The 126,042-nt window shown below is 43.8% G+C and overlaps 6 protein-coding genes across 8 annotated transcripts; 1 reads left to right on the top strand and 5 right to left on the bottom strand.

The window, feature by feature from the left end:
* The first annotated feature begins 18,797 nt into the window (after positions 1 to 18,797).
* pcsk7 (proprotein convertase subtilisin/kexin type 7) lies at positions 18,798 to 58,337 on the top strand. Its single transcript, XM_028808507.2, has 16 exons — positions 18,798 to 18,939; positions 51,445 to 51,962; positions 52,038 to 52,172; positions 52,270 to 52,435; positions 52,521 to 52,611; positions 52,687 to 52,741; positions 52,905 to 53,043; positions 53,128 to 53,228; positions 53,575 to 53,742; positions 53,840 to 53,947; positions 54,026 to 54,128; positions 54,294 to 54,450; positions 57,113 to 57,204; positions 57,282 to 57,375; positions 57,459 to 57,576; positions 57,658 to 58,337. Exons 2-16 carry the CDS (start codon positions 51,492 to 51,494, stop codon positions 57,880 to 57,882), a joined length of 2,223 nt encoding a protein of 740 aa, XP_028664340.1. The 5' UTR covers positions 18,798 to 18,939; positions 51,445 to 51,491; the 3' UTR covers positions 57,883 to 58,337.
* Positions 58,338 to 58,384: 47 nt separating this feature from the next.
* tagln (transgelin) lies at positions 58,385 to 60,738 on the bottom strand. Of its 2 annotated transcripts, XM_051932165.1 has the most exons (6): positions 60,607 to 60,688; positions 60,267 to 60,320; positions 59,883 to 60,074; positions 59,016 to 59,190; positions 58,804 to 58,906; positions 58,385 to 58,702 (listed from the first exon to the last, which is right to left on the bottom strand). In XM_051932165.1, exons 2-6 carry the CDS (start codon positions 60,276 to 60,278, stop codon positions 58,561 to 58,563), a joined length of 624 nt encoding a protein of 207 aa, XP_051788125.1. In that variant the 5' UTR covers positions 60,279 to 60,320; positions 60,607 to 60,688; the 3' UTR covers positions 58,385 to 58,560. The 2 variants fall into 2 exon arrangements, with proteins under 2 accessions (XP_051788125.1, XP_028664341.1); XM_028808508.2 differs by lacking the exon at positions 60,267 to 60,320 and having other exon boundaries at positions 60,607 to 60,738.
* A 4,936-nt stretch (positions 60,739 to 65,674) lies between these two features.
* cbln18 (cerebellin 18) lies at positions 65,675 to 74,777 on the bottom strand. The gene is made up of 4 exons (XM_051932255.1): positions 74,654 to 74,777; positions 70,098 to 70,493; positions 66,181 to 66,309; positions 65,675 to 66,103 (listed from the first exon to the last, which is right to left on the bottom strand). The coding sequence occupies exons 1-4, from the start codon at positions 74,775 to 74,777 to the stop codon at positions 65,799 to 65,801; spliced, it is 954 nt and encodes a 317-aa protein (XP_051788215.1). The 3' UTR covers positions 65,675 to 65,798.
* A 44-nt stretch (positions 74,778 to 74,821) lies between these two features.
* On the bottom strand, positions 74,822 to 76,905 carry LOC114657694 (cerebellin-3-like). Its single transcript, XM_051932164.1, has 4 exons — positions 76,713 to 76,905; positions 76,542 to 76,631; positions 75,397 to 75,537; positions 74,822 to 75,316 (listed from the first exon to the last, which is right to left on the bottom strand). Exons 1-4 carry the CDS (start codon positions 76,717 to 76,719, stop codon positions 74,883 to 74,885), a joined length of 672 nt encoding a protein of 223 aa, XP_051788124.1. The 5' UTR covers positions 76,720 to 76,905; the 3' UTR covers positions 74,822 to 74,882.
* A 140-nt stretch (positions 76,906 to 77,045) lies between these two features.
* On the bottom strand, positions 77,046 to 96,849 carry sidt2 (SID1 transmembrane family, member 2). 2 transcript variants are annotated; one of them, XM_028808506.2, is made up of 27 exons: positions 96,474 to 96,846; positions 89,706 to 89,827; positions 89,458 to 89,622; positions 89,331 to 89,376; positions 89,145 to 89,246; positions 88,973 to 89,056; positions 88,789 to 88,888; positions 88,633 to 88,698; positions 87,886 to 87,979; positions 87,723 to 87,781; positions 87,616 to 87,627; positions 87,481 to 87,534; positions 87,342 to 87,398; positions 87,104 to 87,222; positions 86,844 to 86,917; positions 86,695 to 86,761; positions 86,526 to 86,599; positions 86,311 to 86,434; positions 86,120 to 86,237; positions 83,590 to 83,726; positions 81,451 to 81,559; positions 81,307 to 81,383; positions 81,086 to 81,132; positions 80,892 to 80,997; positions 80,699 to 80,809; positions 80,468 to 80,581; positions 77,046 to 77,710 (listed from the first exon to the last, which is right to left on the bottom strand). In XM_028808506.2, the coding sequence occupies exons 1-27, from the start codon at positions 96,663 to 96,665 to the stop codon at positions 77,648 to 77,650; spliced, it is 2,493 nt and encodes an 830-aa protein (XP_028664339.1). In that variant the 5' UTR covers positions 96,666 to 96,846; the 3' UTR covers positions 77,046 to 77,647. The 2 variants fall into 2 exon arrangements, with proteins under 2 accessions (XP_028664339.1, XP_051788123.1); XM_051932163.1 differs by lacking the exon at positions 77,046 to 77,710 and having other exon boundaries at positions 80,471 to 80,600; positions 96,474 to 96,849.
* A 3,485-nt stretch (positions 96,850 to 100,334) lies between these two features.
* On the bottom strand, positions 100,335 to 119,633 carry pafah1b2 (platelet-activating factor acetylhydrolase 1b, catalytic subunit 2). The gene is made up of 5 exons (XM_028808504.2): positions 119,267 to 119,633; positions 119,072 to 119,161; positions 104,902 to 105,018; positions 104,698 to 104,820; positions 100,335 to 101,260 (listed from the first exon to the last, which is right to left on the bottom strand). Exons 1-5 carry the CDS (start codon positions 119,351 to 119,353, stop codon positions 100,982 to 100,984), a joined length of 696 nt encoding a protein of 231 aa, XP_028664337.1. The 5' UTR covers positions 119,354 to 119,633; the 3' UTR covers positions 100,335 to 100,981.
* Between the last annotated feature and the right edge of the window lie 6,409 nt (positions 119,634 to 126,042).

Here is a 126,042-nt window from a genome sequence, read left to right as displayed (position 1 = left end):
TTGTAATTAGAAGCCAGGCCTAGCGGATAATAAAACATATTTAATCATATGACCTGTTAATAATGTGGAGTGGTGGCTGTGAGGCTAGGGATCTGCACTGGCAGTCGCCCACTGTGGACCTCCAGGACCGGAGCAGAGTACCGCTGCATTATAAAGTAAATGTGATAAAATACCATTTTTAAAATCTCATGTAATAAAAGAAAGCAATGAGGTACAACAGCATACTTTGCAGAAAGAGTTTAAAAGTTGAGAGAGTGACAGAGTGTTGCCCCTGAATGAATAATGCAGAATTAAAATGTCCTGCAGGTAAAAATAATTGCAGACCTCTGTCTTAATATGTTAAACATTTAATTGGCAACTAAAACTTTTACCTGTAGGAAATAAAAACTCACTAATATCACATCCCTACTTCAAATGTAAAAGTTTTACAGGCTTATTCTAATTAATGTTTTCGTAATTTATAAATGAGATAGTATAACAAACAGGGTTACAACTCTCACTATGCCCACTGGTAGGATATGAGGCCTAACTGTCAAACCATAGGCTAGAGAATCCATTCCATGAAAAATGAGTATTGAAACAAATTTAAAATGTTACAATTGATACTAATTGGTATTTTGATATTTGTGACTACCCTAGTGGGTGCTTTGAAGGGCTGATGCCATTTCCATGGATGGTCTCTGTATTGCACCTGATACTTGTCCGAGTACAGATGTGATGTATTTGTTACAGCTGTTTCTTTGAGCTGTGAACGCTAGGGGTCGCTGTTGTCCCTTTAAACCCAACAGACAGATGCTCAGCACACAGGGTACTAAAAAGTATTTTAATATTTTTCTTCTTTAAATAGTGCCTCTCCAGCACCACAGCCACAAATAAACACAAGTAAATCACACAATGAATACAATTCTCTCCTCCACACCTCCCAGCAAGCTCTGTCTTCTGCCTCCCAACTCTGGCTCACTTGCTGGGTTCCCATCAGCCCTTTAAATAGTCCTTGACCCAGAGGTTCTTCTGTCCTTCCAACCACATGACTGGCTAGCACTTCTGGGTCTAATGAAGAACTGTCTTTTTTCTTCTACCCAGAAGTACTTCGGGGCTTCCGTCCTCATGACTACCTCGTACTTCCGGGATATATGGAAAGGATGAGTCCCCAGGTCCTTCGACGGCTCTCCTCGGAGGCACCCAACAGGGCCGAGAAAGCGAACTCCAAGTCCTAGGATGCCCTGTGGGAATCTGGGGCACTGCTATACTCCAGGGGAGTTGCCAGCAAATAGATAGATAGATAGATAGATAGATAGATAGATAGATAGATAGATAGATAGATAGATAGATAGATAGATAGATAGATAGATAGATAGATAGATAGATAGATAGATACTTTATTAATCCCAAGGGGAAATTCACATACTCCAGCAGCAGCATACTGATACAAAAAACAATATTAAATTCAAGAGTAATAAAAATGCAGGTAAAAACAGACAATAACTTTGAATAATGTTAACGTTTACCCCTCCCGGTGGAACTGAAGAGTCGCATAGTTTGGGGGAGGAACGATCTCCTCGGTCTGTCAGTGGAGCAGGACGGTGACAGCAGTCTGTCGCTGAAGCTGCTCCTCCGTCTGGAGATGACACTGTTTAGTGGATGCAGTGGATTCTCCATAATTGATAGGAGTCTGCTGAGCACCCGTCGCTTTGCCACAAATGTCAAACTGTCCAGCTCCATGCCTACAATAGAGCCTGCCTTCCTCATCAGTTTGTCCAGGCGTGAGGCATCCTTCTTCTTAATGCTGCCTCCCCAGCACACCACCGTGTAGAAGAGGGCACTCTCCACAACTGTCTGATAGAACATCTGCAGCATCTTATTGCAGATGTTGAAGGTGTTGAAGTAGCTGCCTTCCCCCATCCTTCTATTCCAAGGGTGTCTCTGCTGGGTTGAGCTGCCAGCTGTCCATCACAGACCATCTTTTCCTAATACTGCCCAGATAGGCACTGGACCACTGCGACCTTGAATTGAAATAAGCAGGTTTGGGAATGTTATATAAACTTCTTGAGTCATTTGTGGTGTGCATTATGCATGAGGTCATCCCAAGATGATCTCATCTTTGTACATATTTACAGTAACAAGACCAGCTTTTGGATAATAAAGATGTGTTATGTTTACGCGAATATCACAATACCAGCCTGCAGGACAGCGTAATGGCACTGTAGATATTAGCAGGTTCAACAGCCGCTTGTTTGCACTTCATGTTGTTTTTGTACTTTATCTCATGTATTCTTTTTTTTTTACTTTGTACATAACGACCTTATGTTGTTTCAGGGATTCATGATGAATGCTGTATTGGGACGTTGCTGAGTGCATGGCCACGTCAGTCTGTATATGACTTTACAGTGGCCATCCCTACACTATTAAAGGAACAATACTGAGATCACCATGTCTTCCAGCCTCTTTTAGAATCACCAGACTCTGCCTATTGATGTGACTCTTGCTAAATTTTTTAATCATTTGTATTTTTTCCTGCGCATGCAAGTGCATTTTGTCCGTTTAGAGTGTGTTTATTTTGTTCCTCACTTCAGCACCCTGGTGCTTTATACCCATTATGGGTTTGTTTATGTAAGTAGGGGCTTGTGGTGACTCAGCAGTGTCACGTGCACAAACCAAGCCCTTGTAAGCTCAATGTTGGGCCATCGTAGTTGGCATTCTTTTCAGATTAGCAGTAGGGCCTGTTGGGAGTTTGAGCACCATACGCTGTCTTATATATGCCTTTTGGCAAGTCACATCAGCTCTGCGTGCACAGACAAACAAAATGAAGCTCTCCAAGTCAAAAACTTAATACCTGCTCTGAAACATGGAAGAGGCTCACTTATGTTTTGGGGCTGCTTTGCTGCATCTGGCATGGAGTGCATTGAGTCTGTGAAGGGAACAATGAAATCTCTAATCTATCAAAACATTCTGCACTCTTAAAAATAAAGGTGCCAGAGTGCGTCTTCAGAACAGTGCCAAAGGGCAGGGGTCCCCAACTCCAATCCTGGAGGGCTGTAGTGGCTGCAGGTTTTCATTCTAACCCTTTTTTAATTAGTGACCTGTTTTTGCTGCTAATTCACTTCTTTTGAATTAATTTTAATTGACTTGGAGACTCAGATCCATCCATCCATCCATTTTCCAACCCGCTGAATCCGAACACAGGGTCACGGGGGTCTGCTGGAGCCAATCCCAGCCAACACAGGGCACAAGGCAGGAACCAATCCTGGGCAGGGCGCCAACCCACCGCAGGACACACACAAACACACCCACACACCAAGCACACACTAGGGCCAATTTAGAATCGCCAATCCACCTAACCTGCATGTCTTTGGACTGTGGGAGGAAACCGGAGCACCCGGAGGAAACCCACGCAGACACGGGGAGAACATGCAAACTCCACGCAGGGAGGACCCGGGAAGCGAACCCAGGTCCCCAGATCTCTCAACTGCGAGGCAGCAGCGCTACCCACTGCGCCACCGTGCCGCCCCGACTCAGATCCCTTAATTGTTTTTTTTCATTAATTAGCAGCCAAATAATAATGAGATACAAAATGAGCCAAAATATGACTAGCAAACTGTGTCCATCATACAATACCTGCATTTGAAAATAAAGAAAGATGGAGGTCTCAGGAATGCTGATCTGCTCAGGTCCCCTAAACATCTGACCAGTGCTCTTAGAAAAGAGAAAATCATCAATGTCAGAAATGTCTGCTATTGCACAATGAGAACAGCAAGAAGCCATGGGATTAAAGAACAGGCTTAATTAACAACAAGAATCACCGCCTAATGAAACAACTGGTTGGAGTTTGAGGCCCTGACTTAGTTGCTCTTCTGTTCGCTCACTCACTTCACATTTCATTTCTGTTTGGTTGCCATATAAGGAAAGAAATTAAGCAATTCAGAGGAACAATCAGGGCAACAAATCTTAAAAAAGCAAGTCAATTAAAATTAATTCAAAAGATAAGTTAATTAGCAGCAAAATCAGGTCACTAATTAAGAAAATGGTTAGAATGAAAACCTGCAGCCCTCCAGGGCCAGTGTTGGGGACCTCTACCATGAACAATTTTTGATTCCCAAAAGACCCACCCATGTGAAGGTTCCAGAAAGAACCTTTATTTATTTAGATCTGTAACAGGCTCCATATAGTAAATGACCATGAATAGATGGTAACAGATTGGTGAAATACCAGTGGGTTATGATTTCAAAAGGACTTTTGCTGCATACATATAATAAGAGGGGCTAAGTTCTGGTTTTCTTAATCTGTTAGTGACCTGCTAGTTAGTATGTCATACATTAAAGATTCCGGGCATTTTCTACATATTAGTAAGTTTTTCAAAGCACAAAGAACCAACATCATATGCAAAGAACGCTTCCCAGAATGAAATGCCACTTGGTCAAGCAGTGGAGCTATGAGGAACCACACAACTCAGTAAAGAACCATAAAGTGCCATTAAAAAGTGTGGAGCGAAATGTACTGCCCAGTCACATGTCACGTATCCTCCAACAGGATAATGACCCACAACACACAGCTTAAAGCACCCAAGAATGGCTAAGAACAAAACAGTGGACTATTCTGAAGTGGCCTTCTAGGAACCCTGATTTGAATCCCATCAGACATTTATGGAGAGAACTGAACCATGTCATCTGGAGAAGACCCTCTTCAAACCTGACACAGCTGGAGCACAAGTCTCACTGTGAGCTCCAGGAATCACTTGTTTGCAGTGATGGCCTTGAAGGTTGTACATCAAAATATGAGGTTAAGGGGTCCCATCATTTTTGCCAATGTCATTTTCATTTTGTCTTTTTCTTTGAAATATTCTGTTAAATCAAAACTCTAAAGCAAAGTCTGATTTTTTTTGTTCATGTAGGTCCACCAACTCACAACGATATCACACTTGCCCTTCCTACACCACTTTTGGTCAGTGAAGTCTGATGCTCCAGCTTCTCCTTTTGTTCCCCTTAAAGTCAGCAGTGGCAAGCCGAGAGACAAGGAGGCTATGCATATGCACCAAAATTGGAAAAGTGGTACAGAGAATTTGCAGATGTCTCGTTGTGCTACAAACAGAAGGATTTGTAAAAGGCTGTTAGGCGTACGATGGAGGAGATCAGAGTTTGGAAATGAAGTTTGAAGTGGGGATGTGGACAGTGGTACAGCCAACAGGGATGGAAAATGCTTTAAAGGACTTTGATTGGACAATGTTGTGGGGGAGATTATGTGTTATAGAGTGGATGTTTTAGACAAGGAAGTTTACAAGGCCAGACTGGGCACAAGGAGTGTGGGCAGATGTGGAAGGATTTTTGGAAAAGGTAAATGATTCAGTTGATTTGCAATATGATTTAATTATTTTGAGGCGAGGCTCTAGTGGGGAATTCTAGAAGCTCAAGGGAAGCTTTTTTTGAGGCGGATGATAATTAGTCTGGCAAAGAAGAAAGGATATGGGATGCCAGGTACAGTGCATCCGGAAAGTATTCACAGCGCATCACTTTTTCCACATTTTGTTATGTTACAGCCTTATTCCAAAATGGATTAAATTCATTTTTTTCCTCAGAATTCTACACACAACACCCCTTAATGACAATGTGAAAAAAGTTTACTTGAGGTTTTTGCAAATTTATTAAAAATAAAAAAACTGAGAAATCCCATGTACATAAGTATTCACAGCCTTTGCTCAATATTTTGTCAATGCTCCTTTGGCAGCAATTACAGCCTCAAGTCTTTTTGAATATGAAGCCACAAGCTTGGCACACATATCCTTGGCCAGTTTCGCCCATTCCTCTTTGCAGCACCTCTCAAGCTCCATCAGGTTGGATGGGAAGCGTCGATGCACAGCCATTTTAAGATCTCTCCAGAGATGTTCAATCAGATTCAAGTCTGGGCTCTGGCTGGGCCACTCAAGGACATTCACAGAGTTGTCCTGAAGCCACTCCTTTGATATCTTGGCTGTGTGCTTAGGGTCGTTGTCCTGCTGAAAGATGAACCATCGCCCCAGTCTGAGGTCAAGAGCGCTCTGGAGCAGGTTTTCATCCAGGATGTCTCTGTACATTGCTGCAGTCATCTTTCCCTTTATCCTGACTAGTCTCCCAGTTCCTGCCGCTGAAAAAACATCCCTACAGCATGATGCTGCCACCACCATGCTTCACTGTAGGGATGGTGCCAGGTTTCCTCCAAATGTGACGCCTGGCATTCACACCAAAGAGTTCAATCTTTGTCTCATCAGACCAGAGAATTTTCTTTCTCATGGTCTGAGAGTCCTTCAGGTGCCTTTTGGCAAACTCCAAGGGGCTACCATGTGCCTTTTACTAAGAAGTGGCTTCCATCTGGCCACTCTACCATACAGGCCTGATTGGTGGATTGCTGCAGAGATGGTGGTCTTTCTGGAAGGTTCTCCTCTCTCCACAGAGGACCTCTGGAGCTCTGACAGAGTGACCATAGGGTTCTTGGTCACCTCCCTGACTAAGGCCCTTCTCCCCCGATCGCTCAGTTTAGATGGCCGGCCAGCTCTAGGAAGAGTCCTGGTGGTTTCAAACTTCCTCCACTTACGGATGATGGAGGCCACTGTGCTCATTGGGACCTTCAAAGCAGCAGAAATTTTTCTGTAACCTTCCCCAGATTTGTGCCTCGAGACAATCCTGTCTCGGAGGTCTACAGACAATTCCTTTGACTTCATGCTTGGTTTGTGCTCTGACATGAACTGTCAACTGTGGGACCTTATATAGACAGGTGTGCCTTTCCAAATCATGTCCAGTCAACTGAATTTACCACAGGTGGACTCCAATGAAGCTGCAGAAACATCTCAAGGATGATCAGGGGAAACAGGATGCACCTGAGCTCAATTTTGAGCTTCATGGCAAAGGCTGTGAATACTTATGTACATGTGCTTTCTCAGTTTTTTTATTTTTAATAAATTTGCAAAAACCTCAAATAAACTTTTTTCAGGTTGTCATTATGGGGTGTTGTGTGTAGAATTCTGAGGAAAAAAATGAATTTAATCCATTTTGGAATAAGGCTGTAACATAAAATGTGGAAAAAGTGATGCGCTGTGAATACTTTCCGGATGCACTGTATGTTCCGCTTAAGTGAGCTGTGACGAGGGAAGTGCAGCGGGTAAAAAAGAGTTTGGGAAAGGAGCTAGAAGGGAAAATGAAGAGAGATGAGGAGAAGTGGGGACTCACGGCTGCTAAGGAGGGAAGGAGGGGTTTGTGGATATTGGGGAATAGGGCATTTATGGGAAATTGTTCTTTAATCAAAGGTAAATTATGCAAAATGGATTATAGTCCAGTATTTTGTGAGGAGGATGATTTCAGTTATGAAAAGAGAATGTGGGAATGTGAATGTTTTTCAACAAGAATATTTTTATTATGCTGTGTAACAGAATGCTGCTGCCAAGGTAAGTATGTCTCTGGTGACTCTTCCTATGAAGTCAGTAGACAGATTAGGAGAGCATGGGGGGGTCTTGAGGTCACTGGAAAGGGGTGTGTGGCGTTCCCAATATCTTTGTAGAAGAATGAAGGTCCAAGTCTTTAGAGTTCCTGTTTTGCTATATGGTTGTGAGACATGGACACTATCCAGTGACCTGAGACTGTGACTGGACTCCTTCGGTACTGTGTCTCTTCAGTGTACTGCTGGTTTGACTTTGTGTTGCTCACAGAGTCCCGATTGAGGCACATTACCTGCATTGTGAGGGAGTGACAGTTAAGCTACTACGGCCATGTGGCGTGATTCCCCAAGGGTGATCCAGCTCGTAAGATACTCATTGTTGAGGACCTGAGCAGCTGAAACAGGCCAAAGGGATTCCCACGTAACACCAGGCTGTAGCAGATAGAGGGTCATTTCCGGAGGGTGGAACTGGACTGGGCATCTGCCTGGGGGTTTGCCAACCACTATTCCAAGGTGTTTCATCGTGTTGAGGGGTGCGGCAACATGCTGTACCAGTGCCTGCTCCCTGACCTGACCTGTGTAACGGAGATGGACCTGCTATATTAAACAGTGGTAATTCTTTTGTGAGTGATGTTGTAAGTGGTGGGAGATTTGAACAAGAAAAGGGTGCTTTGTATTTTGTACTGTGTAAATTACATTTATTTTTATTAAAAAAAACTCCGCAGGGTGTCTGGGCTTTCCCTTAAAGATAGGGTGAGAAGCTCAGTCATCCGGGAGGGGCTCAGAGTAGAGCCGCTGCTCCTCCGCATCGAGAGGAGTCAGATGAGGTGGCTCGGGCATCTGATCAGGATGCCTCCTGGACGCCTCCCTGGTGAGGTGTTCTGGGCACGTCTAACCGGGAGGAGGCCCAGGGGAAGAAGACCCAGGACACGCTGGAGGGACTATGTCTCTCGACTGGCCTGGGAACGCCTTGGGATTCTCCCGGAAGAGCTAGAAGAAGTGGCCGGGGAGAGGGAAGTCTGGGCATCTCTGCTCAAGCTGCTGCCCCCGCGACCCGACCTCGGATAAGCGGAGACAATGGATGGATGGATGGATGGATTAAAAAAAACTTCCAATAGCAGAGTCTGCTGCGACATTGTTAGCTATGCAACATCAATCAAACATTGTCACTTACTGACTAGGAGACTATCAGGGCACAGGCTGCAAAAAGTAGAAATGGGTTTTGGCTTCTCAGCATGCTTCTGCTTTGTAGTGCAGTCTGCTTCAGAACAGAATGCTTTAGCCACAAGGGGGGCTTCACTTCCAGTGAATCTGAGTTACAATTCCATTTGCATGGTACTGTAGCTTCCATATTTGTTCAAACAGAGCCTATACAGGTGAAGTAACACACTTGGGGGTCTCTCGGTAAGTCAGAAGAGGAGACTGAACTGGTAGTTATGTGATTTTAAAGTCGGGGGGGGGATGGGTGCAGCACCTACCAACTGATAGTGGAGTACTTGTGTCCATTTTCTTTCCCATGGCACACTTGCAGGTTAAATGACCCATTCAGGGTCATAAATTGTGTGTGTTAAGTAGGTAAACAACTTTATGTTTTATTTTAGCCACTAGGGGGCCTCACTTCCTAACTATATAATTTACAATTCACACATTACATTAGATTAGATTCAACTTTATTGTCTTTGATTACAGTAGAAGTACGGTGACCACAAAGTGCAGCTTTGCATCAGACCAAAAGTAAAAATAGAACTTAATTAGTTAATTACATGAACATTTATTTATATAGCACTTAATGATTGTACAGACAAGAGTAAATTGAGAGTATATACAGAATGATTAGAAAGAGAAAAATACAATATGGACAGTGTGAACATTAAGTACTGTATGAACAGAATACAGTAAAGTGTAAAAACAGCTTAATAATAGAAACAGTCACGTGTGGCACGGTGGCACTGTGGTGGCACTGAAGCTTCACATCCCAGGTCCTTCCTGTTTGGAGTTTTCTTGTTCTCCCAGTGTCCATGAGGGTCTCCTCCCACACTCCAAAGACATGCAGGTTAGGTGAATTGGCAATGCTAAATTGTCCCTAGTGTGTGTTTGGTGTGTGTGTGTGTGTGCATTTGCCCGGCGATGGACTGGTGACCTCCCCAGGGTTTGTACCTGCCTTGTGCCCTTTGCTAGCTGGGATAGGCTCCAGACTCCTAGGAGACTCTGGTCTGGAGTATGCAGGTTAGAAAATAACCTGACATGCAGACAGTTGCGTAGGTGTGGGTACAGCAGAGCCCAGATAGTCCACGGCTGAAGTGCAAACATGGTAGGCCTGAGGCGGTTGCAGAGTCCAAGGGTGTATATGTGTGGTTTGAAGGTGAGGTGGAAAGGGTGGAGATGGCCTAGTGATTGGATTTTGAGTTTAGCAGGGTGATGGCTGTTAAGTAGAAGCTGTTTCTGAGCCTGCTGGTGCTGGCATGTGGGCTCCTGTACCGCTGCTAAGAGATTAAAGGGTATATAGACCATGGTTGGAGTGAGGGGGGGACCCCAGTGACGCAACATGCCCTCCAGTGTCTGAATGCAGGACTGTATTTCTATACCTAATCTCTTTTTTTACGTTCCAGGAAATTAAAGCATTACGCAAATGCAGTATGGGGAATCTCGATAAAGCCTTCAGGCAGTGGGAGAGGGATCGTGTAGCATGTAGATGGTGGCATCCTTCGCTCCCACCTTCTCATGGTATGCGAACTGCAGAGGGTCGAGGGTGTGGCGGACCTGTGGCCTTAGGTGGTGAAGCAGCAGCCGCTCCATGGTCTTCATCACACATGACGTCAGAGCGACAGGCCGGAAGTCATTCAGCTCACTAGGACGCGATATCTTTGGGACGGGGATGATGCAAGATGTTTTCCATAGCCTCGGGACTCTCCCCAGTTTCAGGCTCAGGTTGAAGATGCTCTGTAGAGGACTCCCCAGCTCCAAAGCACAGGCCTTCAGCAGTCGTGGCGATACTCCATCTGGACCCACTGCTTTGCTGGCACAAAGTCTCCTCAGCTCTCTGCTCACCTGCGCTGATGTAATTGTGGGTTGGGGGAAAACTCTCTCCTATGCTGGTATCAGCAGAAGGATGGGTGGAGGGTGCAGTACTCTGAGGTGAGAGAGGGTTAGGGTGGTCAAACCTGTTAAAAAAAGTTGTTCATCTGGTTTGCTCTCTCCACATCTCTCTTGATGGTGGTGTGTTACAATAGACATTGTGAATTTCCCATTGGGATTAATAAAGTATCTATCTATCTATCTATCTAGACTATTTTAGCCACTAGGGGGCCTCAGTTCCTGCCAGTATGATTTCTAATTCACGCCCACTGGTTTCAGTAAACTCCTGATTTGTGCATTTGTGTTAAGAGAGACCCCCCTAGCGTCACATAGTAGGCTTTGGTTGGGTTTGAACTGGTGATCTTGAGTGACCAAGGCTGAAGCCACTAGCCATACCGCCCACCATTTTGACTTGCACACACACACTTGGTGATGCAAAAAAAAAAAATTACAGCACCCTGAAGCTGTGGTCAGGTTTGTATGAAAACCAGCTTGGTAATTCAGCACGACAGTATATGGAAATAATGAGGTTTGCATGTCGGCTATGCTGAAAACCACAGTGACGGTGTTAGCGCCTGTCACTATCTAAGGAGGTGTAGCACCTTCTGCTTATCAGCCGGTTACACACTGGGTCATGCAAGGCCACCAGCAGATGTGCGTTTCCTTCCTTGGTGTCCATTATGCTGCCTGTCACTGTCCACCCGCCATGTAATCTCTGTGTGACTCGTGCTGGATTGCGTCAGACCAAGCGATTAGTTCCACTTCTTCATTGTGGCTGGAGACCCACACATTCAGCCTGCAGGCACTGCGTTGTGATGGATGGCAGGAATGGGCTGACTTCTCTGCCAGGATGGTTCTTGGTTCTTTATCTGGCCTGGAGGCCATGGTAGTGAGTGGGCAGGAAGAAAAGGACGACATTCCCTGTCTCTGCCACCAAAATAAAAGTGGGATTGGACCAACGATGCTTACCTGACTGGGAGGCCAGTATAATGGAGAGACAGGGGAATATATACTCCCCCAACACACTAGGTGGCAGCATCCCTTGGCTGGGTTACCAGTAGATACACCTGCAGTGAATGCTGGGAACTGTAGTCCCACAAGACAGCGCTGCTGGGTACTGTGCAGGAAGTGTCCTCCTAGCACCAGAAGTAGTCCCGGGTCTTATTTAAAAGGTGCCATTTTGCCTCATGTATATGAGTTGGAGTCTGCCGGTAAAGAAAAAAGCTCACCTGAGAGCAATGGAGGAAAAAAAGAGAAGAGACTCTTTTATTGTGTTACACATGAAGAATATTGGAAGGTATTTGTTATAATAAATGTTTTATATGAACTGGGACTCGTGTCTGGAGAGGTTATATGTGGAGTTTTGGCTTTGTGGCACCCCCTACAGGTCGCAGTGTATAAGAGTGCATTGCAAAACACATTCTTAAAAAGCTCATGGTTATCTCTTTGGGCACCACCATTTATGACAGCTGATGCTTTAGGGAGTTTGATTACACAGCGGTAGAAATCCTGTCACCCGCAATCTGGCCTTTTGTGGTAGACCTGCTGGGGGTCACAGCCTAACCATCAGGGCCTGGACTAAAGGGGCAATAGGGGTGGGCAAACTCCCATTCCCTGACTCTTGGTTCCCCCTGCCAAGTACAAGATCAGCACACAGGCACATTATGTTTCCACATGTGGTGGGGGGGGGGGGGGGAGGGGGGGTTACTGGAGGGTGGGCTGTACAGCCAATCCAAAAAAAGATCATAAATGTGCTGATAATTATTGGCTGACCCTCATCCATTGCCCTGAAGAGCAGTAAACAGTCACGGGTGTGACTCTTGGGAACCAAAACTCACAAGAAGAGTGAGATGGGAAAAATTCTAATAAAAACAAGTCAAAGAGAAAGTGGAAATGAGCTAAAAAAAAGGGAAGCAGGAATGGAAAGTAAAGAGTGGGAAACTACAAAGAGAAGCAGTCAGATAAATAGCTGAACTCAGCCAGGAGTACAGAAGCTTAAATCAAATTACACAACACACAATGGCGTTCTCATGTCATGTGACATGGGGCTGTCTGCAGATCTACCATCAGGGCATTCTGTGTGTGTGCCCAGGGGTCCATGATGGCAAGCAGTCTGTTTACACATCAAACCCCCCTCCGCCCCTCCAACTTTATGAAATGATCAAGTTTTTGTATGCCTCTGAAATGACCCAGGGGGGTCCCCTACCATGCTTGATTAAGCACGGCGCCGAAATGACTGTCTCCAACTTGGGGGCCATTTCCTCCCTGGGATTGTGTTCTTTATAGAAACGCAGGACATATTTGAACCAGTATGTATAATACTAATCAGATGAGAGAAATAGGATACTAAAACATTATGGCCAGTTTATTAGGTACACCTGTTCAACTGCTTAGTAATAGAAATGTCTAATCAGCCAATCACAGGGCAGCAAGTCAACGCATTTAGACATGTGGACAAGGCTGCAACAAAGGCACAATAATAATGCAGTTCTTCTCTCTCTTTCTCTACACCTCCCAGATGAGCTCTGCCCTTTTCCACCCGACTCCAACTTTCCTGGTCGAGTGGCTTCTTTCTTGCCAGACCTGGGAGTACTTCAAGTGCTAGGGTAGAGCCAAAAAAGCAGGGATTGTTAATCCTTTCAGCTCCTTCTGGTGGCTCTCATTGAACCCAACAGGGCTGCCTCACAGGACTACAGGTTCCAGGTTGCCCTGTGAATGTCTGAATGGGGATCCTAACCCAAGGGGGCTGCCACCTAGCATTTCAGGAGAAAACATATTTATCTGTGCTCATCACCCTCCCCACCCCAGTCCTTCTATTGTACTGGCCTCCATGCCAGGTAAGGGTCCTTGTTGAATCGTGGCCAGGATGCCAGTCTCTGCCTGCCGTTCATTACATTTTCTTTCTTTCTTTCTTTCTTTCTTTCTTTCTTTCTTTCTTTCTTTCTTTCTTTCTTTCTTTCTTTCTTTCTTTCTTTCTTTCTTTCTTTCTTTCTTTCTTTCTCATTGAATCGTCTCCCTCCTTTCTGCCTTGCAGGCTAATTTTGCAGCCCAGATTGGGTGCAGGCGCCGCCCTCCACCTGACTGAGCTGCTGTCACTTGCATGTGAATGCATGATCAGCCAATCACCCCAATCAGCCTCAGAGCAGCACATGCACCTTTACCCATACAGAGCTTGCACGCTCCGGGACTTACGATTATTTATTTAAAATTGCGCCTTGCTGTATTTTGATTTTTTTAGTGATTTAAGCATTTTTGGTCATCTTGCAGCCCCCCTTGGATGAGGACCGCTGCCCTATGCCACCAGGCTGTGACAACATACTGTATGTGAAATGTAACGTGTGAGCTCGGACTTATGTGAATTCACACACGTGCCTCTTAAAGTGTGTCGCTTCAGAGCAGCCGTGATGCTCTGAAATGGCTTACCATGTTTTACTGCACTTTCATTGACACTCGCCTCCGCTTTCAAATGATTTTGCTTTATTCATATTTCAGTGCCCTTATTGACCGGTCCTGCTGGTGTCTTCTCATAATGTGTTATTGAATTTATTGTTTTCTCCTGCATATCCATGTAGTTCACTCATTCCATCACTGTTAGGGACATGCGGTCATCATCCATCCATCCATCAATCCTCTTCCGCTTATCCGAGGTCGGGTCGCGGGGGCAGCAGCTTGAGCAGAGATGCCCAGACTTCCCTCTCCCCGGCCACTTCTTCTAGCTGTTCCGGGAGAATCACAAGGCGTTCCCAGGCCAGCCAGGAGACATAGTCCCTCTAGCGTGTCCTGGGTCTTCCCAGGGGCCTCCTCCCAGTTGCGGTCATCATGAAAAGTAAAAAAAAACTATTGATGATAACATAAAATAAAGCACTGTTCTGTGCTATAAATTTGTTTTCTGTATGATTCCAATAATTTTGATCATTTTTATAGTCAAAATCGCTGAATGTGCGCATTTCTTGATCAAATACAGAGGAGAAACGCGAGGTGCGGCAGCGACGAGCCTCACCACATCTCTGACTGTGCTCTCCCTCACACGCTGGGGTGATGCCTGCAATTGCTGCGTGCCTGTTGCTGTCTCTCTGTATGTCTGTATGTTTCCAGACACTTTTATTATACACAGTGACTTTCCACAGTCTGGCTAACATCTTTAATGAATACGTGTGACATATTTAGCCTTGCTAATCGGACATAAAACCGCAGTGAAAAGGCGCAAGGTGAGGCAGACAGTACCGTGCTGCCCTGAAGGGGGCGCATGTGAGTCAAACAGGTGCTCGTTCCTGCTGACTCAGAGGCGCCAATAAGTTAGCGATATCAGAAAGTCAAGTGCACTGCAGCGGTCCGTTTATTTTTATTTTTTGTTCCGACTGACTGCCAAAATGGAATATTTAAGACTTTTAAAACAAAAGGAAAATAAGGAGGACTTTTACACGAAAGTGACGGAGATTTTCGTGGGGAAGGATAGGCGCATGGACTTCATTTACAAATAAAGGTAAAACCATAAACGGTTTTAAATTTTATTTTAAAAAAAATGGTATCAGACTAAGAAAAAAAAATCCAATATTTAAAAACTAAATGTTGAAATTAAATAAAATATTCTTTTGTTTTTCTTGTTGTCCTTTTGTTGAACGGTCTATATTAAAATTGATTAAAGCTTCAGAATTAAAAACTTTCAAAAACTAAATATTTCAATTAAGGTCAAAATTGAAATCCTCTTTTTTTTTTGTACACCTCTCTATACTTTCATTTGTACTGAATGAGTTTGAATTGTGGAATTGCAACAGCAGATTTAGAACACATGGAGGGTGAGGTGCAAATGTGCTCTCTCTTGCTGCTATAAATGTAACGTTCTTTCTTAGCCAAATATATACCTCACCTATGTGTGGGTAAAGAATACTGATGAGATATGAAACATAACCAGTAGTCAATGTGAATGCTGCCAATTGAATAACGAACAAGCTACTCTTTGGAGTTCATATATTTGTAAATCTGACTCTGAAGGGGTCAGCGCCTCACCAGCCATGAAGCTCACCGCGTGCCACTGATCACTGTAGTGTGTTGTTCTTTATCTTGTGTAGAAAACTCTGCTGGATTGATTAATGGAGCACACGAGCTGAGCAGTGGCTTCTCTTATCCCCATCAAAATTAAAAAAAAGTCAAAAAGTGGGATCGGCTGTAACGTCTTCCGAAACTTAGGAATCCTGATGGTTAACCTTGAACTTTGAACTCAGAAGGCGGCTTTTTAAAAAAATCTGTTAGGCAATCGTCCTCTGAGCACAATTCAAGCTGTAGTCTAACGTCACTTGCATGTGGCCGGTATAAGAAGTGCCTTCACTGTGTGTGTCACCCACAGGCTAGAAGTGACAGAGATGTGACAGGTCAGGCAATAAAAAATAAAAAAAAACTCCAGTGGCAGGCAAAGAGGGGAATACCTGAAACAACAGAGAAATCCAGAAAGACATTTGTGGCAAATATTAAGCTGCTTTTACAAATGCAGGCAGGTTTCATAGCCATCTGTGAGTGTCAAAACACCAAGGTTATCAGAAAATCGGAAAGCCGAAAAAGGGGAAGCCTGTCGTAGCTGACATGTGAGAAAAGCTGTGTGAGCCCGAGGGAGGCAGTTATTAAATCAGGACTACAAATGGAGAAATAAGCTAACAGGTAAATAAATATAATGTACATTATGACTGGTTGACAGAACGGGCAGAAGCCGAGAGGAATGGCTAAGGTACCAGGCAGGTCATCCCGTTTAACTCAGAGGCGTATGGCCAAATAAAATTAAAAGAAAGCACAAAGACTTAAATAAAAGCAAAACCATTCTGGCAGCAAGCAAAATGGGGTTTTATCAACAGGGGTTCTGTCTGCATTGAATGGCATACCAAAGATGAGTGCAATGTTTTGTTGGACCGCCCATTTTTAATCATTTCTAGACCAGAATGGGCAGAGCCATGTGTTGGGGCAGTCACTAGGTCTCAATCTTTGTTGACTGCCTACCAATAATGAGTGCCATGTTCCATTGGACAACCCATTTTTAATCATGTCTGGTCCAGAAGAGGTGGAGCCATGTTTTGGTTGCTAGGGCTCCATCTCTGTTGATTGCCTATCAATAATGAGTGCCATGTTCTGTTTTTATTGTGTCTTGACCAGAAGGGGTGGAGCCATCTTGGGGTGGAGGGCAGGCACTAAGCATCTTCTGGGGGCCAGCTCTTAGAACTATGGGTGAGAAAAGAATATTGAGTCAGTGGCAGAGCCTCCTTTTATCACAGGGTGTACCATGTACCTCAATAGAGCCAGGAAGGTGAAGCCCCCGTTTTGTTTCGGTTATACAGGGTTTGCCTATGTGTGCCCCAACACTTAATTACTGTCTATGTTTTCTATTATTGGAGACATGGACCAGCAAATAAATGGATATAAAGTAATTTTTAAGATGCCATTGGTCGTGATTCTTTATAGAAAGGTGCTATATAAATTAATCAATGGGTGGAGAAGAGTGTCTGGAGTGATTTGTGACAGACGGGTATCAGCAAGAGTGAAAGGGAAGGTCTACAGGATGGTAGTGAGACCAGCTATGTTATATGGGTTGGAGATGGTGGCTCTGACCAGAAAGCAGGAGACAGAGCTGGAGGTGGCAGAGTTAAAGATGTTAAGATTTGCATTGGGTGTGACGAGGATGGACAGGATTAGAAATGATGACATTAGTGGGTCAGCTCAAGTTGGACGGTTGGGAGACAAAATCAGAGAGGGGAGATTGCGTTGGTCTGGACATGTGCAGAGGAGAGATGCTGAGTGTATTGAGAAAAGGATGATGAGGATGGAGCTGCCAGGCAAGAGGAAAAGAGGAAGGCCTAAGAGAAGGTTTATGGATTTGGTGAGAGAAGACATGCAGGTGATGGGTGTGACAGAGCAAGATGGAGAGGACAGGAAGATATGGAAACAGATGGTCTGCTGTGGCAACCCCTAAGAGAAGCAGCCAAAAGAAGAAGAAGAAGGCTGGAATGTCAATCCTGCCACCAACCCCCAAGTGTTCCCTGTACAATGGAGGACCTGCTTAAAGGGCTGGATGCAGATTAACGTCATACCCAGGATGAAGCAATTGCAGGTTAAGGGCCTTGCTCATGGAACCAGCGGAGCAGAGTCACTTCTGGCATTTTACGTGATTCAAACCAGCAATCTTCCGATTGCCAGTGCAAATCCACTCCACCTCAGTTGGGAGTATACAAACAAATGTAATGTACTGTAAAGTGCACAGGGATGGCGTTCATGGAAGAAAAATATCTAAAATAGTAAACTAGTTCAGACGTTCTTCTACCTGCTAGGACTCAAACATCAGTCAAGTGCATACAAATGCAAAATACCTGTGAAGTGCGGAGGGGTGACATCAGTCAAAGAAAGGCACTAAATCTAAAAAGGTATGCCTGTCTTGTTCCTATTAGAGAATTGCTGTAGAAAAATGGGTGTAGAAAATGGATGAATGGATGGTTCAGAGTTTACATATACTGTACTGTAGTGTATGGGGTCTGAGGTAAACAGCTTTGGGTTTAATTGTCATGGGATGTGAGTACCAGACATGCTTGTAGATGTTAAAAGAAAAGAGAGAGACAAAGGAGTTACATTTGCCTACACTGTTTGGTGGATTAGTGTCTCAGACTGGCCTGGTCCGAGTGACTGGTCATATCTGTTTCAGCAAGTCCCTGTAACTACAATCTGGAGAAAGCAGGTTCAGAAATTGGATGGAAACTTAACGTGAATGAGATATTTCGGTTTTTGATTTTTTTTAATAATTTGCACACCTTTCTGAAAACATGTTTTCACTTTGTCGTTTTGGCTTATTGAGTATTGTTTAGTTTGACGGGCAAAAACGGCACACTTACGCATTTAAAATTAAGTCTGCAACTCAATAAAGTGTGCAGAAAGTGAAGAGGCCTGAACAAAAACGGCACACTTATGCATTTAAAATTAAGCCTGCAACTCAATAAAGTGTGCAGAAAGTGAAGAGGCCTGAACAGCATACTAAGTTATTTCGCTGCTACAAATTAACCCAATTTGCACGTAACACGAAGTGCAATCACCTAACACAGCGAGCGGCTCAAACGTCGGGAGATTTGCCAGCAGGTGCGGCGAGGAAGGAACAGTGGGTGCAGGAATGCCAACTTTCACACGTTCTTTAGTCTTGTTTGTTGCCTATTTTTAGATCGACAGCAGAAAAACCAATCAATGTGTCATATAAAATTTTAACCTCGCCTCCTCGATTATGTGATTGGTAAATCCCGCTTTGATCATGCCCACATACGATTTTTTTTCCCCAACTGCGTCATACGTCGCCGGAAGTGATGTTCACGGAAGAGCTTCGCTTGCTGTCAGAATCATTACATGAGGAGACTTCTTCGGACGGGCGATTTGAGACTCGTTTTAGCCTTTATTGTGCACAGAACCCCCCCGCGATGGGGATGTATCGCCGAAGGAGCCTACAGTTCGGTAGGATATAGCAATGTAACACAATATAAATGTTTTGTTTGGCGCTACTGTCCCTTGTCAGCCCGTGTGTGAAACCTGAATGTATACGGAAGTTGGGTCATGTCAAAACTCGGGGGCCTTCTATGTCCTTATACATTGGTTTAATTAATCTGATTTTGTTAACTCTCTATCTCTCTTTCATTGCTTTTTGGTCTTGTTTGAGCTACTTGGGCTGTCATAGCTTAACAACTCTGAGAAGACTGTCCTTTCTGAACTAATGTGTACGCTTGTTTCTTTAAAAAAAAAAAAAAGTTTGATTCGAAGAAGTCGGATTAGACTGCTAAATCCGCACCTGTTTGTTGGGTTCCTGTTTATTTGGACGATTCAGTTTTTTTCTTTTTGATCGTTTTCGATGCCTTCAATTTCTTTCTGTTCGTATCACCCGGATTGACACAATACGACATCCGGTAATATTGCCATTAACTCTCATATCAGTTTGGTCCTGGCATAGCACATTAATTGGCCAAGTATGCTTGCATACAAGTATTTGACTCCGTTTTTTGATGGCTGTCCAAATATAGTTACATGACAGATATTTTTACACAATTGATTAGTAAATAAATGCAAGTAAAGAATGTATACATATGCATACAAAGTGCAAGAAGTACTGAATTTAGTATTAGCTATGTGTAATAATATTGCCATTTGTGAGTGAAAAGAAACTGCTCTTATATTTACTTGTTTTGGCGTAATTTGATGTATAATGCCTGGCAGTTCAAAAAAGGTTGCCTGGTTATAAGGAGTTGGTGATGATTTTGTCGGCCAACTATTCTGTAAGGTGAAAAGACCTGGCTATTCGTAGTCTGTTCTTGACATGTTTAATGGCTGATGCAAGCCAGGGCCGTCTTAACGTATGGGCACTGGCCAGGGACCCCAGCAGCATAGGGGCCCACAAGGTTTTTGATGCCTGTGTATGTTTCTGGTTTGCTATCACAATGGGCCCCAGCACACTACTTGGGGCCTATGATACTGTTAAGACGGCCCTGATCCAAGCCACCCAGTAATGAATGAGCTGAGAACAAACTCCGTGTTGCTGTGTAGAACTGAATCAGCAGCTCCTGTGTTAGAGTGAACTCCCTCAGCTGTGGAGCCGATACACAAATCCTTTGACTCGGACTTATCAATGTATGGAACCACCAACTCGGACTCCTATCTGTAATTAGACTCCAATATTCACTGTGTTGATTGAAATCATACAACATTCAAGATACAAGGCGTTGCATTGTTGCCAACATGAACCACCAGGCTGCTTTATTTGCACTCTAAACTGTTAAAAGTTTGGGTTTAAATTCTGTAGTGATGCTGTTGTGGTTTTTTTGCATTATTTATTAATGCAGGTACAAACATTGAGTAGTTTTAAGTATTAGCTAAACTTAGAAAATTTAAAAAAGAGGCTGTATTTTATGTAAAGGCTAGAAGAAAAAATATTTTAATTTAATTAGTGTAAACAAATTGTAGTAGGGTGTTGTATCGTGTTAGCCATTACGGATGTAATGAGAAGTCAAGCAGAATGATACCTTTTATTGGCTAACTGAACTGATTACAATATGCAGTCTTTTCATGCAACTGAGGCTCTTTCATATGGCAAGGGATGGCTTAGCTGCCTCGAAAACTTGCATATTATATAACTTGTTCAGTTAGATCAGGGGTGGGCAAAGTCAGTCGTGGAGGGCCGCAGTGGTTGCAGGTTTTTGTTCCAACCCAGTTGCTTAATTATTAATTTAATTAAATCAAATAGTGCATGATAAGTACACACAGGTGTAAATGGAAACAAGCTAAATTGAGGACTGCTGGTTTATTTTGTCATTTGAATCTTATTGCTAAGAAGAGAATTGAGAAAATTGAGAATACAGCTGTTTACGACAAAAATAAGCAATAAACGTTCAAAATCCTAATGAGTGACACAACAAAAATGAAACAGAAGTGTCACTTGAGCAATAAGGGCTTCTTATTGTGAATTTCTCCTTGGGATTAATAAAGTATCTATCTATCTATCTATCTATCTATCTATCTATCTATCTATCTATCTATCTATCTATCTATCTATCTATCTATCTATCTATCTATCTATCTATCTATCTATCTATCTATCTATCTGTTATATAGTGCCTTTCATATCTATCTATCTAAGCAAGCAAGCAATTGGGTTGGAACAAAAACCTGCTGCCACTACGGCCCTCCAGGAATGACTTTGCTCACCCCTGACTTAGACAATAAAAGGTGTCATTTTGCTTGACTTCATCATTATTTTAGGACTAGCGAGTTTGGTTGGGCTGAATGGCCTGTTCTTGTCTACATTGTTCTAATATACGGATCGGACATTTTAACACATTTAATTACAAATTTGCATTTAGTCAGTCTGTGCATCTTTACCAACTCCGGCTCCAGTAACCCGATGATTGCTTCCGACTGACTCCATGGCTCTTAATCCACAATCATATTCGGAAGAACCTTTCTTATGGTGGAATTTTTGTTAGTCTTCCATGTCAAGTCCTAGGTTATTATAGATCCTGGAAATGTGAAGACTTCCACAACTGGCACATTATTGTCCGGTATGGACAGGGGGCTCTGCTGAAGTCCACCCTCATATCCACAGTTTTGAGTGTGTTTAGCTCCAGGGCTGTGGAATCAGTACAACACCACCATCAAATCTGATTACAACTCCTCAATGTTTGATACCACCGCCTCGGACTCCTCTGTTTGTAGTTAGACTCCTATATTCGCTGTGTTGATTGAAAGAACACAACATGCAAGATATACAAAGCATTTTATCAGTGCCATCCTGAATCATCAGCACACTAACCTGCTCAAGTTCGGGTTTAATGGCTGTAGCAATGCCATTGTGGCACTTCTAACTCTTTTAGGGCGGATGTCGATTTTTGTTGCCCGCATGGGGTTGAGGGCGGATGTCGACTAAAGTCAACATTCAGGGACAGAGAGCGATGAAAGCTGTAAGCGTTGCCGTAAATCTCACCATTACGTTATAGGTAGACCCTCTTTGTTTGGAGGACTGTTAGACTTGGCGTCAGATCCCTGCGTGTGTGTGAGTAGCATAGAGTAAACAACGTCTAGAATGGCAGCAACATTTAGGGCGGAGTGGTGGCTCTGAGGCTAAGGATCTGCACTGGTATCCCGAAGGTTACCGGTTCAAATCCATGTCACTGCCAAAAGAGACCCTACTCTGGGCCCTTGAGCAAGACCCTTAACCTGTAATTGCTTCAGGGGCGCTGTACAATGGCTGACCCTGCGCTCTGACCCCAAGGGGTATGCGAAAACTAACAAATTCCTAAAAAACATCGGCCAAAAGAGCGAAGCGAATGCGCAAAGCCAAATACTCTGCATATATATCATTTATTTTTTTGTGTATTATTGTTGAATCGGACTCGGACTTATCGAACTGTGATTTTGATGCAAACGATCTGGAAATCGAAAATGAAAGACAAGTAATTGCATCATCTGACTGGCACCCAGCAGATTACAGTGCTGACCACACTCGTGAAGCTAATGCACCAGTGATAACAAAGAGTACACCAACGTAGATCCGTGGGAGGCTAGCTGACTACTGGAATTCATGGAACGACACGCCGTACTGGCAGACACTTCCTGATTACCAGCCACTCAAGTTCTTCAAGCTGTTTTTTTTCTTTCCATGGAAAGTGCCTTTCAGCTTATAAGTGATGGGACAAACAGGTTTGGAATAAGGATGTGAATTTACACACTGCGTCGGCTCATGGAACATAAAACAGGTGACATTTGTCATAAATGAATGTTTTATGCTGATTTATGTATGAAACCATTGCTTTTTAGAAAACTTGAGTTTTTTGGAAAAATATTCAGCCCTGGCTCAAAAGGAACAAAAAGAGTTAATATTATTTACTAAAGAAGCTGCAAGGATTGGGCAGCTTTAGGCCTCAGATAAGGTATATTTATATCAAAAAGCTAGAGGGGAGAAATTGGCTCTGTGGAGGCTCTTCTCTCCCAGTTGTTCAGTTTGGCCCTATGGCCAGCTCTCTGGGATGAGTCAAATTCTGATCTTGTTGTGATGTTGGTTTCTGGTGTCTCCACTGTATCTGCATCACTTTGGCATGTCCTTGTGATTGCAGCATCTCCCTGAAGCAATCCGAGCAGTCAGCCGCCTCTCTTCTTGATCTCATTCCTTGTTGACTTCTCCCTGCATTTAGAAGAAGTTGGCAAAGCGCAGTATGGCCTTTCACCAAATCACTGCTTTATTATCGTTTTTCAGATCCAGTCAGCATTATATAGTGGGATCTGAACTGGTAAAATTTGCATTGCTTGTAATGAGTGGATATTGATGTCATTTCCAGGGGCTAATTAACACTCACGTCCTCTACTTAGAGCACCACGGTTCAGTGTTCAGCATGGCTGCCTCTCATACTCAGAATTTTGGATTTTAGTCCGGCTCCTGGTCACTTTCAGTGAAGAATCTGTATGTTCTTTCTGTGTCTCTGTGGCTCCTATATTCCAAAGGCATATTTTCTAGGTTGGGGCGGCATGGTGGCGCAGTGGTAGCGCTGCTGCCTCGCAGTAAGGAGACCCGGGTTCACTTCCCAGGTCCTCCGTACGTGGAGTTTGCATGTTCTCCCCGTGTCTGCGTGGATTTCCTCCGGGTGCTCCAGTTTCCACCCACAGTCCAAAGACATGCAGGTTAGGCGCATTGGCGATCCTAAATTGTCCCGAGTGTGTGTGTGTGTGTGTTTGTGTGTCCTGCAGTGGGCTGGCGCCCTGCCCGGGGTTTGTTCTTGCCTTGTGCCCTGTGTTGGCTGGGATTGGCTCCAGCAGACCCCTGTGACCCTGTGTTAGGATATATTGGGTTGGATAATGGATGGACGGATATTTTCTAGGTTACTTGGCAGTTAATTGGCTTTTTGGGTGTGTTGGTGTGCACGAGTGTGTGCCCAGTGTTGGCTGCTGTTTTGCACCCAATGCTGCCAGGAGATGCTTCCCGTGTCCCATAAGTGCATTAGTCGTGTTTGAGCATTTACAACATGTCTGTGCTGTAAGTGCTGTTTCAAGCACTTTGAGCTACATTATTTGTATGAAAATGTGCTATATAAATACATGTTGTTGTTGCTGTAACTTCAGATGCCCAGTGTGATGTGTCTCTAAGCACCTGCTTCTTCTTGATTTGGTTCCTCAAGGATCTTGATGGCAGTGGCACTGATCTCTTCAGATTTCCTCTTCTTACTCCCCTGTTTTGATGTGAACAGTTTTATTGCTTGTTGCAAGTGCAGCTCGTAGTTTAATCTGGTATGAGGTATATTTTCATATTTATTGAATTATTGTTATAACTGGACTAGGTGCACTGCCAGTCAAAAGTTTTAGAAGACTTTGATTTTCCATTTTTGTCTTCAGATTTAATCAGTTGAAATGCAGTGAATGACCTAAAATGGTGAAAAGGTAAAAAGTAAACTGCCAGAGGTTTAATTTTATCATTTAGGTTAAATTCTTTCACATGAAGCCTGAAAGCCATAAGGACTGATTTAGATAGATAGGTAGATAGATAGATACTTTATACTTTCCCAAGGGGAAATTCACACACTCCAGCAGCAGCAGCATACTGATAAAGAAAATATTAAATTAAAGAGTGATAACAATGCAGGTATACAAACAGACAATAACTTTGATTAATGTTAACGTTTACCCCCAAACCCCCCCCCTGGTTTAGGCTCACTACTACCAGAAGGCTTAGAAGATGAAGGACACTTGGATGCCATCGTAGGGCTTAAAACAAAATGAAAAATTCACAAAAAGTTTGCTCACAACAATCGGACCACAAGCAAGTCACGTGATACGCAGAGAACTGAGATGTGTCGGGGACCCACTCTCGTTGTTCTTGCAAGATTACACCACATTAGCAGCAACCAATCAGAGCCCAAGAGAATGAAAAGCCCGCTCTGATTGGTTAAGTCTCCTCTTTCAGTCAATAATGGGCCTTGTAAATAATCATCTGGGTACTGTAATGCAAAACTCTTTGTCTACCGTAGTGTACAATGTACGTATATTTAATGATTTATTGTATTGCTTAAATATTCATTATTTTATATACATATTGACTTTTTACTGCATTTTAGTCAATATTTACAGTTATTATAATTTATAACTATAACATACGTATTGTTCTAACAAACTCTTGTCTAGCATACGTAGTGACAAATGAAAAGCGTATGTACATTTCGTTATGAATTGCGATTGTCTACGTATTCCTGTACGTAGCAGTATGTTTTATGATTTACTAGCATATTGCTTAAATGTTACGTATACATTAGTTATTATAAATTATAGTATTGTTCTAATGAACTTTTGTCTAGCACACGTAGGCTAAGGATATGAGTAACATAATAATAATAATAATAATTTAATAATAATAATGTAGCGTACCATCGATTCATTCAAGCCGTAATGCTTTCCTTCCCATCTTAGAAGATGCAGGACACTTGGGAGCAATCGTAGGGCATAAAACAAAATGAAAAGTTCATAAAAAGTTTACTTACAACAATTGGACCACACAAGCAAGGTAGACGATACACAGAGAACTGAGATGTGTCGGGGACCCACGCTTGCTGTTCTTGCGAGATTACACCACAATAGCAGCAGCCAATCGGAGCCCAAGAGAATGAAAGTCCCACTCTGATTGGTTGAGTCTTCTCCTCTTTCAGCCAATAACGGGCCTTACAAGAAATCATCTGGGTACTGTAACGCGAAACTCTTTGTCTACCGTAGTGACTACTGAAAACCGTATGCTTTGTTATGAATTGGCTGCAAAGTACACTACAGGTAGGATGTACTTATTGAATTATTACTCCATTTTTATTTATATACAGTACAGGTATATATATGTTAAAATTACTTTAATACATTGTTGTTATTAATAGTTTAGCATAGAAAAATGCTTATTTCAACGTAAAAAGTTGTCAAAAACCCATAAAAAAACGATCACTTTAAAACCGCAGATTTCCGTGATATAGCTGGATTTCCACGATAGAAAATTAGATATGTTCCACAGAAAAATCCGTGATGTAGCGGGGGCGCAATAGCTGAACAGTGATATAGCAGGGGATCACTGTATACATAATATACACTGGTATTTTTTACATGAATAGTGTAGTGGTGTCATCCCAAAATGTTTCCATATGTGTACAAATGAAATAGTACTTGACTTTTCTCTCCATTTGTTGGTGTGTGCATCTCAACTAAGAAAAACTCGAATTGGAAGTGCAAACAAACGACTCCAGTTTAATACGAGCCCTGTCACTAAACTGGGACCACTGGTATAGGGAACACTGCAGATCCAATTGGTCAGCCAGAAAACAGGCAAGCAGCACCCTGCCCAAAGTGTTTCACAGGCTATAAGGAGCACATTTTTCTAGAGAAGTAATTACATTCTGACATATGATAGAAAACTGGAAGAAAAAAAGGTTTTTGAAGACAAAGTTGAGGGGTGCTGTAAGGAAATTACTTAGGGAAGTTTATAACTTCTGTGACATCTGATAGGGCTGTGCCCCACTGGCCTTAGTGTGCAAATGTTGCTGTGTGTGTGTAAATATATTTCTATAGTAACTAGCTATGTAAGCCCATGCTGTAAAAAGCCCAGGGTCCTAGGAACTGTTGAAATTGTCAGAAAATAAACTGAAATGTAGAGATGTCAGGTAATAGAAAGGAACTACTCTGGGCATCTCTCATCTCTTGCTTGTGCATTTGCGGTGGGAGGAAAAATAAAAGGGATACCGTTTTACTGATGTTAGAGGCTAAGCGACTTTGCCTTTCTTCCGAGGTTTCGTTTTGCAGATGTGCTCGCCTCGCTTGTGTTATTAGCGGCTATGTGAGTTTTCTGTTTCCTCGGAGGCGCAGCCCTTACCCTGACTCCACCTCTCACTTCTGGGCCAGACAGACACACACACTTCTATGTGTAGACGTTTATTTACAAGATAACAAGCAGAGACAGTGTTGGGGCACCCGTGGGCAAACTCCATATCATTGGTTTTAAGAATGAAAACAAAACACAGTAAACAACGTTAATGAAAATGTCTTTTCAGACAGGAGTCTGCTTCTGACTGATCAAAAAATGGTGCTGCTTCCAGTTATGTGGACTTCCAGCAGGAAGAGGCTCGTCCAGGCGCATAGACCATGGAAGTGATGTTGATGGTGGAAAATCCTTCAGTCTTCTGATCTGCAGAGGGAGGAACAGAGAAGGCGTTCTCACACAGCTCTATTCCCTGGAACGTTGGGGAAATTACCTATTATATATACACCAGTAATGGCGCACTGCACGATAACGTGCCGTGAATACACTTGACTTGAGCAGTCCTTGTTTTCATCATCTTTCTTTGTACATTTAGGATTCGTTTGCTCCGAGGTTGATGCCCTTGCTGCTTCCTGAGCAGCTCTTCGTTTCTCCACCCTAACAGCCCGCTTCTTCTCTTCTTTCTTCGGCATCTTTTTGCGTTTAAAACTGATTAAGTCGGTGTTTGTGTTGCAATTATTTAGTACGTTTTCTTTCATTTTTCACTTAAGCTGGCACTTAAATCATTTTTCAGGCAGAGAGAAGACTTAAGATTTGAAGAGGTAGAGGAAGTGACGGCGAAGGTAGTAGGGAATGAGAACGGCACCCATAAACATACACCACATGGCTAGCCGCTGCTGAGAGTTGATTCTACAATAAAGTAAAAAGAGGAATAACCTTGCAGGTCAATCATCACCCTGAAAGCGGATAGTAGACGTCATGTAGTATATGTGTACCAAATTTTAGGTCAATCTGTCAAACGGTTTGCGAGCTAAAGGTGATTTAAAATCCTGGACAGACAAACAGCCAGCCATGGTAGCGTATTATATAAATAAATATATATATATTAGTATGTACTGTACAGTATATGTCTAAGCTGTCTAACTATTGTAATATACAGGTGCATCTCAATTAATTAGTATATCATTGAAAAGTGAATTCATTTCAGTAATTCAATTCAAAAAATGAAACTCATATATAGATAGATTCATTACACTCAGAGTGATATATTTCAAGCGTTTATTTCTTTTCATTTTGCTGATTATGGCTTACAGGTAATTAAAACTCAAAATTCAGCACCTCAGAAAATTAGAATATTACATAAAACCAATAAAAAATTATTTTTAATACAGAAATGTTGGCCTACTGAAAAGTATGTCCATATATGCACTCAATACTCAGTCGGGGCTCCTTTTGCATAAATTACTGCATCAATGCGGCGTGGCATGGAGGTGATCAGCCTGTAGCACTGCTGAGGTGTTATGGGAGCCCAGGATGCATTGATCACGGCCTTCAGCTCATGTGCATTGTTGGGTCTGCTGTCTCTCATCTTACATGAGGTCATCCACCTGAAGCTAAGCATGTTTGGGTCTGGCCAGTACTTGGATAAGAGAAGATAAGAAAACACTTTATTAATCTCTGATGGGAAATTTGGGTGTTTCAGCAGATCACAGCAAAATGAAACAAGTGCATATAGATTAAATAACTAACCGCCTAATAAATATATAAGATGAAACAGAGAAGATAAATAAAAACTATACAATATTAAAAATAGTGATATATTACAAATCACCAGTAATATAATACATGCAATACATGGATAAAGTGTCTAGTGATTAATAAAGTACAGTGATTACAGAATCTGGCACCCCATACATACAGTTCAGGAAATAATCCAGTAAAGAATACATGAGACCATCCAGGGAAAAGCTTGGGTTACTGCTGATAGAGGTGTTGGTCAGGCTGGTAGGAGGCACTTACTCTGTGGTCTGAATGTGGATCCCAGTGCAGTGATGGGGACACAGTGCTGAAAGCGGTTCGGTGGCAACTCGGTGAAATACAACTCAGTGACATCCTTTACCAGTTAGGTTCAAAGAGATTTTTTTAATGATATTTAAATGACAATGTGATTTAAAGTGTTGAAAATAAATTTATATAATTGACAAACGAACTTTATTCTGCAGATGGAACAAACTCTATCTTACATTATCTTCTGCAACCAAAATTGCTAATCCTTTGTATAAATTGCATTGATTGTAATCGTATGAGAACGTTATTTAGAATACAAAAGGTGACCTGCGAGTACGGCTTAAGGAATATCTTTACTCTCAACGTATTGGGACTCTCATAAAGCAGATGATTCTGTGGATTTTCCGGCGCCCTATGTTGTCATTTAAATATCATTAAAAAATCTCTTTGAACCTAACTGGTAAAGGATGTCACTGAGTTGTCTGTCACCCAGTTATCTTTTTGCCGAGTTGTTTGTCGCCCAGTTGCCCCTGAACGGCTGAAAGCATGGCGCCATTCTTTAGTAGATTAGATATAAACCTGTGGTCTTGACTCTCTGTGGTTATAAAAGATCCCTGGACATCCGTCGTAATGAGTAGGGAGTAGCCCAATGTCCAAGCTAAGTAGCCTTCCTCCTAATCATCCCCTGTCTCTAATTGGCTCTCACTCTCACAACTTCACCACTGAAGAGCTAATGTGTGGTGAGTGTACTGGTGCAGAAATGGCTGCTGTCGCATCATCCAGGTGTACACTACACATTAGTTGAGGTTGAAGTGACTTCTCACTCACTAAAACGATTTGAGTAGCGAGATGAGCACTATATAAATAAGAGAATTAATGTATATAGTGCCTTACATATCTATCTGTTATGTAGTGGTATATTTATTATATAGTGCCTTATCTATCCATCTATCTCTGTGACGCTGTTGTTACTTCTTGCCGTAGTTTGCTCTTTCGTCGTGAGTTTCTTGATTTCTTTACGGTTACCGGCACAGAGGCAAAGGGTTAGAAGAGAGAAGAGGGTTGCATGGGCATTGGACCCCCTTAAGCATTTTTGATCAGGTGTGACAGATTACCAGTATTGCATGCCAATGGAGGTAAATAAAATATATACATTCAGTACCTTGCAATTCTCTAATCTTAGTAAATAATAACTCCATCACTGATATTTTCTTCTCTGTGCTATTTTTTATTCAACTATTGAAACACAAAATGATTTTTTAATGTACCGTTGGTTTGGATTTGGATTGGGAAAGTCTTTACCAGGAGAGATGCTGTTTGCGTAAGTATCCAGTTCCTGTGTTGTGGAAGCTGTAAGTTTACACAGGTGACAAATGGTTGCCTAACAAAGGCACAGTTGCCTTAGGGTCGGGCCCCATCAGGTCAGTTAATCATTAAATGAACGGCCATGTTTTTTAGATAAAAACTCCACAGTTATGACATCATTATTTAGGTGCTGAATCTAAAGGATAGTTGTGAAAATGAATACTGAAAACGAATTCCAGAGTAGTTACAGCAGGGTTGTGGTTCAGGTTGGTGTTGTCTGCCTAGCCAGTCAAAAATCAATAACAACCTTTTTTTTTATCTTATTTTAGCATTTAGTCATCCTCCTTGCATATAAAAATTCCCATGCCATGATGACACCCTAGTAACTCCACCGAGTACAGATAAAATAAAATGCAAGAAGAGGTTGCTGTCGGTTCAGTTATCAGAATGTAGAAGCCCCCTTAAATCACACAGGCGCCACCTAGAACAGGTTGGCCCTCAAAACTCTCTACCCACACAAGATTACATCTTGCCTGAAGAAGGGGCCTGAGTTGCCTCGAAAGCTTGCATATTGTAATCTTTCTAGTTAGCCAATAAAAGGTGTCATTTTGCTTGGCTTTTCTCTACATTCATAATGGCTAACACGGTACAACACCCTAGTACTACCCACACAAGAAGACTTGTGAGAGGATCCACAGAGGTGCCAGTCATTACTCAGAAAGAAGGAGCTATAGATTTCCGTAGTCCTATTTGAGAGACCTCCTGCCTTAGCAGATCTCTGTACCCCATTTCTCAACTGTAGTCTGCACGGTGACAAGAATGAGTCTCCATTTCTGTAGCATCAGAAATTCAGACATGCCTAATAACTTGATTTTCCGGTTTTTGGCATACATGTGTCATGGAACAGCCAGTGCTTCATCCCAGGCTTAAGTTCCTTTTCCTTATTCCTTTTACTATGTGTTGTGTATTTGTTTTTAAATTCTAATAATAATTAATTACATTTACATCTATTCAAAGTACTTTGCAAAGACGATGGGGAACCACTTCAGTCCTCACCAAAAGGGGTACTCATCAGTATGATGTAATGGCAACCATTATTGTGCCAGTACTCTGACCACACATTAGCTATTAGATGGTGAAGGGATGAGTGAAATAGCCAATTAAAGACAGGAGATGATAAGGGGGCCAGAATGGACCGCAGTGGTGGCAGGTTTTTGTTCCAATCCTGTTGCTTAATTAATTAATCCTTGCCAATAATTTAATTTCACAGATTGTTAGTGCTTTAACTCTGGCATGTCAGGTCATTCTCATATCCTCTATTTTTTTGTCTTTTCTAAGGATATCATTCAAATGATTTGTAATCTAAAATGGATGAGTAATTCTCAGTCCTTTACTTTTTTCTCTTCACTTTCCTTCCAAGTATTTAATTAAACCAAATAGTGCATGATAAATACACACGGGTGTAAATGGAAACAATGGGAGGGGACGCTGACGCACCCATGTTGCTTCCGCACTTCCCTGCCATCAACACCTTTTGTTAAAATTCGCATTAAACCTAAACTTTTTGCAGTTGTTCACTTTCTTTTTATTGTATGTATAGTTCATGAAGCACCTTGAGCATGGGAAAGGTGCTATATAAATAAAATGTATTATTATTATTAAGCTAAATGGAGAACTGCTGGTTTCTTTTGCAATTTGCATCTTACTGCTAACTAACTGTCCCCCGCGTCTCTGCCCATGTAGTAGTGAAACAGGACACACTTTAAAAATCAATGTTGGCCACAATCTCTCTCTCTCTGGGCTGGGGGTCGACTTGTTTTCTTTGTTATTTTTTTTTCAATCCTATTATTTGTAAAAAAAAAAAAAAAAAAAAAATTGATTTGATTTGTATGAATTATTACAATAAAATTATATCTGTAGTACTAGGGTGTTGTACTGTGTTAGCCATTATGAATGTAGAGAAAAGTCCAATAAAAGGTGTCATTTTGCTTGGCTTTTCTCTACAATAAAATTATAAATAAAATTAAAAAAAAAAAATCAATAAACAAACAGGTATCGTTAGCTAAGCGGAGGCAAGGTCCGCTCCAAAACATGGCGAGAAGTAGAGCGACTCTCCACTCCTGACTCGCGCTTCCCCCTCCCCTTAGTCTGCAGCTGCTGTCTCAGGTTAGCCCGAATATATTGTTCCTGCAAGTGAACTATAATTCTTAGAGCGATGAGAAAAGTTGCAAAATCAACCGGAACGTTCAAGCAAATTATAGAAAAATAACCCAATCTTAATCCATTAAGTAGTTCTCTCATTCACTAGCTAAGTGGTGATAAGGTACACGCCCCGAGGCTGGTGCATGAGTGAGGAGGGTTACCCCTCCCTTTGGCCCACTGCCTGTCTGTCGAATTCATGCAAATAAATCATATCGCAAGCAAACTATGATAAATAGCGTGATAAGAGAAGTAGCAAAATCAACTGGAATGTTCAAGCAAATTCTAGAAAAAAACCCAATCTGATTCTGTTAAGTAGTTCTCTCGTGAAAAGCAGACAGACAGACAGATGTTGGATTTTATATATAGAGCGATAAGGGGCAATTTAAAAACCAAGAATCCAGCTGTTTAAGACTAAAGTAAGCAATAAGGGTTCCAAATCTTAACGAGCGAGACAACTAAAATGAAGCAGAAGTGTTTCCTGAGCAATAAGTACTTCTTATTAAGCAATTGGGTTGGATGAAAAACCTGCAGCCACTGCGGCCCTCCAGGAACTGCTTTTCCCACCCCTGGACTAGGCCATGGTGGCCAATTTAGCCAGGGCATCGAGATAAACTCTACTCTATTCGCAAGGATCTTTAATGACCACAGAGAGTCAGGACCTCGGTTTTATGTCTCACCCGAAGGACAGCACCATGTGTGCACTGGGGCATTGGGATTCACATTCAGATCACAGGCTAGGTGCCCCCTGCTGGCCTCACCAACTCCTCTTCCAGCAGCATCTCCAGCTTTTTTCCAAATACTGGCCCAGGCCTAAATATCCTTATTTTGCTGAATATGTTTTCCAGTTTATATTTTCAACTTACTGTACCCTGTGGCTTCGCCCACATAGTAATGAAACAGGACAAACTTTAAAAATCAATAGACGTTGGCACTATATCTGACCCTGTTCAGCTCTGACGGGAAAGCGTTCCCCGCGTGGGGAGAAAAGCACATAGCTGTGATCTCTCTGGCAATCAGCAGCTACTCTTTAAAACACATGGAGCTCTGACCTCTCTCTCAAAAACATTAAATGTTACTCTATAACAATCTGTAGATGATAATGTTTGTTGAACAAACAAGTATCGCTAGCTAAGTGGAGGCAAGGTGCACTGCAACACGTGGCAGTGACACTAACTCGAACAGAGGCTGGAGAGTGAATGAGGAAGGCCCTGCTCTCGGCCCATAGCCACTCTGTTGGATTTGCATAAATACATCGGTACCGCAAGCGAACTATGGTATTTAGTGCGATGAGAGAAGTCGCAAAATCAACCAGAAAGTTCAAGCAAATTATAGAAAACAACCAGATCTAAATCCGTTAAGTAATTTTCTCGTGAAAACGGACAAACAGACAGACAGACAGAACGCGCTTGGACCACGAAATTTTTAAAACCGTTTCTTAGCGAGCACCTATGGGCCGAGGGTAACCTACATTCCAAATTTCAAGTTCAAGTCCTCATGGTTCGGGAGATTTCGTGATGAGCGAGTCTGTCGTATCTGGCTTTTATATACAGTGATCCCCCGCCTATCGCTGAAGTTACTTTCCAGATCCATCAGTGATAGGTGAAAATCTGCGATATAGAAAGACCGTATAAATAAATTTTTTTTTATAGTTTAAGCCTTAAAATACCCATCCCACACACTTTAAACACATGTAAACTTATTAAAATACACGTTGTAAACACATATGATATGTGGATGTCGGGCTAAGGATATGAGTAACATAATAATAATAATAATGTAGCGTAGCATCGATTCATTCAAGCCGTAATGATGAACGACGTCCACATAACGCTTTCCTTCCCATCTTAGAAGATACAGGATGCTTGGGAGCCATCGTAGGGCTTAAAACAAAACGAAAAGTTCACAAAAAGTTTGCTTACAACAATCGGACCACAAGCAAGGTACATGATACGCAGAGAACTGAGATGCGTCGGGGACCCACGCTTGCTGTTCTTGTGAGATGACACCACATTACCAGCAGCCAATCAGAGCCCAAGAGAATGAAAATCCCACTCTGATTGGTTGAGTCTCCTCTTTCAGCAATAACGTGCCTTGCAAGAAATCATCTGGGTACTGTAACGCAAAACTCTTTTTGTCTACCCTAGTGACTGCTGAAAACCGTATGCTTTGTTATGAATTGGCTGCAAAGTACACTACAGGTAGGATGTACTTCTTGAATTTTTCCGCGATATAGCAGGGGTGTGATAGCTGAACTGCGATATAGCGGGGGGATCACTGTATAGATGAATACTGTTTTTTTTTTTTTTTTATAATTTATTATAATACTAGCTATTTTACCCATCACTGATGAATTCTGAAGAAACAGACAGACTTAGAAGAAAAATAGTATGTAAATATAAAGAAGTCACTACAAAATTGTTTTTTTAAACAAAGAGCATATTGTTGCTTTGAAATCTAAAGCAGTGCTGTGTAGATTGTGATTAACTATTTTGTCAATATAACTATAAGTGAGGGTTAAAAAACAGATTTTGTGTTTAAAAAACATTTAAAGCTGTATTGAAATAAAACGATTAAAATAAAAAAGCCAATTCCATCCATTGTTCCATTTGTTTAGGCTCCTGTATGGCTGTGACCATGCACTGATCCCAAACAGCTTGCACTATAACACTTACACTTCTAACGCCTTCAGCATACGTTTCTCATTAACCTTTCGCCATCATTGGCTTCTCTGCCACCAAAAACTAACCTCACGTGCTGCCTTCTCTTCGCTCTTGAGAGCATCACATTTATAAACACCAATTCAGGCAGATACACTCCTTTCTTAGGCAGTGTCTGGCCCTGAGACTTGGCAAACACCAATCTGACAGAGAACAGCCAGCGGCAAAATACGAAAGGCAACTCTGGATTTGCTGGGGCTGAGTCTGTCTTTGGTATGAGAACAAACTAACCCTCCAGCAATCCCATAATCACCATGGGGACTGAGTACTGAGTAGCATGTCCCCATTACACAGCACCTCGTGTTGACATTTCTCAACAACATTAACGTACAGCCTACTTTAAGATGCAGCCGATGTGGAGGCAAACCTCATGGATCGTGTGAATGCAGAGACTTGATAGGACAATTGTCCGTATTTCCTTTCCTATCATCATCAATCAAATCAGTTCTTACAGCTTAAAGTAGATGGATAAAATCCCACATTTCTCAGCACAACTTATCTAGTAGTGTGCTAATGTAATGATACAGCGACATCATGTTTTATTGGTAATCTGCAGAAGACTAGAAATCCTTATTGCAGGCAATGATGGCTACCATTTATTTTTCAGTTCCGCATTGTTTTCTAGTTTTATTTTGGAGGGTGGATTGTGTGATTGAATTTTACAGCATCACCGTTCAGCATGTTCAGCACCTCCTCATTCATTGCACCAACATCTGCATTTTTGGGACACAGAATCAATCGCTCTTTCCACAAGCACCGTAGTCTCATCCACTGCTAGATTACTGCCAAAAATTTCACCCAGTAAGATGCTCGAAGGGTGGCCGGACCCACACACAGGCACAGGCACTGTTGTGTGGAAGAGTGGTAAGTCAAGTGGACCCTTGACTTACGAACTCAATTCGTTCGTGAGGGCTGGTTGTAAGTCAAGACTATTTTTCCCATAAGAAATAATGGAAATGCCCTTAATGTGTTCCGAACCTCCCACAGCAACACTTAACTTTTTTTAATAAAAAAGGGTTGTTATAATGTGCATAATTTACCAAAAACACCAATAATTTTTCTAATGTACTATCCAAAAAGTTATAAAAAGTGCCTAGCCTACCAGATGCAACAATTTCATACTGTACTCACCATTTAAGTTGATATCTTTGGCTTGCAGGAAGGAAGGAGGAGGAGAATGAAATGGAAGGTGGTTATTGTTTGGAAGGAGTTTCCTTATACAAATCTTTTGTTTGTAAAATTGTCGAGGTGGTGGATTTCGACATGCTGTACATATTAGCGAGATCGGTCACACAAACGCCACTCTCATATTTCCACACAATTTCCTTCTTCATTTCGGTTGTGATCGCTTTCTTTACCTTCGTTACCTTCTCTTCCTTCCTTAGCAATTATCGAAATAAATTATATAAATCACTGCACTGACCGAAATTACGTCCACAAGCACATGTATCTTGGCTCCGACTGACGCTTACAAATGCTCTCGGCTGTTTGTTTACAATCGCACAAGCGGATACACGTGACCGCAATCGGGTCGTAACGCAAGATGTTGGTCGTAATTCAGAACAAAAATTTTGGTCGTAAACCAAGTTGTTCACATGTCAGGCCGGTCGTATATCAAGGGTCGACTGTATATTAAAAAATCCTGCGACGAGACAAGGCTTTTTAGATTTTTTTCAAGTCCCGCGAGATGAGACTTTGGCCATGAGATTTTTTTCAAGTTACGCCCTCCTCTCAACCATAGTCGGTCCTCTCACCTCTCATCCATGTGAATGCTTTTGTCAGACACATTTCCTGTTCTCTCAGATCTTATAAATTTGAACATTTTCCTCACTTTAAGTTCCCAATTAAAGAAGACATATGTCCAAATCTTATTGAAGAATTTCATCACAAAGGATTGTCAACAGGGATTGGCTCCAGCAGACCCCCATGACCCTGTGTTCGGATTCAGCGGGTTGGAAAATGGATGGATGGATGGAATGGATTGTCAACAGAAAAAATGAGTACACGGGCAATCCTAGCACAGAGAAATGATGAAGTCAAACGAATTAACACCAAAAATGTTGATCGGTTCCACGGCAAATTGGTTAAATGTGTATCAATAGACTATGCTGAAACAGTCGGTGGTGATGATGCGGAAGATGAAAACATCAACTTACAATATCATGAAGAATATCTACAACTGTTAACACCATCCGTTCTTCCACCGCATGAATTACTGTAGAAAGAAGGATGTATCCAAGAAAGGTAATGTAGTTCATCTTCCGCGGATAACATTAGACACCAAAGGAGATCTTGATATACCATTCGTATTAAAACATTTACAGTTTCCCATTAGAATAGCTTTTGCAAAGACAATTTACAAATCTCAGAGCCAAACATTTGAAAAAGTCATTTAATTAATAGAGAGAAAGAAACAAAATTCCAACAACGAGCAGTTATACGTTGCGTTGTCACGATGTTAGTCCAAACACGGAATCAAAATTCATGCGATATTGACGAAAATTTAATTCAAAGAATTGTTTTTACTGAAGTGTTACAGTAAAAGTGTACATTTAAAAAGTATTTGTGTGTTAATTTCAAAGCCAAACAGAAGAAAATCATATTACGCAATGAATGCCTCTAACGCAACATGAAACATAAAATATTATCTTGGAAGAAATTAAACCCAAAATGTGGTACATGTGAGAGCTTGGCCACTGTTTTAGCTGATTCATTAGTGGTTTTTTTCGTTAGCTTTCAGAACTGAATGGATTTGTTAGGCTGTAATTCAAGTGCGGTGAAGACCAATCCAAAGCTTAGTAAATTCTGTGACACTTTGATCACAGCTAACACACTTGGCAGTCAGTGGCTCTTCTAAGAAGCTCACGAGGAACTGAGAATAATGATAATTGACTCTTACAAAAGTAGCAGAAGGCTATGAAAAGATACCTAAAAGCTTCCTGGTTGCAATATCCAGTATGTGAGATGTCATTAAGAAATGAAAGTTAAAGGAGAGCTGTTGAAGTAAAGACAAGATCTGGAAGGGCATGAAAAACCTCAGCTGGGTTGCTCATGGACCGCGCATGTTGACAAAACAGAACCTCCGTGTCGCTGCTAAGAAGCTGCAGAGAGGTTTAGCTGGCACAGACACCGTGGTGCATCCATCCTCCATGCAGCACTTTTTGGACATACATCATCTGTGTGGAAGGAAATGTAACCTGCCAGCTCATCAACAACACTCCAACGTGTGAAGTGCTAATGTAACATGTCAATAGGCCGCACACAGGCTTGATGGAACCTGTGGTTTGATGAAACAAGCATTGAACGTTTAGGCTACAATCATGGAAGGTAGTTTTGACAAGTGTTAAGTAGCAGGGTGGACCTTCTATGCTTTAGGGTTGTGTGGAAGCCCATGGCACTGCCAAGATTTTGCAGGTAGATGAAAGAGTAAGAATCAGTAAATTCTAGACACTAACATTCCACAGACGGTAAAGAAACTGAAGCTGAAGTGAGGATAAATAGTACAATAACGGAGCGACCTAAAACTTACTTCAGAAATAAACCATGAACAAGGTCAAAAAACAGAAGATTAAAGTATTAAAATGGCCTTCACAGGTTTTGAATATTACTGAAAATCTGTGGGTAAATCTTAAAGAGGCAGTGTACGTAAAACAGTCGACGTACGTCTGATCTAGAAGAGTGCTGCAAGGAAGAGCGGGGAAAAACAAATCCTGAATGAAGGACAGTAAGACTGTTAGCTGGCTACAGGAAATATTTGGACACTGTCTCCTTGTCCACTACTGTTGTGTTTCTCAATCTTTATGGTGTCACAAACCTCACTTTCCCATTCAAGTGTCTTTGTGATCCACTAGTTGACCCCCCGTGTGAATTAAGCATCAGAGCACTTGAGAGGTAGGCCAAGCACAACCCGTAGTGATCCACTACCAGCATCATCATCATCATAATAATCTCTCCATTATATAAAACAATCCTATGATGAGACAAGACTTTTTAAAGAGATTTTTTCATGTCCCGCGAGACGAGACATAAAAATAACAATCTGTTTAAATTGTACATCCGCTTACACATACGCGAGTGGCAGAGACACGAAGTGGCTGGCACATAGTGCCCGTCCAAGAGTTGGCAAGCGAAGCGAGCAGGGGACAGAGCCCCCTAGATATATATCTATATCTATATACAGTGGTGTGAAAAACTATTTGCCCCCTTCCTGATTTCTTATTCTTTTGCATGTTTGTCACACAAAATGTTTCTGATCATCAAACACATTTAACCATTAGTCAAATATAACACAAGTAAACACAAAATGCAGTTTTTAAATGATGGTTTTTATTATTTAGGGAGAAAAAAAATCCAAACCTACATGGCCTTGTGTGAAAAAGTAATTGCCCCCTTGTTAAAAAATAACCTAACTGTGGTGTATCACACCTGAGTTCAATTTCCGTAGCCACCCCCAGGCCTGATTACTGCCACACCTGTTTCAATCAAGAAATCACTTAAATAGGAGCTGCCTGACACAGAGAAGTAGACCAAAAGCACCTCAAAAGCTAGACATCATGCCAAGATCCAAAGAAATTCAGGAACAAATGAGAACAGAAGTAATTGAGATCTATCAGTCTGGTAAAGGTTATAAAGCCATTTCTAAAGCTTTGGGACTCCAGCGAACCACAGTGAGAGCCATTATCCACAAATGGCAAAAACATGGAACAGTGGTGAACCTTCCCAGGAGTGGCCGGCCGACCAAAATTACCCCAAGAGCGCAGAGACGACTCATCCGAGAGGTCACAAAAGACCCCAGGACAACGTCTAAAGAACTGCAGGCCTCACTTGCCTCAATTAAGGTCAGTGTTCACGACTCCACCATAAGAAAGAGACTGGGCAGAAACGGCCTGCATGGCAGATTTCCAAGACGCAAACCACTGTTAAGCAAAAAGAACATTAGGGCTCGTCTCAATTTTGCTAAGAAACATCTCAATGATTGCCAAGACTTTTGGGAAAATACCTTGTGGACTGATGAGTCAAAAGTTGAACTTTTTGGAAGGCAAATGTCCCGTTACATCTGGCGTAAAAGGAACACAGATTTTCAGAAAAAGAACATCATACCAACAGTAAAAAATGGTGGTGGTAGTGTGATGGTCTGGGGTTGTTTTGCTGCTTCAGGACCTGGAAGGCTTGCTGTGCTAGATGGAACCATGAATTCTACTGTCTACCAAAAAATCCTGAAGGAGAATGTCCGGCCATCTGTTCGTCAACTCAAGCTGAAGCGATCTTGGGTGCTGCAACAGGACAATGACCCAAAACACACCAGCAAATCCACCTCTGAATGGCTGAAGAAAAACAAAATGAAGACTTTGGAGTGGCCTAGTCAAAGTCCTGACCTGAATCCAATTGAGATGCAATGGCATGACCTTAAAAAGGCGGTTCATGCTAGAAAACCCTCAAATAAAGCTGAATTACAACAATTTTGCAAAGATGAGTGGGCCAAAATTCCTCCAGAGCGCTGTAAAAGACTCATTGCAAGTTATCGCAAACGCTTGATTGCAGTTATTGCTGCTAAGGGTGGCCCAACCAGTTATTAGGTTCAGGGGGCAATTACTTTTTCACACAGGGCCATGTAGGTTTGGATTTTTTTTTCTCCCTAAATAATAAAAACCACCATATACAAACTGCATTTTGTGTTTACTTGTGTTATATTTGACTAATGGTTAAATGTGTTTGATGATCAGAAACATTTTGTGTGACAAACATGCAAAAGAATAAGAAATCAGGAAGGGGGCAAATAGTTTTTCACACCACTGTATATCTATAAATACAGTATTGTGCAAAAGTTTTAGGCAGGTGTGAAAAAATGCTGTAAACAAAGAATGCTTTCAAAAATGGAAGTGTTAATCATTTATTTTCATCAATCAACAAAATGCAGTGAATGAACAAAAGAGAACTCTAAATCAAATCCATATTTGGTGTGACCACCCTTTGCCTTCAAAACCGCATCAGTTCTTCTAGGTACACTTGCACACAGTTTTTGAAGGAACTCGGCTGGTAGGTTGTTCCAAACATCGAATGATGGAACACTGAATGTGTTTGTCCAGTATGCGAGTCCACACCTTTGATCTCTGCCAGATTTTGCATAGATTCTCCATTAGGACAAGGGGAAACCATATTTTAAGTTTTGTTCTGAAATACCTCTCCCCAGGAACTTTCCATAGTGGCCACACCTGTGCTTTATTAGAGATGTGCCCCTAGGAGGTGTTTCTGTGACTTGGCACATTTATGCAAACTTGGTGCCCACAGTGTGTTTAGTCAGTGAATGTTTGGTTTGCACTGTGTATATTTTTATTTAATGAATGCAGTAGCACTTTATTCCACCCAGGTAAAGCCAGGTACCCCTGCTAGTGTGTGTGTGTGTGTGTGTGTATATATTACATCTGGTCGGCTGTCAACATCGCGCACACACACAAGCCCAAATCAACATGGCAGATGCTTTCATCAGAGAAGACCAATGGAGTACATCATCCACTGTTGCAGCACATTTGGATATCAGCAATAGACCTGCATGTGTCATAATGCATGATGACTTGGGGTGCTGTACGTTTGCACGCAAGATGGGTACCCAAACAGCGTACTGATCTGCACACGCCAACATCCTTGTAAATTTCAGCAGGTTTCACTCTCTTTGCCCAATGTCACTACGTCGTGTTGTTCAACAATGGAGCAATGCATGTTCATTTGAGCTGGGCTTCAACTAGACTAATGGCAGAGCGCTGTGCTGTGCATGTTTGAACTACCCATAAGCCATTGCAAACTTGTTGTATTGCGTCAGTTTCTCTATCCTCTGTGGTTACTACATAATTTTCAAATTGCCTTTACTTTTTGATTTGCCTTCATCTGTTTTTCAATTCTGTATACAGTCCTCACACTCACACACTCAAGATACTTAAACGTATGCAGTGTATGGAAGACGATGGTGTCAAGGGTGACAAAGCGTGTTTTGATCCAACATAGAACCACCACATTCACAGTCTTGATTCTATCAGAATATTATTTATAGAGAAGCCACTCAAGATCTTCTTTGTGGAAATAAAAACCTAAAAGCCTTAAAACTGTGGGCCTGTGGCTTTACCCCATTATGGAGAACTAAAGGTTTTTGAAATTTGCATTTGACATGTGTTGTCCAGCTGTGACCGTAGTCAGCTTTCCAGCTATTTATGAAGCACAATTTTCAGGAATATTCCTAGTAGAACAAAGTAATTAAACTACAATGTATCAGTTTCTGTATCATTCCTAGTGAGAAGTCGAGCAAAATGATACATTTTATTGCCTAACTAAAGATGATTGAAGTTAGCCAATAAAAGGTGTCATTTTGCTCGACTTCTCACTACATCCATAATGGCTAACATGGTACAGCACCCTAGTACTACTGTGTCATTCCTAATTATTCTGAAATGTTTTGGCAGCACGCTCTGAGGGTAGCTTTGTGATAGAAATTCCTGAAAATCTTGGCCTCGACTCCCAGACACAACACAAGTAACAGTGGAGATTAGTGAGGTGGGAGCTGAGTGGCCTACTGACTGGCGTCTGTGCCCCCTGGCTGGAGAGCTCCTGCTTCCAAACCATGTCAGTTCCCTGCTAGTGTGCAGTTTGTTCTTAGATTCCTCCTAAAGACGTACATATTTGGATGTACCGATGCCTCTTGATTGGCCACATGCAAGTTTGTGTAGGTGTGTGCACGAGTGTTATGACCCAAACTGGCGCCGTCCTCCATCAGTTAGTTCCTGTCAGGATGAGCTCTGACTGATTGACTCTCTGTACTTCAAATAAATAAGGTCCAAAAAAATGAATGGGTGAATAGAAAGTGAATAAAGAAAGGGATTAGTAGGATTTGGTAGCTTCCATTTTTTAAATTCCCTGTAATTAATTTAATGCAATGGGTACTTCTGAGCAGGGGTAGCGCTGTGGCTCAGTGATTTGCCTCTGCAGCCTCACAGCTACAAACTCATGGCCTCTAGGCGGAGCTCAGTCACCGTCTGGAATGTGGGATTTGCATGTGTCATCCTGCCTGTTTTTTGTTTTTCTTTTCTCTCTCAGTGTACCCTGGTTTATAGAGCTATTATTGTCATGTGTATAAAACTCAGTGAAACATTTGCTTACTTTTACACATTCTAATCACCACGCAACAAGTCGTCACCCTCCAGCCCCATGATTACTGGTTACTGAGTTCAATTACCTTCCCTTGAATTTTCTGTCTTCCTTATCTGACACATCTAAGAACACTTTTCTCGTATGTTTTGTTTGTGTGTGAACTAGTGTGTGGGCGGTTGGAGTGTTGTGGCGTGTTGTACAGAAATGCTGGGGGCTAAGAGAGAGAAGGAGAGAGAGCTCCGGTGATGTCACCAGGACACACACTCCGCTTGGAGCGTTCAGAAGGCCTTCTCTGTGTAACCGACACAAGGAGTTCTCCTAGGCTATGTTCACATTACTGGCTTGAAGTGACTCAAATCTGATTCTTTGCCTTAACGTTACACTAATCTGATACAACAACAACATTTATTTATATACAGTAGCATATTTTCATACAAATAATGTAGCTGAAAGTGCTTTACATGATAGATAGATAGATAGATAGATAGATAGATAGATAGATAGATAGATAGATAGATAGATAGATAGATAGATACTTTATTAATCCCAAGGGGAAATTCACATACTCCAGCAGCAGCATACTGATAAAGAAACAATATTAAATTAAAGAGTAATAAAAATGCAGGTATAACAGACAATAACTTTGCATAATGTTAACGTTTACCCCCCCACCCCCCGAGTGGACTTGAAGAGTCGCATAGTGAGGTTGGAGGAACGATCTCCTCAGTCTGTCAGTGGAGCAGGGCAGTGACAGCAGTCTGTCGCTGAAGCTGCTCCTCTGTCTGGAGATGATCCTGTTCAATGGATGCAGTGGATTCTCCATGATTGACAGGAGTCTGCTCAGTGCCCGTCACTCTGCCACGGATGTCAAACTGTCCAGCTCCGTACCTACAATAGAGCCTGCCTTCCTCACCAGTTTGTCCAGACGTGAGGCGTCCCTCTTCTTTATGCTGCCTCCCCAGCACACCACTGCATAGAAGAGGGCGCTCACCACAACCGTCTGATAGAACATCTGCAGCATCTTATTGCTGAGGTTGAAGGACTCCAGCCTTCTAAGAAAGTATAGTCGGCTCTGTCCTCTCTTGCACAGAGCATCAGTATTGGCAGTCCAGTCCAATTTATCATCCAGCTGCACTCCCAGGTATTTATAGGTCTGCACACAGTCACCTCTGATGATCACAGGGTCCATGAGGCGCCTGGGCCTTCTAAAATCCACCACCAGCTCCTTGGTTTTGCTGGTGTTCAGGTGTAGGTGGTTTGAGTCGCACCGTTTAACAAAGTCCTTGATTAGGTTCCTATACTCCTCCTCCTGCCCACTCCTGATGCAGCCCATGATAGCAGTGTCGTCCGCGAACTTTTGCACATGGCAGGACTCGGAGTTGTGTTGGAAGTCAGATGTATATAGGCTGAACAGGACCGGAGAAAGTACAGTCCCCTGTGGCGCTCCTGTGTTGCTGACCACAATGTCAGACCTGCAGTTCCCGAGACGCACATACTGAGGTCTGTCTGTAAGATAGTCCACGATCCATGCCACCAGGTATGAATCTACTCCCATCTCTGCCAGCTTGTCCCTGAGTAGCAGAGGTTGGATGGTGTTGAAGGCGCTAGAGAAGTCCAGAAACATAATTCTTACTGCACCACTGCCTCTGTCCAAGTGGGAGAGGGATCGGTATAGCATGTAGATGATGGCATCCTCCGCTCCCACCTTCTCCTGATATGCGAACTGCAGAGGGTCGAGGGCGTAGCAGACCTGTGGCCTCAGGAGGTGAAGCAGCAGCCGCTCCATGGTCTTCATCACATGTGACATCAGAGCAACAGGCCGGAAGTCATTCTGCTCACTTAGGACGTGATATCTTTGGGACGAGGGTGATGCAAGATGTTTTCCAAAGCCTCGGGACTCTCCCCTGTTCCAGGCTCAGGTTGAAGATGCACTGTAGAGGACTCTCCAGCTCCAGCGCACAAGCCTTTATTAGCAGTCGTGGCGATACTCCGTCTGGACCCACTGCTTTGCTGGCACGAAGTCTCGTCAGCTCTCTGCTTACCTGGGCTGCTGTAGTTATGGGTGGGGGGAAACTCTCTCCTATGCTAGCATCAGCAGAAGGATGGGTGGAGGGTGCAGTACTCCAAGGTGAAAGTGGGTTAGGGTGGTCAAACCTGTTAAAGAAGTTGTTCATCTGGTTTGTTCTCTCCACATCTCTCTCGATGGTGGCACCCCGCTTCAAGCTGCAGCCAGTGATGATCTTCATCCCATCCCACACTTCCTTCGTGCTGTTATTCTGCAACTTCTGCTCCAGCTTTCTCCTGTACTGCTCCTTCGCTGCCCTGAGGTGGACTCGGAGTTCCTTCTGTACGTGCTTGAGCTCATGCTGATCACCGCCTTTAAAAGCCCTTTTCTTCTGGTTCAAAAGACCTTTGATGTCACTTGTAATCCATGGCTTGTTGTTAGCATAGCAGGAATAATAATATATTAATAAAATATAATATGATATATACAGTGCATCTGGAAAGTTTTCACAGTGCATCACTTTTTCCACATTTTGTTATGTTACAGCCTTATTCCAAAATGGATTAAATTCATTTTTTTCCTCAGAATTCTACACACATCACCCCATAATGACAACGTGAAAAAAGTTTACTTGAGGTTTTTGCAAATTTATTAAAAATAAAAAGACTGAGAAAGCACATGTACGTAAGTATTCACAGCCTTTGCTCAATACTTTGTCGATGCACCTTTGGCAGCAATTATAGCCTCAAGTCTTTTTGAATATGATGCCACAAGCTTGGCAAACCTATCCTTGGCCTACATAATATAATATAATATAATAATAATATCGAATAATAATAATAATAATGATGAGGAAAAAAAGACCAAGTAAGAATTAAAATAAGACAACACTAATTAACATAGAATAAGAGTAAGGTCCGATGGCCAGGGAGGACAGAAAAAGATGTTTTCAGGTCCATGTGAACACAGAAATCCAATCTTTTCAAGTCATGATTGAGTCACTTTCATATACGATTTGCGGCCATGCAACAGACTGGACCTCATCATTCAAAAAATGGGGAGTGGTCTCCCCTAGACTTTCTCGTATACTCATATATGGGGATGGATATTTGAGGAGTAAACCACATGACAATGATTATATTTTTATATTATGAACATTCAACAACCATCATCAAATTAATAATATATTGAACAATTATTATAAAAATAAAGTTGAATAAATCGTACTCTGCAGCAGCATGAATAAAAGGTAAAGCACCACTTCTGGTTAACGGAAATAGCCCAAAAGTTGATAGAAATCTACATTTTGTATCTAACCCTTGTATGCAAAATTTGGTTGTCCAAAATGAAAATGTACTCAAGTTATCGTGTTTATTTATTTATTTATTTATATACACACACAGACATAATTCCCAAAATGGTATTTTTGGACTCAGAGAGGGTCTAAAATTTTGAGATTCATCAAAATCTCGAAATGAAATTTTTTTTTGGAGGATTCCAATACTTTCCCCACACTTCATATATGAGAAAGTCGGGGAGGTGTAAAATGTCGAGATTCATCAAAATCTCAACTTCGAATCTTTGGACTTCATACTTCATATACGAAAAAGTAAAAACTCGGGAGATGATCGTAGATTTCAGAAAACAGTCTCACCTGCTCACCTATCACTTGCTACTAAATGGCCCACCTGTTGGGATGACAGAATCATTTCAGTTTTTGTGCTGTCATAAAACCTGAAGTGGCACAATACCATCACATGCATTATTAAGAAAGCCCATCAGAGAACATGCTTTTTGCATCAGCTGACGAAATTCAATCTCCCTCAAACAAATGGGTCCAGTTCTACAGAGCTGTCACTGAGTCCATTCTGACCTCATTTATCACTGTCTGGTTTGCTGCTGACTCTGTGAAAGGCTCATAACTTGCCACACGTCGAAGTCCTGTATGAGTCTAGGGTAAGGAAGAGGGCCGCAAAGATCACTGCTGATCCGATTCGCCCAGGGCATCACCTCCGTCTTTGTGCAGTAAAATCTAAAACCACCCGATTCTGATTAATCGGGTCTGAGCTCCTACTCCATACCTCTGCAGACCTGCACTCTGGACTGCCTGGACATTTAAATCCCACTATCTCTCTATTTTTTTTTGTATTGCCTTTGTATGCTGCATCATATTTTATCATTTTATATTTTATCTTCTGTATTTTGTGTCTCCTTGTATGTGCACCAATACTATCACAACAAATTCCTAGGACACATTAGTGTACCTGGCCAATAAAGTGAATTCCCATTCTCTCATTCATTCTCATTCTTACGTTTTTTTGCACCATCAACATTAGCCAGCATTGGCAGCACAGCAAAACAACAGTTGCAGTGCCGCCATTGCTGGGCTCCTTTCTCATACATTTGGTGTGGCAGTGCCAGCAATCTCCACGAAAACGGCCGTCTGTGGTTTTTTTTTTTTTTTTTATGCCTTCTTGACCAAATCACGTACAGCTGATGTATTGCTTGCCATCCTCCAGGGCAGAAAGCAATGCCTACACTGGCTACCAGCCGTTTTAATACCATGGGACGTCTCACAACTGTGATGCTCTTTTCAAATTAGATTTCAGTCACTTTCATATTTAGTCCTTTATCAGATATGATTCATGGCCATGTGACATGAATGTCAACGGTTGGTTGAGTTGGTGACGCAGATGACACATGCACACACTTATCAACGTGTGCCATTTTGGAGAACAGATGCATTCACGTTATAGTTCGATATGACGGGTCACATGCTGTCAAGATAGCGAATCCGATCTGAGCAAAAAATCAGAATTGGGCAATGAGGCTTGTAATGTGAACACGGCCCTATTAGCTCACATTGTAGGTCTGTGGCTGACCTCCAGCAGTTCACCACAGTGCAGATCTGTGAACTGAGATGCATTGTGGAACCGGCGAAGTGAGATCCTTTGTGATATGTGTCAACAGCAGAACAGGAGGGCCATCTTTAGAGGTGACGGTAAGATAATCAGTTTCATGTCGAATGACTAAGTAAATATTGGTTTTCAACATCTTGGTGGCCATCGAGTGTCTGTGTATAGCGAAACTGAGTCAGCACTAGTCAACTGCAGAGTAAGTGGTGGGAGCAAGCCGTGTTAAAGTAACCATGACAACAGGCGGTGGCGTGGTGGTTAAGGGTTTCAACTTCAAACCCTGAGGTTAGGGATTCAAATCCTGACACCATGTGACCCTGAGCAGGTCACTTCACCCGCCTGGGCTCCAATTGGGAAAAACAACAAGAAATTTAACTAATTGTATCTCAAACATTGTAAATAATAATAATAATGCATTTTATTTATATAGTGCCTTTCCCTTGCTCAAGGCACTTGTAAGTTGCTTTGGATAAAACGTCAGCCAGATAAAGAATTTGCAAATGTAAGTACAGTGGAACTTTGGATTGCGAGCATAATTCGTTCCGGAAACGTGCTTGTAATTCCAAAGCACTCGTATATCCAAGTGAATTTCCCCATAAGAAATAATGGAAACTCAAATAATTGGTTTTACAACCCAAAACTATTTATATAAAAATGATTAATACAAAATATAAAGTAAAAAATACATGCAACAAAATAACCTGCACTTTACCTTTGAAAAGAATCGTGGCTGGTGTGAGGGAGACGAGAGAGAGGAGAGGATTATTGTGTAGGATGACTTTCACTACAACTCACAGAATCACATGAGAAGCAACTTTTTCTCCATCTTCCAGAACACGTGGCCGTTGCTTTGATACTCTCGTGACTCCTTTTGCTGCATGTAGCCCCCTTATTTCTTCTCTCTTCTTTAATATTGTGCAAATCGTCGATGTAGACTTGTTATAAAATCTTGCAATGTCGGCCACTCGCATACCACGTTTGTGCTTCTGTATGATTTCCTTCTTAACTTCCAGCGTAATCATCTCCTTCTTGCCACCTTCCTTTTCAACCTTTTTCTTCATGGGGGCCATTTTTGCACACACACTGACAGTATATGCTACCACGGATGTTGACTATACGAATGAGTGACTGAGTGAGAGAGAGAAGTTGTGATAACGTAAAGCTCGGCGGACGAAGCATATGTATACTACTCATATTGCAAGACCTCGCTCGTTCATCAAGTCAAAATTTATTAACATTTCTTGCTCGTCTTGCAAAACACTCACAGACCAAGTTACTTGCAATCCAAGGTTCCACTCTGCTTCAGATAGAAGGCCGAGACCTAAAGTGTCCCATTTTGAAGTATCCTGTATGGTGACAGAAAGGGTCATGGTGGCTACCAGAGCTGACATAGAGGTTAGTTCTGATTAGAGAGTTTCCATTTACTCCAAACCTGACGCATTTCAGAGAATGAGGGAATGGATGGATATTTAGAGCGGGTGAAAGGCTTGGTGTGCCAAAACTTGAAGCATCTAGCAAGTTTACCTCCATAGTTTTAAGACCGCAGATGTAATGTTCACTCTGCTCAGTGACTGCCACGCATTTTGGGTGTCATTATTGGAAAAAACACGTGGGAATGGATGGGAGATCAGAGTCCATAGTGAATTGGTGCAGCAGGCAGGGGGAGAGGAGTTTGAAACACTTGGTGAACTTCACGTTTCTATGACTGTAGTTGTTGCAGGGTTATGGGAGATGTCCTAAGTGGTCTGTGATTATGGGTGGGAAGTCAAACTTTATTTTGTATACACCTTGTTACAGTCCCCCGAAGCTCATAGGAGATAAGCTACACTGTCAGTTTGAGCTGGAATTAAATTCTTATTATAACAGTGGACCTGGTTGTTCTGCAGTTTTCCTTCAAAGCTTGAGAAAACAAATTCATTATGGCGTCTGGAAAATTAAAATCAACATTCACATACTTTTTTTTCTTTACCCAATGCACTGACAAAATAAAGTCAAATTGAATTGCCCCTCAATCAGTTTCCCACACATATATACCCATATACAGGGGGTCCTCAGGTTACAACGTCTCGACATACGACGTTTAGAGTTTACAACACTCACTCCCATAAAAACTTTAAAAAATTGAGACGTGGGAAGGAATAAAGTTAAGGATTTTTTTTACACTCATTTTTTCTGTTACTACAGTACAGTGTACAGTACAGTATACTGTATTTATGTCCTTTTCTTTTTTCTGTGGCTTAGTTGTGTTTTTATGTTCTAGATTATGATTTTGTAAGTGTGTTAGGATAGGTAAGTGACTTGGACTGGATATGTACAGGAGGTGCTCGGGTTTTGATGTAAGTGGAAACACACCCTAGCCTCACTTTTAACTATGACGGATGCCCCATACAAATCGCCCCACATGTATACTGCCTAAATCCCCCCCCCCCCCCCCATTCCCCATACAAGCTTACAGCTCAAGACACTATCTCAATCAGATAACCCATATATTCAGAAATACACACAAATCACTCAAGGCAGACTTTATCTCCCCAAGAATTCCGACACCCTGAGTCCAAGGTTTTAGCGTCCATGACTAGCAAGGAGAATGTTGTCAGATGGAAGGCAGATTGGTTTTTTTTTTTTTGAATGAAGGAAGACAGTGCAATCCCGAAAGCACAAAAAAAAAATGTTTTAAGTCTCACCCTCTGAAAACTGGTTAGCCAGGGTGTAATAACAGCCTTAGAAAGGCGATGCCGACAGCGGGAGGGTCGTTTTGACTGGTGTTAATAGAATCCGCCTTTCTGGTTTTTACCTTCATTGTACTCGCTATGCAGATCGGCCATTCCTTCAGACGACTTCCTTCTCCCCAGTTTAATTTTGGCGGTCAGACCTGTCATTGGCTAATGACCTATACAGTTTAAGACGGACCCTTTCGGATCCCACCCACAAAGGTCAATGTCGTCAATCACCGCCTTGCAGTTCACAGTCCTGTCTTGCAAAAAGCTCCTCCACCTGCATTTAGATGAGTGAGTGCCCAGGCAGTGACGAGCAGCACCTAAAAAAACAATGTACAATACAAAGCACATAAGTAAATTATTATTATTGCAATACACTTCCTATATGGCAGTGCTACAACCTTTCACCTATTGCAGTTCCACAGGGTCTTATAAAAGCCATGAGGAATACGATACAAATTAGCCATGCTCACGACACACTGTCAGGCCCTGTGGTTGGCATGATAGGTGTCGCAACACTTGGGTTCTTCCAGCTATCTGGGTCCATTAACACAGCTGCAGCACCCTGAGATCTGCTCAGCAGGTCACTCTTGGTAGGCACGGCCTAACTTGTGGCTTTTTTGTTTTTTTTTTTTACTTTTTATTGAGTGTTGTATACAAAAATAACCGTTCCATTTTGACTTGTCTCCTGTCTTTCCAGGTCTTTATGCAGATGACAGTGGCGGGTAAAGGACCTCAGTGGTGACCATGGCTGCTTTCTTGTCTTCACCTTTTTACATGCTCCTGCTGACAGTGCTGGCCTGTTGCTTCGGGGGTCTACTAACCTTATGGAGCCAGAATCCACACTTGGACCCCAGTATTGTCTCAGAGAGTTGCACCTCAGGCCTATCCTGGGCTATCAGCCTAAAGCCTACAGAGGTGAAAGGCAGTGAGGATGGGCAGACAGACAGAAAGACACTGGACATATTGGCAAGGGAGGTGGCCTCAGCAGCTGGCATGGAGAGCAGAGGTCAGATTGGTCAGTTAGCTGGCCACTATCTTTTAGTGTTGCCTTGTGTAAATAAGCATGAAGGCATGCAGGAGGAAAAGAGGCGGCAAGCCAATCACTACCTCAGCCAGCATCCGGCGGTTCAGTGGCACTCAGAGCAGCAGCTGCTGCGACGGGCAAAACGTAGCATCCACTTCAATGACCCAAAATATCCCAAACAGTGGCACTTGGTGAGTCAATGAAATGGCCAGAGCTGGGGGTGCACTCTAATGCAGTGTGATAACCATTCTCTTTTCGATTTGCAGCACAACGACCATAACCTTGGAATGGACATCAATGTAACTGGCCTATGGGAGCGCAACATCACTGGCGCAGGCGTCACAGTGGTCGTCGTCGATGATGGAGTCCAGCACACGCTACAGGATATCCAGCCCAATTATGTAAGTAGAGCTTAGCTTACTGCGCCAGCTTGCTCGACCAGCTTGCGCATGCTTTGCTTTGTTTTGTTCTGACCACATGTGATGGTTGGTCCCTCAGAGTCCAGAGGGCAGCTACGACCTGAACTCAGATGATCCTGATCCAATGCCCCATCCTGATGCCAACAATGACAATCATCATGGCACACGGTGTGCAGGAGAGATTGCGGCTGCACCCAACAACAGCTTCTGTGCCGTCGGGGTGGCTTATGGGAGCCGAGTGGCAGGTGAGTAAGGAGGGCATTAGACTTTGAGCAGGTCTGCTCGGGCACCATACTATAGGTGACTTGTATTTGTAACCACTTTTTCCAGGAATCCGTGTGCTGGATGGGCCACTGACAGACAGCATGGAGGCGATCGCTTTTAATAAGCACTACCAGATAAATGACATCTATAGCTGCAGGTGAGCTGCTCCGGTGTCTGCTGGGCCAGTGGCAGGAAGTCGGCAGCACTAAGAGTTTCTGCTTGACTTTTACAGCTGGGGACCTGATGACGATGGGCGGACAGTCGATGGACCCCATCCTCTTGGCAAGGTGAGGGGAGAGCTAAAGTTCCACCTGTAATCTCTCCGACTTCTTTTTTTTTTTTATATATATATAAACGTGATTGACCTGACACAACCGATGTCACCAGTAAAGACCCCATTTTGGGGTCAGTAAGCTAAAGGTTCTTTCTTTTTCGACCTGTAACTTCTAGGCGGCACTACAGCATGGGGTCATAGCAGGCAGGAGAGGCTTTGGGAGCATCTTTGTGGTGGCCAGTGGAAATGGGGGGCGGTCCAAGGACAACTGTAACTATGATGGTTATGCCAACTCCATCTACACAGTGACCATTGGTAAGAGGTGGATGGCAGTGATGAATGATGGCTGCTTTCTCACCTCTGGTCATTTTGCCCCTTAAAATTGTTCTTCTGTAACAGGTGCAGTGGATGAGAATGGCAGGATGCCCTTTTACGCTGAGGAGTGTGCGTCCATGCTGGCCGTGACTTTCAGCAGTGGTGATCGTATGCTGCGTAGCATTGTGAGTACAGAAGCAAATGACTTAGCGGGTGAGGTGCTCACTACATCCTCTTTAAAGTGGCATTTCAAATTGGCATCATGTCATTCGTATTGGGCAATGTTTGCCCTTCTTTATAGAGCCTATCCATCAGGTGCTCACTACATCCTCTTTAAAGTGGCATTTCAAATTGGCATCATGTCATTCGTATTGGGCAATGTTTGCCCTTCTTTGTAGAGCCTATCCATCAGGTGCTCACTACAATCCTCTTTAAAGTGGCATTTCAAATTGGCATCATGTCATTCGTATTGGGCAATGTTTGCCCTTCTTTGTAGAGCCTATCCATCATTTGCTTAATCTGTGTTCACAGGTGACGTCAGACTGGGACTTCCAAAAAGGAACAGGCTGCACTGATGGGCACACTGGAACTTCTGCGGCTGCCCCACTGGCTGCCGGCATGGTGGCACTCATGCTGCAGGTTCGACCCTGCCTGACCTGGAGGGACATCCAGCATATCATTGTTTTTACTGCCACCAAGGTGAACTGGGTGCTTGGGTCTGACTGGGCTAGAAACTCTTTCTTCCAGGCACTCCCATGACAGTTAAACGCTTAGTGTTTTGCTCCTCCTTCCCTAGTATGATGATGTCCAAGCAGACTGGGAGACAAATGGAGCTGGCTTCCATCACAGCCATCAGCATGGCTTCGGCTTGCTGAACGCATGGAGACTGGTTAACGCAGCCAAGGTAGCCAATGGCAGGGCTTTGGGATTTCTCGGTGGCAATGTGCTCAGTGTTCTCTCTGATGCCTGCTTTCTCTTGCAGACCTGGCAGTCTGTGCCAAATCTCCTGTCCTTCCAGAGTCCTGTGCTGAAGGATGGACGCCGTATCCTTATGACCCCCTCACAGCTGCAGGCTTCCTGGACGGGTGAGTGTTGGCGGGGGGTGGAGGGGGGGGACGGGGTGTGGCTTTGTCTTACTGCTCTAAAGCTTACCTTTTTAGGAAGCGTTTTTGTTTGCTGGACGTCGTTCATTGTGCTGGATGGAGGCACTGATTAGTCAGAAGTTATCAGTAATGTCCATCTTCTTGCAGTGACCCTAGAAGACCTGCAGCAATCTGGCATGCAGACCTTGGAGCATGTGGCAGTGACCCTGACCCTGACCCATCCTCGGCGTGGCGATGTAGAGATTTTACTGCTCTGTCCAAGTGGCATGTCCTCTCTGATTGGTGCCAGGCGAATCCTGGACACGTGAGTAGCTGTCGTATATGTGCCCACGGAATCTGTACATCCGTGCACTGCGTGCAGTCACACGGGAACACATGGCTTATATTTGGGAGCTGTCTGATTGTGTCACTAACATGTAAAAAGCTACATGTGCTACTAACACATTTGAAGATGTATACTGTATGTCACTCATACATTTTTGGGTACACCAGTGCCTAGAGCTACAATTACACTTTTCACACTAAAACTCTAGACTCTATATTCTGTAATAATAATTATTATTAATATATACATATATATTTAATAGAGAGAATGGAATACAGAGACACACTTTACACACATTATGTGTATATTGTGTACAAGTCATACATATCTGATGGCACTCGATTATCAAGAGACATAATGCTGGTTTCTGGAAACAAATAGACATGGCCCTGTTCACAGTAGGGGGGCTGCAGATTCTGTGTACATCATTAGACACACACTACTAAAACTTGAAGGCTTATATGTGCTGCTCACACCCGAAACTACACAAGTTCATTTCTGATTAGTCTGATGCAGTACACGTCTGGAACAACACTTGTGCCTGGAGAATTGAACTGCTTGTGCTATGGAAATCTAGGGGAAGACCAGCCAGAGCCTCACAGATACACACTTAGTGTACACGTCATGCAGATCTAGGGACACTTGTATGTCAAACATCTCATATGCCACTTCCCAATGGTGACAGGTAGACTCGGCCTGATCACACTTGCTGATTTGGACATACTGTGCACATCAGAGGACACAATTGGCATAAATTAAGATCTATCTTGCTAGCTAGCTATCTTTCTGTCTATTTTATAGAGACTGTCACGTCTGTTTAGTTATATTGTTTACACCTGGACCTCCGTATATCTGAAAACAGTCAGTCATTATCCAACCTGCTATATCCTAACACAGGGTCACGGGAGCCAATACCAGCCAGCACAGGTCACAAGGCAGAAACAAATCCCGGACAGGGCGCCAGCCCACCACAGGGCACACCCACACAAACCAAGGACAGTTTAGGATCGCTGATGCACCTAACCTGCATGTCTTTGGACCATGGGAGGAAACCGGAGCACCCGGCGGAAACCCACACAGACACGGGGAGAACATGCAAACTCCAGCATGTAATTGTATAGTGTCTTTAATATCTGTCTGTTATTTAATGGCTTTCATATCTATCTATCTATCTATCTATCTATCTATCTATCTATCTATCTATCTATCTATCTATCTATCTATCTATCTATCATATAGTGCCTTTAATATCTATCTATCTATCTATCTATCTATCTATCTATCTATCTATCTATCTATCTATCTATCTATCTATCTATCTATCATATAGTGCCTTTAATATCTATCTATCTATCATATAGTGCCTTTAATATCTATCTGTGTGTATCTGTCTATTTATCTATTATATAGTGCCCTTTTTCTTTCTTTCGCCCTTTCTTTCTCCCTTTCTTTCGCCCTTTCTTTCTTTAATATGTAGATAGATGCTGTAGGTACTGTAAACAGAAAATGAAAGACACTATAGAATAGTGCATTTCACTTCCTATCTGTCAATCTATTATATAGTGCCTTACATATCTATCGTATACTGCCTTTCAAATCTGTCTATTATATAGTGCCTTTCATATCTATCTATCTGACTGTGTGTATCTTTCTTTCTTTCTTTCTTTCTTTCTTTCTTTCTTTCTTTCTTTCTTTCTTTCTTTCTTTCTTTCTTTCTCCTAAACCTTAAATATCTGAAAACACCAGCATGTAATACACATGTAGAGGCCCACGAATGCCTGAAGACTTCACTGCATGTGTGCAGTTTGTACATATCCAGGTAAACATGCGCACACTGCATACATCGTGTGTGTCTGAGGACCGCCGCATGCATGTAGAAGTGCCTTGAGATGTGCTGTGAATGGACTTGACTCGCTTCCTACCTGCACATCTTGCACATTTACTGATATACCCACTTTCCTGCCTAATCCACTCATACACTTCATATAAACTCTGCACCCAACTGAGAAGGGTGACATACAAATTTTGGTGACAAAACAGACACACCCTGGGACAGGGTGATGTGTCAAATACATTGAGACACACACATACACACACTCACACGCACTCACACACTACAAGTCACACGTTTATTTGAAGATGTGTAAATATGCCGCTTACTTCTGAAGAAGCAAACCCCCCTGGAGGCACACCCACTTGACAATCCCGACTTTTCACACTGCAGACGTCTCCAGCGACACACACACACGCACACACACACACACACACACACACACACACACACACACTCTGCTCTGGAGTGTCAGTTAAACCTAGAGACACATACACAGACTTCTCCGGTAACAAATGTGTTATATGCATGTGTTGACACCCACCTCAAGTACACAGAGATACTCCACAACTGGGGGCATGCTGTACCCATATGGGGGGCACTGTACAGTTTGAAAGTGCAAACACAAACTAGTTCTGCACACTTATGAAGAGCATGCACACCCACTGCTAGGCACTGAGTCATGTCCTTGTGTGCAGTGTGGCCGGATGTTGGCTTCCTTGTTGTGTTAGGTCACACCAAGGGCAGGAAGTTGAGCGCCTTTTCACAACTTGCCCCCCTTACCTCTAACCAGTCTCTCCCCCCCAACAGGGATTCCTCTGGCCTCACAGACTGGACGTTCTCCACCGTGAGGTGCTGGGGAGAAGCGGCTAACGGGACATACACACTAGTGCTGCGCGATGGTGAGTGTTTAAGTCTACATTGCTGGAGGGGGAGTCGGCGTATGCTGTTGCCTCTGACCCTTGTGTTTACCTTTCAGTGGGTGTCGGCCTGCCAAGGGGTACTCTGCGGCAATGGAGGGTCACTCTGTATGGCTCTTCATGGTCCAGTGAAGATGTCCAGGACAAACAGAGGTATGTCGAGGGTAAAGCTAATCGCAAGGTAGGTGTAGTTCAGACTGGACCTTCTGTGATGAGGGCCTCTGCTTCATCCCCAGGCTGGTTGAAGATGCAATGGGAGGAAAGTATCTGGACAGTAACTTTACCCTGCCATGCCCCCCTGGATTGAAAATCCCAGAGGTACTGGACAGCACACTAACCACCAATAGCCTGAAGGTGCGTAGCCATGGCGGTCCACGTTGTTTGTCTCTGCCTTTTATTACTCCATGTGTGACCACTGTGCTCTTGCATTCACAGTCGCTGCTGCTCTTGGGGTGCTTTGCACTCTTCTGGTCCCTCTACTATACGCTGGAAATTGCTTTTGCACAGCTGACCTGTAGGAGGCGCCATGATCATCGCCACTTTGAGGAAGGCCTGACGACAGAGCTGGAAAGGTCGTCACAGGTGCCCGACTGGCCGGACCAGGTTGACGAGAAGGCTCCCTTCATCTGTCAGGACATCAGACAAGAGGTCAGCAGCTGAAAGCATGCAGGGTGCTGGACTCCTGCACGGGACAGCAGAGACAATGACGGACTTGCTCTAGAGGTGCTGGACACGAGGTGACAAACTACTGACGCCTAAATCGTTTGGAGACATGCTATGTGGTGAGATTCCTGTGGAGCTAAAGTCTCACCTCCCAGCTGCAGGAGGTGAGGTGGTCAGTGCCTGTTTAAATAGGAAGTACCTCCAGACTACCCCCCAAACCAAACCCCTGTTTCTTTTCAGTGGTCACATAGATACTAGTCCTTTGTAATGAAATCCCACCTGCCATGGCCCCACCGTTCCCACTGCTGACCACCGAGACTGCAGTTGCCTTCATTTATAAGTGTCAAACAGCCCCCTCTCCTGGTGGGCTCACAGATACCCTCCAGCCGCTACAGACATGGTGCCTTTGTGTTGGGCGAGGGATGCAGGTAAATAAAGCACGGGGTGCACGGTTCTGATTGGCTTTGTGTTGTATCAGTCACACACCTGCACTCACAAGTCAGTTGTATTTGCTTTATTGTGAATATCATACAAGAAGATGGAGGAGGAGTACAGGGACCACCCTTTATGGAGAGAAAAAAAAAATCGAAGCCTCAAGCAGGACCCTGTGGTGGAGCGGGTGGGAGTCAGCAACTCCCATTCCTTTGGTCTTTGTACAGTTTGGCACCCTTGCGTTCACTTGATCTGCCTTGGGAGTCCGTAGCCCGTCATGCCCGCTTGTGATGCCCCCTTGTTACTGCCCATCTGCAGCCCGATGATGCTTTTGCCCTCCTGTAGCTGCTCGTCTGAGAATTCCCGCCGGTTCTCCTGTGCTTTCCTATAGAGAGATAAGCACGTGCGTTTAACCTTTGACCATTGGACCCCACCCAACCCCACATACTACCAAGTTGCTGAATAATTGCCACCGTGGCCACTCACTTGTTGAACCAACTTGGGTTTCCCTTGAAGAAGCCATCCTCTTTCGTCACCGCAATGTTGCCCAGTGCCATCAGAGTCCTCTGAACAGCAGCCATGTCTTTGCCTGAACAAAAAAAAAAAAAAGAAGAGAATGACCAGGAAGGAGAGGCAACATAAGTGTTAAGAGGTTCTCATATCTTGCATCACCCACCCTGGACCCTCCCATGGCCTACCTTCCCAGAGATCTACAGTCTGGAAGATGTCGGTCTTGTTCACCCCATAGTTCTCCGCTGCCTTGAGGAACTGAGACACGAGCTCCATCTGTTTGAAGGCCATACTTGTCCGGTCTGGCTTGGCAATGGCTGGGCTGGTCTTTGGATGCAGGCTGTTGATTAAGTGGGCCAGGATCTGTGGGCAGGAATAGATGTGGTGGTCAGTGACCAAAGGTCAGCAGTGGGCTTAGTATTTAAATGTAGCACAATGGTACCGAACCTGCAGTCTGTCCTGGTCAGTGTGGCATTGTGTTTTGTTAATGTGCCAGTGTGCCGGACAAGTCATGTTATCGATCTGCAATAATGAGTGTGCCAGAAGGCAGTGGGCACTGTAGCGTGTGTGTGTGTGAAGGTGTGTTGGATTGTCATTGTCTTGCAAATCTTCGCTGGACTGTAGGGTCAAAGTGTTGTCCATCTGTATCGCTGAATGTCTGTCCATGTCTTGGGCACATTGAGGCCATGCAACTACACTGCTCCCCAAGCTGGGCATTTAAATGCCTGGCATGTGTGTTGCGTTCTATCGATGTTAATCTACCTCCTTGTGGTGGGCCCTATGGTCTGTAGTTGAACGTCCAGTTTGAGGAACCTTTGAGATTTGAAGAGAGTTGGACATTGAGGTAGGTGCAGCAGTTTAAATGGTGAGGTGCCATCCAGGCTTTTTAAAAATGGGCATCTGACTCCCTCTGGGCATTGAGTTCTGTACGTACACGGTGAGTGGACACGTTGCTAATGTTGCAGCCTTTCCTGGCCTTTCCTGAACCTGCGTCCGACCTCATCTTGTGACTATGCACCGCACACTACAGAACGCCATAGCTTGTTTATACCCACACTGCCATCCTTCAGCCAGGCCTGAAAGCCCAGTCGCCCAGTCTGCGGCCGACCCACGGATTCTCCACACTGGGCCACAATCCACTCGGTCAGCTGGTTCTCGAGGTTGTCGTCATACTTCTTGTCAATCTTGTTGGCCACTTCGCGGCTTAATCCATAGGAGGGACCCTTGTTGGCCATCGTTGGGTTACCCTGAAAGTGTAACAGGATGTTGTTAATGAGGGTGGGCCACAGACCCCGGACAAGTGGGTGCATGGCTCAGCCAGGCGTGTCCAGCGACGGTCGCTGGAAGCGGTAAAAAGCATGCCAACACCCGCAGAACCCCATGTGTGAGAGTGGGCAGCACACCCCAGTGAAACATTCCGTGCCACGCTGCCCTTTCACCTGTGACGCCATTGTCGAGACTCTCAGTCAGCTACTAGAACTGTGCTTCTGTTCCTGGAGGGGGTCGAAAGTTAAGACAGTTACACAAGTACCCCTGCAAACACCAAGCGGCCTTCATGTCCTACCCGAACCCATCACTGTCTGCCTTGCATCCTGCTCCTGAAATACTGCCCAGCTGGCACCGCTGCTTCCAAAAAGTTTTTTTTAAAAAGAAAAAAAAGCACCAAAACGGCCCGCCCGCCCCCCCCCCCCTCCCCCAGCGGAGCACAAGTCTCTAGAACTGGTACCCGACCACATCGCCCTCGTCTTGATGCCACCCGTATATACCCCTCGTACTCACAGCTTGTTCGACAGTGCTGCCCACTCTGGACTCTGCTGAAAACTGAGTCCCAGCAGGCTGACGCAGCTGCTAATAAGCCGCGACTCACCCACTGATGTCACTCCTCCTAGAAAAAGGAAACCAGTCCCTTATAAGGGCAAAGGTGCTTTTTTCCAACGCACCATATTTGGCTTTGCCTCGCAAAGACGCGGCAGGCAGCCAGGAGCCTTGAATTTACTCAACACTCGGCATTCTCCAAATACCAGGCAGGGAACGGAGCAGGGGGGATGTGGAATGGAGTGCAGCAGAGCAGGGGGCTCGGCCCTTTTATAGAAGGATGGAGAGGAAGGAGAAGAAAAGGGAACTAAGGGAAGGAGATGCAAAGAAACATGGAGGGAAAAGGGGAGTGAAAGGAAACCCAGAGTAGCAGGGAGTGAGCAGAAAGGAGAGAGGAGAGGATGGAAAGATACTGGAGATATGGAGAGAAGGACAGGAACAAGGAGTGAGGGGCTAGAGATAAGTGAGGAGGCTGACAACATGGAGGGATGGATAGGAGGTAGTGTGTGGAAAAAAGTGAGTTATAGACTAGAAGAGTGAGGTGGAAGGAGTTATGAAAACCAAAGTGTGTCTGTAAAAGTCACTGAGATGGAGAATGACTAGGCCAAAATAATGAAGAGATAGTAGGAAGAAAGTGGAGAAAGTGAGTAGGAGAGTGAGATGGGAGAAGTTATGAAAACCAAAGTGTGTTTGTAAAGGTGACTGAGATGGGGACATAAAACACAAATGGTCTGAGGAAAGGGAGGAGGCTGGAAACATAGAGGGATAAGAGTGCACAAAAGTGTGTTATAGACCAGGAGAGTGAGGTGGGAGGAGTTATGATAACCAAAGGGTGTTTGTAAAGGTAACTGAGATGGAGAATTGAGGAGGCTGAAATAATGGAGAGAGACTAGGTAGAGAGTGGAAAAAAGTGAGTTAGAGGCTAGGAGAGTAACAATGGAAGTAACAGAGTGAGAAGTATAAAACGGTAATTGAGGTAGGAGACAGGAGAGTGAGGAGGCTCAGAGGATTGGGGTACACTAAGCAGAGTGCAGAAAAGTGAGTTAGACACTAAGAGAGTGAGGAGGCAGGGTGAAAAATGATCAAGACATTTGAAAGAGCATATGTGTAAAAGTGATTGAGATGGAGAAACAACAGTGTGAGACACACTAGAGGGGTGTAAGGAGGCCGAAAGCATGGAGAGATATGAGGTAGAGAGTGGACAAAATTGAGTTGAGAGACAAGGAGAGTGAAGATAGGAGTGAAAGAGAGTGAGTGTATAAAGATTATGGAAATGGGAATTAGGGCACAGACAAAAGAGTGAGGAGGCAGTGGGAGAGAGAGGGTAATGGAGGGCTGCCATGCAGGGGGCTCAGTGCTTTTATAGAGGGATGGAGAAGAAAACTAAGGGAAAGAGATGCAAAGAAACTCGGAGGGAAAGGGGAGTGAGATGAACCGCAAAGTAATGGGGAGGATGAGGAGAAAGAAGAAGTGAGAGGATGGCAGGATACTGGAGAGTGAGTTAAGGACTAGAAGAGTGAGGTGGAAGGAGTTACGAAGACCAAAGTGTGTTTGTTAAGATGACTGAGATGGGGAGAGATGAGACAGAAGGAGTGAGGAGCTAGAAGATGACAGAAGTAGAAGGCAAGTGTGCACAGGCCATTGAGATGTTAGGTAGGAGAGTGAGGAGACTGAGCAGATGAAGGAATACCAGGTAGAGAGTGCAAAAAAGTGAGTTATGGACTTGGTTTGTGAAGATGAAAGTAATAGTGAGTGTAAGGAGGCCTTAGAGATGAGCGACAGAGAGGAGAGTGAGGAGGCGAAAAAGACAGAAGAAAGGGAAAGTGAGTTAGAGACTAGGAGAGTGAAGATGGAAATAAGAGTGAGCGTATAACACAAGGAAGAACAAGAGAGTTGGAGAGCAGGGGACTCTGCCCTTTTATGGATAGATGGAGAGGAAGGAGAAGAAAGTGACCAGAAAGAAAGAGATGGAGAGAAACTGGGAGGAAAGGAAACTATGAGAAAATACAACATGGTAGAGGTGAGGATGGCAGGATAGTGGAGACACGGAGAGAGGGCAGGAACAAGGAGTGACAAACTAGAGGAGAGTGAAATCTGAAAAGAGGCAGGGATACTAATACTAGGTAGTGCAAAAAGGTGAGTTAGAGGTCAGGGGAGAGAAGATAGGAGTGAAAGAGAGTAAGTGTGTCGGGGTCATTGAGATGGGATAGTAAAGACAGAGAGGAGAGTAAGGAGGCTAATAAGATGGAGGGATACCAGAGAGAGTGTTAAAACATGAGGTAGAAATAGAAGAGTGAGGAGCAGGAGGAAAATGAGGAGGCCAAAAAGACAGAAGGGAAAAAGTGAGTGACTAGGAGAGTGACGTTCATCATTGCATGTGCTAAATTAATACTAGAGGGTCAGAAAAAAAAAAGACATAAGAACCGGGAGTGAGAGAGATGGGGAGGTAGATAAGAGACACAGGACAAAATGAAGGAGTGATAGAGTAAGGGAGAGTGAAGGTGGAGGCTGGAGAGTGAAAAATAGAAAGAGGGCGAGTGCAAGTGTGCGAGGAGGAGGATGGGGAGGACAGTGAGAGACTACAGGTGTGTGAGGAGTGAAGAAATACAACAAAGCTACTTACAGTACTTACTTAGTTATAAGGAATTGAGTAATAGAGTGTGAAAAGAAGAGTGAGATAAGGTGGATTAGTAATAGAGGCAAGGAGCGGAAGTTGAAGTGAGTGGAGAAGAAAGGAGTACTGCAGGGGCCGTAGAGAGAATCTCTCCTTGTTCTTGCACTAAGTGAGAGTGGGGAGCATGAGGAAGGACTAGAAGTCAAAGAGTGAGATGATGAAGGACAATTACAGGAATAGCACCAGGGTGGCCATACCACCTGTGCATCAGCCCAGGTGATCCTCCTGAAGCGCACTTGGATGGGAGACCACCTAGGAAAGCTTGGGTGGCTGCTGGAAGAGGTGTGGGTGAGGCCAGCAGTGGACACCTGTGTGTGTGTGGCTGCGGCTGAGGCTGCCAAAGCACCAGTACAGTGACAAGGACATCGTGTGCTGAACATGGGCGCCATCCTCTAGATGAGACATAAAACCGAGGCCCTGACCGTTGGTGGTCATTAAAAATCCTTGGGTTTCTTCTGAAAAGAGTAGAGTATCCCCCTGATGTCCTGCTTATCCTACCCGCCATGACCTTCTTCATCACCCCTGAACTCTCCATCACACCTCCTCACCAATTGTGGAGAGTGTACAATGGTGGCCATCACATCATCCAGGTGGGTGAGACACATCGGTGGTGGCTGAAGTGACTCCTCACTGTCTTTAATAAAAAGGCTTTGAGTAGGTTAGAGAAGAGCTGTATGCATGTAATTAAAAGATGTTAGAGAAAGAGGAGAGTGAGAAACAGTGTGACAGGAGTTAAGGAGAGAGAGGAAAAAAAGGTAAAAAAGAAAACCTGACAGTAGAGTCTGAAGAGGAGTGAGACGAGAGAAGGGGCGAGGAGAAGAAAGTGGAGAGTGAGAAACCAGAATGGACAGACAAGAAGAAGGAGTCAAAGTTGACTAAGGATCAGAATCGGAAACATAAGGATTGGGTTCAAGATTGTAAGGAAGCCTGAGCAGTGAGACATGGCAGAAGGAGAAGGGGTGAGTGAAAGGCAAGAAACGTGCAGTGTGAGAGTCAGGAGGGGGTTTGGTGTGAGAAACCAGAATGAACAGACGGGAAGAAGGAGAACGAGGATCTAAACCTGAAAAAGAGAATTGGGTTCAAGATGTAAAGAAGCCAGAGGAGTGAGATATGGCTGAAGGAAAAAAAGGAGTGAGGGAGTGAAAGACAAGAAAACTGTTTAGCTGGGGCAGTGTGAGAGTCAGGAGGGGGGTCCAGAATGGACAGATAAGAAGAAGGAGGAGGAGGAAAAGGAGACCGAGGATCTAAAACGGAACAATGGGAGTTGGGTTCAAGATTGTAAAGAAGCCAGAGGAGTGAGTGAAAGATGGACAAGAGAATACAATAAGAGGAAAGAGCAGGAGTGGTGAGAGGGAAGTGGGAGTGGTTGGGGGGGGGGGGGGGGGGGGACCAAAATGGACAGATGAGAAGAAGAATGAGGTTCAAAAACAGAAAAGGAGAGTAGGGTTTATGATTTTTTTAAAGAAGCCTGAGGAGAGAGATGTGAGTGAAGGACAAGAAACATATTTAGAAGAAGCAGGAGCAGTGTGAGAGTAAGGAAGGGGTTGGAGGGGGGGTGAGAAACCAGAATGGACAGATAAGAAGAAAAAGGAGCACAAGGAACAAAACCTGAAAAAAGATGTAAAGAAGCCTGAGGAGTGAGACATGACTGAATGAGAAGGAGTGAGTGAAAGATGGACAAGTGAATACAAGAAGAAGAAGCAGGATCAATGAGAAAGGGGGAGGGGGGGGGGTGAGAAACCAGAATGGACAGATAAGAAGAAGGTGGAAGAAGAAGAGACTGAGGATCAAAACAGAACAATGAGAGGAGGGTTCAAGCTGGTAAAGACCTCTGTGGAGTGAGTGAAAGACAGATGAGAGGGACGGTAAGAAGGAGCCCGAGCAGTGAGAAAGAGTGAGGAGGAAGATGTGGGGGCTGAGGAAATAGAATGGACAGACGACGAGAAGAAGAAGAAGGAGGGAAAGGAGACTTGGGGGGGGGGAGTGAGTGAATGAGGGCAGAAAGATGTGAGAAAAAGCAGTAAAAGGAGAGGAGTGAGAGCACACTCTGTCTCCAGCCAGTTAAACAAGCTCCATTGGCAGGCCACGTTTAAAGACGCGCTGCCAAAGCCTTTTTCAAACAGAAATTAATGGCGTGAGCAGAGTGCGCTGCCAACTTCTTTTTGTACTGCGTGTCTCGGCCGCCATCATCAGTGCACCGTATTTGAACTTTCTGGCACCGGTGCAAATATCCTGCTTGTAAACTGGAAAGGAAAAGGGTGGGGAGGGAAAGAGATACGCGTGTGGGGGAGGGGAGGGCTAAGTGCGCGAGACCCTTCACGCCTGCGCGCAGAGCTCACACACACACACACACACGGGTTCTTTTAGCTCTTTATTGATGTATTGTTTTGGTTACATGGTTGCCATGGTGACTCTATCAGCAAGGCAGAACAGACCGCCTTCTGTAAACAAAGTGCCCGGCCCACCGGACGACCCTCCGTCTTCAGAGCAATTGGCCCACGGGGAACACCATATGCCCGGAGAAGGAATTCTGCCGGAAGGCGTCTCCGCAGAGGTAGCGCCCCGCCTGCAGCCTCACGTAGACCTGGTCCCCGGGTTCAAGGCGCATCATGACACTCTGCGAGGCGCTGTCCTCCAGGTCCTCGTAGTTGTCCTCCCACGTGGAGACCATGACCTCTGTGTTCCTCATGAGATTCAGCTGGTGGTAGATCTTGCGCCCCTGCCCCTCCAGTGAGGAGGATGTAAAGGAGAAGCGGTAGATGCCGCTCATGGGAGCGGTGAAGACCCCTGTGGGTGGAAAAGCAGCATTGTGATTATCAAAAGAGTGGGCAACGCCCAGCTGGTATTACACACACAGTACCCACCTAGTGAAGGATTGTACCAGTTCCCATTGTTGACCAGGACCAGCTTGTACGGGACTGTGTTGCTGCTTGTGAACGGGCCGTAGCAGTCTGTCCGGCCCAAGAGGGCAGTGAATGCCACGTCCTGGGACCCTGAAGAGATAACGACATGCCAATCAGGGAACTGCACTGTCCATGAGGTGGAGGGAGCACACAATGCCCATCTGCTCTCCCTTCCAAACATCTCCCATGTCTGTGACCACACCCCACATTTCTTGTTAAAATGCCCCTCCTTGTTTTTAAGTGCGTCAACTGGCGAGGCCTTCACGTGGCAGCACCTAAAATAGCACCTAAAATTACAAAGCACCCACAAAGTGGGTGGCCGCGCCCATGTCGGCACCTCTCCACCTGTATGGAACTATGCAGGCCTTGTCTAACCTCATGCATTGGCGCCCCCTGGTGTTCTCTCTTCAACATGGCATTGGTCTGAGACTTGAATACTGTAGTCTTAAAAACAATCCATTCGTTTTCTGCTGTCCTCCCCTATCCAAGTAAACATAAGCCAATGCCAACCAACAGTGGGCACAAGTATTAAAAATTATGCATGGCTAGGATGCCAGAATACACCCAGCTAAAGTGACACACACGTGTGCCACCATTTAGGAATGCAAATCACCTTGACTCCAAAGTCCAATTTTTAAGACCGGAGTGTCCACAGGAACACGGGAAGAACATGCGAACCTCCCTGAGAAGTTCAGTGCTGGCTGCCACCCACTTACATTTACCTCAGTGTACACGTTGTTGTCACATGTTGTCACTTGAGGCAGTTAGTACGGGTCCACTGCCCCCCCCCAGGGCCAGTTCTAGCTTTGTAGCTACACTTGGTAAAGCTGTAAATGTTGTACCCAAATGGTGGAGTTTTGAGGGCAATTTTATACTAATATAAGAGTGGGGGACCCAGGGACCCCCATGATGTTTTGAGTGCACAAATATCATACATATATTTGAGTACCAATGGGTCCCTTGGTGTTTTGAGTGCCATAATATACAGATATGATATAAAAGACCCAGGAGGTTTAAGGGAGTCTCCCCCTGGTATTTTGAGCACATAGATAAACACACGGGACTGAACAGTGAGGGGGTCCACCTTGGGGTGTCGAGTGTGGAGGTATACGTATATGACATCAGTTTAGCTTCCCCCTTAGTCTTGTTTTGTGCCTGAGTATTAGTAAATCAGGGGCTGTGATGGTTGGAAGAATATCACCCCACCCCCATTTAACCCCCCCACCCCAAGTTTGCCTCCGTAGGTGACCTCCTATTTAGTCTAAATGGTACAGTTGGCCCTTTTGTCACCACCATTACGTGAGCACAGTGTTGTTGTATGGGGGGGGGGTGCCTTTACCTGTGTGTCTGTGGGGGCCGAAACTCCAGGGGGATACAAGAGTGTGGGCAGCTAGGAGTCACACGCTACAGTGCGCTAGTTAAACAGGTGGCCATTATTATTACATACTGGAGGGACACTTGATAATGGTGTCACAGACGAGCAAAGCACAAGATCTGCAGCAAACGCAGGAGGGACAGGAAGATGGAAGATGTGATGCAGCAGGAAAACACAAGGGGGCGCTGCTATATTCTGGGCGCACACAAGTGCTGCTGCTATATACATTACATTTACTTTAGCAAAGGGGACTTACAATATTTAAGAGATATACAATTGCTTACATTTTTTTGTTTTTTCCAGCTGGTACACCGGCAGGTGAAGGGACTTGCTCAGGTCAGACAGGTGTCAGGAGTGGGATTGAAACTGAAGTCCAAAGCCGTAACCACTCCAGCACACTGCCTGCCTATAAACTGCTGTGAGCACTAATGAATACTGGAGAGATACAAGGGGGGCAGTGGCATGGAAAGACTATTGTATATATTTATAAAACACAAGGTTATAGCTTTATAGCGTCATTGGTTAACGAAATAGTAATCATGGCACTGGAAGTTGGTGACGTGTAAAAGTGACAATAAGGGAACTATAATCCTGTGCATTAAGTTATCACAAGGGGGCTTTGGGAAGAATGAGAGAGGATAGAAAATGAAAGGCCCTGTGTAATAGATATATGAATGGTGCCATCAGATAGATCGAAAATGAAAGGCACTATATAATATGTAGATAGATGCTGTAGGTACTGTAAATAGAAAATGAAAGACACTATAGAATAGTGCGTTTCACTTCATATCTATCAATCTATTATATAGTGCCTTACATATCTGTCTATCAAACATATAGTGCTTTCATATCTATCATATACTGTACTGCCTTTCAAATCTGTCTATCATATAGTGCCTTTCATATCCATCTATCATATAGTGCCTTCATATCTATGTATCTATCTATCATATAGTGCCGTTCAAATCTATCATATAGTGCCTTTCATATCCATCTATTATATAGTGCCTTCATATCTATCATATAGTGCCTTATCTATCTATCTATCTATCTATCTATCTATCTATCTATCTATCTATCTATCTATCATATAGTGCCGTTCAAATCCATCTATTATATAGTGCCTTTCATATTTATCTATCATATAGTGCCTTTCATATCTATTATATAGTGCCTTCATATCTATGTATCTATCTATTATATAGTGCCATTCAAATCTATCATAGTGCCTTTCATATCCATCTATTATATAGTGCCTTCATATCTATGTATCTATCATATAGTCCTTTCCTATCTATCTATCTATCTATCTATCTATCTATCTATCTATCTATCTATCTATCTATCAGATAGTGCCTTTCATATCTATCTATCTATCTATCTATCTATCTATCTATCTATCTATCTATCTATCATATAGTGCCTTTCATATCTATCTATCTATCTATCTATCTATCTATCTATCTATCTATCTATCTATCTATGTAATATATAGTGCCTTTCATATCTATCTATCTATCTATCTATCTATCTATCTATCTATCTATCTTATAGTGCCTTTATCTATCTATCTATCTATCTATCTATCTATCTATCTATCTATCTATCTATCTATCTATCTATCTATCTATCATATAGTGCCTTATCTATCTATCTATCTATCTATCTATCTATCTATCTATCTATCTATCTATCTATCTATCTATCTATCTATCTTATAGTGCCTTTATCTATCTATCTATCTATCTATCTATCTATCTATCTATCTATCTATCTATCTATCTATCTATCATATAGTGCCTTATCTATCTATCTATCTATCTATCTATCTATCTATCTATCTATCTATCTATCTATCTATCTATCTATCTATCTATCGTATAGTGCTTTTCATTGTCTGTCTACCATAGAGATTCTCAAGAGAATGTGCTAACAGACAAGGTGTGCCATATATGGGGGGACACCAGGAGGCGCTATCACAAGAGGGTTCTGCTACACAGAAGAAGATGCGGGCTGATGACGCTTTCAGAAGAGACACAAGAGGGCGCTCCTGCATACTGGGGATTCACCAGTGGGTGACATCGTATACCAGGGAGGCACGAAGGGGCACTGCCATATACCGAGAATACACAAGGGGGCGCTGTATCGATCTACAGATATTCAAGGGGCAGTGTGCGTTTGCACCGGAGACACGTGAGGGAGCGCTGCGGCATCACAACAGAAGTATGGGCGCTCCAGCACAAGGGGGCGCTGCCCCACCAGACTCTTCATTCGTTTCTGTTGTTGGATTCATGGCCGTCTCTCGTAACTGACCGCTTGCCTGAAGTGAGTGGAGACGCAGGGGTTATTTCTGCCCGATGTCTCCCATTGTGTCCTGAGCGGAGAATGTGCTGCTGTGCCCATCGTGCTGTGACAGGTGTGGTGGCAGCTGCGCTCACTGCCCCCGGGGTGGGCTTGTCATTATGGTTTTGAGGGGACGCATAGAATGAGAAATCAGTCGTACCTGACAGGGCCGTGACGTCCGTGCCCAGGAGGCCAACCTGCTTGTCAAAGTAGGTGAGCTTGTCGAGTAGGAAGTCCTCCAGGTGGCTGAGCTGGTTGGCACCGCAGCAGCAGCCCGTCTTCTTTTGGAAGGCACAGTTGCAGTCCCAGCCTCCGCAGGGCAGCTGTCCCTCCTGGGTCACTAAGGGGTGGGGGTGGGAGAGAGAGAGAGAGAGAGACGAAGAGTAAGTAAGTCGTGGTGGCCACGTCCAGGTAAGAAGATGACCGCCGGGTGGGCGTGCTGACCTGCTAGAACTGTTGTCGCTGGAGTTGTTGTGGCACCCAAGCTGCTCTCCAACAGGCAGAAGAGCAGCAGCTGCCAAGCACGGAGCACCGTCATCGTGTGAGTGGCGGGCATCTGCAATGATACAAAGACCACCAGGTGACCAGCACTTTAAGACGGTCGTTCAGGTGGGCAGCAGTTACTTAAGGACCACCTGCTCGATAAGTGCTGAGATGAGGCGGAGAAGCTGGCGTGCAGAGTCTTGATAAGCTAAAGTGACCGGCGTAGTGTAGTCTCACGATGGACTCACCGACAGACGCGCCGACGGGCACAGTCGCTCTTGAGCAGCTACTCGGACCACCGATGCTGTGCTTCTGCCCCCCAGATCGCCGTCTCCGGGTTGGACGTTGCTGGACGCCGCCGCCGGCGCTCACTTCTCTTATGCGGCGCCACACCCCCCGTCTGGACACCCGAGCCGCTTTGTGTCCTTTCAGGCTGCGCCTTATCGGTGGCCCACATCAGCCGAGCTCGGCGCCACCCTGCAGACCATTCATGCGGGCAGCACCTTGGGGAGCTTCTTTAGTGGCAACCGGGACACGTGAGAGGGGTGAGGAAGAGGAGGAGGAGGATGCTAAGCAGCGATGAGGGGCACACGAGCAGCACATCAGAGCCCAGCGTGCACAGTTTGTGCCAGGTGGCATGCTGGGGGGGTAAGGGTGGGCATGAAGGGGGTAACAGTGAGACAGGGCGGTGCTGGCAAGGGTGGACTTTCCACAGACGCCATCTCTTAAATCACAAAACTGGGCTTTTCAGAAGATATTGAGGTGGGCAGGGTAGAGTCGGGTCCCGCTTGGTGGGTGGACCAGGTTTTGAGCTGAGGGTTCGCTGCCCAGCGTCATGTAGTGCTGTGCGGGATACACAGAGTGAGTGGGAGGGCAACATGCCGAGGAATTGAGCCAGTGGGTGAGAGGGCGCAGTAGTCATGATATGAGGGTAGTCCAGAGAGATCCGCAGGGTGCCAACGAGAGTGCATGGCATACAAAGACATTGTGGCTGGCCACAGGGCATCGGGGTGCCAGGGTAACAGAAAGTGTAAATAACCACCCCAGTGCCAACGTCAGAAGGTCGAGAGGAGAAGAACGTCCAGCAGAGTGTGACATGCAGCAGTGGGTGAGAGCACTGAGGGCACAAGCAACTCCACAGTAGCCATGGCATGAGGGCAGAGCAGAGAGATACTCAGGGTGCCAACCAGAGTGCAACACGTACAAAGACAGCGTGGAGATGAGAGTGGCTGGCCAGAGGGCATCAAGGTGTGCCAGGGTAGCAGAGAATAAGTGACTCCACAGTGGCACTGGGCATCGGAGGTGCCAGGGAAGCAACAGGGTACATGTTAACAAAGTGTATAGCACTAGTGCTGCTCCAGTGCCAGCATCAGAAGGTCAAGAGGGAAAGAACACCCAACGGTTTGTGATCAGAGTGTGACATGCAGCGGTGGGTGAGAGGGCACAAGTGACTCCACAGAAGCCATGGCACAAGGGCAGTCTAAAGAGATACTCAGGGTGCCCACAGGAATGCAAAGGATACAAAGATAGGGTATGGAGATGAGGGTGGCCAGCCACAGCGCATTAGAGGTGCCAGGGGAGCAATAGGGTACATGTCAACAGAAAGAAGGCTCTAGTGAGCAGCCCATCCAGTGCCAACCTTTGAAAATCAGGAGATGCAGAATGCCCAAAAGTTTGTGGTCAGGGTGCAACGTGCAGCAGTGGGGTGTGCAGATGAGAGTGACCTGACACAGGGCATCAGTGGTGCCAGGGAAGCAACAGGGCACATGTTAACAAAAAGTGTAGCACTAGTGCCACTCCAGTGCCAATGTCAGAAGGTCGAGAAGAGAAGAATGCCCAAATGTCTGTGGTCCGAGTGTGATACAAGGATTGAATGCATCATGCCAGTGTAAAGGGAGTGGGCTAGTGAGGGTACAAGTGAGTACAATGAAGTCTGAGGCGCTTCGTGATGCCCATGAGAGTGCAGGGTATGGTGTGTGGTGAGGGTGTGGTGCGAGGAGTGTGCCTCCGTGTTGGTGGTCCACATGCAGTACACAAAAGGTGCATGTTGTCTGTCTGGTGAGAACCAGAAGGCGTAGGCCATGGTAGACCAGTGCAATCTTGGGCATCATGCCAGTCCAAGGGGAGTGTAGACAAAGAAAGACTTGAGTGAAGCTTGGCATACTTTACAGGCCATGGAGGGTGTACAGACACAAAGTGAGCTGGCACGGGGTGAGGACAGGGCACAGCGTTCAAGTGTGGTGTGACATCCCATTCATTACATTCACAAACCTGTCCAACTGTGTGAGGATGGAGTCAATGCCAGCTGTACTGGGCACAAGGCAGGAGATTAAAAATCCCGGAACCAGGGCATCAGATGACCACAGGATGCCCACAACTACCAAGCAATGTGGGATGTTAGAGGAAAACCCCTGGAGCCGTGAGACAGCAGTGCCAACCCCTGTGCCAGCCAGAGAGAGTGTTCAGTGAGGCCTGGCGGTGTGCAGACGAGTGCGTTGTGCCAGTCAGAGTGAAGAGCACACAAAGGAATCCAGCAGAAACGTAATGGGGCGCCTTCTATATAGCGCCTTTCAATAGAAAACAAGTGAGCATGTGGGACAATAAACCTTCACGTCATATAGCGCCTTTCAACAATTCCAAAAGAGATGGCAGTTCATTGCAACTTTCTTTTAATAAAGAACACCATCTCAAGGGACAATGCAGTTTAATCGAACCATTCATGTTATATAGCGCCTTTCAACAGTGAGAACAATTCCAATAGAGCGTGCAGTGAGGCTCAGCCTTCATCTTATATAGTGCCTTTCATTAGAGAACACAATCCCACAGGAGAGTACAGCGCATTCGAACTTTCCTTCTATATAGCGCCTTTCAATTGACAACACCACCCCAAGTGAGAGTGCAGTGTGATTTAACCTTTTATTTAATATAGCGCCTTTCAGTAGAAAACGCCATCCCATGCGAGCATGTAGGCCAACAGACCTTCATGTTATATATAGATAACAGTGTGGAGCTGTGTGGCACCGTGCAGTTCATTGCAGCGTTCATGTAATATAGCGCCTTTCAACAGAGATTATTCCAGGTGAGAGTGCGGTGGGACGCAGCCTTCCATTTATATAGCGCCTTTCAATAAAGAACATCATCTCAGGTGACAATGGTTTAATTCAACCAGTAATTTTATTTAGCTCCTTTTAACAGAGATAGCAGTGAGGCTCAGCCTCCATCTTGTATAGTGCCTTTCATTAGAGAACACAATCCCACATGAGAGTACAGCACAATCAAACTTTCCTTCTATATAGCGCCTTTCAGTAGAAAACGCCATCTCAAGTGAGTATGTGGGACAGTAGACCTTCATGTTATATAGCGCCTTTCAACAGAGATCATTCCAGGTGAGAGTGCGGTGGGACTCAGCCTTCTGTTTATATAGCGCCTTTCAATAGAGGACCCTATCCCAAATGAGAGTGCGGTGGGATTCATCCTTCATTTTTATAGTGCCTTTCAATACAGGACACCATCTCCGGTGACCATGCAGTTTGATTTAACCTCCACTTTATTATCTTGTGCCTTTTTAATGGAGGTCCCCCATCCCAAATGAGAGTACAATGGGATTCATCCTTCATTTTTATAGTGCCTTTCAATGCAGACCGCCATACCAAGTGAAAGTACAGCGTTACCAAGGGTTCATTTTTATAAAGTGCCTTTTAATAGAGAACATCATCCCAAGTCAGAGGGCAGTCCAGCGCTCCCTCCATCCTGTACTGCGCCTTTCACCGATGATCCCATCCGCGGCCATTTGGCTCACTTGCCTTTTTCAAATTAGGCCTCAGGCAGATGAAGCCACCTAGTGGTGGTCATTGGTGGTGCACACTGAACTCGTGCACCATTGGACTCAAAGCGCAATGCCCTGCGCAGTACACTGGACAAAGAGAGGGTGGCAGTGTGCTCATGGGGGTGTACAGACCTGCCTGCCTTATCAGCTGGAGTGCCAACTACAGAGCAGCAATTGGTGAGAGTGCTCAGAGTGTGCCAGTGTAGCGTAACATAAGCGGACACTCAAACTCCCCAAAGCCGCAGAGGCCCAGGACTGTAAGGGTGTCACACTTTATGCCGCCCCCATATCCCAGGAGACCATGAAAGAGCGCAGGTAAATGCACACCACCTCATCATGCTTGGCAGAGTGTGATACAAACTGGCAGGAAGTGCCACACACGAGTTTACAGAGGGCAGTAATCATACCCACACCGGCGGGTATGAAGGGCAGCACCTGGTCCTCGAGCTGCTGGCATACATAGATGGCTCCAGTGCTGGTAAATGGGGTCAGGGGAGTATACCCAGGCTGGTGCCCAGAACTTACCTTCATGCCCGTCAGGCTTCTTCTTTCTCTTTTAATGAGTAAACACAAGAGGCAAGGGTTCAAGCAGACATTTTATTGGGCAGAGGCTACAGTACGCTGGCACGGTGCCCATCAGAGCAGAAGCACGGGTGACAGGAAGAATCCACTGAAGGTGTTGTAGTGGTTGATGTCATCGAACAGAACGAAGTCAGCCAACAACTTGACACAGACACGGTCACCCGCGTCCAGCTGCAGGACCACGTTCTGCGTGGCACTGTCCTCCTGGTCGGTGCTGGTGGTGTCGTGCAGGCCCACCACGTCCTGCCCGTTGCGTTGCAGCACCATGTAGATGCGCAGCTTTTGTGCGGGGGCGCCCGCGTCATGGAAAGCCGTGAAGGAGAAGCTGTAGAGGCCGGCCACCGGGGTGGTGAAGATGCCAGTCTGCTCATTGTAGGCGGCGCCCTGGTTGACAAACACCTTGCGGTACACGACGGTCGTGTTGGTCTTGAAGGGGCCGAGGACCTCTAGCCGATTGGACAGGGAAACCGAGAAGGCCGTGCGGCTAGCTGCAGGGAGATGGACAGCAAGATAAGCAGCAGACACAACCGGGCATGATGACTACGGTCAGCCCACTGGGTACACTCACCTCGCAGCTCGGCCACTCTCCGAGTGGTGGTCTCCAGCTTTCTGTCCAGCGTCTCCAAGGTCAGGTTGAAGTACTTCTCAAGACGCTGCACCCACTGCTGCATCAGGCAGCAGCCACAGCTGGCCGTGTCGGAGACGCAGCCTGCAAGCGGTGGGACAGGTCAGTGGGCACAAAGGGCCAAGCAGAGAAATGGGGGCAGAGGCGGGCGGAGTCAAAGAGAAGAGGAAAGAGACGGCTGGAGTGAGACCACTGGACACTTACTGACCACCACAGTAGGGGCACGCAGGACAGCAATGGGGAACAGGAGTGGGACGGCTGGACAGAGTTATTCTGACCACAGTTACAGAGAAACAGAGTGGGATGGCTGGACAGAACCACAGACCACTGGGCACTTACTGACCACCACAGTACGGGCACAGCAGGACACTGTGATATAGAACATGTGTGGGACAACTGACCACAGCAAAGGCTCACAGGATAGCAAAAGAGAACAGGAGTGGGACGGCTGGACAGATCTACTGACCACAGCAGGGGTACAGCTAAATAGAGTGACAGAGGACAAGAGTGGGACGGCTGGACAAAGTTACTGACCACAACAGGGGCACAGCTGGACACTGCAATAGAGAAGAGGGGTGAGATGACTGGACAGATCTACTGACCACAGCAGCCATTCAGTTGGACACAGTTACAGAGAAACAGAGTGAGATGGCTGGACAGGATCTGACCGACCCCTTGTGACAGGGAACAGGGGTGAGACAGCTGGACAGTCCCCCGAGGCAGTATCGAGTACTCACCAGTGACACCACGGGGTCGTCACTGACCACAGCAGAGGCACACCTGTACGCAGTGATGGACGAGGGTGAGGCCGCTGGACAGTAACTGACCAACACAAAGAAATGGAGTAAGTGGACAGAGTCACACAGTGCAGTTGTGGAATGAGGAGTGAGACAGCTAGTGACCACAGTGAAGGACACGGCGATAGAAGAGGGGGAGACCACCGGAGAGCGTAGCAGTGCCACAGAGACACGACTGGACAGGTACAAACTAACTGGACACTACGGGAGCGCACGGCGTTGGGACAGGCGGACAAAGTTAGTGGGGCGCGGCAGAGACGAGAGGGCGTGACGTCGCCCACACATGCTCACCGGTTTGGTTGCTCTCCTCGACTCCCCAGGTGTAGTTCTGTGCCACGCAGCTCCACAGTGCCAGGCTCAAGAGCCACAGAATTTGCAGGCCTGTGGAAGAGAAGAGACACGAGATACTCAGTGCTGCCCCCTGGTGGCGCGACCCGACCTGGCGCTCAGGCTGCCCCTTACCTGTCATTGTCCACTCTGGACGCGCTCCTGCCGCCTACTAAACAAACACACCCGCTGCTGCGTCTTTATATGGCAGGGCGCTGCCAGTGGTCCCAGCAGACGAGTGTCACGTGGACCAGCTTTGCACTGACCTGCAGGATCAGCTTTCCAGGAAAAGTTCCAGACTCTTTATGCCGACATCCAGCGCAGACTGGTTTGCTTCTCCCGTGGGACCCGTGAAGTCGGCAGCACAGGATGGGCCCCACTGTTGGTCCCTTGGGAATGTTAAATGACTCGACTTGAAGTCGCCAAACGCCACACCCCGCAGAGAATGAGAGACCCACAAGACCCCCGTGCTTGATCATAAACTTTAATTTCATCTCAAAAATAGAACAACTTTCATCATCCAGCCAGGCACCATAGTAAACGGCTGCCCACTCGGGTCCAGTATGAGGATGTCTCCCAAGAACAGGGTTGCAAGGTCTTTAGCCAGTGGCAGACAAAGCCCCCAAGGTTAATGCTGGGTAAGGGACTGTGCCAGGTGGGCACAGCCCACCATTCTGCAGGAAACCTCTCCTAAGGAAGGAGACGCTGAGAAAGATGCGAATGAGGACGACCGACTTCCAGGTGGCTCTTCATGGCAGAGATGCACCTCTGTGGCACTAAAAGGCAATCAAGTGAAAGGCGGGCAGATCCTGCTGGCACTCGGGCTGCCCCAGATACGACGGCCGTGTAACAGGATCCAGCCGCCACCCAGGGTCCACTGCCACTGCTTTGTGTGGGGAACAAAAGGCTGTGCTTCTTTCTGTCAAAATTAAGTCCTCAAGCTGGCTTGTTGTCTGGCAGCGGCGCGCCGTCTGACTGCAACTCGTCCAGCTTAGCTGGGCATCTACGGCCACAGCTGTCCAGCAGGGTCAGCCTGCGTGATCTTCATCTTCATCCTCCCTGGCCCCCAATCAGAACACGTAGATCTTATCTCTCTGGATGCAATCGAGGTCATCATCTAGCGTGAGGAGGATCTGCCAGGTGAGAGTAGAGAGACGAAGGGTGACCTTAGTGGCTTACTAACACCCACCAACCCAGGCAGGACACTACTGACCAATTCGGTGACCATCACAAGAATAGGCAACAACACAACATTGAATGTCAACTGACCAAAGTGCAGTGGACAGGAAAAAAGGTGAACTACAAGGAGGTGACCGAGCCGAGAGGGGCACGTCTAATGGACAGGGTGGGAAGGATCAAGTTCAGTGGGGCACCACGTGGGATTAAAAGGGATGTAAAATGGGTAGTGGTCCTTATGGAGTGGGTTGAAGTGATAAGAAAATGGTAAGTGTTAACGCTCGGTGGTCACTGGGAAGGACTTGAGGTCAATGGATACCATGAGGAATGAGGCAAAGTGGACCTAAAGCAGTGGGAAATATGAACAGTTAAAACAAAAGACGTGGTCAGGGAGTAAATATCAGAAGAGATACGCTTTGTGGTCTTTATGAAAGAGCGGACTCGGTGCCATTACAAGCCAAAGTGGGCACATTCAGTGGGAAATACGAACAGTTAAACCAGTAAAAGACCTACTCAGTGGAAGATAAGGTCTGTGGTCACTTAGAAAGCTCAAACTTGGAACTTGGGGAGGAGTAAGAAGTTAAAGCAAGGTGGGCATGAGGAGGGCAGCTGAACAACAAGGAGGTTCTCATGGGTGACTGACCTGGGAGGTCCTATCAGAATGAACAGGAAGTGTTGCAAAGATCAGGCTCACTGGATCTTCTGATGGAGACCACTGGGCAGTAGTCTATTGTCAAAGCTGATGTGTGTTGGAGAGTTGGAACAACATGGATGTGTTGATTGATGAGTAGACTAGGAGAGAACTGAGCTCACTGGACCACATCAGCAGTTATGTAGAGTGGACAATATGAGAGGTTAAATGGTAAAGACATGGTCAGTGAGTAAATATGAGAAGAGATACACTTTGTGGTCTTTATAAAAGAGCAGACTCTGTGCCATTACAAGCCAAAGTGGGCACATGCAGTGGGAAATACGAACAGTTAAACCAGTAAAAGACCTACTCAGTGGAAGATAAGGTCTGTGGTCACTTAGAAAGCTCAAACTTGGAACTTGGGGAGGAGTAAGAAGTTAAAGCAAGGTGGGCATAAGGAGGGCAGCTGAACAACAAGGAGGTTCTCAGGGGTGACTGACCTGGGAGGTCCTATCAGAATGAACAGGAAGTACAGCAATGATCAGGCTCAATGGACCGCCTGATGAAGACCACTGGGCAGTAGTCTATTGTCAAAGCTGATGTGTGCGAGAGTCAGAAGGCGTGAGCAACTTGGATGTGTTGATTGTTGAGTAGACTAGGAAAGAACTGAGCTCACTGGACAACATCAACAATTATGCAGAGTGGACAATATGAGAGGTTAAATGGTAAAGACATGGTCAGTGAGTAAATCTGAGAAGAGATAAGCTTTGTGGTCTTTATGAAAGCGCAGACTCGATGCCATTATGCAGTAGCTTCATGCTTAGTGGTGACTGAGCTGGCAGAGACTGATCAGAACGGACAGCAAGTGCAGTCAGTTTGAAGGATCAAGTTCAGTGGACAGCCCAACACATCGTCCATTAGTGAAACTGAGAGGTTAAACAGTGAGGACACGCTCAATGGTAACACTTAGAGGTAGGTGGTGTGTGAAATCAAGCTCGGTGGACACCATGAGCGGTTAAACTGTAAGGGCATGGTCAATGGGTAAAGGCCACAAACAAATAAGCTCCATTGTCACCAGGGCAGCTCAAACTCAGTGATGAACGCACCACAGGAAGTTGAGCAAAGTGGACGTTTGTAGTGGTCAGTTGGAGGGAGTGAACAACAGGCAGCACTCAGGATTGTCTGTGAGGTCACTGGGGAGACCCGAACTCAGCGGACAGCATGAGGTACTAACCAAAGTGAACAAGTGCAGCGGTCAAGCAACACAGAAATTCTTATTTATGTAAGAGACCAGTAACGGTGCACTGTAGCGTGAAGTGAATCCACTTGACCTGAGTATTCCTAGTTGTCCTCCTCTTTCTCTGTACGTTTACCATTCGTTTACTTCCTGAGCAGCTCTTCTTTTCTCCACCCTAGCGGTCCACTTCTTCTCTTCTTTCGTCGGCATCTTTTCGCGTTAAAACTGATTAAGTCAGTGTTTGTGTTGTGATTACTTAGCACGTTTTCTTTAATTTTTCACTTAAGCTGCCACTTAAGTGTCCAATCTGCCTCAAGAATGATTTAAGATATGAAGAAGTAGGGGAAGTGACAGTGATGGTGGTAGGGATGAGAACGTGCCCGTACGCATGTGTTGCATGGCTGCTGCCGAGAGTTAATTCTATAATAAAATAAAATAAAAAACAAAAAGAGGAATAACCTTGGATGTCTAGTAGACATCACGTAGTACATGTGTACCAAATTTCAGGTCAATCGGTCAAACGGTTTGCGAGCTAAAGGTGATTTAAAATCCTGGACAGACAAACGGACAGCCATGGTAGCGTATTATACATGAAGATAAGCCAAAAGGTGATATATCAGCGGTCACTATGTGGGGTCAGACACTGAGGACATGCATAACGGGAAGTATGATTGGATAAATGAGCTGGGAGCAGTCAGTCAGAGAGTTCACGCTATGCTGTCATATTGTAGGGCAAGTCTGAGCTGGGATGTACAGATAACGTTGGTCACCGTGAATGGCAGTGGAATAGAGTTGTGAAAATCAAAAGGCCAGGATAGTGTAAAGAAAAATACATTACAGACTGACCAAGAAGGATCCAAACATGGCAATGGATGACAGGAAATGCCAGACATCATGGTCATCGAAGAAGCTGAGCAAAATGCAGTCCCTGTTGTGCTCTCGTGACTCGGCTGGTGTTTTCTGTTTAAAAGACAAAACACTGCCAACAATCAAAATTGTCGTGCTTTTATCATCAACACCCTCACCTTCAGTCAATATCGGGTCCTGAGGCCCATCATCTCCTGCCACTGAACTGACCTGCCAGGTGCTGAGACCCTGAAGGAAGAAGAAAAGTGCCAACGCCCACACCACAGCTGTGCAGATGATGCACAGGAAAGGAAACAGCATGATACGCTCACCACTCCTTAGCTGCAAGAGATGCACAACAGTTTTTGCAAAGTGAGCCGAAACCTGCTAGCCACTTCATTTCAGGATGATGGACACAGCTCACCTTCATGATGATGTAAAAGGCAAAGTACAGGAGGAGATTGCAGATGCCAATGGCCAGCAGGTAGGAGGCAAAGTCATTGGGACGCATGGTCAAACCGTAGGCAGCCCTGCAACATAGAAGAGATGTGAAACGGTCAATCCAGATTGACTGGTCTGGGCTGGAGAAGCTCATACAAGTACATTGAAAATACTCACAGTGACCAGTTAACCAGGTTTCCCATCACCAGTAAAACCATGCGATCCTGAAAGAAGAAAAAAAAAAAAAATGATTTGAGATGGTGTCCACACCACATTCACATCTCCTCCATCCTACCCAGGAGGTCTTATCTGCCACATCTCATACCCATCAAGTGGCATTCATTTCACATCTATCACCTGCCTGTGTGATTTTTCACACTCCCAGCATGCATACTCACCACGTAGAGGGGTCCAGTGCACTGCCGGATACAATCTGTGTAAAAGACGTGTACTATGCGCCTCAGAATGCCCGCATCTATAAGAGAAGGGACCAATCAGAATTAATGGGCAGATCAAGCCACCCCATGGCCACATCTACTTACCGAATCTCCAGCGGCCCATGTAGTACAGCTGGGTGCTGATCAGCAAAGTGGTCACAATGTGGATAACGGAGAAGATTATCCAGAATACCATATTGTCCTTCCCAAACACCTGCAAGTTACAAAAGAGTCACAGGCCTTACCTACATGTAAGAACTGGGCAATCTGTCCAATACTGAAATGACCAATAACAGTCTTAACATCTTGACATATTTGAATCTAGCACTATATTTACTATATACTGGGTGAGTCAAGTATTTAGTTTTAATACTAATGGATTATTTTTATCTCGACCACACCTTTCCAGGTAGATGGATATGTTGTGGTGGACCATTGCCATGGCCTCCACACTCCCATGATTTGATACCCTGTGATTTCTGTCTGTCTGTAGACCTCCGAGACAGGATTGTCTCGAGGTACAAATCTGGGGAAGGTTACAGAAAAATTTCTGCTGCTTTGAAGGTCCCAATGAGCACAGTGGCCTCCATCATCCGTAAGTGGAAGAAGTTCGAAACCACCAGGACTCTTCCTAGAGCTGGCCGGCCATCTAAACTGAGCGATCGGGGGAGAAGGGCTTTAGTCAGGGAGGTGACCAAGAACCCGATGGTCACTCTGTCAGAGCTCCAGATGTCCTCTGTGGAGAGAGGAGAACCTTCCAGAAGGAAAACCATCTCTGCAGCAATCCACCAATCAGGCCTGTATGGTAGAGTGGCCAGACAAAAGCCACTCCTTAGTAAAAGGCACATGGCAGCCCGCCTGGAGTTTGCCAAAAGGCACCTGAAGGACTCTCAGACCATGAGAAAGAAAATTCTCTGGTCTGATGAGACAAAGATTGAACTCTTTGGTGTGAATGCCAGGCGTCACGTTTGGAGGAAACCAGGCACCGCTCTTCACCAGGCCAATACCATCCCTACAGTGAAGTATGGTGGTGGCAGCATCATGCTGTGGGGATGTTTTTCAGCGGCAGGGACTGGGAGACTAGTCAGGATAAAGGGAAAGATGACTGCAGCAATGTACAGAGACATCCTGGATGAAAACCTGCTCCAGAGCGCTCTTGACCTCAGACTGGGGTGACGGTTCATCTTTCAGCAGGACAACAACCCTAAGCACACAGCCAAGATATCAAAGGAGTGGCTTCAGGACAACTCTGTGAATGTCCTTGAGTGGCCCAGCCAGAGCCCAGACTTGAATCCGATTGAACATCTCTGGAGAGATCTTAAAATGGCTGTGCACCGACGCTTCCCATCCAACCTGATGGAGCTTGAGAGGTGCTGCAAAGAGGAATGGGCGAAACTGGCCAAGGATAGGTGTGCCAAGCTTGTGGCTTCATATTCAACAAGACTTGAGGCTGGAATTGCTGCCAAAGGTGCATCGACAAAGTATTGAGCAAAGGCTGTGAATACTTATGTACATGGGATTTCTTAGTATTTTTATTTTTAATAAATTTGCAAAAACCTCAAGTAAACTTTTTTCACGTTGTCATTATGGGGTGTTGTGTGCAGAATTCTGAGGAAAAAAAATGAATTTAATCCATTTTGGAATAAGGCTGTAACATAACAAAATGTGGAAAAAGTGATGCGCTGTGAATACTTTCCAGATGCACTGTATATATATATATCCCATCCATTTTCCAACCCGCTGACTCTGAACACAGGGTCACAGGGGTCTGCTGGAGCCAATCCCAGCCAACACAGGGCACAAGGCAGGGAACCAATCCTGGGCAGGGTGCCAACCCACCGCAGGACACACACAAACACACCCACACACCAAGCACACACTAGGGCCAATTTAGAATCGCCAGTCCACCGAACCTGCATGTCTTTGGACTGTGGGAGGAAACCGGAGCGCCCGGAGGAAACCCACACAGACACGGGGAGAACATGCAAACTCCACGCAGGGAGGACCCAGGAAGCGAACCCGGGTCCCCAGATCTCCCAACTGCGAGGCAGCAGCGCTACCCACTGCGCCACCGTGCCGCCTATATATATATATATATATATATATATATATATATATACACACACACACATACATATATATATATATGATAGACGTCCCTCACACACTATATTTCATTACCAGGCTTCCAGAGACACTAACACAGACGGATTATGGCAGACCCTTTATGAAACCTGAACTTACCACTCCCAGTACTGAGAAAAAGATGACTGCTGCCAGGCTGGCATAAGCACTGTAGGCACTGGCGTTGATGTCTGGGTGCCTCTTCTGATAAAGCTTCAGCATGCAGAGGCCTGCGATCATGTACATGAAGGACGTATCTGCGGTACAAGAAACTGGAGATGAACAAGGTACCAGGCAAGAGACTCGGGGGGCACAAGCTGTCACACACATCCCCCTGACAAGAATAAGAACGTTGGAAAGGCACAGCTCTGCACACACGAATGGTCAGAAAGACGGCCAGTGCTCTACAACAATAAAGACAGATGGAAGGATATTCCTCTATGCCTAATAAAGAAGGGCATTCCTCTGTGCTCAGAAAGGCTGACAACCTTTGCCAGGCATTTGCCCAAACAGGACAGACAGACAACCATACTAAAGTGGAGTAGGCCTCTTCTCTTTGAAGCAACATGACTAACAGAAGATGCTCCAGTCCACGCAGACAAGGGCATATCTCCATTAGCAGACAAGCACACTTAGAGACGGACAGACATACAGGGGTCGAACCCGCAGCAAACAGAGAGACAGGCAATCGTACGGACAGATGGAACATCACGTCCCTCTACTCAAACACAGTCATACCCATGCTGACTGATAGCTAGAAACTGACATTCCACTCTGATAAAGGGGCACCACTCTACTGTCTATACTGACGGATGGACTGAAAGACAGTTCCATAGGAAAAGACTGTCACCTGTACCGATGGACAGGCAGACAGACAACCATTAAAGCACACAGAATGTCACACCTCTATACACATAGACACCTGCACTAGTAGAGAGATGGACACAGAGATGAACACTCTATTGTCTTTACTGACAGATGGACTAAAGGACAATGCCATGTAAGAAGACTGGCACTTGTACAGATGGACAGGCAGACTAAGGAGCAGAAAACCAGACAAAATGTCACACCTCTCTACACATATACAGACACACCCGCACTAATACAGAGACTGCCACAGAGACTAATACTCTGACAGAGGGGCATCCCTCTGGTGTCCTTATATTGACTTGACAGATTGGCACAAATTCAGATGGCCAGGCAGAGAGATAAGCATAAAGGCAGACAGCATGTCACACCACTATACACATAGACACACAACTGTACTGACAGAGAGATGACCACAGAAGACAGACAATCTGACAGAGGGGAACCACACTACTGGCAGGTCAATTTGTTGTAAGCACACATCGAGATAGACAACCATACCGGTAGACAAAACATCCCTTCTCTCTTCTGAAACACAGACACACCTCTCCTGACTGACAGACAATTAATGACCAACATTCCTAAACTGCGTGCATACTGATCCAGAATTTCTGAAGGGCAATCTGATGCAGGCAGACTGTCACAATTACAGATGCACAGGTAGACAGACAAGCATTAAAGCAGACAGGTTGCCAAAGATCAACATTCCAACAGGGGGGTTTGGGGGTCATTCTTAAACTGCACTCATACTGATAGACAGCCATTCAAAATTCCTGAAGGGCAATCCGGTGTTGTCAGAATGGCATCACTACAGATGGGCAGGTAGACAGACAAGCATTAAAGCAGACAGTACCTCTCCATGTATAGGCAGACACATCCATGCTGATAAAAGAGGGGGCCACAGAGACAGATACTCCTCCACTGGTCACATACCGACAGATAGACTGAAGTGTACTTTGACATAAGCAGACTGGCATCCATTCAGATAGACAGCCTGAACATCTCACCTCTCTACACATGCACAAACACACTCCAACAAAGTGGCACCTAACTACTGGCTTTGTACTGACAGAAGGACTGAGGGGCAATTTACTACCAGCAGATGGGCACTCAATCAAATGGACAGGCAGCCAGGTCATCCTCTACACACAGAGACACAGACACCCCCATAATGTCAGACAACTATAAGTATGGACATCTCTCTACACAATGGCAAGCACATTCAATACTGACAGACAGGCACAGCATCAAAGGGGTACTCTCCACATTCACACTAATAGGCATCCATACAGATGGACTAATCAACACCCATCTGAATGAAGAATGGTATCCATATAGATAGATAAAAAAACATCTACACACCCATAATGACAGATTGTAGGATATTCAGACAGAAACGGTCCTTACTGGGGCAACTTGACACCACTCTTCAATGCTCACAAAAAACACACACACACAAAGCGCCTGATGGACATCACGAGACAGACAGAAAGGCTCTTCTCTCTATGCAAACAGACACAAAGGCCACCACTCAGAACAAAGACAGAATGCCAGACCTCTTCACAGAGAAACACACTGACAGAAAGAAAGGTGTCTACTTGGAAGAAGGGGTCTACTCTCCACCCAGACAGGGCTCCCAAGATAAAAGGTGCACTTCACTCAGACTCAAGTACAGAGAATCTGGAAGCCCAACCAGACATCTTTACCACAACACAGATAAGGAAGACAGACCAGCATCCACACAGAAACCCGCTATTCTACACAAACTTGAGACAATACCCACCAAACTGGAAGTTGGTGTAGTTGGGACAGACATGGTAACAGGCGCTCAGCAGCCCCTCCATCATCAGGGCCGTCCCCATGGCGTAGAAGAGGCCAAAATGTTTAGGGATCCCACACTCCTGGCAGAGGAGACGCGGGCATCAGAGGGTTTTAGTGGCAGGATGGTAGACTCAGTTTAGCACGCTTTCTTACCAGAGCCAGCAACTCATTTTTCAGCAGTGCCCTCTTGTGGAGGATGTCTCTCTGCAGCACAATTAACAGGAAGAGCAGACCAAGCAACACGTAACCCAGGTTGCTCAGGATGTTGTTGAAGGCACTGTAGGTAGAGACATAAGATAACATGGGCACTCAGTGGTCAAGCAAATGTTCACTGCGGAGTCCCAATGTCAAAGTCACAGTACCCATACCTGAGAGCTCCAAGGGGGTGGGCACAAAGGAAGTTGTAATAACAGATGTCCTGATTTCCTGTCACATTGACTACCTGCCAGAGGGGAGATGAGCGGTAATGAAATAAGCAAAGGAAGCAAATGTGAGCAAACATGAATGTGGGGGTGCAAAAAAATGAGTACCACCTACCGTCTGATATGTAATTACCAACTGAACTACAGGCAATGCATAGAAGACAGCAATGGTGGCAATGTTCCTGCAAGCAATGCAAAAGGTATATTATCTATAGGTCAGGAGAATCAGCCCCAATCACACTCCAATCAGCCTGGCACACTCACCAGAAGTAGATCTGGTACTTCTTATTAAGGACACGCTTGTCCTTGCGTGCCAGATCAGCCACGTACAGGTACTTCTGCATGAGGAAGACAAATCAGGTTAAAGGGCCTCAAATTAACATGTGGCCAACTAACGATAGATAGATAGATAGATAGATAGATAGATAGATAGATAGATAGATAGATAGATAGATAGATAGATAGATAGATAGATACTTTATTAATCCCAAGGGGAAATTCACAAACTATAGCTGTTCGCTCACCTTGGTGCGGATGACATTCTTGTCCGAGTCAATGTCGGCCAGTGTGTCATAGTCATCTTCCTCCACGGAGCTGAGAGACTCTTTTCGCAACTGGCTGGCCATACTGTCCAGGGGCTGCTCTACAGGTGTAACGAGACGCAGGGTTCACTTACAGGTTGACCAATAGTAAACAGAGAATGCATTATGGATAGAGTATACACAATCTAAGGACAAACACAAAATATGGATGCCCACTTACCGGAACAAGTGCAGCTGGAGTCACTAATGACATCGGAGCTGGCAGTGGATCGCTTGTCTAGAGAGAGAACAGGAAGAAGTAGTGACGCCTGCGCTTACATAGTGAGAAGGGTATGAGCACATACTCGCTGCTCACTCACCAATGGAGCCATACTTGAACGGTCCACATGGAGAACCTGGGACATCTTCCTTGCCTGTTACGAAACCAAAAAAAGCAAGCTATCTGGACTGTGATCACAAGGGCACAACAGTGGCACCCTCTCACCATTACTCACCTAAGAGAGATGCTGTTAGTGCAAAATAGGAAGAAAAAGAGAAAAGTCAGAAGAGTTGTTTGTGTCTTCAATACGCTCACCAACACCCTCGACAAAACACAAGTCACCTGTCTCTGCGGGGGATGCCCCGGGGATGCTGAGAAGCCCTTCCTTCTTCCTGTTTAACCTGCAACAAAGTTTTAATTTCTTGTCATGAGGACACTGTTCGGGTAGGAGCCACGAGTGATCAAAGTCTTACACAACTCCCAATACCCCATCTCGGGCACTCACCGCTTGTTCTCCAGACAAAAGGTGATAAACGTGAGAAGATAGAATGCAAGGAAGATCCCCAGACAGAACAGTGTGCCCATCACATAGACATCGGCTGCAGGAGGGTGGAAAAGTAATAATTTTACTAGTGCTGCTAAAATCTGATGCAACCAAGTAGGAGCATGAAACAGAAAAAAGGCAATGACATGTGTGGGATACTCAAATACATTCAAGGCACGCAAGAAGCAACAGGCCTGGACTGAACAGGGGCCTGACTGGCGAGCTGTACACGCTATTCAACTCGGGCAGGGGTGGCAACATGTAAAAGGTGACGTGCAAAGGCACAGAACAACTTCCCGTTTCTGGCACCAACACCGCCACGCCCAGAACTGACGGAAAAAACCAAGAGTTAGTGTTGAGGCGTGGCAGGAGAGCATAGCAGTAGGATGACAGAGCTGGGTGAGTAAGGAGGACAAATCAAAGTTAAACTCGAGGGTGGAATATGGTTGCGCCAAGGAGATATCAGTAACGCAAGAGTCTGAAAATGGAGTGAGGTAGAAGGATGTTTGAAAATTAACAAAGCAGACAGGAGGATACAACAGCAAAAGTGAAGGCCAACTGGCACCCTCAATCCGCTGCCCTAAAATTAAGAATACGGGAGCACAAGTGGGACACTAGGATGAGGCTTTAGGGTGGGCACTATAATAGGGAGGTGTAAGCAGTGGATGCCCGAACATTCGCCAGCATGCACACAAGTGCTGGACGTACAGCTTACAGCAGGAGTCACAGTTACACTGAGCACTTTGCTGCGGTTTCCAGCGTTTATCAGCTCATCTGTAGAAGAAGAAAACAAAGAGCCCCATTAACATCTTCTGCCATCTCTATCTTGATAGCACCCTCTGTTGACACCGTTAAAAAACTAGCCTGGAATTAGTGGGTAGAGACGCAAAGGGCCTCCACAAGCTTCATCTTCAGTCTTCACCACAATGACTACATAGAAGCTGCTACTCGGGAAGTCCTTCCTCTGTGAGACACCAAGAGAAGAGAGGGAAATGAGAAGAGAGTGAGCAGCACTGGGCTGGATGGGTGAGAAGGTCAGTGGACTCACCTGCACTGTGATGGCTGCTTTTTTGGTCATTGTCTGGTACATGCCGATGAAGGCAACATTGTTATCCAGGTCGTAGACTGGACACTGTGGAATGGGAACAAAACAGATTTAGTGAAAGTCCATTTCTTGTGCACAAATGATCTCCCTTGGTCATCACAATGGTCACACATACCAGAATATCTTGTATGGAGATAACCAGGCAAGGGAAGGAGAAGCTGGTGTTCACCTTCACAATAACAGAATCCATTCCCTCTGGGAAGATATATTTGAAAAACTAGGGAATGTCAAGAAGGGACACTTTTCAGCAGCTGCTCAAATGCCGCACATCTCCATCAAAAGCTAGAGCTATGGGGCTTACCTGAGGCTGAGCAGGCGTAGCAACAAACTGGAAAAGCACACCAGTTCTGCAGAGGAAAAGGCAAGATGGTGATCCACCTGTTAACGCATTTACAGACAGACAGGGGTGGTGGGGGGCACACACTTACTGCAGAAGGAAGCTGTCCACGTGGCTCACCCTCAGCTGATAGGACACATTGTTGGAGGACTGCGTGGACACATCAACATAGAAAAGCTGCTTTTCAACCTCACTGCGAGTGGGTGGCTGGCACAGGGTACGTCCCACTTCCTGGTAGGCATACTTTCTCTGATAGCTGCAATAAAGAGAATGTAAACACTGGGATTCTTGGAAAAATATATCCCCATGTCCCATCCGGAATACAATCTCGACACTCACAGCCCACGCAAGATGAGCGGCACCTGGAATGAGACGACTGCCTGTTTCTGACGTACCACGAAGAGCACAGGATTCTCCACGTTGTCTGAGAAGACAGTGACTGATACACGCACCCCTTTTGTCTGCAGAGAGGAAGACATGTCAGTTCAAGTAGGATGACACCTTAGCAAGTGCTGATGCTCTCTGTCACCCCGTGTGCAGGTGGTCCTGGGTATTACTGTGACTTGTCTCAGCAATGGAAAACAGAAGCTCCTCAGAAATGAAATATATGTTACGGCCAAAACCCGAAATCGGCCAAAGCGGGAAATGGCCAATGTCGCTGTAAACTGACCAGCCAATGTCCGATCTTTTCCTTGATTTCGGGATTTGGCCAGCCAGTTTGCAAAATAGTACGGGGCGATCGGCCAAAGTCGGAAGAAAAAAGGCATGAGCAGCAATTTGTTGTGCACTTAGTAGTGCAACTGCATGGAGTGTAGCCTTGGCGGCTCTGGTTCAGAAAGCGGACGCCACTTGGTTGTTTCACAATAATTAAGATTAGGTATATAAGTAGGTTTCATATTTCGTTTATCATTTTTGCCCTAAAATAGTGACTTAACATCAGGGACCTATTTTATTGACCTTAAGGTTAGTGTTTGGGCGAGGGGAAGGCCGTCTCAAGTGGCGTCCACTTTCTGAACGAGACCCGCCTTGAGTAGTTTCTCATGTAGAATGGAAAACTCACTTCTGACTCTGCATCTGGAATTTTTAAGTATCTTCGCACCATGAGCGGTCTTACATCAGCACATTGAATTTTGGCCAGGGAGTCAATGGTCATTTCTAGTAATTCGGACTTTGGCCACACCTCTCGGCCAAAATGCAAAATGGCCAGCCAATTCGGGAACGTAACATATACAGTGGTGTGAAAAACTATTTGCCCCCTTCCTGATTTCTTATTCTTTTGCATGTTTGTCACACAAAATGTTTCTGATCATCAAACACATTTAACCATTAGTCAAATATAACACAAGTAAACACAAAATGCAGTTTTTAAATGATGGTTTTTATTATTTAGGGAGAAAAAAAATCCAAACCTACATGGCCCTGTGTGAAAAAGTAATTGCCCCCTTGTTAAAAAATAACCTAACTGTGGTGTATCACACCTGAGTTCAATTTCCGTAGCCACCCCCAGGCCTGATTACTGCCACACCTGTTTCAATCAAGAAATCACTTAAATAGGAGCTGCCTGACACAGAGAAGTAGACCAAAAGTACCTCAAAAGCTAGACATCATGCCAAGATCCAAAGAAATTCAGGAACAAATGAGAACAGAAGTAATTGAGATCTATCAGTCTGGTAAAGGTTATAAAGCCATTTCTAAAGCTTTGGGACTCCAGCGAACCACAGTGAGAGCCATTATCAACAAATGGCAAAAACATGGAACAGTGGTGAACCTTCCCAGGAGTGGCCGGCCGACCAAAATTACCCCAAGAGCGCAGAGACGACTCATCCGAGAGGTCACAAAAGACCCCAGGACAACGTCTAAAGAACTGCAGGCCTCACTTGCCTCAAGTAAGGTCAGTGTTCACGACTCCACCATAAGAAAGAGACTAGGCAAAAACGGCCTGCATGGCAGATTTCCAAGACGCAAACCACTGTTAAGCAAAAAGAACATTAGGGCTCGTCTGAATTTTGCTAAGAAACATCTCAATGATTGCCAAGACTTTTGGGAAAATACCTTGTGGACTGATGAGTCAAAAGTTGAACTTTTTGGAAGGCAAATGTCCCGTTACATCTGGCGTAAAAGGAACACAGCATTTCAGAAAAAGAACATCATACCAACAGTAAAAAATGGTGGTGGTAGTGTGATGGTCTGGGGTTGTTTTGCTGCTTCAGGACCTGGAAGGCTTGCTGTGATAGATGGAACCATGAATTCTACTGTCTACCAAAAAATCCTGAAGGAGAATGTCCGGCCATCTGTTCGTCAACTCAAGCTGAAGCGATCTTGGGTGCTGCAACAGGACAATGACCCAAAACACACCAGCAAATCCACCTCTGAATGGCTGAAGAAAAACAAAATGAAGACTTTGGAGTGGCCTAGTCAAAGTCCTGACCTGAATCCAATTGAGATGCTATGGCATGACCTTAAAAAGGCGGTTCATGCTAGAAAACCCTCAAATAAGCTGAATTACAACAATTTTGCAAAGATGAGTGGGCCAAAATTCCTCCAGAGCGCTGTAAAAGACTCATTGCAAGTTATCGCAAACGTTTGATTGCAGTTATTGCTGCTAAGGGTGGCCCAACCAGTTATTAGGTTCAGGGGGGCAATTACTTTTTCACACAGGGCCATGTAGGTTTGGATTTTTTTTTTCTCCCTAAATAATAAAAACCACCATTTACAAACTGCATTTTGTGTTTACTTGTGTTATATTTGACTAATGGTTAAATGTGTTTGATGATCAGAAACATTTTGTGTGACAAACATGCAAAAGAATAAGAAATCAGGAAGGGGGCAAATAGTTTTTCACACCACTGTATACTGTACAAATATTACATTTCTTATTTGGCGGATTCCTTTATCCATGATGACTAACAACATTTATGACACAATTGGTTACATTACTTTTGTTGTTTTTCACGTGGAGTACAGGCAGGTCAAGTGACTTGCTCATGATCACAGTGTCAGTAGTGGGATCTGAACCCACAATCTCAGGGTGTGAAGTCCAAAGCCTTAACCACTTCACCACACAGCCTATCTGGACTTCCTGGACATATTCTCACGTGTCCAGACCCACCAGAACCTTCTTATGCTTTCACAATTGGCAGTTATTTCAGATAATGCAGACAGACGTTTTGAGGTAGCAACACTCACTGACGGTTGCATCACAGAGTGTCAAAATGTCACATGATGATTGGCTCATGCAACTTAAGAAATAATCTGTACATGTGGCAATACTGACTCTATGAATGATAGTGTAAGAACATTCTGGAATTTACAGGACTCCCTTCTCCCTTTTGTCAGGAATTCAATGAAAAACTTGTTTTGATTATTTCATGTTATTTGTTTATACTTTGGGCACTGAATTCAAAACTGAAAGGTTTGCTGCATCATCTAACATTTTTTCCACAAATCACATTTTTGAGCTGTCCATTACAAATGTTTATTATTTATTTTTAAGTGTTTTTTATTATTGAAAAATAGCAATATTTTAATTTGCTTCAATTTCCTATTTTATTTATTTATTTAATTTATTTTCTCTATATTCCCCTTGGGATTAATAATGTATCTATCTATCTATTTTCTAATATTAAAATCTATGTTAAACAATGTTAGTTGACAATAAGGTAAAAATACACAGTGGCTCCCATAATGTCTAATGATTTCTTGATATGCCCCTCTGCTCCACACTTTCAGATTACAAATCAGTTTAGACGTTAATAAATTGCACACTGCACACGTTCATTTCAAGGGGATTTGCAGACATTTTGTTCACGCCACACTTTTTCTTCAAGGCCCCACCACCTCCCTCATTTCAGGGCTCCATAATGTTTGGGACAATTGGCGTCACAGGTGTTTGTGACTCCTCAGGTGGGTTTTGTGGCTTCATAAGATACCTTGGCCTGCTTCTACCCTTTGGAGTGTGTAGTCGACATTGTTCAACACGAGGACAACAGTTGTGCCAACGAAAGCCAAAGAAGCCATTCTGAAGCTGAAAGTCAAGAATCAAACCATTTGGAGACATCAGTAAAACCTTAGGATGACCAAAATCAATTGTCTGGAATACCATGAAGAAGAAATAAGGTACTGGTGGGCTCAGTCATCATAAAGGGCCTGCTGGCGACAGAAGAATCCTCATTATGGTAAAGAAAAAGCCCCCAATGCCTGTGCGACAGATCAGACACAGTCTTCAGGGTGCCAATGTGTGTGTGTCAGAGATGACTACCAGCAGAAGAACAAAAACACAGAGGCCACACTGCAAGATGCAAACACCAAAAACAGGACGGAAGCTTACAGTTCATGAAAAAAGGTCTTAAAAGAGCCTACAGAATTCTGGGAAAAGGTCTTGTGGACAAACGAGACAAAGATGAACCTCATCAGAGTGATAGTGAGGAACTGTCCGAGATCCAAAGCAGACCACCTCATCTGTTAAACATGGTGCTGGGAGTGTTATGGCTTGGGCATGTCTGGCTGCTACAGTTCCTGGCACACTTCTCTCCAGTGATGAGGGGTGGCACAATGAATTCTGAGGTGTGGAGAAACATCTGATCTGCACAGGTTCCAGCAAAAGCCCCCAAACTCAGTGGACAGCACTTCATCCTACAACAAGATAATGATCCAAACAAACTGCTGAGGCAACACAGAGAGTTTATCAAAAATAGAAAAATGGAAAACTATACAATGGCCAAGCCAGTCAAACAATTTAAATCCAAATGAACAGACCTCCCATATGCTGAAGAAAAAACTTAAGAGGAACAAGCCCTCCAAAACAAGGAGGAGCTGAAGATGGCTACATTGAGGGTGAGCAGAGAAGAACCCTCAGCACCTGGTGATGTCTGTGAATTGCAGACTTCAAGCAACCATTGCAAGTGAGGGATATGCAACAAAGAACTAAATATGACAAGGGCTTTAATAGACCTGCCATTGCTGTGTGCCCAACATTATGGTGCCCTGAAATGCGGGGACCGTGTAGAAAACGTGTTGCTGATAGTGCGACCAAAATGTATGTAAATCTCATTGAAACAAAGTTTAATCACAAGTCTGAATTGTCTGATTTGTAATTTTAAAGTACAGAGCACCGTAGCCGGGAGTGAACAGAACTGAGCACGGTGATGAGAAGACAGCAGTAAGGACATACCAAATTCCCACGATCACTCTGTGGGTCAAACAACAGAGTCAGCCATTTACATTGGGCTCAGCAGGAATGGCCAGCAAGGAAAAAGCTACAGCTTGGTGGCAAAAACACCACTGGACCTCACTTGGTGGATCCAGATGAAGTTCTGCTACCACCGCTTCATGTTAAGCTTGGTTTAATGACTCAGTTTTTCAAAGCCCTACCAAAAAGATGAAGCCTGCTTTATGTATCTGTGCCAGAACCTTCCAGGTTTCTCTGTGGCTAAAGTGAAAGTGGGCATTTTTCATGGACCTCATATTAGGAAATTGATTTCTGATGCAGAATATGACGGTGGGATGAACGACCTGAAACAAGAGGCTTGGGTGTCATTCAAAGAAATCATTGCTACGTTTTTTTAGGCAACAATAAAGATCCAAATGACCAAGAAATCATGGGAAAAAAAATTATGAGTCAGGTATAAAGAAATGGCTTGCAACCCAAGTTTCAAAATTCGCTTTTTGGATTTGCATTTGGGAAATTTTTCCCTGAAAAGCGATGGGTGCAGAGCTGGGTGAAAGTTTCCATCAGGATATCAAGGACGTGGAAAGAAGGCATCAGGGAGGTTGGGATGACAGCGTGAAGGCCGAATACTGCTGGATGATTGATAGATAGATAGATAGATAGATAGATAGATAGATAGATAGATAGATAGATAGATAGATAGATAGATAGATAGATACTTTATTAATCCCAAGGAGAAATTCACATTTCACATTCATAGGGACACACCAAGAAAAAGCGTACAAATGGTGGGTCACCAAACAAAAAAAAACAACTATGAAGTGAGGAAAACTCGAGCGGTCATAGGTGTTGTTTCCTTTACATTTATGTTTAAAAATTTTAGACTGACTAAATAATTCCACGTTAAATTGACTTAAAGCAATATTGCATGAAACATTGTACTGTAAAATTTTAAGTAAATTTCCTTTCAATTGTGTACTGAAATACAACATGATGGAAACATAATTTTTTTACTGTGCTCATGAAGGCCAATAAAAATAATAAACTGTTATAACTGTGATTAGTTAAGAGTTAATTTTGCAGACCTGTGACTTACCTCGTGACTTGACACAGGCATGGCAACTGCCAACAAGATCAATTTTTTGTCATATTCATATTAGTGAAATTCTTACTCCATGTCCCCTCAGAATAGCGACAGATACAGTCAATAGCAACAAAAAAAAACATAAATAAAATACATAACTTATAGTGAAATAAATTTTCAGGTTTTCTACATTCTTGGTTCAGTTTCTTTTGTGCCATGTACCCATCCACCTGACTGTAAAGAACAATGACATTCTCAAATGCCCTCTGGCCTCACCAGCAGTTGACATTTTTTATTTAGGAATTCTTCCTGTTTATTTATACATACTTACGTACGATTAGATTGCTGTCACCTGGTTAGCATAAGTGCTCAGATATGCCAGCCAGCACTGCGTCCAAAGGTTCCTGGGTGCCACATTGCACAGCGACTCGACCCCGTGTTTTCTATTCTCGTCCCAATTTCAAATCAGCTCTCTGGTATCCTGCACCTCAGTGTCCAGAGACCCTGATCACAGTCTTGCACCCCCAATGGCAGATACTGTCAGAACATTTGCTCTGCTACATGCCAATTCACAAAGGTTCTTGGGTGACAAGCACCACCGTGTCCAGCAGCTGCTCTCAAATGACATCACACTGCCAGTTCACCTACCACAATTCAATAAGCCGAAACTTTCACTTATCCCGAACCCCGTCCACCCAATTGACCGCTAACCCTAGAAGTAAACACCCGTTAAACCTCGGCGTATGCCGGTACTCGACTCCAGAGCCCCCATGTCTGTCCAGGCCCTCGAGAGTTCGTTTAATTTTGACAACCCTGCTGTGAGATAACCTGCAGCCCCCAAACCCCCGGCTCTCACCTGATTTTTAGAAACCGTATGTCTGAAGGCGTACACGATCTCCTGCTCGCCTCTGACAGAGTCGTTGTAGCTGATATCGAAGCTCGCGTTTTTGGGGCTCCCGTGATAAACGCTGTCCGTCCAGCCAACTGCGTCCACGGAACCGAACAGCGGAACCCAAAACGATAGGAGACTCAGAAGGCGGCAGTGCATTATGTTTGTGTTCAGGGGTCAACACTCATACTCTGTCATTCGCGCGAATCACGCTTCAACTCCTTTGTGTGCGGCGCTGAGTTCCCCAATGTATTGAGTGTCAACAAGCGAACGTGCGCTTGCCCGAGATCGTCGTCCGCGGCACCGCCAAGTCCTCCGCGCTGAGGACGCGCGCGTTACCAGAACTGCGCGAGCAGTTGTTCCTTGCTTGCTGCAGAACAGGACAGATTCTACTCCCTGATCTATCTATCCATTTTTATAACCCGCTTATTCCAGGACAGGGTCACCTATCCAGTCAGTCAGACAGAGAGCGTTCTCCTTAATGGTATTCTTGTTCTATTCATTCGGGGGGGGTGGGGGCGCTGCCAATTCCAACATCACTGGGTTTAAAGTGGGGGCGTAGCATGCATGAGGTGGCAAGTCGAAGTACCCCCACCCAAACATACACACACTCAAACTAAGCCAGTTTAGAACTGTCAATTAACTTATAACTATCAAATGTAGGACATGGGAGGAAAGACCTTTAGAGCGGATTTTAAAATATGTGGCGGATGGCCTTACCCGGCCGGGACGCCCTAGTTATGGTAGAACCGGGGGAGAGAGTATTTTCAAGACTGTTTCTCCCACAGACAGAGAGAGGGCAGCCCCCTTGTTTTCAAGTGGGGCCATGGGTCGTGAGAATAGAAGCTCAACCCTGTTGGGGCATCAGGCCACCGCCTGGGGGTGCATGGACGTTTTCAGGGCCCTATTTGGCAGCACTTCCGCCACACCCAGAAGTGATGCCAGAAGAAGCTTGTTGGGCACCTGGAGCCCTTCCAGGTGCCCTATAAAAAAGGGGCCAGTCGCCAGGCCACGACCCGGGTCGGGAGGAAGAGGATAAAGCCCGTCTGGAGGGTTGAAGGCGGCGACAAAGGAACTGCGTTGGTAATGTCTGAACTGTGTAAATAAACCGGGTGGTGTGTGCTTAAACTGTAACCTGCCTGTCTGTGTCAGGGTTAGGGCGGCTGTATGTGCCCTTGGGCATCACAAATACTTATCAATAATATTTAAAGCTCTGAATGGTCTTCCGGAGTTAGTGAAGGGCTGCGTCAGCATGCATCTGGAAACAAAAGGTTAAGGTGATTTCCTTACTGAAGAAAAAGGAAGGTTAAAATACACAATGTTTCAGCTGCATAGCCTTCTTCAGGTTAACAATTTAAAATGAAATGCAAGTAACAAAGTCGGCTCAGATGAAAAGAGAAAAGGCAAAAGCAGAAGAGAAGTCTGCCTTTAAAGAAAATGAAGAGACAGATTCAAAAAGTAAGTCGGGCATTGAGCCCTGGAGAAATGTGTGATCTCAGGCTGAGAGTGCGCCAAGCTATTTCTATTGTTCTTTGAAAAGTGTCTTTGAAGCCCTGTAAAAGAACACGAACGGAGAGGTCAGTGGGGCTGTGATCATGGGGGCATGAAGTGCTCTACAATGGGCTTTAGAAGGTCTTTAACGGCTCGATTGTGTTTTCTGAATTGGTCTGCAAGCCGTCTCCCCGTTTCACATTCTGTAGATGGCTGGACACTTCATAAAAGACTTGCAGTCAGTAAGATTTTTAGACTGGCAAGAAGCCCATTGTTTAATATTGTGGGACCAGATAGTAGGGTGTTGTTGGTCACATATAATTTGCAAGTGACATAGTGGCTCCTTTTAGAGTGGCCGATGGGGAAGGTGGCTCTCCTCTGTGAAGTGAGCTGCGGACAAGAAATTTGTGTTAAGGTTAGGTGGTCGATGGAAGGAAATCAAGGGAGAGTTAGGAAAAAATCTGAGAGAGACAGCTTGTTAGAGTGGAATGGGACAACCAATGGGATGTGGGCTTCATTATGGGGTTTCTTTTAGACTGGATGTTACAAGGTCTACTCCTATCATATCATATCATATCCAAAGTATGAGAAGGGTATCCTCTGGCAGTGAAGGAACTTCTCATTCTGAGTACTTTGTTACAGATGTCAACCTCATCACTGCAGGGGTAATGGAGTCAAATGAACTGTACATGAGATAGTGTTTTTACTATGCCAAGGAAGGAAGAAGCTGTTGAGAAGGTACCTGTGGGAGTCAGCTGGCTTGTAACAGACACAAGTTTTAAGTCCTGGAAAGCTGATTGAAAGAAGGTTACCTAAAAATGGTAGAGTTATAGTAGAAACATTGACTGTAGACCTGAGAAATGGATGGAAACTAGTAAAATTATTAAAGAACTGTGCTCTGGAGTTACATAGACATCAATACATCTTTTGTACATGTCTGGTATAAATCCAAGTTAGGAACAAAAGAAACACACTTCTTCCCAGCCAATGAAGATGTGTCCCCCCCCGTTCTCAGTCATCATAACCTTAGACCTTCTAATAGTGGTCTGTTTACTATTCCAAGAGCAAAGCATAAAAGAAGTGGCGAGGTCACCTTTCCCCGTTACGTTCCTAAAATCTGGGAACACTTTACTGATCGAGATATATACCAGGATAACACCATGGAAAATTAAAAACAAAAAAAAAAAAAAAATTTCTAACAACCCACTTTTTTTTAATTGGTCTTTTTCACAACTACATTTTAGTTCTATTATTAATAGATGATGCATGCGCAGATATATAAAATTCTTAATGGATTTCCAAGCATTATGAACCTTTATTTTTCTGTGGGCATCGTTTGTGCTACAACTGCCGCTGCCACCTGATCAAAGTGCTGGGCAGCGGCTTGTGACGTTGGGACAGAAGCAGACACTACAGCTGTTGACCAAACCCTTTGCATTAAAATCTCCAAGAACAAAGCTTAAAACACAATAAGGAAAGACTTAATTACATTTATGTTAGGTAGAATACCCAGTGGGGGACTGGGTGGTCTTTTGGCCTTGGAACCCTTGCAGCTTTTTTGTTTTTTATTCTTTCCAGCATCTTGCCCTTGGAGTTTGTTTTTTTTTTTTCTGTCCTCCCCAGCTATTTGACCACAGCATCGGGCTTATAAAAATGAATCTACAGTACATATAAGGACTCTACTTTTTCTGGTACCTGTTTATCGATGTTATGTAAACGTGTTTGGAATTTGTTCTTCTCTTTGGAGAATCCTTGGGTACTGCTGGTCTGACCTTGTGTCGGAGTCCCAAAATGAGACACACTACCTGCATTGTTATGACACTATGGCCATGTGGTGCGATTCCCCCCCGAGGATGATCCTCATTGTTGAGGACCACATCGGCTGGACCGGGCCAAGGGGATGCCCACCTAACACCTGGCTGCAGCAGACATATGGTGATTTCCGGAGTGGGGGACTGGACCGTGTGTCTGCCTTTTGCTACCTGGGATCCCAAGCTGTTTTTGGTGTGTGGGCCGCACCACTGCATGCTCCCTAAACTAATCTAGCATTTTTGGTATGACAATTTAATCCTTTTTATTTTTCTCTATTTCTAATTAGGTTTCCTTTTCTTGTTTCTTTGACATCTTATAAAGCACGTTGCGCTACATCCTTTGTATGAAAATGCGCTTTAGATACAAACGTTTCATACTCGACTTGGGCCTCGTGTCTTCTGGCAACTTAAGTCCCAATATGAAATAAAGATCAACGGCCTGTATATTCTTTATACTGTCTCGTTCTTGGCACAGTTATTTGACCATTACTGTTGTGTTCCTCAGCCTCAGTTTAGATAGCAACCGTACAACTCAGTTATTTGTTTTATTTGGGACTTTGTGCTACATTACATAAAGCAAAAGAAGAGCCATTTGGACAGACGGACAGACACGCATACGCGCGCGCGCACACACACACACACAGCATGTTAAATACACTCATAATAGAACTGCTTCAAGCTGCACAGCACTGATGCATCCAACACTGAATTTAAGTGAATAAATGAGGAAACCACTAGTTAATGAACTCCGCTACCCGTGCCCACCCCAGATCCTCGAGAGAGAGAGAGAGCGAGCGAGAGATAACGCACAGATAAGGGGGCAGGGGCTCAAAACTGGAATCAGTACATTGGGAAGGGGAGCCTCATCATCACCAAAGCACGACAATAAAAGTTGCACAAACAGCCCTGAAATTAAAACTAAAAAGACTAGAGCTCTGGAATGGTTTGATGGCAAGGGCACAAGGCCCGGTGACAATAGGGCACCATTTATGTCCAAGAGAGATGTACAGCCGGGTGGGCTGGATCCCTCTATTTGCCCCACACCGGGCTGTAGTGTACACTTCCCAGTAACTGAATGGCAGCAAGTGAACCCTTTCTAGAAAAGCTGCAGTGAGCTCTCGAGAAATAAAAGGATCTTGCCAGACTGGGGCTGACTCCAGCATGGCATCCCACTTAGGCCAGGGTGGCTGTCTTTTCTTCTGGGGTCTCCTCCAGAAGCTGGAGCAGTAGTTCATGTAAAGGCTTGATTACAGCTGCATATCCAGAAGGGGTGAGGTGCAGAAAATCAAACATGTCGTGGTGGGAGATGGTGCCATCGGAATGAACAAAGCTGGAGCCCACATCCAGAAACTGAGCTGTTCCAAGTCGTGGGAGAGCCGTACGCAGAGAGGCATTCACTCGGGCGTTCTTCTCTCTCAGTGGGTTTGGTCCCTCTCCTCGTGGCAGCAAGCCCTAAAAGAAAAAGAGTGTATTTCAATGACGAACTGCCGACCACTACGACTAGCCAATTTTTGCAGTATGGTAACTTATCATGAGCAAGACAGGGCAAAAGTGTTTAAAATATTTGATTATGTATTAAAAATTGCCAGTTCGGTCCCTACAACTGGCTCACTTGGGGCCTGTGAGCAAGTGACTGATCCCCCTCTATTGTTATTATAGAAATAAGAAAACAACTGTATACCACCATAGTGGTCTGTGAACTGGTTTGGTTAAATAAATTAATTCAAACCCAACACTTTCCAATTAACCAATGAGGGCTGAAGTTCCTTCTGGGGCAAAAAGAAGTGTCACACTTTTAAACCAAAATAAAGACCAGCTCAGTCTGTGTGAGGTATGAATCAAAATGGCACACGCTGTACCCTGTAGACCAGGGGTCTCCAACCTTTTTTTTCCCAATGAGAGCTTCTTTTACAAAATGAAAATGGCAGAGAGCTACTCATGTGTTCTAACGTTTATTCTCATAGCTTATTTCAACCCAAACAAACTGAAGAAGCTTGTTTTGCCTGAACATTTACAAAATGTTGGTGTCCACAACTCACATTTTGCATTAAAACATCACAAAAAATATTTAGTTCACCAGCAAGTTCATTTTGTATGTGTGTATGCATTTTCTAGTGTATCTCACACCATTGAATTAAAACACGAATGCTGTCAAAACAAAACAATGCAATTCCAAATCCATAGATATGACTTCTTCATTTGTCATTTTGTCACTTGTCACTGTGTCACTTTATTCACAGGTCTAGTTGCAAGTGTGATGTGTTTTTTAGTTCGTCAGATGAATGGCACGGAGGTGTCTGGTGGAGTGAAGCCACTCAGGTTCACTCTTATGGAGTCATTGAAAGGTTCGTCTTGTTCTGAACTTTGCTTTGTTTGGGTCTCCATACCTCTGTGAGTCTGACATGAATGTCATGAAATCAGACATTTTCAGAGCTGCTTGGTGAAGATTCTTAGAGTTATCAGGCTCTACTAAGCTCCAGAAATGCTGAGAATGCTGTTGAGACTTTAACTGCACATTATTTTGAAGGTTTACTAATATATAATATATCAAATCCAATGTCTCTCTGTCTGTACATTTGTGTTTGAAAGTTTATGAACCCTTTAGAATTTTCTATATTTCTGCATAAATATGACCTAAAACATCATCAGATTTTCACTCAAGTCCTAAAAGTAGATAAAGAGAAACCAGTTAAACAAATGAGACAAAAATATTATACTTGGTCATTTATTTATTAAGGAAAATGATCGAATATTACATATTTGTGAGTGGCAAAAGTCTGTGAACCTTTACTTTCAGTATCTGGTGTGACCCCCCCCCTTGCAGCAATAACTGCAACTAAACGTTTCTGGTGACTGTTGATTAGTCCTGCACACCGGCTTGGAGGAATTTTAGCCCATTCCTCCGTACAGAACAGCTTCAACTCTGGGATGTTGGTGGGTTTCCTCACATTAACTGCTCTCTTCAGGTCCTTCCACAACATTTCGATTGCATTAAGGTCAGGACTTTGATTTGGCCATTCCAAAACATTAACTTTATTCTTCTTTAACCATTCTTTGGTAGAAAGACTTGTGTGCTTAGGGTCGTTGTTTTGCTGCATGACCCACCCTCTCTCTTGAGATGCAGTTCATGGACAGATGTCCTGACATTTTCCTTTAGAATTCTCTGATATAATTCAGAATTCATTGTTCCATCAATGAAGGCAAGCCGACCTGGCCCAGAAAAACAGGCCCAAACCATGATACTACCACCACCATGTTTCACAGATGGGATAAGGTTCTTATGCTGGAATGCAGTATTTTCCTTTCTCCAAACATAACACTTTTCATTTAAACCAAAAAGTTCTATTTTGGAATCATACGTCCACAAAACATTCTTCCAATAGCCTTCTGGTTTGTCCATGTGATCTTTAGCAAACTGCAGACGAGCAGCAATGTTTTTTTTTGGAGAGTAGTGGCTTTCTCCTTGCAACCCTGCCATGCACACCATTGTTGTTCAGTGTTCTCCTGATGGTGGACTCATGAACATGAACATTAGCCAATGTGAGAGAGGCCTTCAGTTGCTTAGAAGTTACCCTGGGGTCCTTTGTGACCTCGCCGACTATTACACGTCTTGCTCTTGGACTGATCTTTGTTGGTCGACCACTCCTGGGAAGGGTAACAATAGTCTTGAATTTCATCCATTTGTACACAATCTGTCTGACTGTGGATTGGTGGAGTCCAAACTCTTCAGAGATGGTTTTGTAACCTTTTCCAGCCTGATGAGCATCAACAACTCTTTTTCTGAGGTCATCAGAACTCTCCTTTATTTGTGCCATGATACACTTCCACAAACATGTGTTGTGAAGAGCAGACTTTGATAGATCCCTGTTCTTTAAATAACACAGGGTGCCCACTCACACCTGATTGTCATCCCATTGATTGAAAACACCTGACTCGAATTTCACCTTCAAACTAACTGCTGCTAATCCTAGAGGTTCACATACTTTTGCCACTCACAAATATGTAATATTCGATAATTTTCCTCAATAAATAAATGACCAAGTATAATATTTTTGTCTCATTTGTTTAACTGGTTTCTCTTTATCTACTTTTAGGACTTGAGTGAAAATCTGATGATGTTTTAGGTCATACTTATGCAGAAATATAGAAAATTCTAAAGGGTTCACAAACTTTCAAGCACAACTGTATGTCTGTCTGTCTGCTTTAAACAAGAGAACTACTTGACGGATTTAGATTGGGTTTTCTTTCTATAATTTGCTTGAATATTCCGGTTGATTCTGCGACTTCTCTCATTTTGCTATGTATCAGAGTTCGCTTGTGGTACCGATTGATTTGCACAAATCCGAGATCGGGGTGGGGAGGGCCCTCCTCACTCACTTGCCAGCTTCGGGGTGTGTACCTCAACTCCGCGAATTAGAGAACAATCAAATACAACTTTGTTTGATATTTAAAATAAATTGTTACTTAGGTTTTGATGAGTTTAAGTCCGGATATTCTCTTAAGTGTGTGCCACATTGAAAGCTAGATAGATTGCAATTCAGATTGTGGATCGTGATTGTGTGTTAAAAGCATTGTGATATGATTTTTTAGAAAGATCGCCCACCCCTAATTTGACTAATCAAGTTTTCAAATTTATGTAGGATTCATTAGCCCTTTGGCAAGCTACTTGGAAAGGGGTTGTGAGCTACCGACATGTTGGAGACCCCTACTGTATATAAACCTGCCAGGAAGTTATCCTTACACAATGGGAGGTTAACAAAGAGAAAAAGTCCAAATTAGAGAGACAGAGAGATAGACTTTGGGTGTGGAAATAGAAATTTGCAAATCATAAGATGGGACAGTGAAAAAAGGAGTTTCAGCAGATGAAGAGGAGGATAACAGCAGCTTACCAGTACAACCACCTTCGCCTGTGGTTGGAGTTTGTTTACTAAATGGATGATAGCCTGGATGCCCCCCGCAATCTGCTCTGCTGTATGTTCATAATTGTTCGTTCCTATCCAGAGCACAACAACCTAAAAAGAAAGACAAGTCACAATATGTTTAGTGGGCAGTTGGTTGGCTGCCATCTGTGTGATCTTATTCCACACTCTTACCTTAGGCTTGATGTTCTCAAGTTCTCCATGTGTCAGTCTCCACAATACGTGGCAAGTTGTATCACCCCCAATTCCAAAATTTAGAGCATGAAGTGGAGAAAATAGCTCCCGCCAAATCTGGAATAACCCAGAGAAGAAGAAAACGAAATCAAAATAAAGTGACAACACTGGTCTTTAACAGGCTTAGTCTGGACATCATTACCAGATCCAGTCCCATATTGATGAAACAAAAACTGTGTTCTCATCATGAAATTAAATTGCATATACTTCAAGCACACCAAGTTTCATAACCTGTTTAATCCAAAGTTAGGGGAAAATATAAAATAAAAAAATGAAAGCACAAATATGAATCTAACAGAAGGGTACCCATTCAAGTTGTACATGGTTTGATATATGACCCCCCCCCTTTCGAATTACAATGACTTGCTTCTCTACGGTTTTCCTTAAAATAACAGAAGGGTCATGCTAAGCTGTCAAACTGTAATTTGCTCCTGCTTTTCTTGTAAGCTCTCCTTGCTTTTTATTTTTTGAAGAAATTAGACACCTCTGCCTCTACTTGCCCAAGTGATTATGGTATCTCACTACTCAGCTGAAAAGGAAAGTCCACTTAGGTTTAGGGCTCTGGTTCTCTCCAGGCCTCTCCCTAGATCTGTTTCTATAGCTCCAAACATGAACCTCAATTTTAAGTTGATAGTGACTCAATGTCTCTGTCTTACATTTAAAAGTATTTTTTCCTGCATTTATTATCTAAAATTGATTATTGTGAAGTTTTGCTCTGCTGTCACAGACTGAACTCTATTGCTTTAATTTCTGTTTGGGATGATTTCACTGTTCATTTACATGGTACATATTTCATTATTTGTTAAAGGGAAACATCACTCTTTGTGATATATGGACTTGAAATAAGTAAATTTTGGGCAGATGGAGAGATATTTATTGATAACCTAAATACTTAAATATTAATTTTCAAAGGCACCCAAAATGAGCCTAAATCTCACAGATTCACTAGCCTGTTAAATATGGGCATCATTTTAAAAAAAAAAAAAACGTTTAAAGGTTAAGTTTGATATTTTTCAAGTTAAAGTATTTTGACTCCAAGGCTGAGGATCTGCGCTGGTATCTGGAAGATTGTCGGGTCAAATCCCATTAATGTCAGATGGGATCCTGCTCCGTTGGGCCCTTGAGCGAAGCCATTAAACCTAAAAATTGCTCCAGGTGGTGCTGTACAATACCTGACCCTGCGCTCTGACCTGCAAAGTTCACGCAGGAATGGATGGATGGAAGACAGAAAGATGTGAAAGACACGATAGAGAGCAAAGGCACTATATGATAGATAGGTACATAAACAGATATGTAAGGCACTATATGATAGACAGATAGATATGAAAGGCACTATATGATAGACAGATAGATATGAAAGGCACTATATGATAGATAGATATGAAAGGCACTATATGATAGATAGATAGATAGATAGATAGATAGATAGATAGATAGATAGATAGATAGATAGATAGATAGATAGATATGAAAGGCAAATCTTAGTTCAGTAAAAATAAAAAGGAAATGATGGACGACAACACACCTTACAAAATATTAAAAAAATTGCAATATTCTAACATGGTGACTCAATATTGTCACTATGTACTATTGTACTGTGATGCCATCAGCAATTCCCAGCCCAATGCTTAACACATCTAATCTTTTTAATCCTACAATTACTTGTTAATATTGCATTACTGCCTAGGCTTGCACAGATGATTTTGAAGTTGTGATATACTCCCAAGCTTAAGTGCAGGACTATATTGCAAGTTTGTTTGTTCAGTAAGGAGACTTTCCTTATTTTCTTCCTTCATCCACTGTAATGATCCCCTTGTAGATTTGCCGTGGTCTTGGGTGATTGTAAAAAACGCAATGTTCCATATAAGGGACGTCTCTACCGCAGTGGTTCCCAAACTCGGTCCTCAGGACCCCCACTGTGTCTGCAGGTTTTTTTCCAGCCAAATTCACAATTCGTGACAATAATCGATCTCATTTATTTAGATGGTCTTTTTTTCTCTTCTCCTATTCTTTCTTTAGAAAAGCACAGCAGTATGATTTTTACATGTATAAGGCACTTAGAAATATTTCTACTTGTGCTTTAAACGCTTACCTCTCTTTTGTTGTTATTCTATTGTTTTGTTATTTTTTGTGCAGTTCGCACCCTTCATTATATCCTAATAACGATAATTAGAACAAGCAGAACTGACAGCCAGGTAAACAACACTGAATGATGAAAGGCTGCAATAACTTTAGCGTCAGACCCGCTATTTAGTAGATAATAAATTTAAAAATCAGCATACCTGGAAAATCAGGCTGAAAATCGTTAAAAAGTTAAAAAAAAAAAAATCTATCCCCTTATAAGTCAGTCAGTCAGTCATTGTCCAACCCACTATATCCTAACTGCAGGGTCACGAGGGTCTGCTGGAGCCAATCCCAGCCAGCACAGGGCGCAAGGCAGGAAACAAATCCCAGGCAGGGCGCCAGCCCACCGCAGGACACACACACACACACCAAGTACACACTAAGGACAATTTAGGATCCTGCATGTCTTTGGACTGTGGGAGGAAACCCACGCAGACACGGGGAGAACATGCAAACTCCATGCAGGGATGACCTGGGAAGCAAACCCAGGTCTCTTTACTGTGAGGCAGCAGCAGCACTACCACTGTGCTTAGTACATTTTAATAAAAATTTACCAAAAGTAGTTTTGTTATTTCTCCACTGATTCCAAAACACAGAAAGTGGGGAATAACAACTCACTTCATTGGGCTAGGAGTCCGATTAAAAACAGAAGTTGGATGGAACAAAAACCTGCAGCCACAGGGGGTCCCAGGACTGAGTTTGGGAAGCACTGCTCTACCGTCTATATAAAACTAAGGTTCAATGTTAGTAACTGAAAGTATTGGAATGAAAATAGTACTTTTGGGTTTCTTGTTACTTTTTTACTGACTTTAATGCTCTTAATATAATTGAATACATCTTTGTGAATCGAGCCACTTACTTTTCCTCATGTTTAGCAGTGCTTTTAATTGGCTGAAACTAGTAATTAAATTGAACACATAAACAGCTCTGATGTAAACAAACTAAACACAGAGTCCAACGTGTCATGTGTAAAGAAGCATTTTGGCCCCATGGTCCGGGTCACCCATTAGTTACCGCACTCAAGACCTGGCTGTGTTGTTAAAAACACATCACTCAGCAGACGGCAGACATGTCACCTTTGCCTGGCAGTGAGGAGTCTGGAAGTGTTTCCGCAAGCACAGTAAATAATCTGAACCTTGTTCATGGAGCAGTGCGCAAAACCTGCATCTCTAAAATGTTTACTTAAAAATGAAATATTTCGGTCAAGAAATTATCTCGATTTGTTCTGCTGTCAACTTGCAGAAATTATGTTGCTTCAGCAATTGCATCATGTTAAGTACAAGAGGAAATAAAATATATTGATTTAACAAAGAAACCAAATGACTTACTTCAGTAAAATGAATCAATGTACTCACTGCTACTGCATTTACTTAAATACACTGAGGAGCACCATAAAACACGAGTTCTTTTAAGACAAAAGTGACACACCACAGCCCTAGTCTTTGACCCAAGACTCAATCTATGCTGAAATATGAGATGACGATCAAATAATCAATAACAATGTACTGTATTATTGACTGGATCCCCAGCGTAAGCATCCTGGCCGTTGGGGGAATCCAAGTTTCGGTCTGGCAGGGGCTGAACGAAGCCAGGGATCGGGAGGCCACCAGACCAGTCGAGTGAAGAAAGTCAGCTGCAGGTAGGGTGACTCCCCTGGTGTGCATAGCCTGATGGTTCGAGAGCTCCCTAGAAGCCAGATGGGAGCATGGAGCTGAACCCGCATCGTCAAAATTTCACAGAGCAGTGCTTTAAATATGGATGTTCCCAAAAAAAAAAAAAATTACATTTAAAATAAAGAAGTTAAAAAAAAAAATCAAGACTGTCTTTTTGCCAGTGCAAATCTACCACATGGCGTTTAGGTGCCCTCTTTTATACTTGCAGGGGGCAGGATAAAGAGCAGCATTTTTTACTAGTAGAACTTTTAAATAAAATGCACCCACACTAAAAGTCACACACTGATATACCACTTACTCCGACATTTCTAAATGCATAGAACAAAAATTTGTCCACATTGTCAACTTTGAAACATTTTGTGAGTGGTAAGCGCTGGAAAAAAAAAAAAAAAAAAAAAAAAAGATAGTAAATGGATACTTACGGGAGCTGGGATTAGAAAGCATCTTATATACCGTAGAAACATCTACGCGTGTCTGTCTGTCTGGCCAGCCCAGAAGTGAGAGGTGGAGCCGGGGTAAGAGCTCCGCCTCTGAGGAAACAGACAGCCTGATTAACTAATAACACAAGTGAGGCGAGCACATAGGCAAAACGAAACCTCAGACGATGGACAAAGTCGCTTAGCTGCTAACATTGGCAAAACGGTATCCCTTTTACTTTTTCTCCCACCGCGAATACACAAGCGAGGCAAGCACGTCAGCAAAGCGAAGCCTCAGAAGAAAGACAAAGTCACTTAGCCGCTAATACACAAGCTAGGCGAGCACATCAGCAAAATGAAACCTCCGAAGAAAAACAAAGTCACTTAGCCGATAACATCGGAAAAACTGTATCCCTTTTACTTTTCCTCCCACTGCTAATACACAAATGATGAGAGCACGTCAGCAAAACTAATCCTCCTAGGAGATGCACAGAGTCGTTCCTTTCAATTATCAGACATCTCTACATTTCAGTTTTTTTTCCCTGACGATTTCAATAGTTTCTAGGACCCTGGGCTTTTCACAGCTAGTATTATTATACATGGCGATGTTATTACAAGTTTTCAATCAAAAGAAATGTGAACTCCACCCATAATGCAGCTCCCCAGATAACAACAACTTGGTGGTTCCTAACCAAATAATCAGAGCATGCACGATTTGGCAGGCTATGGACGCTACACCTACACCAGCAGAAGACATGCTGCTGACAATGATTAGATATTCTGTGGCGACAAACATTTCCTTGGATTAAACGTCACTACAGAGCACACGTTTTTTCTAAGTATTGCTGGCTGATCATGGTGCCAGAGAGCAGCAGTCAGTGCGCTTACATTTATTTGCTTATATGCTTATATCCAAAGCGACTTAACAAAAGAGGTCAACATAATCGTGTAAACACCTGTCGATGGGGGTCAAGTGTGACATGAAAAGGGTGCAAAATTTGAGGATTGCAAGTGAAGAGCGGAAAACAAAATACAAGCGAGACACACTGTGTGGACCCTTAGCAAGTCACGTGACCTGCTTGTGCTCCAATTGGAAAAATCGAAAGAAATGTAACCAACATTATCATAAATGTCGCAAATCACCTTGGATAAAGGCCTCAGCCAGCAATATAAAAGTAAACGCACGTAAAATTCCTCGAGTTACAAAACCTAACAGCTAATTTCAGTCAGACAGAATCTCGCCAAACAAGAGTCTTCAGATGCTAGATAGATAGATATCTTTATTGTCATTATGCATACACATAATGAAATTTTTTGTTGGTAGGACTCAGCTTCAAGGCAGAATACTTAAAATACACAATACACTATAAATAATAAAATAAAAATAATAAGTATAAAAGGCAGCAGCAATACAACATCAAGTCCAGACTTTTCCTGAGGTAGTACGCCTGCAGAGACCAGTGATCTGTGTGCGTGGGTCTGCAGAGGAGGAATACGAATGAGTGTGTTTGATTACGAGGGAAAGTTCATGTGCATGTCTACAGGGGGACAGGTTAGGGGTAGATGTATGTGTGTGCATCAGCAGGGGCCGATGGACTTCACAGCTCTGGAGAAAAAGCTGTCTTTCAGTCTGCTGGTACGTGTTATGGTTTCTGTATCGCTTTCCCGAAGGCAGTGGTACAAACAGTCCATTTCCCAGATGAGTGAGCTCCGCAGCTATACATTCGGTCCTCTTCTGCACCCTTCCAGCATATACAGAGTCCAGGTCTAGGAGAGGACTTCCCATGATCCCCTGTGCTGTTTTCACCACCTGTGCCAATTCCTTCCTGTCCTGTGCAGCTGCCATACCACACTATCATACTGTGACAGAGCATTATTTCTATAGTGGATCTGTAGAAGTTTGTGAGCAGCCGAGAGGAGAATCCAGCATGTCTCATCTTCCTGAGGAAGAAGAGTCTTTGTTGGGCCTTCTTTACCAGGCAAGATGTGTTCAAAGACCAGGTCAGATCCGATGTGACGTGGATACCCAAGAACTTGATATTGTCCACACACATTACAGCCTCCTCATGTATGAATATAGGAACATGTTCTGTTCTTCTGGACCTCCTATAGTCCACAATGACCTCTTTGGTCTTGCTGGTGTTCAAGATGAGGTTCTTAAAAATATCTGATGTGTTTACATGCTCATCAATAACCCGGTTACTCACAGAAACCTGGTTTCTAAAATACCATGTCAACCCTTATCCCAGTTAGAGGTTCAGGTTATTGGCCTCTGAGAAACCCACACGCATACATTCCTCCGCAATGGCCATGTAAACCTTTAACTGTGTTACTGTTAAGAATTTTGTAGTCTGTGTATTTCTGTTGCCCTCCATTAGTGTTGCTCTGCACGGGATTACAGCTGCCACTTGTTGAAGTAATCTCCCGAAATATTTGTCTCTGGTAATTTATTTTGCGGACATTATTACTTCCTCTGGCTGAAATAATTGTCTCAATATTTTAGAAACTGCTAGATTTATGAGCATGAGCTGAATGTACAGTACTAAATTCAACAATCTCGAGAGCAGTAGGGCAACATGTTAAAAGTAACACACATTATGTAGTCCGGTTGTTTTGTTTTTTTTAATGACCTAATGCAATACTTATCTTACTGAAGTAAAAAATACCTGTGTTATTACTCCAGCAGCACTGGGTGCAAAGGCAAGAAGCACACAAGCAGGTACGCCGGTTTTTTGCAGGGCTCAGCCACACAGCCAAGCAGAAAAGTGTGCACGGTCTGCAATGTAGGAAACAGAAACCTACAAATAAAGCACCAATTTGACTATGCATACCTATAAAATACAAGAAAATGATCGTAGGCGTTAAGCTTACTTTTGGATTCATGGCGGCCGATGATGACATTTAACTGTTATTTTGTGCAGTTTAAAGACTTTGGAGCGTTTTGACAAAGGAGAACTCCAGAAGATTGCTTGCCCACGTAGATATGGATTTTTAAACAAAAAACAGTTTTCTGTCTTTACCCGGTTATACACTTTAATCCAGTTATGTTTGTGCATGTAAATGTGCTGAATGTGTTGCACATTGACCAGACATACAATTTACGAATTTCCTTGTACTCTTTACATATCACAGTAAACTTGAAATTGAAACCACACTCTATGTCATAGGTTGCTATTGATTACTAATACAGCTACTAGAACACATCAATGGACAGTCCGAAAGAGAAAAATCTAAATTTGTGGCTAGAAATATTTTACTTGGAAGACCACAGTGGATTTTTTTTTTTTTTTTTTTATTGCTGCAAGCTTTGCTCCAACAAGGTATGATAAACTGTAACTGAACTCGGAAACTTTAACTGCAGATGTTTCATAAAGAGTAGCGCTGTGAGATGTTGTTTCAACATTCTGATACTTTCATGAATTTGTATGAGCATATGCACAATCTTTCATTTTATTTTCTCTATGAATCAATCACATTACAATCTTAGCTTAGAATCACTGGACAATTGGTGACCTAATCGCAGGTAGGAAGTATCGATACCAAGGAAACTGGACACTGCCTAGGTAAGCAATCCTGACAGGTTAAGGAGCTTGCACATATGTTCAGTGGTTCAAGCTTTTGGCACAGGCTGCCCATCACCAGTTACCCAATTATCTTTAAGTAACCTCACAGGGCCCAAAGCCCCATATGATGGATTTGGCATAAAGGACAGATTGCCTGAGGCTATAGAGAGACCACTGTCCATGTGAACATTAAATTTACTGTGCATGCATCAGCCAGACTTCAGAGTCGAGACAAGCTCCCTTCTTTCTTTTAAATGGCACAGATGTTTTCTTTGGTGCTGTTCTTCACCTTTAATATTCTGAGAGAACGTACCATCTAGGTCAGTGTTTCCCAACCTCGGACCCGTGGACCCCCTGTGGTTACAGGTTTTTGTTCCAACCAGATTCCTAATCAATGACAACACCTGATAACACTGATCTCATTTAATTGGCTGGTATTATTTTTCTTTTATTCTACATTCAGAAAAGCACAGCAGCATGATTTTCACATTTATAAGACATTTAGAAATATTTGCTTTTGCTATAGATTTACAGTAAATGCTTAACTCTCTTTTGTCGATTTCATTTTGCCATTTCTCTGTGCAGTTTTTTCCCCTTCATTGTATCTTATTAATGACAATTAAAAATGAGCAGACATGCTGGCAAACAACACTGAATAATCAAAGGCTGCAACTACTTTAGCATCAGACCCACTAATTAGTAAATAATGGATTAATTAAACAATTAGAACACCTAGAAAAGCAGAATGAAAATCAAGATGAAAATATTGTTAAAAAGAAAAAAATACATTATTCCCATATAACTGCTTGCTTGCTTGGTTGGTAGGTAGTACGTGCATGCGTGCGTGTATGTACACTGCCTGGCCAAAAAAAAAAAGGTCACACTCTAATATTTCGTTGGACCGCCTTTAGCTTTGATTATGGCACGCATTCGCTGTGGCATTGTTTCGATAAGCTTCTGCAATGTCACAAGATTTAGTTCCATCCAGTGTTGAATTAATTTTTCACCAAGATCTTGCATGATGGGTGCATCACTTCATCTGCCTCTCTTCTTATCCTGATGCGCCTATCACTCTGGAACAGGGTAAATCTGGACTCATCAGACCACATGACCTTCTTCCATTGCTCCAGAATCCAATCTTTATGCTCCCTAGCAAATTGAAGCCTTTTTTTCCAGTTTGCCTCACTGATTAGTGGTTTTCTTATGGCTGCACAGCTGTTCAGTCCCAATCCCTTGAGTTCCCTTCGCATTGTGCATGTGGAAATGCTCTTACTTTCACTATTAAACATAGATCTGAGTTCTACTGTTGTTTTTCTTCGATTTGATTTCACCAAACGTTTAAGTGATCGCCGATCACGATCATTCAGGATTTTTTTTCCGGCCACATTTCTTCCTCGAAGACGATGGGTCCCCACTATCCTTCCATGTTTTTAATAATGCGTTGGACAGTTCTTAACCCAATTTTAGTAGCTTCTGCAAAATCCTTAGATGTTTTCTCTGCTTGATGCATGCCAATGATTTGACCCTGCTCAAACAGATTAACATCTTTTCCACGGACCACGAGATGTGTCTTTCGACATGGTTGTTTAAGAAATGAGAAGCAACTCATTGCACCAGTTGGGGTTAAATAACTTGTTGCCAGCTGAAAGATAATCGCCCATGCAGTAATTATCCAATAGGAGGCTTGTACCTATTTGCTTAGTTAAATCCTGGTGGCGACTTTTTTTTTTGGCCAGGCAGTGTATGTATGTATGTATATTTACCAAACTTAATTTTCTAATTTCTATATTGAAATTGGGAAATAACACATCACTTAATTAGCCCAGGAGTCCAATTAAAAACAGAAGCTAGCAGGAACAAAAACCTGTAGCCACAGGACTGAGGTTGGGGAACACTGGTCTAGGTTTTTTGACTTTAAAACATTGGTGTATTTTTATTATTAGACTTTAAAACCAAACATTGCTGTTAATTTATATTTAATTCAAAATTTTACATCATTTATTTTCTGCTGTTGTTATCCTATGTTAATAAATACTGCTCAGCTTTTAAAAGTTTTTACACTTTGCACATTCTGAGTAACTGAAGTAATTACGTATTTACAGGGCACCTGGGATGGGACGCCTTCAACAGCGAGAAGCACAAAAAGGAATAACATAATGTTAGTAAGTACGTCAGCCTCCACTGTCTAAGGACCACCTGTGTGGAAGGCTCAAGCCAAGGTTAGCAGGTCCCGATTTGTGTACTGAGGAGTGAAAAGGCGTGAAGGCATCACTCATGATTAGTACGTAAGGGGATTGTAAGTGTATGCATCTCTCTTTCTAAATAAGTGTGATAAGCTTAGGGTTCTTGACCGTAGGCCAATCCATAACAAACTTACCCCACACTGACACAGCTACACTCTTAAGGTGTTTTCACACTCAACAGTCCATTTACTTTGTGATAAATCAGGGGAGGATTTGTTACTTTGTCTCAAATTGCAGTCAGATCGGGTGCATTTCACACTGCAAGCCTTCAAGTGAACTACACAGATAAATCAACATCCCCTGCGTGTGTCGTGCACTTCTTTCACTGGGCAGAAACTTTTCTTCCACAGGAAAACATATATCAAAAAATATCATAGAGGGTCAACAATACTTGTGTTTGCACAGCATCTCATTTTCCATACTTATTTGGTTAATTTACCAAACAGCTCAGTGAGCAAAAACACCTATTTTTGAACAAGAGGACAAATATTTGAAAATTATGCGCTACTATGTATAGTACAAAAGAGAAATAAATAGGCGAGTATAAAACAGAAGGCAAGGCATACACTGATGACCTTCAGTTTTAGGACAGCAGACGTATCCAGTGAGATTCATGTTGATGCTGACTAGTTTACTCTCCAGTAGCCACCGTAGGAACGTAACCTCAAATCACGTCTGCTGTATTAATACTTATAAAATGTTAATTTTGGAATGTCTGATTAACATTTACTGCATATATTAAAGGAAGTGTGCCTCTATATCTTCATTGTGTCCAAAAAGCGATCATATTGAGAGGACGCCCCACCTGTATGGACCACTTTCGTAGTGTAAGATTTGAGGGTTTGATTGTCGATCTCACAAGACACTGCAATTTGTTTCTCGCCGTCTCTGTATCTATTTTCATCAACCAGTCAAGCGAGGTCCTCTGCTTCTTCTTGATCACTCAGGTCTACTGACGAATGGCATCTGGTGATGCCACCTCTGCACAGTAACAGATCTCAATCCAGACTCTTTTCGTGAGTAGCTCCGGGCTGGTGGAATAGGCTGGCCACCCCCATTCAAAATTCTGACACCCTAAGTAATCGGGTTTACATGCACACACAAAACCAGGATAAGGAGAGTAATCTGGATAAGGCAGAAACCTAGTTTCTTAAAAACCTACGTTTACAAGTGCAAGCACCAAAAAAAAAAAAAAAAAAAAAAAAAAGGTTACTGTACATATTCATGTATAAGTTGGGTCTTAAAACCCAAAAAATCGATCATAAAATCAGACCCCGACTTATATGCCTGTTCAAAAATACGACACTTAATTTTTTTTTTTCTACATCTTCTTGCTCCCTCCAATCTCGCATCAGTTTCTCAGGCACATCGAATTTTGTTGCAGCACCAGCGCAGTTACCAATTTCTTTCGCCACTTCAACGACTTTCAATTTAAAATCAGCTCTATATTTTCTTCTGATCAAACGCTCCATTGTAGAGAAGGTACGCTCTTACGCTAAAGGTGTCCGAGGGTGTGAGATACAAAAAACACAAAACAGTGCAAATGTTGCTTCAGAATAGTTCGGGTATTACCGTGTGGTCACGTAGGCACAATAAATAGAAAAAATAAAAAGGCCGTGTTCTCCGTGGTTACGCTCTCTGGTGGGCGTTAGCATATCATAATCTCTTGGACCAATAGCGGGAGTTTTCAGCATTCAACTTATACAACTGATATTATAAAATACCTGAAATTATACGGTAAAAATCAAGCCCCGATTTATATGCGGGAGAACTTAAACGCGATTATATATGGTAAATGTCATCATCAGCCACAGTGAATCCGAAAACAGGCATTAAGTCTTTTTGTGTGTGTGTAATAAATACATTTACTTCTTCATGTGTTAAGAAGGAAATATTCATCCATCCCCTTTTTGCATCTTTAACCACAGCCACTGATAATTCGCAGAATGAACACTGGCCATTGTGTCACCCAATCACATTGTTTCAGCATATCTATAGCAAATAGCTGGATTACAACTAAACTGATGGTCAATTTAGATGTTTCTGTTACCAGATTGCACTGTACAGCCGAATCCTGCAAAGTAAGTGTGCTTCATGCTTTACACCCAGAGCTGCTGGGAAAATAATAACGCAGGTATTTTTACTTCAATAAAATAAAGTATTGCATTAGGTTACTCGTTACTTTAAAAGGTAATCTGACTATGTAACACAAGTTACTTTTAACACACTAACCCAGGCACTGCTCCCAAGATTGTGCTGCAGAGCTTAGCACTTTATGCTCTGCTCATCAAATAAAGTTAGCGGTTTCTGAAATATTAAAGCAGGTTATTTCAAATGGGGGAAGAAAAAATTGGATCGCTCGAGCCTTTACTTCAGGAAGTTTTTTTTTGTGGGTGCTTTGACCTTCTCCTACCTGCGGCTGTTGAAAGGGACTGCAAAGCAAATATGTGCACAGATTACAAAATCCTGTTACCCCAATAAGGGGTTGTATCCATCATAATAAAAGGATAAGTGTCTGTCTGGTTGCTATGTCTCTGTCATTTCCATAGATGGCACATCACAAACATTAACACTGCTCCCCATACAAAATGGCATATAACAGAGACATAGGCATTGTCTTTGTTACCATTGATGTCCACATTGATTACTTAGAATTACGTTCAATTCGTCTCAGACAGGTAAAGGCCAAATAACCAGGTTACTTGCAGGGAAATCTGTGTGTGTTAACCTGGTTTCTCTAACCTGAATAAATGTTTAAATGGCAATTTAGAAACCAGGTTTCTGCGAATAATTAAGTTACTAAAGCACATATGTAACTGCACTAAATATGTTTAAGAAGCATCTGAAGACTCAAGTTTGGCAAGTTTCTTTCTAACTGACTTTAACGGTTAGGTTTTGTAACTTAGAAATTCTAACTCACTTGTAATTATGTTCTAAGCTCTTCACTTGTGACGATCAAGTTTTGCACCCTTGTCCTGTAACACTTTTTCCCCCCAAACAGTCCCCCTGAAAGACGTTTACTCGATTACATTGACTTCTTTTGTAAGACGGTTTGGATAAAAGCATCTACTAAGCAAATAAATGTAAAATGTAAATGAATGTACACCTTTTTTGTTTTCTTCTTTCTACTGCTGTTCATCTGAAAGCATGAGAGGCTGTGAGCCTGAAGCAGGTGGGCTTGCTCCAACTGACTGGTAATTTTGCCAGTATTTTTACATTTGTACCTAGGTGTGTATTTATTTTTACCTTTTTGTTGTTTTTAATACTCCATGCTAACCCTCCACTCATTATCCTATGACTGAGATTCCCTTATTATCGGCAGCAAACATTTAACAAGACTACCACAACGTGTACAACTTCACCCAGAATGCACAGTTCACATACTGTTAGATCTGTCCCCTGTCAGATCACATTCATACCTCATTCGAGCCACCCTATGGTTCACTTGGTACAACTTCGAGACCACCCGTTCCAAACAGTTTTGGTACAGTTGTTATAGTCTGCACCAGATTGCGATTGGTAGGTTGACATCTACATAAAGGATTGGGGAAATCACACCATAAGTGGACATGCAACAAATGAAGTAGGTGTGAAAAAAGCTTTACAGCTACTCTTTAAATGTAAAGCCATACAAGATTCCAGGTCCCAGACAGTTGGAGGCCACAAGACATTTAACTAGATCATTCCACTACTACACACCGCTAAATCAGGCAGTGAACAGGACACCCATATCAGATCTGGTTGCATTCCTGGACAGTTTTAAAATTTAAAACCCACTGTAGATAGCTTTCATTAAAATATGGCAGATTCCGAACTAACGCTAAAGAGCCTTTCTTCTGGGCGTGTAAAGCCTCGCGCGCAGCAGTCAAGGGGTCAGTGAATTTGGTGCCAGGCGTGTTGTAGTTGACAGGGAGCGGCAGCACATTGTACGGCACATCTCCGAGGGTACAGCGCGGACTCCACACCTTGCTCCGCCTACTGGCCTATATGATACGGTGTAATATTTTGGCAGCTTTCCTATTGGCACGTTCCATCCTTACACCGAGGGGATGGTCCTGTCGCGTGTACCTGAGAGTAGCTCTACATCTCACCTCATACTGGTGCAACAACTGGACCATGGAGTCTCCTACAAACAGCACTTCAGGCTCCTTATCTTTGCATTCAAGAACGAACCGGTTGTGCTGCAAAGCAAAAAGAAAAAAAAATAAACAGAAAAGGAAAGGACCGTTAGCAAGTGAGATACAGAAGAATCTTCTGCTCTTAGCTTCCCCACGGTCTTGCCTCACCTGAGACATCCACCTGCCGTCTCCCTGCACGTCCTCCGCCGGCAGGGCCAGCGCAGCGGGGTTCTCCTCGTCCGTGCTTGTACTCATGTCCAGCAACGGTTCCCGCAGAGACAAGAAAGACGATCACCACGCCCGAGTTCCGCTTCAGTTGTAGACCGCAAACTCAACTACACTCTGCGGCCCTGCAGGCTCCCAAGGGCGGACTCGTTATCTCAAGACCCTCTTAGTGTTTGTTTGAAGGCTGCAGCCCTTCACTTCCGCTCCGCACTGCCAATCGTAATGTGACACCGGAAGTTCCGCCTCCTCTCGGCACTTCATCCCCCGATGTCTTAACGACTAGCAGGATAAATTCCGAGCCCAAAAACTGCACAACGGTTTGGTGGGGATATCAGAGGCTATAGATCCTTAACATTTGTTTCGTTTAATTTTAAGGAATGTACAAGAATAATACCGTTAAGCCCCTGATCTTTGTATCTATCCTATTTGATTCAGCCCCGGGCATAACGCGAAAGGCCAAGGGAAATCCGTCACCCCGCTCTTCGAAATTGCATAGATGATCGCGCAACTTCAAGTAGACACCACCCCCTCCCGCCCCCTTCGATTTTTTTTAGTCGAGTAAGATTGCGCAAAAAAAAAAAAAACTGAGAGGAGGCTAAGACCCTGAACACTGCAAATCCCAACAATGCGCATGCTCAAAGTCCGCCTAATGGCACTAAAAAGCAGCCCAATAAATTACGTATTTTCCTTTTAACCAAAATAAACAATTAAAAAAACAGTGGAAGAAAACAAAGACATACACAGAAAATCTCATATGCAATGAGTAAATATGCAAGTCCTACCATTTTTAACACATTCCCAATACATTAAACACTGTCAACTTTACTGAATGATACTCAGATTTGATGTGGGGTGGCCTGTCTTGGAGGGCCAATTTAGCACCTGCCAACAACCTGCTCACACACAATCAAATATTATATTGTGCTGGTGCCAAGTGTCAGAATGGATCTTTTACAATTTACATGGCCTTAAAAGTACCGCTTGCTGTTGCCACACATTTTGTTTGTAACATTGTAGGCTTGATGTTTTTATAGGTACCCCTGCCGCTGGTAATGCAATTCCTACTCATTTGTGACTGATGCAGCTTGTCAGTACCATTACACAGCTCTCCCTTTGAAGTCGCTGTTCCTAGGAACCCCTTCCAACTTATTGAAATGCAATGCTTTGGAATGGGAGGGTGGGTTTCATTTATTCTGTGGTCATATGGCCAATGACAAAAAGGGTCTTGAGCACTTATTTCATTGATAGGTGGCATAGCAGGGATGTTGAGTGCTGCATTGTCATACAGTGTAGCCTAGGTGTTCAAGATTGCACTTCTGTGTGGAGATCTGTCTGATCTGTGTGGAGATTTGACGGTGTCCACAACACTCCAGGTCATCTCAGCCTTTGAGACTCTCCCTCCATTTCTTCTCTGTACCACCGCTACAATCTTCTGCCTTGTCCTTTTCCTGCATGTTCTCCCCCTGAATGGTGACTGGTCTCAAAGGTACCTTGGCATGACCCGAGGTCCACCACCAGCTCTTTTGTCTTTCTGATGTTGAGTTAGAGGTTGTTCCCCTTGCACCACAAGACAAAGTTCTCCACACTCACTCTGTACTCTGACAGATCTCCATTATTAATGCAGCCTATGATGGAGGATTCATCTTAAAATTTTTGTAGATGGCAAGCACTGGTGTTGTCTGTTGTTATCTTGTCTACACAAGTCTGATTGTAGAGGGTGTCACGTTTGCAAGTCGGAGGATTGCCTTCCAGGTTTATCAAAGAATACCACCCCAGGGCAAGATAGGACGCAGTAACTAACATCTTTGTCTCTTCTGTCATTCTTAGCAGTGAGAAGACGCCCACCGATAGCCATTGACCCCACCCCAATTGACCAGTGGGCTATAAAAATACAGACACCCAGGAAAATGTCATCTCAGATCGGACCTGCATTACAATCAACCCGGAGCTCCCGACGACAACCCATTTGACTTCTGCCAAGAGAAGACTAAAATCTCAATTTAGATTTGCAACAGTTTCTGACTGTTTTAACACCATCAAGTGTTCTTTTTGTTTAAAGTTATTGTGTTGGATTTAAATGGGTGACCCAGCTGGCACCCCAACACTCTCCAGACATGATGAGTGTCTTCCAAATCAACCACAAGGGTGAACAATCAGGGAGATAGGACAGTCCCCTGAGGTGCTCCAGTATTACACACCACCATTTCTGACACACCGTCCCTCAGTCTCACAAACTGCTGTCTGTTGGTCAGGTAGTCCATGATCTAGAAGATTGTGGGGGCATCAAGATCCAAAGCCTTGAGCTTGTTCCCCAGTTGTTGAGGCAGAATGGTGTGAACGTAACTAAAAAGACCAAAGAACATGATCCTGACTGTGGTGCCAGGTTTGTCCAGGTGAGAGTGGACAGTGTGGAGCACGTAGATGAAAGTGTCCTTCTCAACGGCATGTATCTGGTAGGCCACCTGCAGAGGATTCAGATGTTCTGAAACCAGGGGTCATAGGCGGTGACGTGATTGAAGTGTTTACAATTATGAAGGGAATTAGTCCAGTGGATTGAGACGGTGACTTTAAAATGAGTTCATCAAGAACCCAGGGAGACCGTTCTCATGTTCTTCCATTTCATAATTCTTGAGGTATAGTTTAACCAAAAGGAGATTAAGAGGAGACATGACTGAAGTGTTTATGAAGGAAATTAGTGCAATGGATAGAAACTGGGACTTTAAAATGAATTTATCAAGAACACAGGTACACCGTTGGAAACTTGTGAAGAGTAAATTTCACCCAAACATTAGGATGTTTGTCTTCACCTAGAGAACCACAGACACTTGGAATAAGGGACCAAGTAGTGTGGTAGACAATAGGTCTTTAATGACCTTCAAAACTCCCCTTGATTTATTTCAGAAGGATTAAGTGAATAGGACTGGTGAGCAGTTTTGGGCTGAATGGCCTATTCTTGTCCAGATTGTACTAATCCTCCAGTGCAGTTTTGATGTTAATAAACTCTCCATTAAGCTACTTCCATTGGCAAGCCTTGATTTCCTGGACGATTGCATGCAAACACAATTTCTCCCCTCACAGATGTTTATTTTGGAATAACAAAGATATTATATATACAAATAAAACTCTTTTCTTCATCATCTGGTTTAAAAATGACACTTTATTGGTAGCACAGTAGTTTCATAACGGCCACTTACTGACCTATTAAGACATTTTAGAGAAGTGCAGAATAAAAGTCCCATATCAGTCAAAGAATAGGCAGTTGTATTTGATGCCATACCTCCTGGGCTTATTCAATTATTAAAAAATGTAGTCATTGTGGATTTAAAACTAAATGTTAATTTAGAAAATATTGTTGGAAGGTATAAGTATAAAAGACAAAAATTGTAATGATAAGTATCTTAAATTTGTCTGCAATATGCAATCTTTTCAGCAAAAAGATTACAGCTTTTCCTGTTTGAAGATATTAATTAGAAGCAAGTGTATCATTATCATGAAGTTAGCAGTCCCAAAGCACATAAATTCCAGTAAGTTCCAAAGCACGGTGTCCCAAACACTTCCTATAATGTCTCCTAGAGGGGGATATCACCAGCAAACCCTGGCTAGTAATAAGGGCAAGCACCGAAACTTCATAAAATTAAAAAGGCTTATTTCACAAAAGGCCCTGTAAATACACAGAGCTCCTTAGAACACAAAAAGCAAAAAGGAGTCACCAGAAAGAGCAATCCATGCCGGACAAGTCCTGATATGCAATCCAATAGTGAAGTCAAAGCACAATGGTCAAAAATCCAATGAATCTCAAAAGTACAGAACTAAACCAAAAAATGCTCACCAGACTCTCAAGCAAATTCGAAATGAACTGCCAGAAACTGTGGAAGACCCTCTGGATTTATGTGGCGGGCCTATAAGTCTTGGAGGACCACCCACAAAACACAGAGAACATTGCAAAGGCAATAGACATAGACAAAACCAAAAATAAAGAAGGATGTACATAATCAATATAAATAAAGGAATCAATGATTAAAAAAAAGAGATGCAGCACATGAATTTGAACCCCTGGCTAAGACATGACAATCAACTGTGATGGGCTTGATGCTCAGCAGATGTCACCACTCTTCTTTTTATTCCTGCCATTATGGTGGTCATCAATTCAATTGGCTATCACTTTGCTGTAAACACATTACCATGGGTAATGGCCACCAGGGTGCCACTACCTACATTTTTTGATTTTCCAAAGCATATCAGATCATAAGCTTTTGATTAAGACCAAGATGAAGATTCTAGCCCCAGTAGTTTGCAAGTAAATCACATGACAGACGGGCAGGCCTTAGCATTTTATATATAGAGAGATAATAACTGGTTGTGGTGTGCCAGTAGAGGGCATTGTTCCCTCAGGACTTGAAATTGCAAGCTTGTGGCCTGGTGTCCTGACAGAGGTGGGAGCTGAAATGTTAAAATGTAGCCAGGGGGAATGTCAACTTTCTCACTTCTTTGTTTAAGTCCTGGTGCTCCACACTGTCATGTTTAATTTTTTTTTCCAGTAATGATATAGTTGGCTGGAAGTAAACTCTGATAACGGATTCCATAGTCTTAAAATAAATGAAGGTGGGCAACTATATAGCCAACCAGTTAATCATCCATCTTGTAACTTGCTTTGGCTTTGTTAAGGGTTGCAGGGTATGATGGGTAGCTGTGGTCCAGGAGGCCGATATTTCCTAGAAAGGAAAGGAAAGGAAAAAAGAGTTTTGACTATGCTTTAAATTGTGCTGTACAGGTGGGAAATGTGTACAGCACAGATTAAAGCAGAGTCGACAATCTTCTTTCCTTTTCTTTCCTTCCCTCCTGCCTCTCTCCCTCTCTCTCTCTCTCTCTTTTACTCTGTCTGTCTGTCTGTCTGTCTGTCTGTCTGTCTGTCTGTCTCTCACCTCCACTCCTCCTCCAGCAAGCTTCGTCCTCTTCCACCCGACTCTGGCTCCTTGACTGAAGTGAGGCGGCTCCTTTCATGCTGCTCCTGGGAGTGTTCCAGGTGGTTCATTAGGCAGATCTGGGATCACTCCCAGGTGTGGTGAAAGCTCAATTTGGGGCTCTGCAACTCCTCGGGAGGTCCCCACGGAACCCAACAAGGCTGTCCCAAACTCCATCTCCACAGCACAGCACACAGCCACAGCAACCCAGGAGGGGCTGCCCTCTAGTGCTCTGGGGAAAGCAGTGCGTTATACACATCTGCTCCTCCGGTCCTTATGCTATATCGGCCTCTCGGCTGGGCAAGAACCACAGCTGTCCGTCATAAGGGGCACTAAGCCCATTCCAGCTGCTTTGGGCGATAGGCAGGAATGAACCCTGGACAGGGTGTCAGGGATGGTGTTTTCCACAATCTTTAACACAAATACTTTATACGTTTGAGCTTATGCTAATTAACAAATGGTTCACTCTCCTTTAGCATGCTTTGTACAGATAATTAATGGCTTACAAGACAGTACTGTGGTACAAACGAACCTTTTTTATTGTATAAGCCCAGAAGGGCAATTTTTGCACTGCTTATAATGTCATATATGTTATTTGATTTTTTTTCATCCTGTTTTTCTTTACTCTCAATCTGCTTTCAAGAGTTGATATGCCTGGCCATTCTCAGTTGGACGGATTTGTCTCCCATCCATTCTTTTCATTATCCTTTGTTTTTACTTCTACAGTGGGGTCTACTTCTTCAGATCTCTTGACTTTCTCTACACTTCATAGTGTTGTAGATTTAATGGAACATCAGTGCTCCCCCTTCTATACCTACAACAGGTACACGTGTGCCTTTCTAAGTGACGTCCAATCAATTCCGTTTGCCACAGGTGGGCTCTAAATAAGTTCTAGAAACACCTCAAAGAGAATGGAAGCAAGCAGGAGGCACCTGAGTACAGTTTGGAGTGTCGCAGGAAAGGGCCTGAATACTAACATGAAGGATTGATTTCAGTTTTGGATTTTTAATAATCTTGCAAATCCTTCTGAAGACATGTTTGCACTTTGTCATTATGGGTTATTGAGTGAAGATTGATGGGCGAAAATGGCCCATTCATCCATTTAAACTAATTCTACAATGCAATAAATTGTGTATAAAGTGAAGGGGTCTGGAATCTTTCTGATTCCGCTGTACATACCTTCTGTTATTTTTTTTCTCTTTCTTTTTCACCTTACAATAGATTTGGTGATACTTGGAAGTCATCGAGGACACTGCAAATTATGACCGCTGCTGAGTCATACTGACTCAACGTTCCTAACATGACAGAATACGTGCAGTGGCTGCAGTACTGAGTATACCTGCTTGTTAACTCAGATCGCCTGCTCCTTCAAACAGCCAATCATGTGGCCGCAACTGAGTATCTAGAACATGCCGACAGAGTCGAGAGGTGTGACCAGACATTAGAGTGGACATAACGGATGATCAAAACAAGTCTGACTGTTCTATGATTGTTTGTGCCAGATGTGGCAGTTCCAACATATCCGAAACAGCTGCCATCCTGGGATTTCCAGGCAGAGAATAAAGTGATAAACAAAAAACATCCAGTGAGCGGCAGCTGTGTGGATGTAAACATCTTGATAATGAAAGAGACTGGAGGAGAATGGCCAGACTTGTTTAAGTTACTAGAAGGCCATAAATGCTCAAATAACAACTCTTCATAATGGTAGTGTGCAGAAGGGCATCTCTGAAGCCACAATGCATTGGGTCTTAGAGCAGA

This window comes from Erpetoichthys calabaricus, chromosome 9, assembly GCF_900747795.2.
Source record: "Erpetoichthys calabaricus chromosome 9, fErpCal1.3, whole genome shotgun sequence".
NCBI classification, from domain to species: Eukaryota; Metazoa; Chordata; class Cladistia; order Polypteriformes; family Polypteridae; genus Erpetoichthys; species Erpetoichthys calabaricus.
Note: the sequence above shows the minus strand (reverse complement) of the source record. Positions and strands in the feature narration are given on the sequence as shown.

Coding starts and splice junctions, on each gene's coding strand:
- pcsk7 (XM_028808507.2), top strand. CDS start 51,492: ATGGCTGCTTTCTTGTCTTCACCTTTTTACATGCTCCTGCTGACAGTG. Junction 53,229..53,574: donor ATCGTATGCTGCGTAGCATT/GTGAGTACAGAA, acceptor CTGTGTTCACAG/GTGACGTCAGACTGGGACTT. Junction 53,948..54,025: donor GACTGGTTAACGCAGCCAAG/GTAGCCAATGGC, acceptor TTTCTCTTGCAG/ACCTGGCAGTCTGTGCCAAA.
- tagln (XM_051932165.1), bottom strand. Junction 59,191..59,882: donor CCTGGCTGAAGGATGGCAGT/GTGGGTATAAAC, acceptor TCCTGCCCACAG/ATCCTGGCCCACTTAATCAA. Junction 58,703..58,803: donor AACCCAAGTTGGTTCAACAA/GTGAGTGGCCAC, acceptor ATCTCTCTATAG/GAAAGCACAGGAGAACCGGC.
- cbln18 (XM_051932255.1), bottom strand. CDS start 74,777: ATGAAGGTAAGTTCTGGGCACCAGCCTGGGTATACTCCCCTGACCCCA. Junction 66,310..70,097: donor GGACGTCACGGCCCTGTCAG/GTACGACTGATT, acceptor TTATCTCTTCAG/GGTCCCAGGACGTGGCATTC. Junction 66,104..66,180: donor CTGGTACAATCCTTCACTAG/GTGGGTACTGTG, acceptor TTCCACCCACAG/GGGTCTTCACCGCTCCCATG.
- LOC114657694 (XM_051932164.1), bottom strand. Junction 75,538..76,541: donor CGAGGAGAGCAACCAAACCG/GTGAGCATGTGT, acceptor CACCGCTTGCAG/GCTGCGTCTCCGACACGGCC. Junction 75,317..75,396: donor GAGAGTGGCCGAGCTGCGAG/GTGAGTGTACCC, acceptor ATCTCCCTGCAG/CTAGCCGCACGGCCTTCTCG.
- sidt2 (XM_028808506.2), bottom strand. CDS start 96,665: ATGCACTGCCGCCTTCTGAGTCTCCTATCGTTTTGGGTTCCGCTGTTC. Junction 87,980..88,632: donor TGTGACTCCTGCTGTAAGCT/GTACGTCCAGCA, acceptor ACCCTCCTGCAG/CCGATGTCTATGTGATGGGC. Junction 86,238..86,310: donor AAAATGAGTTGCTGGCTCTG/GTAAGAAAGCGT, acceptor CTCCTCTGCCAG/GAGTGTGGGATCCCTAAACA.
- pafah1b2 (XM_028808504.2), bottom strand. CDS start 119,353: ATGAGTACAAGCACGGACGAGGAGAACCCCGCTGCGCTGGCCCTGCCG. Junction 105,019..119,071: donor AGTTGTTGCACCAGTATGAG/GTGAGATGTAGA, acceptor GGGTTATTCCAG/ATTTGGCGGGAGCTATTTTC. Junction 104,821..104,901: donor TTGAGAACATCAAGCCTAAG/GTAAGAGTGTGG, acceptor CTTTCTTTTTAG/GTTGTTGTGCTCTGGATAGG.